General features: G+C 39.5%; 5 protein-coding genes across 12 annotated transcripts; 2 read left to right on the forward strand and 3 right to left on the reverse strand.

Moving 5' to 3' along the window:
- The first annotated feature begins 289 nt into the window (after positions 1–289).
- Positions 290–40,053, forward strand: Scgbeta (sarcoglycan beta). Of its 3 annotated transcripts, none has more exons than XM_071595210.1 (7): positions 290–411; positions 925–1,155; positions 1,383–1,490; positions 5,946–6,204; positions 9,525–9,633; positions 14,005–14,183; positions 28,280–32,170. In XM_071595210.1, the coding sequence occupies exons 1-7, from the start codon at positions 392–394 to the stop codon at positions 28,751–28,753; spliced, it is 1,380 nt and encodes a 459-aa protein (XP_071451311.1). In that variant the 5' UTR covers positions 290–391; the 3' UTR covers positions 28,754–32,170. The 3 variants fall into 3 exon arrangements, with proteins under 3 accessions (XP_071451311.1, XP_071451312.1, XP_071451310.1); XM_071595211.1 differs by lacking the exon at positions 28,280–32,170 and adding an exon at positions 39,769–40,053 and having other exon boundaries at positions 303–563; XM_071595209.1 differs by having other exon boundaries at positions 303–563.
- LOC139696680 (uncharacterized) lies at positions 18,020–21,042 on the reverse strand. 2 transcript variants are annotated; one of them, XM_071595510.1, is made up of 3 exons: positions 20,702–21,042; positions 19,165–19,291; positions 18,020–19,080 (listed from the first exon to the last, which is right to left on the reverse strand). In XM_071595510.1, exons 1-3 carry the CDS (start codon positions 20,858–20,860, stop codon positions 19,001–19,003), a joined length of 366 nt encoding a protein of 121 aa, XP_071451611.1. In that variant the 5' UTR covers positions 20,861–21,042; the 3' UTR covers positions 18,020–19,000. The 2 variants fall into 2 exon arrangements, with proteins under 2 accessions (XP_071451611.1, XP_071451610.1); XM_071595509.1 differs by having other exon boundaries at positions 20,615–21,042.
- Positions 40,054–55,730: 15,677 nt separating the features above from the next.
- LOC139696151 (G patch domain-containing protein 4-like) lies at positions 55,731–57,619 on the forward strand. 4 transcript variants are annotated; one of them, XM_071594760.1, is made up of 5 exons: positions 55,731–55,743; positions 55,984–56,228; positions 56,312–56,589; positions 56,753–56,898; positions 57,045–57,619. In XM_071594760.1, exons 2-5 carry the CDS (start codon positions 56,183–56,185, stop codon positions 57,556–57,558), a joined length of 984 nt encoding a protein of 327 aa, XP_071450861.1. In that variant the 5' UTR covers positions 55,731–55,743; positions 55,984–56,182; the 3' UTR covers positions 57,559–57,619. The 4 variants fall into 4 exon arrangements, with proteins under 4 accessions (XP_071450861.1, XP_071450860.1, XP_071450862.1 ...); XM_071594759.1 differs by lacking the exon at positions 55,731–55,743 and adding an exon at positions 55,771–55,906; XM_071594761.1 differs by lacking the exon at positions 55,731–55,743 and having other exon boundaries at positions 55,771–56,228; positions 56,299–56,589.
- A 1,692-nt stretch (positions 57,620–59,311) lies between these two features.
- Positions 59,312–117,954, reverse strand: Gp210 (nucleoporin 210). The gene is made up of 15 exons (XM_071595790.1): positions 117,752–117,954; positions 116,685–116,974; positions 113,922–114,154; positions 102,904–103,086; positions 99,170–102,168; positions 97,007–97,388; positions 88,992–89,188; positions 83,155–83,356; positions 78,367–78,645; positions 76,107–76,416; positions 70,652–70,965; positions 63,565–63,753; positions 62,780–62,957; positions 62,633–62,686; positions 59,312–61,312 (listed from the first exon to the last, which is right to left on the reverse strand). Exons 1-15 carry the CDS (start codon positions 117,910–117,912, stop codon positions 61,122–61,124), a joined length of 6,162 nt encoding a protein of 2,053 aa, XP_071451891.1. The 5' UTR covers positions 117,913–117,954; the 3' UTR covers positions 59,312–61,121.
- A 7,633-nt stretch (positions 117,955–125,587) lies between these two features.
- LOC139696599 (uncharacterized) lies at positions 125,588–137,344 on the reverse strand. Of its 2 annotated transcripts, XM_071595404.1 has the most exons (5): positions 137,151–137,344; positions 133,052–133,297; positions 131,602–131,728; positions 130,070–130,243; positions 125,588–125,768 (listed from the first exon to the last, which is right to left on the reverse strand). In XM_071595404.1, the coding sequence occupies exons 1-5, from the start codon at positions 137,175–137,177 to the stop codon at positions 125,740–125,742; spliced, it is 603 nt and encodes a 200-aa protein (XP_071451505.1). In that variant the 5' UTR covers positions 137,178–137,344; the 3' UTR covers positions 125,588–125,739. The 2 variants fall into 2 exon arrangements, with proteins under 2 accessions (XP_071451505.1, XP_071451506.1); XM_071595405.1 differs by lacking the exons at positions 125,588–125,768; positions 130,070–130,243 and adding an exon at positions 130,457–131,517.
- Positions 137,345–144,179: the final 6,835 nt, after the last annotated feature.

A 144,179-nucleotide genomic window follows, 5' to 3' on the forward strand; every position in this document is an offset into this window, starting at 1 on the left:
CTATAAAAGACGACCTGTCGCTTGGGCTAACCTCATTGTAGTTATCTTTTTAGGGCCGTATATGATATACTACATAATTCATCCCGGTCTTATAATAGTAAGTGATTACAGGGAGTATCACTGAGTATAACATGTCTGTTGTAGTGAGATTACTGCAATGGTTTAGGGGATTTACTTATTTACTTCGTGCAAATATATTTACGTTGGTATGACTGAAAAATCCAGAGCTCCAACGGCCGGTAAATAGTCGTGGGCTAGCTCTTCGTGGGCCAATTTCAGTTAGCTTCTCGCAACAACATTATTTGAGTTCAATTGAAGAGCAGACACCCTTGTAAGCTTGTGAATTTGTTGCATATATTGTGGTTATTGTGATTGCGGTGTAAAAACAGACATGGAAAGGAATATATCGTTGTAAGTAGACTGTGTTCTTATTGAGTGTAAGTCAAGAGGATGTCAACTCCGATGTCAGATATGTCTGGGGATAGCACTTTAGGAACATTATCACTTCGTGACAAGGCTCTCATCAAACGAAATATCAGTCGTCACCACAACAGCAATTTCAAGTGTGTATATCAGCTTTCAAACACCACACATAATAATTCATTAATCCAAACCTTACACTTTTTTCCTAAAACGAAAAATTTCTGTTGGAAATGTTAACTGTGAGAACGTAAATTCACAATTCGTAGGTGAAGTGTTGCTGTTTTGATTTTTCTTGTGAATAAGTATAACTTATTTAAGTGTTTTGTTGCATTATTGATATTGTCAGAACTTCATAAATATAGAAACGAAACGTAAAGTTCTTTAGTGGTAGCAAAATGGCTTTTCTTAACGGGCGCCCTGAAATGTGTCCATGCTTCTTTAATTATTTTATATTTAAACTCTCTTGTACAAAGCTTAGCTAAACTTTCTGAAAAATTTCAGAGCTGGTTATGTTCCTGTTCACGAGCCATCATTGGGAAGAACTGGAGTGAGGGGTCGCAAAACATTTGTGTTATGGGCCCTGGTACTTCTGCTGTTTGCTCTAGCAGCTGCTAATCTTTGCCTAACTCTTACTGTGTTAGGTGTGCTTCGTGTTGGGCACGGCATGGAAGCAATTGAATTCTTGTCAGAACTTGGAATTCTAAAGTTTCGAGGCATAGCAGATTTGGACAGGTGGGTGTCAACCAACTGCTGGTTTGCCTTTGACCATCTCGCTGGTGTTGGCATTCCATCTGAGTACCAATACGATTTTTTCCCATGAGGGACGAGTGTGCATTTCGTGTAAAAATGTTTCACCTGTAAGCCTGACGGAATGTTTTAATTTGAAGTTTTATTCAGGAAATCGGTAGTGTCTTATTTAATATACTCTTTATTTTTTTAACTGAACTTATCTTTTACAGAGTGACCAAAAGGGATGGACGTATTCAAGGCTTTGCTGGTTCCCCTGTTGAGATTTCAGGTGATGGAGGATCGGTTCTTTTTGATCTGGGAGCATCTGTTGCGCCGAGGTATGTCTGGCCAGATGTGGATCCCCATTGAAGATTTTCAATTGAATAATTTAATTGAAATTCTGCAGTTTGTGGCACTTTACCAAATTTAAATATCGTGAGCTGTTCAGTTGAAAACTCACGAAGTAAAACAAAGAAGGTAATTTAATATTAAGATATGAAATAATCATATCATATTCAACATGAGGAATGATCCCCCCTGTGGTCCAACCCTAGAGGAAATGATGTATTTTGAGACTACCAAGGGTATCCTTTGGGTTCATTAAAGCCCTCATCAGTCATGTATCACTCGGGCTCATTCAGAAAATATGTATGGACTCTCTTTGGCAACACAATTTAATGCTCATTACCGAGCTAAATAATAGCTGTGGAGGGTGAAAAAAATTCTCTTCCCTAATATTTTCCCCATCACCTTTGAATAGCAGGTTCCATGTTCCACACCTGAAATTGGTGGCTCATTTTTATCATTCTCCTTAATGTGTATGCAGTGCCAATTTGTTGCGTTAATGAGGAAATGGTCTCCAGTCACTTTGTTTGCCTACTAAAATCATCATTGGGTATTCACCGAGCATAGTATTTTGTATTTCTATCGGCAAGTTATTTGATTCAATTAGTTAATATGATGGGTGCATATGCAGATGGGTGCCTGCATTGGATTTATGCTATTGGTTATTGAATGAGTGAGTTTGTGGCAATCTTGTTATTACAAGTAAGAATCTGGTAGGAAGAGCAACTGAAAATGTACAGCATGAGTGTCACATTGGATGCTGGATGATTTAGAGTTGCATCATGTGACCCTAGTTTGCATTTAGTGGCCAATTTGTATGCTATCCACCAGCCTAACTGGATGTGTTAAAATTCTTGATATATTGCAGTTATACCACAAACAGTGGTGACCTACTCCTTGACAGTCCTATCATCTTAGAATTCCTAGTCGTCCTGGTGCATAGTGCTGGCGACAGTTATCATCATTGCCTAAAGTCTGTAAGCAGTGACAGGTGCACCAGGAATTGGGGAAAGGTGAAAGCATTCATTATGTTGGCAGTCGGTGGTAAGGTGCTTGAACTAAAATAGTTTTGCATCACCCCAAGAGGTTGCAGTGCCTGCCAGCCATTGTTGCTGAACAACAAACATTTCAATCATCTCCCGACTCTTGGTGCACCGGTGCAGTGACTGCCTGCAAACTTTTGGGAATGTTGGGACACAGATTTTCTTAGTTTTAACCTCCCTTAGGGTTAACTTAAGTAAATTATTTGGATTGTCTGGCATTGCATGCACTTTTGTGCACGTGGAGGGTTCTGGCTACGATATATATGATGAAATTGATGGTTTACGGCATAACTTTATGGAATCGATGCGTATTGGAAATGAAAAATAATAACTTTGTGATTCCATTGAAAAATTTTTTCAAAAGAGATCATCCCCAACAAGTGTATCTTAGTGTCTCTCGATGTGTGCAACCTTTTCCCGAGTGCCCCGCCCAAGGAAGCGCTGGACATTACAGAGCCCTACTTTTTCAGAAGTCTGCACCTGCTCCTATCACCTTTGAACTGTATGAACTCTTGATGACAAGTTTTTCACAAAATTATTTCAGTTTTAATGGTAAATATTTTGAACAACCCGATGGCCTAGCCAGGGGCTCCCCTTTGTCCCCGCTACTGGCAGATATTTACATGGACCATTTTGAAAAAGGTTTGTTCTCTTCTGGTAATGGACTGACCAAAACTGTATTGTGTTGGCATCGATATGTAGACTATGTGTTTTGCTTGTGGGTAGGTTCCAAAAGGTAACTGGAAATGTTTCTATCGGATCTAAATTCATTGAATCACAATTTGGCATTCACTTGCAAAATAGAAAATAAAAATTCCCTCAACTTCCTTGAATCAAATATTTCTAAAATTAACAAACACCTACAGTTCTCCATCTTTCGGGAAAATTCTTATGCTGACCAAGTGATTCACTTTCACTCAAGGCATTGTTTTTCCAAACAGTTATCCACTTTTTACTTCATGATTCACAGGTTAGTGAACATTCTTAGGTCAAAAACCAATTTCGAAAAAGAATTATTTACAATAAAATCAATGGCTAGAAACAATGAATACAGTGAGCAGCTCATTGATGAATTGTATTTTTAAAAACTTAATCAACTGGCAGTCAGAGACATTTATGAAACCCAACCGCCACAAAACTCGGCTGCTAAATGGCGTAGAATCCTACATCTGGATCATATTACTATGAGAATTTGCAAAAAACTGCTGAAAGATGTTTCAATTAGCCTATTATAATAAATCAAACCTCAAGAACCTACTTTCCCGCACTAAAAACAGAATTCCAAAAAGTGAAAAGAGTGGAGTGTATAACTTAACATGTGAATGTGACGCAATGTATATTGGACAATTTAGCCGAAAATTTCAAGAACAGTTGAAGGATCACCAAGCCTGTGTGAGGAATAAAAGGTCAACGTCACATTTTGCCAAACATTTATTCAAATATAATCATGGTAATGACTTTAAATTTGAAATTTTACTTGCGGAAAAGAAAGGACTTAGACTAGATGCTGTAGGGCAGCTTGAAATTTTAAAAAGTGTACGCTCTAAAGAGAATATTGTTAATGACGTTTTTTAAACCTCCCATACTCCCCTCCTAAATTTGCCACTTCTCGTTACCTGTGCAGATGAGGGTAAGAACCCCTCTGCTTCCCCCACACCCTCCCTTGACCTCTGAGTTTTTTAAAAGGTTTTTGTATTTATGTCTATGAATCGTTAGAACTCACCCACTTTCCTCCGCCAATACGAGGTATGCTCCTAATAGGGTGCCTCATGTTTTCTACCCCTGCCCGAATTATCATTTCTCAATTCCCTCCCCCACCCACCCTCTCACCTCCCTGCCCCTACCAGAGTGTAATATATATAGATAATAACAATAACAATGATAATAATAATAATACTGTATTCATGTTGAAAAATGGTACACCCATGTTGAATGCCATCAATACAAATATTATTTAACATGAAAACATAAGTTCTTAAATGTGATGAAGATTGTCACAAAAGAATTCATCCAATTAGTAAAGTGGGGAAGCAAGTAACAAGGTATATATCCCATTCTTGAAACTCTGTATACCATCTGATTTCAACGGAGTAGGCAGATAGTTGTCATGCAGTCGTATTTTCATATTATTAAATGTGTTGTAAGTTGATAACAATCTGCAATACTTAGTATTTAGTTTTGATTTACCTCTTGTGGAGTAGTTATGGATGTTAGATCTCAATTGGTAAGTTTATAGATTAACTTTCACATGAATCAGTGCCTCAAAGATATAAACACTAAATACAGTCGTGATTCCATGCCTAATAGAAAAAGGTTTGCAGGAATCATATGGTGGTATATTAGCAAGAGAGCGAATAGCTCTCTTTTGTAGTAGCTAAATTTGTTTAACATGTAGGGAATAACCCCATTACTCAAAACCATGATTCAAATGACATTGAAAGAAGGCATGGTGAAGTGTTAAACGATACTCATTGGAAATGAGAAAGTTGAGCTTTCTTAACATATAAACAGCTTTACTCAGTTTATTACAGGTCTATTACAAATTGTGTTCAACAGCTTTTAAGAAAAAATTGCTTACAGCATCTGGGGTGAAAGGAAGATTTTCTTTTCCATTGCCATGAGGAACTTCTTCATTGATTACTCTCCATGCTGCCTTTTGTTTATTTTTTGCATCCAATATAAAATCCTTATAAGCTTTACTTTTTGCTCACCTGACTGAATTATAATAATCTCTTTCGTATTTCAAGTAAGCCTCTTTGTCATGCAGGCTTCCACTGGTTTTGAAGGAGTGGTGATAGCCGAGTAAATCATTTCTGAGAGCTAATAATTCCCAGAGATTATGTTTAATTTCAGTGGGCATAGAGTTTAGTATTTTTCTAGGAATGCATTGTTCAAAAAGGTGTAGGGTATAAATTATATGAAAGCAAAAAATTTTCCAGATCCTCACAATCACTAGTTTTTAGTGTTATGTCAATGTTGAGATCTCCACAAATTATGATATTGGCTTTCAGAGTCAAGAATAGGGATAGTATTAGTTCCAGTTGATTGCAGAAATGTTCAAGTACACCATTAGGGGAGCGATACACAGAAGCAATGATCAGATTAAGGTCCTTCAACATGATCGCAGATATTACGAAGTGCAATTCCAGACAGAATTTGTCCAACTCAATTACTTTGAAGGGTATACCTTTCAAGACATAAATACAGGCAGAAAATCGAGTTGGCTGTTTGTTTAGATGGATGTCCATCAGAGTTGTCACCTGAAGATGATGTTGAACGTCAAAACTCGGGTCGTCTCATATTAAAAATTTGTTAGTGGAATCGCAAAGTTACTATTTTTCATTTCCAATGTATGATGAACTCCATAAACCTAAATATTGATGCAATAATGGTGTTTCTCTTTAGAATCTCTCTTGACGAAGAAGGCATTAGTATGACTGGGCTGGAATCTCTTGACGTCCTCATCCACGGCACCCATAGGGTGGGGGGGGGTGCATTGGGGCTGCCCCTGATGCCACCACATGCTGCTCCTGCCGTCTTCTCCACAAGGTTTCCAAATTTTGAATTACCCCGAGGTGTGCGGCGGCTTGACGTTGCATCAGCCACCGCCAAGCGCCTCTCCTCTCCTGTGGGGTCATCACTTCGCTTAAAGTCTTCATCAAGGGTTGGCAATCATAATTCAATTTTATAGAATGCATGTACCCCTCATGCCAGTTCCTTTCTTGCTGGCCAAAAAGTCCTTATTGTAGATTATGACCAAAGTCACTCCCTTTCCTCTTCTTCTTAAAGAGTCTTCCATACTATCCTGTGCATTGCAAATTTTTTACACTGTTGTCACATTCATACATTTTTGCTGCATGCTCTTCTGTTCCTGAAAGACTTAACATTCATTGTCTTTTGAGAGATTTTCCAACCACAATTCATATCCATGACTTTCTTGGTATGTCACTTCACCATTCAAACGAGCTGTTGGTAAAACTGCAAAGGCCATTTAACTCATATGAATGCTTTATTTACGATTTGAAAATTACAAATCACATTAAAGAATATTTTAACCAACTTAACTAGCTATTTCAGGAAGCTTCCCATGATGTCCTTACTCCATCAAATACTAAATTATAAAACCCCTCGGCATTTTACCAATGACTTCACTAGCCTTGATAGAATATATAAACTAAGTACCAGAGGTGATCATAAACTTGTCATCCCTCATCACAGATCAAATCCTTCCTTATTCTTTTGCCGGAGCATCATTCTTTTTTACTGGCGATTGTAAATATAACCAGGAATATTGTTTGACAAGTATTGTTTGCATGTATTGTATGTGTGTGTGTTGTATATATTGTGTTATTGTTGTTCATTAATTAGGCAAATAATGTAGTGTGTTGCTATATGTTAGTTCTAAGATATTATATGCAATAATTTATTTGATATTTATGCACAATTTGTGTAATTTATTTATATGTTTAATATTGTAAATGTGTGACGAGGGGTCAGGTGGTAGATGACTCCATAGTGTCAATCTCGTCCCAAAATAAAGATGACTATCCGTGTTTATTATCCATTATCTATGTTTTCTCTCACATAGATTTGGAGGTATAGTTTGGAGATTCAAGTGGCATCAATTGTCTCAGCATGGCCAAGGCAGCATCATACGAGTATACTACTGCTTCCATTCCACGTTTTCATTTCACATACTCCGCTGTCATCACCCGCTCAGTCTCTGCCCTCTCTGCACAACTTTTGCCGCATACACCCCCTCCGCCAAATTAATTCTCTATTCATACTCATGAGGCATACGTTGAGGTCATGTAGCCATGTGCTGAGAAGTTCACTTTCTTTAACTTATTTTTGCTTCCTTGGAAAAGGATTCATTTTTTATATCCCTCATAGTTAACCAACATACTTTCTGCCTGTATTCGCACATTCTTCATCTCAGTTATTCCACCATGTTTCACAAGCATTCTGGTGCTGCAATATACAAATTCACACACTTGTTCAATTATTTCCACGTTTATTTATTTCCTGATTTACAGTGTAATTGGGTAAATTCCGGGCAGCATTTATCAAAAAAAGAACATCAGTATACAATAAGTAAAATAATGCCTATTAGTTAAATAAATTGAAATTAAATAAGTTTAATTTCATTGTAGAGACTTACCCTCTGGATTTACCATTAGCATTCACTAGTAAACTTTTGTAAATCTTTTGGAGGGAAAAGTATCATCTTATTATCTTTTATGTTCAGGTTAATGTGGTTATCACTGCGTCATCTGGTTATGTGATCTGATACAATTCTGGACGGTAGGACTTGGGAATCTGATGAATTTGAAGGCATAAGGATGCTTGTATTATCTGCATATGGGTTTGGTTCTACTCAAAGTTGACTGGTCATAGCAGGCCAGTTATGTGTATCAGAGAAAGAGCAAGTCCTAAGATGGAACCTGAAGATGTACCGAAAACTGATGTGGTGTATTTGATCCCATCCACACTAAGGGATGCCTATCCAAAGAATTTAGAATTAAGTCTAGTGCTTCAAACATTGCAGAAAAGGTGGACATCACTTTCCTGAACCCATGCTGGGTAAGGAAAAACATTGAACTTCTCAAAATATAGCATTATTTAGGTTTGAATTAACTTATCAAATATTTTTGAAAAATTAATTTGTATGTCAATAGGCCTGCAGTTTCCAATGTCATCAGAATTGCCACTAATTTTGTAAACTGACAAAATGTTAGATATTTGTAAGGGGTAGAGGATAACACCTTGTGCACGTGATTCTTTAATGAGGTGTAATGGGGGTCCTTTAACAACAGTAGAGCACTTTTCCAGGGATTTCATCTGGACCAGCCCGTGTTGTCAAGTTTGCTAATGATACTCATTAGCTCTGGCCCAGTGCAGGGGTTGACAAAAAATGAAGTTAAGAGTATTTAGATTTGATGTAGACTTGTGAGGAGATATTCATCGTGTGGAATTATGTAGTTTATTGCTTATGAATTAATCGACCAAGAAATTATAACGAGGTACTTTAATTGTAATATTGGGCTCACATTACTTAGGGAAGGATAGTATTAGAGGTTGTTCCCTAGCGTATATCTATTTCTCAGGGAACTTTTGTTTCAATACTAGAAGCAAGTATTTTACCATTAATATCAAAGCACTGGATTCCAAGAAACTGCGGGAGATACTGCAATGGTAACTTTTAATGGATTCATCCACTAATATACATTTCAATGCTACAAATTCAGATGACCGGGATTCGAACCTGGATCCCTCGATGTTCGGCTGAGTGCTTAAGGCCAGTTAAGCTATTGAGGTGTCCTCTCAAACTCCAAAATTTTAGGGGCTTTAAAGGAACAAGATGTTGTGAAGTATTACCGTACATACAATGTCACAGGCATTTGCAGTGGTGCATGACGCCTCACAGTCCACGAGATTAAAGCTAACTTTTAAACACTCGGGCTGTTTATACCTTGACAAATTCCAAAGAAACTTAAGGCGATGCCGCAGCAGCAACTTTTAACGTAGTCATCCGCTAACGTGCATCTCAGTGTGGTGCGTCGGGCACGACTAAGAATGCCTGTGACATTGCATGTACGGTATTTCGTTGCAACATCTTGTTCCATTAAACCCCATAAAATTGCAAGTGCAAGAGGCCGCCTCGATGGCTGCACTTGCTAAAGCACTCGGCCGGACATCGAGGGATCCAGGTTGGAATCCCGGTCGAGGCAAATGATTTTTTACACTCTGAAATCGTTGCATTGAAAGCAATGGATATTATCAGAGCCATTACCGGTGGATACGTACCCGTTTTTGTTATGTATGTGTGTATAGCAAAATGCAAAACATTGTAGAATAAGGAAAGGTTGCATTGCAAATTAATCATTTTATTCCTGTTTCATTTAATGCTGACCATTATTAATGTGTGTCTGTTGTCTAGCTATTGAATGTGTACTCAACGGTTGAACTCAACTCTTTATCCAGGTGCGTCTTCGTGGCAGCGAAGGAGCGGTCCTCGATGGAAAAGAACTTGCATGGTCTGCTGACCAGGATATCCTTTTGCTTTCAGTGAATGGAAGCATCTTGCTCAATGGTAAGCTTAACGTTTCCAGCAGTCTCGTTGATATTGGCTCTCCCGCAGGGGAGGAGGCTGGTCTACAAGTGTAGTCATTGTGGCATGTGTGATACTCAAGTGTTTGGCGTATATTTCCTGCCATGAGCAAACTAACTATTCCATCAATATGCAAGAAATTTGATAGCAGAGAAACATTTGACCAGACTGAGATTTAAGATTTGATCCCTTTGTTTTCGGCCAAGCGAATTAGCCATTTAAACGAGCACCTAAATCCATTGGCTATTTGGTTAACTGGCTAAAGCACTTTGCAATAAATTGAGTCATCCAGCCTTGAATCCTGGTCTACGGGAATTGTTTTTCATCGCTGAAATTCTCAAGCTTTTTTGCGCACCCCAGTTGGGGGTCGCTTGCATTGGCCCTTATCTCACAATTCTTTGTTGACCTGGTTATCTTATTTGGATTGTAAAAGACACTCTACGATGTGATATACCTTGATGCTTTGTTACTATTGGTTTGACATGGACAAGAAGGTAAAAATTGGTGATTAGTGGTATGGTATTCCCATGATGTCCCCTTTATAATAACAGTGGAGCCTCGCTTAATGAGCTCCTCTCACAGCAAATTATTTGCATAATGAACAAAACAATTTTCATTAAAAATGACTCGCTTAACAAGGAAATTTGCTCACAACGAGAAGAAGGGAATTCCTGCAATGATTGCATTCCTGGTACTTCAGTTTGCGTTTATTTCTCATCATCTAGTATCTTCATGTCACTTGGTGATCTTAGTGTTCCCACATTTCTGTGAACTAGTATTCAGACATATTATTTGTGATTTTTTTGTGCAAAGTTAAATAATATTTTGTGCATTGTTTTAAAAATGTCTCTGGAGAAAAATGCATTAGAAGAAAGCCATTAGAGAATAAAAATAACAGTAGAAATGAAAATCAAAAACATTTAAAAGAAAGTGGGAGCAAGGTGTGTAATTTGCATTCTCTTCAAGACGAAATTTATGGAGAGAGATGCTTAAAAGACAGTGATAAGAATATCTGCACAGTGGTCATGTATTCTCAATGGTGTTGAAAGGTTGCTTTTCATATGGATGAATGGAAAGCAATTGCGATGAGGCACTATTATTGAATATATCATTTGTGAGAAGGTGGAAGTGATTTTCGTCCACCTCGTTAAGAAGATTCGAGGGATAATCAATGGCCAGAGAAGTACAGGGTCCATACAATAAGTATCGTGACTGGTTCGCTGTAGCCTCAACGGAGCGGTGGATGGGGGTCTGACCAATCAATTTGTTAGAGGTGTCCCCCACCACTCCGGCGCACTTTAGTTCAGTTGCCTCTGGGCATACGTTGAGACATGAAGTGGATATTTTTGGTGTGCGATTGTTTGTGGTGTCGTCGCGCCAGCATGGAGCGCACCGTCGAGTAATGCTACATTGTGAAGTTTTGCGTTTAACTCAGGAAATCCACGTCGGAGACTCTTGAACTCATTAAACAGGCTTATGGGGACGATGCCTTTAGCCACACAAGAGTTTTTGAGTGGCACAAAATGTTTAAGGAAGGCCGGGAGCTCGTCAAAAATGAGCACCGGGTCGGACGCCCGACAATGCTCAAACTGATGCTCAGGTGGCCAAAGAGAAAAAAGTTTTGGATTCTGACAGGCGTTTAACCATCGCCCTTATCAGTGAGGGGACCAGCCTTTCAATCAGAACCATCCACGCCATTGTAACAGAGGATCTTGCGATGAAGAAAGTGTGTGCGAAGCTGGTGCCGAAAGTCTTGAGCGAGGATCAAAAACTGCCGCGGGTGGAAATTTCGCAAGAAATTTTGGACTGCTTCCAGGAAGATGAAGATTTTCTCGACAAAATTATTACTTCAAAGGATAGCTCAAAAGGAGCTCAAAGGATATCGGTTGAACTCCATCGAGGCGGTTCAAGCGGCGACGACAAAGGCTCTCAACAATATTCCAGAAACCGACTTCCAGCGGGCTTTTGACAAGTGGCAGATGCACCGAAGTAAGTGTATTGATGCAGGAGAAATGTATTTTGAAGATTATTAAGTAATTGTAATGATAACTGCAATAAATTTTGATTTTTGGAACCAGTCCCAATACTTCTTGTATGGACCCTATATTTAGGGGGAGCCGGCTCAAGAAGTTTTTAGGGATGAGCTGGAATCAATGGCCTTGTGAGACATGGTGTAGCAGCAAGCTCTGACTCGAAGAGAACTTCATTGGAGACTTGGAGAATCTAATCAATTCAGAGGCCGCCTGCTGCAACAGGCTTTCAATTGTGATGAGATGAGCCTCCTCTGGAAGAAGTTGCCGAAGTGAGCCTATAGTTGGTCATGTAATAGCGGAGGATAATGCATTGCCTGGCTGCAAGCCAATGAAAGGCATTCTCACGCCACTAATGCAATGCAATCTGTGGTTTGAAATCTGAAGCCCTGATTGATTACCATTCAGAAACTCCAAGAGCCTTCAAGAAATGTATAGCCTGCTGTTTAAGCAGGCTAAATGCAATGTGGAGGTCATAGGAAACTGTTGTATTGTACCATGCGTACAAAGCATCACCCAAATAAGGCAGTGGCTATGGGCAGCAGAAATTTATTTAATGATAATAATGTTTATTGGTTCGTTTCAGACATGTTTGTGGCAAGAATGGATCACGTCACATTGTCTGCTCATATTCTTTGCAGGCATCACATTATTACAGAGTAAAACCCAAAACAGGAGTCAGGAGCAGTAACAAGAGTATTTTCATGGAGTTATTTATGAAGAAAATCATTCAATCTAGTGAAAGGGACATGAATTCATCAACTAAATAGCATTGATGATCTCAAAGACATTGAAATAGTTTAGACTTAAGCATAAAAAAATATCTAATTCCCATAATTTTCTCAGTAGTCCTTTCAAGAGTTTCACACCAGCATATTCAGAGTTCTTAGCAAACATGGATGAGTCATGGGCAGTTATTCTAAAGACATGACAACCTTTTGTGCTATACATATATACACCAGCATTGGTTTTCAGAGTGAACATGGCTTTGTTTTGCTGCACAACGTCTATAGTGTGCAATATATAGAAAGAGGGAAGAGTTAGAATGTTGAATCTTTTAAAGTAAGGTCGACAACTATGTGCCCTAGGAACTCTTCCTTGGATTCTTACTGCCTCCTCTTTTTGTATAAAGAGGCACACAGAATGAAATGAATGCCCACACATGGCAATGCCATTCCTTGGTCTACTGTGAATTAAAAATTTTGTTACAGTAGAACCCTTAACAGATGACCCATTGATCCTCAAAAGAGGGAAGGCTGTGATTTTTCTTTGCTGGGGATGAAATTGAATAAATGTTGTTATCTCATTGTAAATAAAGACTAAATTGTCTTCAAACCATGTACTTATAGTGTCCATGTTTCTCTGCACTATGGCATGGTTTAGGTTCTTGGAGGAGGTTAGGTGGGTTATATCATCTGCGTACACTCATCTACGTTGACTCATTGACAAAATAATCAATGATGATAGTGCAGAGTCGAACTTTTACAAAATTTTGAAGTGCAGAAATATCTCTGGGCAGCTTTCTAGTAAAAATGAATTAGGGACATATTGTAAACAATAAACTTTATTTTGATTATTTTTTGATCTTACAAATCAAGTTTGCATTACCATTTGCCTCCCTCCGCTAAAGATAAAACATGATCCACAATCTTAAACATTGTATGTATAATTTTCTGTGAATAAACCTTGCACATAATTTAATTTCTTCAGCATGGAACATATTTTAGTATTTTACAATAATTTATATGACAAAAGTTGTATCAAAAAATCCAATAATCACGTGTTATGCTTTACAACAAAGATTGCGGAACAAATTACACTCCTACAAAATTCCACTCTGCTCTGATATAAAAGGTTTTCCTACCAATATTTTACTTTGCACCTATGTATTAACAAATAATAACTTGAATGGCTGAATCTAGGTAAATTAAAAAAAAACTGTTGGAATCCAAATTATTGTAGTTCATGGGAGGAAAGTAAAAGTATGATGCAAGACAATAAATGTTGTTTTGTGTGCTTTTGTTGTTTCGAAAAGAAACCTATGTTTACTTCAAAAGAAAAATGGGAACCTAGAATTCATATTTAATGAACATTTTGGTTTAATGAATTGGTTAAGGGTTTCATTTGGACATAGAGGAAAACCAAGTTTGCACTAATCAAGTCATGGTTGTCCAAAGAAGTGTCCTTGCGGTTGGTAGTCCAGCGCAAAATATGGCCAGAAACCAAGGTTTATTGTATAAGTGTTTGTGTGAACATGTCTGAGGAAGTCAAATGGGGATGCCTCACTCCTCATGCAAACTATATGGAAAAATTCATTTCTTAGGGTCAAAAGGTGTTGTCCTGGATGTTAGGAGTGTCCCCCTCGTCCCAATGCCACCACCTGATCATGTGGCAACCCTGCGTCGCTTGCATGCCGTTGTCAATGGGGAGAGAGTAAAGATTGCTGAGGGCATTGGCAGTAATGGAGAGCACTCAAACTTGAAGGAGCACAAGCCGAGGAGAGTAAGTATTCAAGTGTTAGGCTCTAGCAGTAAAAGTATTTTTGCTTCGGTAATTTTTTCTAGTTATGTACAACATATACTTAAGTGCATTGTATGTGCCTACATTAGTGCACTGAATTGTCATTTAGTTTAGGATAATTTCTCTGAGGTAGAAGGCAATGTACTATAGTGAACACCAAATCTTACCAGGTCATGGATGACAAAAGTTGACTTAAAGAAGTTTTGCGCCACCGATTGGCATTTTGGCTCAAGTTTAGGAATTTCAGGGATGGAGATGGTGCGGGGGCTAACGTACTGGCTTCCCACCCAGGGGGCACGGGTCCAAATCCCAGCGGTGTTGAATATTTTTCAGAGGTATCTCGATCCATACTTGAGGTGCTTTGTGGAGGGCACTTTGAGTGAGTACGCCGTCCGTCGGATGGGACGTTAAACTGCGGACCCCTTGGCGCCTTTCGTAAAGAGTAGGCTAATGCCGATGCCGGGTTTCTCTCCAGCCTTCATCCTTTCCTGTCCATCCCCTATGGCGCAAATGACCTCGGCAGTCGGTCGCCTCCCCTCAAAACTACTACGACTTAGGAATGTCTATGATGAAATGTAATCAGCAAAAATTTTAAACAATAGTCTATGCACAAATTTTACTCCAGGATATATTAAATAATAAGGGCAATGAAGATCATACCCATAGAATAATGCTAAAAGGAATGACTTAAGAGCAATTCCAGTACAAGCCTACCATGTGGCATTTTAGAGGCAGCCCCCAGAATCCCACTGGTCCATTCCATGGGCGCAGGAAATCCAGCAGGCAGTGCTCAGGGGCCGAAGGAGGATTTTCTCTGAACTGGGTGAAATTGCAATAGGGTGGAGGAAATTGCAAGGGAACTGCTCATTGACTTATTAATGAGGTGTTGGTGCCAAGAGTTAGTTGGCTGTCTTTGCCTAAGATGTCTGGTGAAGGGATTTTTCCTTGAAGGAAGTATGGTAGCAAATGAACATTAGAGCATCATATGAAAGCATGTGGCCAGAATAATTTTTTTCTAACTTATTGTTGTGATTTAGGGAATAATAATAAGAATACTTTATTTATTTAGAAAAATGATACAACCATATGCTCCTAATAGGGTGCCTCATGTTTTCTACCCTTGCCCCAACTATCATGTCTCTACTCCCTCCCCCACCCACCCTCTCACCTCCCTGCTCCTGCCGGAGTGTAATATATGTATAGATAATAACAATAATAATGATAACAATGATAATACTTTATTCATTTTGAAAAATGGTAAAACCATATTAAATGTCATATATAATGTCTAATGGTGATTCCTTGGAAGGCGGCAAAGTAGATATTCATGAATAAATAAATAATTTTTGAGAATAAAACACAAAAGTCGCGATGCTTTTTGAACAGACCTCGTATGTCCAAACAAAAGCTACCCTGGACAGAGGAATACCAATATTAATAATAAACACACACACATACACGCAGTAACCAACCCGAAGGTCGGTTTGGTTGGTGATGGTAGAGTTCACCCAGTACTAAGCCCTATACGGCGTGTGAAAATTCACACATCAGGGTAGGGGAGTCAATTCCTTTCCCTGTGCCGGTTATGGTTTCCCAGGAAGATCTGGTACCCGAAAAATCACATAGCTTGGGTGGAGCTGCAGGTGCCCAGAGTGCCTTACCCAGGAATCGAACCTCTGGTCAGTAGTCCAACACTCTACCCCCTGAACTACCGCGACCCACAATAATAAACAAAGGACAACAAAATTATTTTACAAGAAATGTTAATTTTTATCGACTCTATGAATCTTGTATTTACCATTTATGCATCTCAATTGATAAGATGAAATCTAATAAATACATAGGGTGTAAGGAAACAATTTTGTAATTCCACAACTGTAATTTATTTTCAAGGCCCATGCTTTGCCACTGTGACATCATCAGGGCCTGTTGATGTGGCACAGCCACTTTGGTCATGAAAATATATTGCTGTTGTGGAATCACCAAGTAATACCTGGAAGTTATTTATTGATTCCACCAAGTTATACCTGGAATCATTTCCTTCAAGGCAGAACATATCCACGCAAAAAAATGGTGGTGGTGTGGACATGTCCACATTGTTTATGATTCACTAACTTCGAGCTGTCTCTTGAGGTTTTGTGTGCAAATAAGTTGCAGGCCTAGCTATGTTATCAGCTGTAGCTAGTCATTACGTAGATCTTGACTGGCTACTGCAGATAATCAGAGCAATTAACTTATTATTATGATTAATGAGTTGGTTGCAATCATGTCAATCAGTCATAAAATTTTCTGGGTCTTAGTTTGTACGAATTATTCAAATAGTTAACTGTTTTCACACCTCAGCTTTTAAAAGCTTTTTCTATGCTTATTTATTTACTTATTTAATGGGAATAACCCTTTGACACAAAGAAGGACAAAAAAAAACATATATGGGTTCCACAACTAAAAAACGTATTCAGAAACAGGTACAAATTACAAAAGGTTAGATACTTGTTATCTAGAATTACAACATAATTTAACATTAAAGAAGAATATTGCTTGCAATACATGAGAGATATTTTTAGATGGTGTACAGGTATGAAAAACTAAACGAGTTAGGTTAATTAATGCAGACAAATATCAATATTAAATAATATTCCTAATTAAAAAATTGCAACAGAATTTTAGAAATATGGTATCTGTTACAGGCCAGATGTTAAATGCAATCGAAGTTTTAACTGGTATACAGTATATTTAGTACATCCCAATATTCTTCATATGAGTAAACAGTCAGACCCAAAAATGAGTAGAAAAATCAAAGAAAAAAATTGTTTGTAATAATAATAATGATAATAATAATAAGATGGAAGAAGGAAGTTTCTAGATCAAATTAGGTGCTAATATTCTTCAAAATAGCACCCATGAGCATTTACATACTGATGTCAGTGCCTCTGCCAGTTGCTGAGGATGTTCTGTGGTAATTTTAGGATCATTAATGGATGCCTTGTAAATTATGAAAGACTTAGAGTATTAATTAAGACAATGAGCAATGATAGGAGAGGAATGTGGAACAGACCACAATTTTGTGGCATAAAAAGGGGATCTGGAGCAAAAACAGAAGGCAAGGAAGATGAAGGTTAGAGGGTAGAAGAAATTGAGAGTAAAAATCAAAAAGCTCCAAGGCCAAAGCACAAAAAGATATCATGAACCCATGCTAAAGGACCCATGTAAAACCATTGATGCAGAATGGGAAAAAGATAATGAAAACATAGTATGCGTGATGCTTAGGAGTTTGACTGGCATGATTGTTGAACTTGCTGAAATTGTGTGCAGAAAAGGTAAGTTTGCTAAAATGAAAGGTGATGCCTAATGGAATGAAGAAGTGAAGGAGTTTTCATTTACCTCTACATGCCATTTTAGATACTTGCTTTATTTGCTCAATCGGTACTCACTTTTGTAAGCTACTGTTCTCAATACTGTTGGATTCCTTCCGCCTTTAGGGGTTATCCTGCATGTTGATGGGTCCCTTCTTTGAAAGTGTGTTAGATTTTCCAAGCATTCTACAGGGTAGCACATGTCTTCTTCTTTAGGTAGGATTCTCCCTGTAGACCTGTGCAGCAGGCATGCTGAACAGGTCACAATGGCTTAGATTAATATCCTGTTTATACTTGACTTAAAAATAAATTTTTATTCCAGAAGTGGTTTTCATGTATATAACAAGCCACATGAAAATAGCACACACACATTACATTAAGAGTTGGGTTGATACATATATAAAGGTATTTTTAGTTCAAATAGCATGTGCTGCTATAAAAAACACTGGCTTAGTGTACATTTATACTGCGAGAAGTTAAGAGGTTTCTCTTGGTTATCTTGGTAGGCAATTAACAAGTTTTGCACCTACATTGATTTGGCTCTTGCTTAGAAGGCTAGCGTTATAAGTGACACACCTTAGGTCCTCCAAGGCTCTGGTATGGCATTTATCACCATTTATTTCAATGACAAACAATACCCTGGGCTGACAAAAAAATTGTGAGAAAATGTTCAGTCATGGTAAAATGAGGATTTCTAAAGTTTTGAAGTGAACCCAACAGCTATTTTCCGGTTATATTACTCTGAATTCTAGAATCCATCTTTGCCGCTTAAATAGCCTCATTGATTGGTGATAATGACCCTGAACCATTATTCCATAATAGACATAGTGCAGTGGTGATGACTTAGGCAAGTATTTCCTTTTGGTGGGTGTGAATTTTTAAAAGAGTTGATTTACTACCGTTGAAGAATGCCAGATTATGGTTTCCTCATTTACTCATGGAGTCAATATTTCCTTGAACTCTATCACTCTTAAAAAGATTTGAGGAATTAAGGTGTTTTTTGTCATCTGCACTTTTGAGAAGAGTATCAACACTGAAGTAAGAAAGAAGGTTGTAATGTATAAAAGAAAAAGGGGACCCAGAATACATTAACCCTTTAGGGACACCTTTAGTAACTCCGATGTGGCTTGATAAAAAGTTTTGACAAAAGAGTTATGTTCACGGTTTGAGGTCTACCCATTAGAAATGATTGTATCCACTGTTTGGCAATTCCTGAGATATCATAGGTTCTAAGTATATTTATTAAAATCCAATGTTCCACAGAATCAGAGAAAAACTTTTCTAAAATCATCAAAAATTCATTGTACATGTATCAATGTTTGTCAAGTCCATGGATAACATCATGTATAAGCTTGGTTATTGCAAGCTACTAACTTCCTTGCTAATATGTATTATCAAGGAAGAGGAGCAGCCTGGAAGCAAGATGTCAAGGAAAATGATAACCGATTACATTTCTGAATATTCCACTTCCATCTGCTCTTCACCCCCCCAGCCACAACCCCTAGTCATTCTCCCCCTCATGCAAACTGCAAAGAAAAGACAATAACACTTCCAGCAAATACAAATTTCCAATTCCAAAAGACATTAACAATTCCAAAGATCAGACTCACCATCTTCCGAGTAACCCAGTTGGTAAGTGGTACAGAAGTAGTCATTGTAATTCTCCTCCAGCTTCCCAGCCTCATGTCTCAACTCTCCAATTCCTGTAACATTAGTTAAATGGCCTCTCTGGGGGAGCTGTGTTGTAAGGAACAATTGTGTATAGAAAACTATATTGTCTCATGGGTCACATAGAACATTAGAAATAACTAAAACGAAGCACTTGGTTGGCATTGCACCTAGTATTTGAGCCAAAGCCTCTTCAGGTGCGTAGTTACATACTCTACCCATTAAGCTAAGATGCCAAGAAAACCACAAGACCATAAAAAATGAGTAGGCTGCTGGTTATTGAACCTCGGCCACATTCTATTCCTTATCATATCGATGAGGACGCAGTGTATTTGCCTCCATTGGTGAGCATTAGGTAATAGAACTGTAGTGGAGAAGCGAGTAATTCATATGAACAGGCAAATCACTCTAGTATGGGCAGTAACTACTCACAATTGCTGACCTCAACCATCTTCCCTTGGATTACATGTGTTCTTTTACCTTAATGCTTTTCACTTTAATATGAATACATCTTTACCATTCCTTCCTCTCCTAAATGCAATGTTTCAAAATTGAGAAATAAAGTTCAAAGATTTTGGACATTATATTTAGCATCTAGATACACTTTTGAGAGACTAGTAGTATTATTATTAGCACATGGAAAATTTCCAGAAATAGTTTTTATCATTTTCTATATCTTTGTAGTCCTAAAGCATCTTAATCAAATGTAGTTATTATGATCTAGCCTTCAGTCGGCAGGTGGATCATCATTAAGAGAGAAAAAATGGGGTAGTCGAAAATCTGAAAATGTATGACTGTAAAAGGTGAATTTTTACCACTTTTGAATTAAGATAAACAGAATATTACTGTTACTAATATCTACAAAAGCAAATGTCTGAATCTGGATAATAATACAAGGGAGAAAAAACATTAAGCATTTGTGTTTTCTTGGGGATGGAAAATTAATAAATTCATTTCAATGAAACTCCAAATATATATTCAAACTGAGGTTTACTATGCATGCTAGTTTCGGCTGAGGGACTCTTTGACATCAAGAGTCATCTAAATCCCACTGATAGCCCCTTTGTTAAAACATAGATATTATATTGTAGGTAATAGATAGCTTACTTTTGAATTGATTATCCATATATGTGAGCATTAATAACAAATTGGCTGAAATGGTGATTTGGGGAACCTATTACCTTTGCCGATGATATGGTAGCCTGATTACTGTTTAATGTTTTGTTATAAAAGCAAGCAAAGAGTATTTACTTAGTACTCTACATATTTTTCCTGTAGTATCAGTACATAAAGCCTCCCTGGCTGGCGCAGTGGGAGCCTTTCTTGGATTACAAGCCTAATAAAGTAACAGACAACTTTCTTTTGGATTTTTCAGTGGACAGCACTACTTACATCCATTTTCTCTCCATCACACAACTTCATTCTCGTACATTCATGGCATGAGCACATGAGCATACTGTATGGACTAGTGACATTTACCCTCTCGCACCAGTTTCTTGTATTCCTGGGTGTTGGTAGATTACATGGGGGACACTTTTGGGGTTTGGGAGGGCCTTGTCCTTCACATGTTTTTTCCTGTTCTTTGCTTGAATACTTAATATGATGAGATCCTAACTGGTAATAGCACTGACGATTCATCTTGAGAGCCCTGCCTTTTTAAGTATAATAGGAACTCTATTCATCGCATCAGAATGATGGGGGGAACTATGTAGGAAAGTAGTATCATCCGCATAGAGGGCACAGTCAGTAATCATATTGGGGCACAAGTCATTAATCATGACCAGAAATAAAAGAGGTCCAAGCACAGAGCCCTAAGGCACACCATAGGTAATATTTAATGGTTTTGACTGCTTACGATCAGATAAGTAGGAAGGAATAAATTTTAGTTCAGTATCCTTAAAACCATAATATTTCAACTTATTTATGAGAATTGTGTGATTAACACAGTCAAAAGCCGAAGAGAGATCACATAGTGAGAGAGCCAAACATTGATTACCTTCAAAAGCCTTAATGATTTGCTTTATAACATATTCAACAGCTTGGGTTGTACATTTGTTGGGTCTGAAACCAAACTGAGTCGGTGTAAATAAATAGATTTAAAGATTCAAAATAGTCCAGGATTTGGGTAAATACAACTGATTCAATGATTTAAAATAAATAGACAGCACATAAAAAACAGTAGCATCCATTTTGAAGCAGTCAACACAGCATTCAAATGATTGTTCTTCATTGAGAAATTCGTATGGGTAATCAATGGGAATACGGGGAATACATTCAGACAGTAGAATTAAAACACCACCATTTTTGTGAACTGTCTGGCAAAAGGCACTAGCGATGACATACCCAGGCACATGAAGAGAGTCAAGTTCACTCGCATTTAACCAATGTTCGTTGGCACAGATCACATGGGGTTGGTACTCATTTGCTAGAACCTCGAGGTCCAGTAATTTATTACGTATGCACTGAATGTTTATGTGCAAGAGCTTCAAATAACGGGTTATCCTTCTGGCGCTGGTGGGAGGCGTGGCTTCAAAAAAGAAAAATTTTTTTAAGATCATCATTACCACATAGCTTATACTGTTGATATAAGTTGAGTAAATTCCTTCTCTTATTCTCAAGGTCAATATTAAACCAATTTGCCCGTAGATTGGGCTTATGTTTCAGCTGAATTAATTTCTTTGGGAATGCACATTCAAACATTAACAAGAGATGACTAAAATAAGTTGCAAACTTTCTTTCACAATCAGTATAGGTCTGCAGGGCATCCCAGTCAGGTTATCCTTCCGGCGCTGGTGGGAGGCGTGGCTTCAAAAAAGAAAAATTACCCACAAACACATTTTTAGGCCAAAATGTGGCATTACTGAGGGTTTCGCGAAAATCTTGGCGCATGGATACCCGAAACAATGTGTAATTTCCGCGCGGTACCTTAAGTTGTTCGATCACCAGGTCCATTGAGGTATCAATGTCCGGGATTTCATCTTTTACGTAGTTTTCCAACTGGGTTACTGTTGATCGGAGGTGAAGTTCCACACATGGAGATGAGAGAGACGAGGGATCCCCGAAAGAGAGCATTCTTTCGTAGATGTTCCGATGATCAGTAATTTACGGCGCCTACGTTTGTGGCTCACCATAACAAATCCATCTGCAGAAGGTTCTTCTACATCACTTTTCTCACATTTCTCGTCAGCAATACGAGGTAGCACGGTAGTGATTGAGGGAGTAATGCAAACACTTCGAGATTGGCACCTGTTGCCCTATCAAGTCACTGCTAAATTTAGTCCGATTGGAGGTCGATTTATCTGAAGCAAAGTCTTTCTCTGGGTTGACTTTTACGGTTTTTGCAAATGATACACCCATGCATATGGTGGTAGCCTTTTTCGTTGCGAGAGAATCTTTTAAAATGCTCATTTCCTGTTTCAGCATGTCGATATCGGACGCCATGTTGGATAGTGGAAGCTTATTGGCACGAGAGGAAAAACATTTCCAAAAAATATCTCTGCATTCAAATATGGCTTTCAAAAAGAGATCATTCAGATTAGTGCATTTGGAATGAAAAAAGCATGAACATAAATCGCAATTAATTACTTTATCTGTAGAATTAAGGGAAATATTGCAGGAGCTACACTGGCTTGCAAAGTAAGCGGCCGCCATCTTGAAACTCCCAATTGAATTGAAGTTACTTCCTTAAAAAATTCCCTGATGAAGTGTAAATTTATACAATGTAGCACATTTAGTGTGATCTCACCTGTGGCGCTCTGCAAAACTTAATATGCGTCGGGCTAGTGGGGATGTCACCCCTCTGCTTATGCATTCATACATAGTATTTCTCCTGATAAACTCAGTCTCTCCAGTCATTTGACCGTAGCAAGTGTCTGTGTGTGTGTCGTAAAGGTATAGAAAATGGCTGATTTTAGAACAAATTTCAATCGTATCAAAATTATAGCAGAAGCAATTAATTGTTTGAAAAGTAAAAATGATAATGACACAATGGGATCTGAAGATAGAAGATTGTCTTTCAGTATTGCATTTAAACTAGAGTTCATCAATTATGCTGTCAGTGACATTCAAGCGAGGCAGTTGAAAGGCATTTTGGCCCACGTACACCTTGGAAGACGGTACAAGAATAGAGGGAACAGAAGGTAGATTTAGTAAATGAGTAAAAAAATGTATGTCCATGTGCTCCTAAACGGTCAAAGCTTCAATCGAAACTACCCCTTGAATAGGAAAGGAAGGCTATAAGACACCAACTCATGATGTCATACTGATAGGAAAATGACCCAAAGATTGATTTCTTGTGTTTGCGATTGAAGAAGTCTGGGTGAAAGGTTAAAAGTGGGACGGCTTGAATATCTTCTTCCAAAAGTGTGAAATTAGCAGCAGAAGTGAAGATGATATTGCTTGTGTGGAAAGTGACAACCCCAGTGAAAATAACTGCAGAAATGATTTAGCAGCAGTGATGACAAATTTCTGGGATTCTAAGATGGGTAACTGTTGTAGATGCTAATTTTTTCATGCAACAATTCAATTTTCTTTTAACTAAGTTCTAATGTCGAAGTACAATTATCCTTTTCCGTCCAATCCAAGTATTTACTATAAATTCTAAATCTAAAAATCAGGGTGAATTTTATGGTACGGGATACGTGGGCCAGGATACCTGAGGATGATGCCAATGCGTCAGAACTAGTTGTACCAATAAAGCATTTAGTGGAAAGATACATTGGGTTTTTTTACTTCAGTGATAATGGATTTCCTCAAAGTTAAGCCTGAAAACATTGAATAAAGTTTCAGGCACAACTTGGTGGAAATTATATTGTTTGTTGTGGGTATATTGTTTGTTTGAATTATATTGTTTGTTGTGTGTATTATATTGGTGGTTGTATATTGTGGTGTATACTATATTATCTATGAACAACTGTATGTTCCTAAATGACGACATCTACCATATGTGAATATGATTATAAGATGAATAAATATATTATTATTAATGATCCCAAAATAATGAAAAAACTCTGTAACCTTTCCACAGATTTTTATTCGAACACGACCAGTTTCATTGCTGAGGGATGTCATCAGATCCTGTCCAAAACTATTTGTGTTGAAATAAAAATCTGTGGAAATGTTACAGTTTTTTCAATATTTTGCGAGTACCCCTTGGGTTTGTTTACTAACACAGAGGACCATTTTTGAATTGTTATTTTGATAGGTCTACCTCTGAGTGGGAGAAACGATCCTTTATATGCTAACAGTGCACTCTGGACTGTTGATGAGGCAATTGAAAGGGAAAAGCACTGTGGAGGTAAATACAGACGAGTAACTGGCATGAGAATGCCCAGACTAATTTAATTGTACCTACACCTGCTAAAGGCTCGATTACACTATTGCAGTTCCATTGAAAGCGTGTATCCCTCCTTGTCAGAGCCAGGAAGAGCATCCGTGCCATCATTAGAGCGAGGTCTAGTGTTCACATCAGTTTCATGATTTTGGTGGTGGAGATTGAATTTATTTAGCAAAAGAGAAAGGAGTGAATATGTAAAATTTGTGCTTGCAACTCCTTTTGGTAACACTGTTTTTTAAGATGATCATCATGGGGTTTAACAGCAAGCCGGCAACATGGTTGTATGGTATGGTGTGGAGTGTTAAGTGCAGCATATGTCTGAGGGAGAGATGCCTCAGGATGTGGCCCTAATTATCTGGTGCCTAGCTCTGAGTGAGTACTTCTTCACCCACCCACTTGGCTTGTACTTGCAGAAGCCTGAGTCGTAGGGATTATACTTAATGCCACTCATGTTACTCGGTGGTAGTTGGTTGGTGGCATCATGAAATTACCCGACTGGGAGTCACAAGAGAACGTAATGAATGCAATTGGAACTTGGACTAACTGTGCTTGAAAGAAGTACATTAAGGGACAAAGTAATTGGAACTATACAGCGACTTATTTATTTTGTTGGTATTGGTGCACATTAGGAAAATGCACAAAGATTGAATCTGGTGCTAAGTACTTGGAATTAAACTCTTATGAGAGTTGAATTTGTGTTTTGTATTGCCGTCTTGAGGGAAGGGAGTGTGAATTACCTTGAATGATTCCTGAGGTTTTTCCTTGCATAAAAATACGATTGAAATGAAATAATTTACTTTGTAATTGCACACACTTAATTTAAAAAAACACAACCCAGGTTTCGACGTTGAACGTCATCATCTACAGGTATGCATGCCTTCTGATCGAGGGAGGGGGGGGGTTTGGTCAGAGAGGGAGGGAGGTTGGAGAAGTGAAAAGGTTACAATGTAGCTGGGAAGAAAAGAGAATTACATCTTTTGACTTAGAAGAGTGGTAGGTCTAGGAGTGGGGAGTGGGAGGGATACAAAATTTTGTTGGCATGTTCATCTTTCCAACGGACACATTTCAAAATTTCTAACTACTCCAAAGCATCGAGCCTTTGACCTTCATTTTCAAAATGAATAATTTTTGTCACTAAGTCACCTTTGTGGTCACTTTCGATGAGGTGCTTTGCAAAGAGGGATGTTATGTTCTCATTTTTTACACATGTTTGGTGTTGGTGTCAAGAAACTTATGATTCTTTAATTCTTTCTTTAAATTCCCGTCCCGTTTGCCCAATATACTTTGTGTTACATTCTGAGCACTTTAGCTCATACACTCCACTCCTCTCGTTTTTGGGGACTTTGTCTTTAGTGTGAGAGATCAGGTTCTTAAGACATGAACCACTGTAAAAGGCACATTTAATTATTTCTTCAGGAAAACTTTTAATTACTTTTTGAGAAATAGTCCCAAGATACAGTATTCTCCGCCATTTGGCAGTGTGATCTTTTAAATGTTCGGGGTTGTAAATGTGGCTTAAGGCTATTTTTGTAAGTTTATTCTGGTAAAGTTAATTAATTAGATCCTCTGAATAACCATTGTTTACTGCTAACGTTTTAATTACATTAAGTTCCTTATTTACATTGAATTTTGACATAGGGATAGAGGTTAAATGGTAGATCATTGCATGAAATGCCGGAAGCTTTTGGGTGAAGTAATGCCTTGAAGAGGAATTAATTAATTGGTCCGTGTACATTTCTTTCCTAAAAATGGAATACTGTTACCTGTCTTTGTCTTTAGAAACGGATAGGTTGAGGGAATTCAGGGAACCTTTTTCCTCTTTTTCACACGTGAATTGTACATTAGAATTGATAGAATTTAGATGTGTTAGAAACTGATCTAGTTGCCTATCAGAACCTGTCCATCGTCTACTTATCTAAACCAACAAAATGCATTATTAATGAGAGGGTGAGCTGAGGAGAACAAAACTTTTTCAAAATTGATATAAATATTGGCCAGGAGTGGGGACAAGGGCAAGCCCATGGCTAAGCCATTGGGTTTTTGGAATTATTTACCATTAGAAATGAAATAATTTTGGGAAACACACGTCTTAAGTAATACACAGAGTTCACTGATAACTGGCACTGGGATGGATTTCCGGATGAGGACGTCTTCGGCAAGGTTCACCGCTTCCATGGGTGGCATGTTGGTGAAAAGGTTGCGTACATCAAAGGAAACAAGCATGCACTTTTTCGGGTTGACCTTTTTCATAAGTTTGTTGACAGGGTCCAAGGAATTCACTACACCATATTCCGTGGAAAATTTGGAAACCTCCCTGAAGAGTACATTAAGCTTTTTCGTTAGTATGTGGTTGGGAGCTGACATATTTGATACTACAGGTCTGATCGGAATCCGATTTTTGTGAACTTTAGGTTGCCCGAAAAACCGTGGTGCTGAGGGATTCATTTGCACTAGTTTCAACATTTCACAACTTTTGAATAACGTATCACAAGATTTAATCACTTTCTTAATTTCTTGTTGAAATTTGGGGGTTGTGTCTGAACGAAGTACTTTAACATTATGGTCCCTGATGAAATCTTTGCAATTTGTGATGTAGGTATTTCGTTCTAATACAACCACTGCGCTGCCTTTATCTGCTTTTTGGATGATCAAATTTTTATATGTCACTGAATGTTTAATGGACTTTAGGGCCTCGTACTCGGTAGAATACTTTTTCTTTTTTACTTCTAGTTGTGAGAATTTAAGGAGCTCCTGGGAAGCAACTTGTTTAACCGCCATGTTTTCTTTCTGAAGGGCAACTTCAAGGTCAACCACCAGGTTTTTAATGTCTTTAACAGAAATAGGAATTTTAGGTAGGTACAATTAAATGAAGTGTGTGGAATTGCAAAGTAAATTATTTCATTTCAATATGTCATGCAAATTTCATAAAGTTATGCCTGAGGCAACAAATTTTAAAAATAAGATGTTCCCAAATTTGCATTTGTCATGAAATCTTACAGAAATTAGCTAAATGGAAAATATGCGAGGTCAGTTCTACGGGAAAGCAAACTTTCTTCACTAGTTTCCATTTACCGCACTAGATTTTGTGAAAATTGTCCGTCTTGATATGACCTGACATTGCTCCAGATGATAAGGTTTCTCCGAGAAGTGATGGATGCCCATTCAAGGCATTTATGCCTAACAAGTAAGAAAAACATGTCAAAAAGTATCAAATTTGATATTCATGGTTTTGCTTTGGATTGAAACAGTTCATCATGGCAAATGTGTAACCTAGAAATTGTACTAATTGCAAGTATAACTGAATTGTGTTTTTGTGCGCATTACATAAATCCATAAATATCTGCAAATGTGTTCGAAGGCAACATATATGTGCTGATCTCCAATTATTCATTTTCATAAAAACTTATACGCATGAAAAAATCTTGCTTTAGGTAATTACATGTTTAATTGTTTGTTGAAATTCTACCAGAGGGATATGAATTTAGTCTGGCTCTGTATCCAACCCCAACAGGATGTGGACTTGTCTTGGTCGTTTCATTCCCAAAATGCAATTGTTCCGGGATCCTCCATTTTCTCAGTGATGCTTTTCAATGGCTTTAACCAAGACTTCAGTTTGAACCAGCTCTCCGGTGACTATTTTCCCGGGGGAGAAAAGGTAACATCTCCCTTGCGTAGAAGAGGGACTTGCTTCAATTGGACTCTCAATTGCTCATTTATCCCAGGCAGACAATCAGCATCGGAGGACGCACTTCCAGCCACAGGGTGGGTGGATGGAATCGGGGAAGATGCTGACTCCAGTGAGGCGCGTGAAGGCACGGCGCTTGCATAGGACCGTGAAGCAGATGTTAGGAGACATGAGGAGGGTGCCCTACGGCATGCTGCGGGTCACCAAGGGTCATACCTCTGCCTTGCATCCGGGAAGCGAAGCCCGAGGCCATTTTGTCAAGAAGTATGGCATGTATGGAATTCCCTGGGGAACGGGAAGTGAGGTAAACTCTTCTCACGTGGGAGGTGGCATAGCAGCTTCGAGGCCAAGGAGGGGAGGCAAAGTGGGCCCCCAGCCGCAGTTCAAGGTGTGCGTGTGCATGCCAGGTGGGCGTCTGTTCAGGGTGCCATGGGTGCCAGGGTCGGATGGGTGCCTTAGAGTGGCAGAAAAACTTCACACCCTTCCCCCTTCCCTCAACCCGTGCATCTGAATCATTTCACTCCTCGTGTAAGTCAAGCTAGTCATTTTGCATTGAAGCGCAATACAGAAATATGCTCAGGGCAGTTTTTTCGTGACATTGTGATGGCAGTTATTAGTAGGCACCATTGTAACTTCAGCATTTTTAATTATTTACGGTAATACACCAAAGGTATTGTTAATATTTCATAGTCATCAGTAGTCTATGTATGTGGAGTGATTACACATATCAAAGGTATGCAGCGCTTGTTAGCACTTTGATTTTCATAATCAAGCAGTATATGATCTCATTTCTACTAGTCACAAGACATTTGATTTATACACATGAGCATCAAGAGTAAAGCCGCTCTATGCATGTAGGGTAGAAGGAAAATAGGTGTATGTAATGATTACTGGAAGCACAAACAAGCAATTACTGAAAGCAAAAGTGTGTGCACAAACCTTCCTTTTTTTATTGCAATGGATACTATGTTGTTAAGAAAGGCTAAATTTAAAGTGTTGCTATATTAGAGAAGATGATACCGTTAAATGTTACCAGCAGTCATCGGGTCATTGTTAACGCCGTCATGGAGGCTAGGATGATGACACCCTCATGCTCCCTAGCATTCAAACCTCAGTGATCACCTTGGTAATCAATCTGAGCACTGGTTTGATTGGTGGTGGCCCAAAGTACCTCAGTGCCGTGTGAAATTCACTCATTAGGACAGGGTCCATTCCTGACCCATTGATTGGGGTGGTTCCTTATTCCCTGTGCAGTGGCCCAGGAATATGTGGCTCCCAAAGAAATTGCACAGCTTGAGTGCCGAGGGTGAACAGATGGGCCATCCTGAATCAACATGGCCACCCACCAAGTGAATGCTCTCTTCACCAGGCTACTGTCAGCTGCAGCTGAAAATTAACTGATATTTTAGAATCAGCTGTTATTATTTCAACTTCACCTGGTTTAACGTGGAGGCGTGTGAAGTTTATAAACATGAGGGACATCTACTCAGTCTCACCTGAAACCCACCACTTCTTAAACCTTATCACTTTGAGGACTAGATTCCAAAGATTGCCCAACTTAAAATGAGCTGAGCCTACAACTGACCTCTGAGACCTCCTCAGCAGTCAATTCCTCTTTATTTGAGGCCAAAGTAAGAGGAGCCCCTTTTGCCTCAGTCTCCTGCGGTGCCCTGGTTATCTGATTGTTCATGCCATCTGTGCATGATTCTCCAATGAGCTCAGTTTGTGTTTAATTTGTGGCCAAAGTATCTGCTTTCTATATTTCCTATGAAAGAATGATGTTAGATATTATAAAGACAAATTGTGTTATGATTTGAGTGCTCCTTGGAAAAGTTTAAAATCACATTCTTGTTAAATTTTTAATGTCAGACAAAGTACTGCATTACATTTGCTTCCCAGTTAAGTTTAATGCTGGAAAATCATTTATCCCTTGTCACCAAAGATATATAACTGAGCCCTCTGAGTCACACGCTGGAAACATTCAGCATGGTATTCAAAAGATTAAGTGTTGGAAAGCTGCAGTTCCATTGCAGTTTGATAATAAACAGGGGTATCTTCCATAAATGATGATTTATTCTCATAATTAGTGATGGCCAACACGAAAATCCTGTTTGTATTGTGACGTTTGGCAATTCTTGCCTGAGACATCATCCTGAATTATTAAGTTTTAATGCCAAAGTGTTTCTCCATGATGAATTGAAATATGTCATCTGTGTCAGAAGTTTCATATAAGGTAATATAAGTTTTTGAGTGCCTCTGGTTTATAATTAAAGGACCAAAGTTTGCTTGAAACATAGCAAGTCATGGTTCTGTTTTAAAGGCTTAGAGTTTCAAGGATTTTCAATATAATGGGGTACCCTGTAGTTTTCTTCTACATAGCCATACACCGAAGCATTAACATTTCTGATTTTTCTGTAGTTTTTCCTCAAAGTCTACTTCTCTTTACTATGCCAGTAATGTGCATGTAGAGATGAGATGTCTTTTGCAGTTACTTCTGCAATGTTAAGAACGTCAGATAAGAAAGCATGTTGGAGTATTCATCAATCTCAATATGCTGAATTTCTGTGTTTGAGACAAATCCTAATTTTGATACAGAATATTTGTGGGAAAAGATATGTTTTCTGGCATATGAGACATGTGGGTGCAGGAGATCTCTTTTTGGGGATTTCATAACAATAAATTTCTATGGCTACTGGGTTGCAAATAATTTGTTCCTGGATAAATAGTAAATTTAAGGACAAAGCAATTTTCCTTCCGCCGTTGAGTGATTTAAAAATTACTGCACTAATTTTGTATTCCCAAAATGATTAAGAAACATATGACATTATCAACCATTCTCATCATTTACTACCATTAACAAAGGTCACAAATTAAAAATGACATTTCTCCCTTCTTCCCTATTCTAACATTTAAAAATGCTCATTGTACAGTCATTTTCACCTTAGAGGGGATGCTACCCTCAGTCCCTTTCAATATCCGGGCGCATTTCAGGAGAGATATCTTTAGCCCTAAAACATTTAATCATTGAAACTCACCAAAGGTTAATGCTACACTTTTAGCTGAAACAGTTTTACTTATGGTGATTTGATATTATTTTTATCATATTTTGTGATGTGTTCCTACTAATTTGGGTTTAGGTTTTTTAAAACATTATGATGGTATAATTTAGGATGTTGTTCTAGTTATTTTGGACCTGAATTAATGTATATTTATATGCTGTTTGAGGATTGTTATTTACACATTTGTAATAAGTAAGCAAGAGGGAGTCAGTTAATTGATAGTAGCTTTGATAGGTATACTTTCTAATATAAGGTAAAAATTTGTATTTATAGAAATTGAAGTGGTGTTACATATGTGTTAGAACTTTTGAGTGTAATGAGTATGATTTGCATATCAATTTGTCATAATTACAATGCCCTAACAAGTAAATAAGCAGATTGAAGTTTTATGTGGCTTTTCTATCCTTCCTGTGCCAAAGGTTTTCTTCATATCAGAAACCATTGGCATTTCATGGAGACTTCTCTGGTTTATTCATTGAATCCAAGTGCATTTATGATGGTCTATATCTGTTTTAACTTTTCAAAATGATGTGGTATTAATTTTAGTGAATACATTTTTTAATATAATGTTGGGTATTTCTAGTGATTAATTAAGGTACCATGAAATCCAGCAATACATCATGTGTATTTAAATCTTGGGTCAACTATTGTTGTATAGTCATTCATGGATCTAACAAATTCCAGTATGACTTTGATGTTTCAAAGTACTAGTAATGAATTCCATCAAAATAGATATGCATTGTGAGAAATATTGATGGTAAATTCTGTAATTTGTGTCATTTCCTACACCCTTTGAGTGTTCATGTCTGTTGTGCAAGGAGTGCAAACTAATGAGTGACTTAATGTAAGAAGCTCGAGTAATAAATAAAGTTGGATGAAAAAATACAACACTCAATTTCTTTGTCATATAGCGCGACTGCGATGCCTTACTTTTTCACTCAATATTTATTTTCACTGATAATTATGCATGCATTACTTAAAGCTCCCAATGTTGGCCCCTGTAGAATGAGCATATTTTGCGCAAGATTTTCCCCCACAACATCATCCCGAATGGGCAATTTTTCTTATACCCATGCTTGTGTCTGTGGTAGCGATTGTTTCATTTCCATGACCTGTGAATTCTTCCTGAGATTTTGTCACATGTTGTAAAAATGTTGTTTCTTGCAGAGGTACTGGATGCAGGGGAGGGTTGTTGTGATGTTTGATTGATTTTGATCTGTGGTTTCTCACAAAGTGATTTCACCCATGTAAATGTGAGGGAATTTGAACATTCCATTTGGAGCACACCTCAGGGAAGGCGGAGGAGAAAAATGCACGTCATGCTCCCACTGTACACCTCCCCCCTGACTAGGTGTCCTCTGGCTAGCCGACCCCTTCCTTTCTGGCCATCTTTCCCTCCACCCCTCTCCTTACCTTTATGCTCCCTTTGCCTGCTAAAAGTTCACTCTCATCTCAGAGAGTCAAAAACAAACTCTTTGAAGTTCATCTCAAGAATTAAGGAGCAAACTTTTACCCAATATTTTTCTCTGATAAAATTTTAGCTCAAAAACTGCTCCAAAACTTTGATAATGCTCTCTATATTAAGGATTGGATGATAATATTTTGATAAGAGGCATAGAAATTTGGCTGGGATTTAAGAATACTACATTTCCTGAACTGTGAAAAACTTTTGCTCCATGCGTTGAAATTATTTTGCACCCGATAAGGGTTGAATCTTGAGAGATCTTGGGTTTCCCTGAAGTGCATTTTTTTCAATCATGGATCTTGCAACCTAGCTATAGTGGATGATCTAGGCACCAGCAATTGAATTTCCGGGTTCCCTAGTGATTAATTTGAATAATTGTTAGGATATGCTTGACTCATTGCATAAATAGCAGTTGGGTGTACTCGATTTGTAGAGCCATGGTCATTCCCATCCTCTGGGTGGCTGCAGAAAAATTGTGGGAATGGGATGAGGTTCCCACAATGGTGGCGGCTCTATCGTGGTGCCCCCTCCTTTGCCATGTCACCAGCCAGAAGAGGATCCAGGGGCACCCTTTGGAAAACATATCACCCATGGCCCCACCCACCAAATCCTACCATTGTCCATTCATGCTCCCTAAGATGCCACACATTTGCACCAGAGGACTTTGTGACACCAAAAGTAGTCCCCCTCAATGCGCATCACGCTCGCAGCTCCTCTTACTTATTTTCAACAGCCCTCACATTTTTGAGATGTCTTTGGCACCCACCGTCCCTTAGTACTCAATTGCTTTATGTGTAATCATTCCACAAAAATAATAATGAATTGTTGATGGTAAGTAGCTATCTTTATCAATCATAATTGTGATTTTCAATTTGATAAGCCTTTTTTGGCTGGCAGCTTACAAATATGTCATTGATGTTACGCTGCTTTATCTTTTCATCTGTGGAATATTAGCAATGATTAAATCAGGAAATGTTTGGCCCTCAAGTAGTGATAATGGTCTTTGCAACTTACCCAAATTCTTTGTTCTGCAAAACTTTCCACTTACTTCATATTAGTTCCGAGGTCCTCTCCCTCTATAGCACAAAACAGGATTTAAGGGCTGAAGGCCACTGCCAGTTGAGTCAGAGAGAAAAGCATAGGATGGAAGCTCTTCTAAGAAGTACTGAGCATCATCATTTTTTCAAAAGTAGCTCTGTCTCTGTGGATTATCATCTCACACAAGCACACATTATTTTTATTGGTAATCTACCATTTCCGCAGGTTTTCCTTGCCTCCTCCTCACACCTGGACTGGAACCATAGGTTTCGGGAGGGTGAATGCACTTTGCAACTGGCACTTCATTCACTGTGCTCGCTTGAATGCAAAATTAATTTTAAAAATTACCTTGGTCAAAGTCACCGAGTAGTGTGGGGTGGCTTCAGGTGTTGTGGTTTATTACCTCAAAGTTATTTAAATTGCTATTGTACATGTCCATGTAATTTTGCTGATCATGCAGAACCTACAGGTATGTATAGGAACCTGTATTTACTTGAAGTACTGGAAAAACTTAAAAATGGCCAGAAACCACCGAGTACCTATTTGATGGTAATTATGTTCTGTACCCACGATACAATTTGCTTTCTGCAAATGCACCATCGTCAATGTTTGCCGAGCCCTGTTCTGAAGCCAATCTAAAAACAATGTCTCCTCACTCAGACACAAATCCAGTACTGGCCCAGATGAAATTCCTGGTAAAGTTGTTCATTATTGTTTTGAAGCCATAAAAGCACCCCTTTTATTTTTGATTAATGAATCCTTGATACAAGGGATTTTCTCATCCCAATTAAAAGAATCATAAGTAGTGCCCGTACATAAAAACCATTGCTGAGTTAATGATTAGAGCAACTACAGACCAATAGCCATCCAAAATTTATTAGCTAAAATATTTGAAAAAGCCATGTATATACAAATAGCATCTTATCTCGAAAAAAACTTCCTACTTTCAAATTCTCAGCATGTATTTAGATCTGAAAGGTCTACCACAACTGCCATATGTCAGGCAATCGACAGCATACTTCGTTAGATTCTAAACAGAAAACTCCTGAAATGTCCATACTAAAAAGAAAGGCTCGTACTTTTCCACTGATTTCATTATATGGTACAACGCGTTTCACCGACTTGCGGCATCATCAGGTACAGATTTGCAAAACAGACAGAGCAAGAATATATACCCTCAGGACAGAGTGGGTGCGGGGAGGGTTGGAAGGACCTGAGAGGGGTGGGGGCTCGCAGGTGCGTTGATGGGTTGTTTTGACCATTTCCAGGCTAGTTTCTCGGAGAGGAGTGGGGATGGGTATGGGAACAATTGCTCATTACAAAGTGTCGTGTTGGGGTTTGCCAAGTGCCTTCTAATCTCTAATTGCTCGAGAGCATCCATTTTTAATCCTTTTGGGAGTTTGTGTAATATCTCTGGGACAAAGTCACTGCTGTGGTCGAATTCTAGTAAATGCTTGGCGAAGAGAGAGTTGTTATTCTGATTTTTGTGATACCTTGCATGTTCCTTGACTCGTAACTTGATATTCCTGCCGGTCTGACCGACATAAACGCTGTTGCAATCCTCGCATTTCAGTTTATAAATGCCTGATTTGAGAAGGCTATCCTGGGTGTCTTTTCCATTGGCTAGAAGTTTGGAGAGGGTTATGGGTGGGTAGAAGGCTGCTTTGAGTGAGGTGGGTAGGCAGTTGGAAATCCTATATGAAAGATCTCCCAGAAATGGGATCGAGCACCACTTAAAATCTTTAGATACTGCGGGCTGTGATACGAAAATGCTTTTTATGGCCATTGCTTTTTGTTTTTTCCGTAGTAATGTGTCAACTAGTTAGGGGTTGAAACCATTGTTGGTAGCTATATTAGTGATATTCGCGAGTTCAATGTTGAAGTTTTTGGGGGAAAGGGGGATGTGTAGGAGGCGGTGGATCATGGAGTGGAGGGCTGCGTGTTTGTGAGAAAAGTGGTGTGCGGAATCATTAGAAATTATGTGGTCTGTATATGTGGGTTTCCTATAAATTGCAAATTCGTGTCTATTATCCCTAATTGTGATTGTCAAGTCGAGGAAGTTGATGGTGCCGTTGACGTCTTTTTCCATGGAGAAGGAGATATTCCGATGAAGAGTGTTTAGGAAATTAAGGAAGGAGTCTAACTGTCGGTTGGTTCCGGTCAATAGGCATAGTATATCGTCAACATAATGAAACCAATAGCCCACATTTTTGTTATGCTGATTGTCAGCATTAAAAAGATGTTCTTCTACAGAATTGAGGAAGACTTCGGCTAGGAAGGGGGACAGTGGGGAACCCATAGCTAACCCACCTGTTTGGCTGTAAAGAGTGTGGTTGAAACTAAAATAATTCTGGTTAACTGTCATTTTGATGAGGGGACCAATTTGTCTGAGATATTTTGGGCAATGGTGGAATCCTTGAGTAGTTCTTCCACCCTAAGCAAAGTTTCCGATATTGGTACGCAGGTAAATAAATTGCTAATGTCGAAGGAGACTAGTCTCGCTTTTTCCGGGACATCAATATCTTTCAATTTTCGGGCTAGCTCTATTGAGTTTTTAACTCCATATTTAGATTTAAAACCTGTGAGATCTCGGAGCATTAAGTTTAATTTTCGTGCCAGAAGGTGTGAAGGAGTGGACACAGCTGAGATGACAGGCCGAATAGGTATGGCTTGTTTGTGTAATTTGGGGAGTCCGTACAACCTGGGGGCGGAGGGGTTCATTTGGATTAAACTAAACTTTTCTTATGGTCGTGTGGTGTAAGTGCTTTCAGGAGAAATATTCTTCCTCCAAAAAGGTATCTAAACACAATCTCGACCTTAATTCTAACTCCCATGTCTCGCATCACTTATGGATTTCATTTAGGTCGTTACGCTAGCTTTATGACTGGATATGTCCACTGATCGTCACCAAATAGACGAAGGTAGGAGGGGTTCATTTGGATTGAACTAAATTTTTCCCTAGCATTTATAAACTGACACTTGGACACTGCACGTTTCTCTTCACTTTGGAAACTCACGGTTGGGTCTTTGGATAATGGAGTAATAGGATTGTTGTTGATGAACTCAAGGCACTTTTCCACATACTCTCGGTTATCCAACACTACGACACTAGATCCCTTGTCAGCTTTCTGGATGATGAGGTCTTCCTTGCCAATAGTCTTCTTCAGGCGTCGGAGGGTGGACGTATGTTGCTGAAAGCTGGAAAAGCGGGTTGTTGGCACTGCTTCCTTCAATGAGGACATGATGATTTCAGCAACTTGGTGTTTGGTAGCCAGAGATTGGTTCCGAAGGGCAACCTCGCAATCTACAGCTAGATTTTTAATGTCGGCTTCGGAAACTCAATAAATCCTTCCAACCCTCCCCGCCCCCACTCTGTCCTGAGGGTATATATTCTTGCTCTGTCTGTTCTGCAAATTTGTACCTGATTATGCCGCAAGTCGGTGAAATGCGTTGTACCGTATAATAAAATCTGTGGAAAAGTATGAGTCTTTCTTTTTAGTATGGATATTAAATACTTCCACGAAGTGAAGCCTGAAACAATAGAATATACTCCTCGAATGTTTTTGACTTGTCAAAGTCATATATTCATAATCGCCCTCAGAAAGTAGTGTTATCAGTGATGGGTCAAAATATTCATCTGAAGCATATCAAGTTAACAAAGGTATTCCACAAGGCTCAACCCTTGGGCCACTCCTTTTTCTAATATATATCAATGACGTACCTAACTGCTTACAGAAAAATGAATGAATAATACCAGTGTTGTATGCTGATGATAGATAGATAGGTAGGTCTTTATTTGGGCGAAATTGAGACCTAATGGTCCCTTCTTCCATTTAGCCCATCGTCTTATACATTTTATATTAGGCATTAAACTTATAGTTACATTCATATGTACACATAAATACATATAGACAGACAAATTCATTAAGCACAGATTTGCACATCAAAAAGAAAAGAGTATATATACACACATGTGTACACACACACATATACATATATATACTCATACAAATATATACATACACACATATATATACACACATATAGATAGATTTCCAAGATGGCGTCCGTTGCTGTTGATCTGTTGTGTCACTCCTGTAAAGATCCTATCGATTATACCGATAAATTTACCTGTTGTCACTGTTGTCCACGATTTTTTCACATTAAATGTACGGGACTCAAGTATCTTCCTCAAAAAGCATTATTAGAATGCCGGGACATATAGTGGAAGTGTTCTTACTGCCGAGCGTCTGTCCATAAAATCTCCAAAATGGCGTCGGACATTGAATTTTTAAAGGAAAAATTGACTAAGTTAAAATCTGAAGGCAAACTTACTACCGAAGAGCCTAAACGTGCGGCTACTTTTGCAGACTGTTTAAAATATGCTAATGTTCCCAAGCCTAATGCTCAAGTTCATCCGCCAATGCTTAAAGAGAAAAAGCCTACCGTTGGTGCTCCGGAACGTCCGCAAACTCGTGCCTTCAAACGGAATGCATCTACCGCTGAAATCCTCATCACTCAACTGAGTGAATACACTGGTGAAAATTCTTCCGTTAGCCAACCTTCTTACATTTCTATTGACAGCTTTAATGTTATACAACATAAGCGGCGACGCCGTACACCCATCATGGGTTCCTCTAGTAAAAAGTGCTCTATCTCTGGCATTAATCGATGTTCTCGCGTGCATGTTTGGAATTTTCATCCTGACACCACGACAAAAGCAATTATGTCCTATCTGAAGGACCACCTGCCCGAGCTCCCCGATACATCAGTAGATATCGAGCAGCTTAAGGTATCCAGAGGTAATTATGCCTCTTTTCATATCTCGATTGACGAAGATTTCTGTGAAAAGCTCCTGTCCCCAGAGTTTTGGCCAAAAAATAGTTTCCTCGGCAATTATTTTTTTCCGAGATCCCGCCGGAATTCTCAGGAAGATTAGTGCACCAATTGAAAACTCCCAAAACCTCAGGTAGTTCTACTTCTTTTTCTGTCAACTTCCTCGTGTTAAATGTTCAGTGCCTGAGAAACAAGATTTGTGACCTGGAAATTTACTTGAACTCTGCAAATTATGATATTCTGTGTCTTTCTGAACACTGGTTACGGGAGCAAGAAAGTGATCTACATCAAATAATGGGATATACTCTTGGCTCAATCTACTGTAGAAAATCCTTGAAAAATGGTGGTGTATGCATCTATTTAAAAAACGATCTCACGTGTAAACGGTTGGATATACATCTTTTTTGTATGGATCTACATTTTTAAATTGTTGCCGTGTACCTTAAAGGACTGAGATTAATTGTGGCATCTATTTATCGTTCTCCTAATGGAGACTTTGATGTGTTCTGTGAACAGCTTGAGAAGGTTTCAACTTATCTTCAAAATTTTCATGCAACTATCGTTATAGGAACCGATTTAAATGTTGACATGGGTTGCCATTCAAGGAATCATACTCAGCTAGACATTCTTCTCAGGGGCTTGGATTTATATTGTGCCAATTTGGAACCGACTAGGTTGAATGCCTGTCTTGACAATGTAATAACTAATACTGATAAATCCGACTGTATTCTCAAAGTCCATGCTCTCTGATCATTTTGCAATCTCCTTTTCATGGCACCCTAAGCTGTGTGTTAATAGCTATAACCAAACTTCCAAAACTGTGTATGTTAGACAGATGACTGTACACCATGTCCATGACTTCATAACTTTGCTTAATAATACTGACTGGGATGCCCTGCAGACCTATACTGATTGTGAAAGACAGTTTGCAACTTTTTTTAGTCATCTCTTGTTAATGTTTGAATGTGCATTCCCAAAGAAATTAATTCAGCTGAAACAGAAGCCCAATCTACGGGCAAATTGGTTTAATATTGACCTTGAGAATAAGAGAAGGAATTTACTCAACTTATGTAAACAGTATAAGCTATGTGGTAGTGATGATCTTAAAAAAATTTTTCTTTTTTGAAGCCACGCCTCCCACCAGCGCCGGAAGGATAACCCGTTATTTGAAGCTCTTGCACATAAACATTCAGTGCATACGTAATAAATTACTGGACCTCGAGGTTCTAGCAAATGAGTACCAACCCCATGTGATCTGTGCCAACGAACATTGGTTAAATGCGAGTGAACTTGACTCTCTTCATGTGCCTGGGTATGTCATCGCTAGTGCCTTTTGCCAGACAGTTCACAAAAATGGTGGTGTTTTAAATCTACTGTCTGAATGTATTCCCCGTATTCCCATTGATTACCCATACGAATTTCTCAATGAAGAACAATCATTTGAATGCTGTGTTGACTGCTTCAAAATGGATGCTACTGTTTTTTATGTGCTGTCTATTTATTTTAAATCATTGAATCAGTTGTATTTACCCAAATCCTGGACTATTTTGAATCTTTAAATCTATTTATTTACACCGACTCAGTTTGGTTTCAGACCCAACAAATGTACAACCCAAGCTGTTGAATATGTTATAAAGCAAATCATTAAGGCTTTTGAAGGTAATCAATGTTTGGCTCTCTCACTATGTGATCTCTCTTCGGCTTTTGACTGTGTTAATCACACAATTCTCATAAATAAGTTGAAATATTATGGTTTTAAGGATACTGAACTAAAATTTATTCCTTCCTACTTATCTGATCGTAAGCAGTCAAAACCATTAAATATTACCTATGGTGTGCCTTAGGGCTCTGTGCTTGGACCTCTTTTATTTCTGGTCATGATTAATGACTTGTGCCCCAATATGATTACTGACTGTGCCCTCTATGCGGATGATACTACTTTCCTACATAGTTCCCCCCATCATTCTGATGCGATGAATAGAGTTCCTATTATACTTAAAAAGGCAGGGCTCTCAAGATGAATCGTCAGTGCTATTACCAGTTAGGATCTCATCATATTAAGTATTCAAGCAAAGAACAGGAAAAAACATGTGAAGGACAAGGCCCTCCCAAACCCCAAAAGTGTCCCCCATGTAATCTACCAACACCCAGGAATACAAGAAACTGGTGCGAGAGGGTAAATGTCACTAGTCCATACAGTATGCTCATGTGCTCATGCCATGAATGTACGAGAATGAAGTTGTGTGATGGAGAGAAAATGGATGTAAGTAGTGCTGTCCACTGAAAAATCCAAAAGAAAGTTGTCTGTTACTTTATTAGGCTTGTAATCCAAGAAAGGCTCCCACTGCGCCAGCCAGGGAGGCTTTATGTACTGATACTACAGGAAAAATATGTAGAGTACTAAGTAAATACTCTTTGCTTGCTTTTATAACAAAACATTAAACAGTAATCAGGCTACCATATCATCGGCAAAGGTAATAGGTTCCCCAAATCACCATTTCAGCCAATTTGTTATTAATGCTCACATATATGGATAATCAATTCAAAAGTAAGCTATCTATTACCTACAATATAATATCTATGTTTTAACAAAGGGGCTATCAGTGGGATTTAGATGACTCTTGATGTCAAAGAGTCCCTCAGCCGAAACTAGCATGCATAGTAAACCTCAGTTTGAATATATATTTGGAGTTTCATTGAAATGAATTTATTAATTTTCCATCCCCAAGAAAACACAAATGCTTAATGTTTTTTCTCCCTTGTATTATTATCCAGATTCAGACATTTGCTTTTGTAGATATTAGTAACAGTAATATTCTGTTTATCTTAATTCAAAAGTGGTAAAAATTCACCTTTTACAGTCATACATTTTCAGATTTTCGACTACCCCATTTTTTCTCTCTTAATGATGATCCACCTGCCGACTGAAGGCTAGATCATAATAACTACATTTGATTAAGATGCTTTAGGACTACAAAGATATAGAAAATGATAAAAACTATTTCTGGAAATTTTCCATGTGCTAATAATAATACTACTAGTCTCTCAAAAGTGTATCTAGATGCTAAATATAATGTCCAAAATCTTTGAACTTTATTTCTCAATTTTGAAACATTGCATTTAGGAGAGGAAGGAATGGTAAAGATGTATTCATATTAAAGTGAAAAGCATTAAGGTAAAAGAACACATGTAATCCAAGGGAAGATGGTTGAGGTCAGCAATTGTGAGTAGTTACTGCCCATACTAGAGTGATTTGCCTGTTCATATGAATTACTCGCTTCTCCACTACAGTTCTATTACCTAATGCTCACCAATGGAGGCAAATACACTGCGTCCTCATCGATATGATAAGGAATAGAATGTGGCCGAGGTTCAATAACCAGCAGCCTACTCATTTTTTATGGTCTTGTGGTTTTCTTGGCATCTTAGCTTAATGGGTAGAGTATGTAACTACGCACCAGACACAGAGTCATACACAGCATAGACACAGGTCCTAATTACACAAAATTCCTTATTTATAACAATCATGTTAAAGGTTCCAAGAAATGAATATTGCCTCTCAAGACTTAAGAAGACCTAGTCCATCATCCCAAAAACTCCTTCAATGACATAATTTCAAACATGTCTCTTTCTTTTACCTATAGAAAATATCTTGTTTACAGTTACCATTGCATAAAATAATGGTTTTATGTTGATTATCACTCGGAATAGGCCAAACAAGCTTGAGATCAGATGATTTATGTTCCCAAAGCTGCCTCACATCTCTTGTCATTCAGGTGATCTTCCAGAGAATAAACCATGGTTTTCCATGTTTGTCACTGGAAACTAAAAATTCCAAAGGGAAGTCATTATCGTCTCCCCTTGTAGACCAAGCTAAGCCAGACTGGTACATAGGTATTCCAGGAGGAAAATATTGAGGTGGCACTGCTAAACCAAGAAAAATTTAAGCATGCTATAGAGTCCTGTCATAAAGCATAAACTCAAATGATAAGAAGAATGGTTATTGTTATTGCTTGGTAATCTACCATATAAGGTACATTGGATGGACACCACTACCAAACAAATGTCTTTTCTCTCCTAACAAAACACAACCCACATTTCGGCTCTACAACAGGCCCGTCTTCATCTCCCCATATTTCCTTCATCCCGTCCAACATCCCTATCCCATTCCTGCCCCCTTGAATTACCATTACCTTGAAAAGCTTCCTTACCCAACATCATCTCTCCTTAAGTGCCTACTATTTTGACCAGTTTGGTCCAAAACACTTCTGAGGTACGTAAACTGTCCCTCCTGCTCTAGTTTTTGCCCTCCTATTTTAAAGTTTAGCTTAGCCTTTTTCTTCCTAGAAAATCGCATAACCTTTGTTTTATTAGTATTGATTCTCATCGCACATCTGTCGCTCTGAATTTCCAATTCACTCAGCAATGCTTGCAGCCCCTTGGCTGACTGACAAACTAAAGCTTGGTCATCAGCAAACCTAACTGATTTTACGAATTCCCCACCCACTTTCATTCCTTCCTCCAGTTCTTCCCATGCCTCTTTAATCATTTCCTCTGCATATACGTTGAACAGCAACGGTGATAATGGGCAACCCTGCCTTACACCTCTTCCTAACACTGCCCATCCGGACTCCCCGTTCCCCACCTGCACCTGAGCAGTCTGAGACATGTACAGGTTGCGGATTAGCCTCCTGTCCCTCCAATCGATTCCTATTTTCTTCAAGATACTCTTTAGTTTTTCCCAATTAACTCTATGAAACGCTTTTTTGAAATCTACGAAACAGGCAAATACCTCCTGGTTGTATTCTATATTCCTCTCAATTAATGATCTGTGACGTTGTGCTTGGCGCAGCGTCACTTGCCCAGTTCGAATACGCGCGCCCCTCTCGCGAGCCGTAGAACGGCGGGGCGCTATCTGTTGGCGCCGACAACGTATGTAAGAAAAAAGAAGAGCGGGGCGCGCCGCGCGCGGAGAGTGACGGCCAACACGTGGCAAGCAGAGTTCGTTGTGAGATGTCCGAGAGAGAAGGTCGTGTGCTATCATCGTCGAGTCACCGACAGCCTGCGAACACCGGGGGTGCGCGTGCCAACAACCGACCTCGCCGTGTGGGCCCCCCGCAGGCCCCGACCGGAACATCGGGACCCAGCAGTCGACAGCGAGGCGGCCATCTTCGGCTGCCGCCGAGCGGCCACCCAACATCGTGGCCCAGCAGGCGTCGGCACCGCGCGTCATGTTTGCTTGGGAGCGCCCACACCTTTTCTTGTGATAATAAATAGTTCTTATGAAGTTTACTCGTCGGAGTCCATTTTTATGCGCCTCCTTGCGTCCCTCGTGATTTCAGCTGAAGAGCCGCTGCCCACCCCGGGGCACATCAAAGGTGAGCGAGCCCTCCCCTGGGACGAGGAGTGTGATGGGCCAGGTGACAGCCAGCGGCGTGACTCTGCGGCTAGCCATGCGGCTAGCCTGGCGCCCTCAAAACAAGTAGAGTCACGGCCTCCCTTGTCTCGCGGTATCGGGGAAAATTTATCTATAAATTAAATACCGCGTCACAAATGGCGCCCAACGTGGGGCCACCTTTCTATTGTTGTGCGAGTAAAGTGACAATTATATTTCGAGAGTGCGCATGAGGCGCGAGTGTAAAATGGCGTCGCGTCGGCCTTGACGAGGCAACAATGGTGTGAAGGAGAGCGAGCAGAGTGATATCGGCATGGTGTGCATAGCGTGTGTGTGAGCGGGAACAATGCGTGATTAACATCGCGCGAGCGCCAGTTATTACGTACAGCTCTTTCGCGAGCTGTATACAATTTTTCTATTTGATTAATAAATTAGTCCTTTTTTTTTTCGCTATACAATTTCATGAAATAAAAAAATTTAAAATTCTTTGTGAGGGAAGCAGTAAATAAGAGATTATAATTTCTACTCAATCTTTTGTACTTGAATGTGGTTTGTGCGGTTGCTTTGAGTGGTTGCTTGGCGTTGAGGGTGGGATGAAAGCTGTGAACATTCCCGAGGCGACTTGTTTCCAGTTAAGTTGCGGAGGGACGATCGGTTTCTAAGATTAACTACTATTATTGGCGTGATGGAAGCTCCGTGCGTAGCCACGTATCCCCAGAGTGGCAGAGGATCCTTTGAAAAGAGGAAGTGGAGTTTGTAATTTTTGAATTTTAAGGTTAGGTTATGCTTTTAAATATTTAATCCTAATCTAAAGCCATTTCCCTATTCTACCGTTATTATAACAAATAGGGTAGAATAAATCAGTATTCTATATTAATATATCTATATATAGCTATATATCGTTTCAAGTCACCAATATCTACTTTCGCGTTTTGCTTATTGGAACGCGTTTCTACGATATAAACTGTTGGAGACAGTTTTTTTTGTATCTCGATCGGTCCTTCAAATTTAGGGGCTAGCTTGGCTGAAAGCCTATCAATCCCACTGGACAGATGGTGGGTCCTACGCATTACTAGGTCTCCTACATTAAATTCGATGTTTCTTCTACCCTTATTATACGCTTGCGCCTGTTTTTTCTGAGCTTTCTCTATATTCTCGGCTACTAAATCTCGTAATAAGCCTAACCTATCGGCCCTCTTTTTCTACGCTTGTGGATCCAATCTGCTCTCTATGCCTTCCCCCTTCTCAAGCTCGCGCCGCAAACTCTTCACTGGCAGTGGATGCCTTCCGAAGTTCAAGTAGGCTGGCGAGATCTTAGTCGAGGCCTGCTTCGCGGTGTTGACTGCATGCCTTAGTTCGTGTAAATGCTGATCCCAGTCTCTATGGTCTTTTTCTACAAACATCGCGATGGCCGTCTTCAGCGTTCGATTGGATCTTTCCACTGGGTTTGCCTGAGCATGGTATGGAGGCGTTGTTGTATGCGTTATTCCATACTCTGCCAATGCTTCTCTTACGCATTTGTTATCAAACTCTTTTCCATTATCTGTCAAGAGATACTCCGGCGTTCCCCAGCGAAATAGGACAAGCTCCTCAAGTGCTTTAACCACGTTGGCCCCCGTAGCAGCTCTGACCGCCTTTAGCTCCACCCATCTTGAAAATAAGTCCTGAAAGATTATTAAGTACTTGTTCTTGGCTTTGCTAAGCGGAAACTCCATGAGATCTGCTGCTACGACGCTCCATGGTCTCTCTACCGTTCTTTTACCCAATAGTCCCTGAGGCGCTTGCTGCGACGTTTTGAACTGTTGATATTCCTGACATTGCCTCACAAAGTTGTGAATGTCGTGATAGGCCCCTCTCCAATAGTAATCTCGTACGACTCGATCGAATGTCTTTTCCACTCCGAGGTGGCCCGATGAAGGTTCACAATGGGCATCCCTTATGACCCGCTCTCGACATTCTTTTGGAAGCACGAGTTTCCAGCCCTCTTCACAATCAGCGATTGGATCGAGCAGCTCATCGTACTTGTAACGATACAAGTGGCCCGCTTCGACCTTCCAATTTTTATACCTCTCCGGATATTTGCTGACTTCCTCGACTCTGCGTTGGTAGTCCTCATCCTTTACTTCCGTAATTTCAGCGATCTTCTCTTCGCCAGAAAGTTGCTCGTACATACGAGATAGTGCATCAGGCAAATCATGGATTTTACCTCGACGATGCACCACCTCGAAGTCCCACTGCTGCAACTCCAGCGCCCATCTCGCGAGCCTACCCGTAGGTTCCTTGAGGTTTCGCAGGTATTGGAGTGCGGAGTGGTCTGTGATCACGAGGAACTTGTAGCCCTCTAAATAAGGCCTTAGTTTTTTTATGGCCCATAGAATAGCTAACAACTCTCTCTCTGTCGTCGTATAGTTTTTCTCAGCTGATGTGAGAACTCGGCTGACATAAACGATTGGATGTTCTCCGTCCTCATTCACTTGAGAAAGAACACCTCCAATTGCTTCACTACTCGCATCAGTTTGTACAATGAAGGGTTTAGAGAAGTCCGGCCGTGCCAAGACCGGGGCTTCCGTAATGGCCCTTTTGTATGTCTCAAACGCTTTCTGCTGTTCCTCTGTCCATTCCCACTCTTGACCTTTGTGCAATAACTTGACCAGTGGAAGCTTGATTTCCGAATCGTCCTTTATGAACCGAGCGTACCATCCAATCATACCAAGAAATCGTCTTAGTTGTTTGAGGTTAGATGGTGCTGGATAATTCACGACTGGAGCTATCTTTTCCGGATCTGGTCTAAGTCCCTCTGCGTCTAACAGATATCCAAGATATGCAGCCCTGGTACAACAAAACTCGCTCTTCTCCTTATTGATTACTAGCCCTGCCGTCACACTCGCTAAACTCACTCTAGGCGTGGACTCCACGCCGACTCCCCCTCCCTGAACCGGACACAGCCTATCAGGTTTGTCCTCAATGGTTACAGGGTATGTCACACTCTCACTCGACTCATTCCTGCCCGTCCCTTTGTTGGAACACAACCGATCCAGAGTGAACAGTACTTGAGGCAATTTCTCATAATCGCTCTCCTGTTCTGATTTCCGGCCCGCGTGAAGCGACTGGGCAGAATCTACATTCCACGCATGTCTCGGCGGGCTTTGTGGCACCGACGAGATGCTCTGAGGCCTCTCACTCATTCTCTCACTCTCTGCTTGCTTTGGCGGCTGGAGACAGGCTGGCCTGTTCGATCCTACCAAAGACTTGACCCTTTCGCTTTCTTCTGACCCAACGGATTGGCAGAGCGGAGCTGACTCCGTCGACCAATGCGCCTTCTGCCCCATATGCGGTTGATTTGGTGGGCGGAGACGGGCTGACCCGCTCGGCTCGGCGAAATCAACGGCTGGACAGCAAATATCAGCTTTGCAGTGGAGGTCGGCCGTCCGTCTCGACTGCTCAGCTGGAGAGCTTTTCCTGATAGCTCCATTGCATTGGCCAGATCGATAGAGGTTGGCTGTCCACCTCGATCTGTAGATTTCTTCATCATTGATCTTTGCCAACGCCTCAGATGGGTGGTGGATGTTGGCTGTCCAACTCGGCCTAGGAGCAGATGTTTCATCTGGCCCATCTGAGTTTATCTCCCTTCCTTTCCCTATACAATCCTTTATTCCACTATTTACATCTCCCTTGATCGAATTTGGTTCGCAGAATTTGGCTGTCCAACTCGGCTTTTCCAAAATCGAATCACCATTTCCTAACCTAATCGACTTATTCCTATGATTACCTAGATCTAATTCAGCCGTTTCGTGTTCGACGGATTGGTTTGCGGGGAAGCCGCTTGGGCTAGGCGACTCCCCGCTTGTCCGTTTTCCTGCCGAGTAAACAGGTGTTTGCAATTAGGGCAATTAATTGCCAATAAGCCGACCTTGCCGCAAAGTTGGCACTTTTCTTGTGTCCTTCCAGGTCGACTGGGACAATTGACACTGATATGCCCTCTTGCGCCACAGCTGAAACACTGGACTCTCGGGCACGCATTTGCCTTATGTCCCGACTCTCCGCAGGAATAACAAGCTCCGTCAAAGTCCGGTCCCTGGTTTCTCGCCTGTGAAGGCCTAGACCACGTAGGTCTCGTCATGGCCCGGTTGTCCCATCGGCCATTGTAACCTGCCCCAGAGGAGCTGGGCGTGACCTCTCTCGGAGGGGACAGCTCGCCATTTTTCCCCATGGTGGGCGGTATTCTCCCTCCTCCGTCCGTAATGGACTTTTTCTTGACCTCATTGGGTTGAAGTTCGCTGGTCTTCTTATTCATTTCCTCCACATTGCTCCCCAGGGCCCCTACTTTCGCTAGTTTTCTTGATTCTTGCTCTTCTCCTTTCCTCACATAAGCGCCAGTCGTGATTAGCGACTCGCTAGCTGGCATAGGGTCATGATAACGAGCATTGATTGCCATTCTTCTTTCATACTTCTGACCACAATCCATCAGTTCATCCAACGTCTTAAGGCGTCGATCCTTTACCTCATTTCGATATTCTGGAAGTATATTGCTCAATGCGACCTTGAGCAGTTTCCTCTCTGACAACGGTTTCTTCAAATATTTAGAAAGATGTTGTAAGTTGCCTATAAATTCTACTATTCTCTCCTTCCTCCCTTGGGTTCTATTGGTAATTTCCCTCATCACTTGCTCTTCGTCCCACTCTTCGACGAATCTCTGTTTAAATCGTCGTTCAAAGTCATTCCAGTCTTTGATGTACTCCTCCGTGGCCGCATACCAGTTGTAAGCGGTATCTCGAAGAGTAAACGGCAAAACCTTCAAGATATCGCTTTCCGAGGCATTAGTGCTGGCTCTGATGTTTCCCAACTTCTGGAGGTACTCTCTTGCCTTTGAATTGCCGTCTCCTCGAAATTCAAGCTTCCAACTCTGGAACGCCTTTATGCATCTTTGCGAGATTTCAGCTGAGCGTGACGAGCTCGTACGATGTCTCTTGGATTTAGATGCCAATGTTCTCGGAGCACTGGCCCTTCCTAACTCAGAGCTGATGCTCTGTCTATGTCCATCGTTCCCTGATGTATCGTCCGAGTCATCACCGCTGTCAGTAAATAACGACCCGCTCGTTACCTCCGACTCTGAAGAAGATGACGAAGTGGATGTTATTTCCCTCCGATACTTTTTCCTGGAACCCTTTCTCAAGTTCACTTCCTTATCGTTCTTCTCACTGCCCAATTTTTGTAAAATTCGGCTAATTCCATCCGTTAGGTTGTTGATCATCTCGTTCTGCTGTTGCAATTGACTCCGCAACTCCTTTATTTCCTCAGAGTTGCGGTCGCTCTGTACTGGTATCTCTTTCTGATTTGATTTCGCTTCCGAAGGCAGAATGCGCAGTTTTTCCTTTTCTCTGGTCAAATCTGACGCTTCTTTCCTTTCCCCCAGCGGCGGAAAATCATATGAGTCCATCAGCGGCAGTTTGGGCTGAGGGCCTCCCGCTGCGTTTGCTGTAATGGTCCGCATGGGGTTCAGTTCCTCATTAATTTCTCCGTCGCTTGCGGCAACTTTCTCCGTCTCGATGTGCTTCTTTTTATGCCCCTTACTGCATGCTCCTTTCATTTTCCGCCCTGCATCTAGGTCTTCGTCCCAGTTTAAGGCGTATAAAGCTCCTGAGAGGGTTACATCGTCAGGCTGCACATCCTCGTCCAATTCTTTGACCATGGTGTCCCTAACCGTGGTTGTGCCAAAAGAAGCTTAGCCCGCAATAATCGCTCTTTGCGCACTAAGAGTGGCCCTACCAAGGAGTGTCCTTTACTTGACAACTCATTTTCCACCTCTTCTTCACTCATTTGCTTAATTATTTCAAATTCTGCCTTTACCGCTGAATGCCGTAGCAGTGCCCTCATATCTCTCTGATATCTCGCCAAAAATCCAGTGTCACCCTCCATTGTAAATTAGGAAGAAGAAAATTCTTAACCTATTGAATAATTAAAGGATTTGCCCCACCTAACCTAAAATACGCTTACTGAAAATATTTAATCCTAATCTAAAGCCATTTCCCTATTCTACCGTTATTATAACAAATAGGGTAGAATAAATCAGTATTCTATATTAAAAGCATAACCTAACCTTAAAATTCAAAAATTACAAACTCCACTTCCTCTTTTCAAAGGATCCTCTGCCACTCTGGGGATACGTGGCTACGCACGGAGCTTCCATCACGCCAATAATAGTAGTTAATCTTAGAAACCGATCGTCCCTCCGCAACTTAACTGGAAACAAGTCGCCTCGGGAATGTTCACAGCTTTCATCCCACCCTCAACGCCAAGCAACCACTCAAAGCAACCGCACAAACCACATTCAAGTACAAAAGATTGAGTAGAAATTATAATCTCTTATTTACTGCTTCCCTCACAAAGAATTTTAAATTTTTTTATTTCATGAAATTGTATAGCGAAAAAAAAAACCAATACCTGCGAAACCTCAAGGAACCTACGGGTAGGCTCGCGAGATGGGCGCTGGAGTTGCAGCAGTGGGACTTCGAGGTGGTGCATCGTCGAGGTAAAATCCATGATTTGCCTGATGCACTATCTCGTATGTACGAGCAACTTTCTGGCGAAGAGAAGATCGCTGAAATTACGGAAGTAAAGGATGAGGACTACCAACGCAGAGTCGAGGAAGTCAGCAAATATCCGGAGAGGTATAAAAATTGGAAGGTCGAAGCGGGCCACTTGTATCGTTACAAGTACGATGAGCTGCTCGATCCAATCGCTGATTGTGAAGAGGGCTGGAAACTCGTGCTTCCAAAAGAATGTCGAGAGCGGGTCATAAGGGATGCCCATTGTGAACCTTCATCGGGCCACCTCGGAGTGGAAAAGACATTCGATCGAGTCGTACGAGATTACTATTGGAGAGGGGCCTATCACGACATTCACAACTTTGTGAGGCAATGTCAGGAATATCAACAGTTCAAAACGTCGCAGCAAGCGCCTCAGGGACTATTGGGTAAAAGAACGGTAGAGAGACCATGGAGCGTCGTAGCAGCAGATCTCATGGAGTTTCCGCTTAGCAAAGCCAAGAACAAGTACTTAATAATCTTTCAGGACTTATTTTCAAGATGGGTGGAGCTAAAGGCGGTCAGAGCTGCTACGGGGGCCAACGTGGTTAAAGCACTTGAGGAGCTTGTCCTATTTCGCTGGGGAACGCCGGAGTATCTCTTGACAGATAATGGAAAAGAGTTTGATAACAAATGCGTAAGAGAAGCATTGGCAGAGTATGGAATAACGCATACAACAACGCCTCCATACCATGCTCAGGCAAACCCAGTGGAAAGATCCAATCGAACGCTGAAGACGGCCATCGCGATGTTTGTAGAAAAAGACCATAGAGACTGGGATCAGCATTTACACGAACTAAGGCATGCAGTCAACACCGCGAAGCAGGCCTCGACTAAGATCTCGCCAGCCTACTTGAACTTCGGAAGGCATCCACTGCCAGTGAAGAGTTTGCGGCGCGAGCTTGAGAAGGGGGAAGGCATAGAGAGCAGATTGGATCCACAAGCGTAGAAAAAGAGGGCCGATAGGTTAGGCTTATTACGAGATTTAGTAGCCGAGAATATAGAGAAAGCTCAGAAAAAACAGGCGCAAGCGTATAATAAGGGTAGAAGAAACATCGAATTTAATGTAGGAGACCTAGTAATGCGTAGGACCCACCATCTGTCCAGTGGGATTGATAGGCTTTCAGCCAAGCTAGCCCCTAAATTTGAAGGACCGATCGAGATACAAAAAAAACTGTCTCCAACAGTTTATATCGTAGAAACGCGTTCCAATAAGCAAAACGCGAAAGTAGATATTGGTGACTTGAAACGATATATAGCACCAAGATCCACTCGTCAAAGTGGTGAGTTCTCCGAGCGCCAAGCCCACGGAGCACACTCTCAAAAAAATTCCTTATGAATTTTGGTATTATGCAATAGGTCAGCATTGTGTGTTTGCCTCATGTTATCTTGTCTGTGTGTCAAAGTGAGCGATTTATTTTTCAATGATGTGAAAATCTCTGTCGGACATTATTGTTGTTATGGCACATAGCCCTTGAATTGTGGTGAATGAAAGTTTGCAAACGAGGTGTGATGTGTTTGAGCTGAGGACGTACTGCCTTTTATAGAGTGAATTATCTGAGCGAGTGATGCTTTTGTTGAAATTTTGTGAGAAATTCCCTTGGAATGTATGAAAGATTCATGCCAAAAGTTTGTTCATACCAAATGTATTACTTGATATTCATAGAGAATGTGGTTAAAATTAGAAAAAGTTGTGCTATCCATTTTCTATCCAATAGCTGAAGACAGAATCTCAAAACTGAGTGAACTACTGGTAGAAATCTGTGAAATTGTTGTTATTATATTGTGTTCATAGGTTTCAGTTGCAGGCTCGTTTGTAAGCGGTCCACTCGGACGAGTGTCCGGCTTAGGGAGGGGGTATGTGACGTTGTGCTTGGCGCAGCGTCACTTGCCCAGTTCGAATACGCGCGCCCCTCTCGCGAGCCGTAGAACGGCGGGGCGCTATCTGTTGGCGCCGACAACGTATGTAAGAAAAAAGAAGAGCGGGGCGCGCCGCGCGCGGAGAGTGACGGCCAACACGTGGCAAGCAGAGTTCGTTGTGAGATGTCCGAGAGAGAAGGTCGTGTGCTATCATCGTCGAGTCACCGACAGCCTGCGAACACCGGGGGTGCGCGTGCCAACAACCGACCTCGCCGTGTGGGCCCCCCGCAGGCCCCGACCGGAACATCGGGACCCAGCAGTCGACAGCGAGGCGGCCATCTTCGGCTGCCGCCGAGCGGCCACCCAACATCGTGGCCCAGCAGGCGTCGGCACCGCGCGTCATGTTTGCTTGGGAGCGCCCACACCTTTTCTTGTGATAATAAATAGTTCTTATGAAGTTTACTCGTCGGAGTCCATTTTTATGCGCCTCCTTGCGTCCCTCGTGATTTCAGCTGAAGAGCCGCTGCCCACCCCGGGGCACATCAAAGGTGAGCGAGCCCTCCCCTGGGACGAGGAGTGTGATGGGCCAGGTGACAGCCAGCGGCGTGACTCTGCGGCTAGCCATGCGGCTAGCCTGGCGCCCTCAAAACAAGTAGAGTCACGGCCTCCCTTGTCTCGCGGTATTGGGGAAAATTTATCTATAAATTAAATACCGCGTCACAGATCTCATTACTGCAATGGCATCATGCGTACCTCTCCCCTTCCTAAACCCAACCTGAGTATTACCTAAGTAATCATTTGCCCTGCTGTCTATCCTAAGAACCACTATAGATGCATGTAAAATCAAACTTATTGTTCTGTAGTCCTTGCACGATTTAGCTTTTAATTTTTTCGAAAAGGAGTTAATGCTGATCTCACAAAAACTCTTCCGCCCAGATTCCTTTCTCACAGATGGTACGAATTACTGCTTAAAGACTCTTCCTCCCACATTTTCCTAAACCTTATAGTAGTTTCATGGGAGTGTTGTCTACCCCTGGGCCTTATTTGATTTTATTTCCCTTAATGCCCTTTATCTCATTATCGAGTATGCCTGAACCTAAGCAATCTTATACATATTCTTTCCATATCTCTTGGATCTTTTTTGTTTCAACTATAATTTTACCCAACTTATCTCTAACGGTTAACACTGATTTTCCTTTTTATTTTTTATAAAGATTGTTACAACCTTTTTGTATAGCTTCCCAATTTCACCCTTCCTTGCAAACTTTCCGTATCCACGCTTCTTTTGCTTAATTTGTTATCCATCTCAATGTATTATTTAACCCTTGGCACTTTCTCCTATCTAACTCTGTGTTTACATTCTTCCATTTCCTTCCCTCATCTATAATCCGTGGTTTCCTTGCCCTGCTCCCATTAACATTTCCTATGGTTTCTATTCTGGCTTTCGATATCCCTTTTCCTCGGTTGTGATTTCCTCTAAATCAAGTTAATCCATCTATATTCCATTTCCTAACCCACCGCCCCTGCCTTATAATTTTGAATCGAATGCTACCTTTCATAACTACTAAATTGTGATATGCGTGCGCATTCGCTCCCTGAAAACTGTTTGTATTGATCACGCTGTTCCTAAATCTAAGCCTAACCATAATTTAATCTAACTGATAGCTTTCAGAGTTACCCGGCATTTTCCAATGTATACGTATGCCTTTTGTGGTGTCTGAAGCACGTGTTGGTGATTCCTTGGTCATTCCGCGTACCTAAACTGTAGTCCCCCACCTGTTCACCATCTCCTCCTTTGCCCACCGCCTCATTCCAATCCCTCATCACTAGCAAATATTTCCCTGCACAAAATTATGTCCTCCTACTGATCGTTTATCCTATTGACTTCTTCCTCCTTATGGTTGCTTGGTGGCATGTATACCTTAACAATGACCAATTATGTCAGTTCTGCATTTATGTCTAATAGTAATATTCTATCAGTTGCTTGCTCTATGTTGACTATGCTTCTTCCTCTTTTTTTATTCAATATTATGGCAACCCCTCGTGGGCTATCGTCCCCGCCGCTGTATATTATTCTATAATTATCACTCCAGTAATTTCCTCTAAAATTCCATCTCACCTCGCATAGACCTAAAATATCGATATTTCCTCTTCCCATCTCTCGCTTTATATTCTCTAATTTTCCTGTCCTCAACATTTCCAGTTCATATTTAAACTTATTAGGTAATCTTCTGTGCTGATGCTGTTGATTTTCCTTTGCAAGGTTTTCGTGAGATGACGATGGCCGATGCCTTGCCTCTCCCGCTGTCGGTCAAGAAGCATGGCCGGTTGGGCTGAGTTACATAGTTGTCAGGACTGATATTCCCTACACTGTCCATCATAAGAATCTTGGGAATAACAATTGAGGTGGTTTCCCGTTGCCTTCCACAGTATGTTTTTAGCGTGATACTATCACTCTATTGAGTACGTCTATCTGTCAGTGAGGTTGTGTTCATGGGCCACAAGTTCAGTTAGTTTCATTTGACACTGTCTAACTACCAAGACGAAACGCACAGCTTTCATTTTCATCCCTGGAATCAAGTCCAATGGCAGCACTCAGGTTGGCTGAATTTCAACAAGACGTTCTCTTTAACTCTATTTTTTTATTTCTCTTTTAAAATACACTGTTAGTAACCTACTTCAAATGACTGAATCTTATGATAGCACTGCGTAGGTCCGAAATTGGTTAATTCCTTGTATTGAATATTCTGAATTACAAAAAAATGTCGTGGAATTATAAATTGTTCAATGGACAAAATCCCATAAAATAATCGGCGTTAAAATGATAGCACAGCAATCTGAAAACCCAACCACGCGATGCAGGTAACATTTGATTGAAGTGAGCTTATTTCGATGTAACCTTATAAAAATGAGGATTCTCTTACCTTCATAACTAGCAGGAATCCTATCCAATGAACTAAGAAAATAATGCCCTTCCATCCTGTTTTCCCTAGAACGACTGGAAGCTGACAATGTGTGCTGATTGAAAGAACAAGTGAAAACCGGGATTTAGACAGCCATGTGCAAAATATTAGAGTAAAGATCAATATAAAATATATGCAGGAAGATTGTGGGAGGCACACCGCCCATACACAATAAAAGCGATATGTAATTAGAGTTGTCGCTTGGCTATCATTAGTAACAACTTTTGGAGAGACCGCTTGATGGGCAGCGACCTCAGTGAAGGGAATGAGAACTGAAACAAATGCCTACGCTAACGCAACGGTAATTGATATTTCGTTATATATTGAATTAAATATATCTTTAAATATTGAAACCTTCATGGAATGTGTTTAATATATTTTATGCCGGTATATAGTAATTTTTTCACATCAAAAGCACTCGATATGATGTGATTAACATTGATCGAACCATTTGAACGAAACACGTGGGTATTTTGCGATTGAAAATAATAGTGGTTGTGGTATCGATCGTGTGTATTTCGTTGTTGTTCCATCACATTAGGAATTCAGGCGAACGTGATTACGCTCAATAAGGGTGGATCATTGGACTGATGGATTTTTGGGTGCCCTTAAGTCATCTTCGAAGAAAAATATTAGCCCCCGGCAAGGATTAATATTCAGGAGCATAGGCACTGGCTGTTATTTTACAATACACTAAAATATCAGTGGAAGTTTTGGCTGCCGTGGCAAGCGATCAAGGAATGTCTTACGCTAGGAACGTTCTTGAGAAGTATGGATGGAGAGAAGGTATGTTGTAAACAGTCATTGAAAAGGATGATGATGTAAAGTGATTAATATTATGAAATGTTTTTAAAAGGTATTATTCGTAGGCAAAGGTCTGGGAAAGAATGAAAGCGGTATGGTTGAAGCTTTAAAGCCAAAGCTCAAATTTGATACGACCGGAATTGGTCATGACCACGCTCAGCAGTTCACTTTCAATTGGTGGGAAATTGCGTTTAATGATGCTGCAAAACGTGTATCTGTTAACCCTTCCAAAGATAATTCTATCGGGCAGTTGAATACAAATGCCCTTTGTATCTCTACTAAACCCCCATCGGTAACGAAACTGCTGAAGGAAAATCCCTTGAGATACGGGAACTTTATTAAGGTAAAACATGTGCTACTTTTAAATCAATTCCTATCATGTCTGTGGTCGCGTATGCATAAGCAGATCGAGTGTGCATCCGACATGTTTCTTGGCTTTGAATGGTATTAATGCTTGAAGTATCATTTACAGCAGTTTTAAGCACAATAATAACAATTCCTTTCAGACAGAAACTCTGAAAAATGGAGGAGAAGTAGTACCTGTACGACGAAAATCAACTACCGCGGCAGAAGAAGACAGCTCTCGAATTACTTTGTCAAATTTATCTGATGAAGAGTTATTCAAGATATGTGGTGGCCGCACTGCTCACAAGTTTGTATTAATTTAAGCGAACAGTGGTTGTTATGCATTAGGAAAGTAAATATTCACTGCGTTATAGGTATTTTTCCCTCGGGGCAATATGATTGAAAAAAATATAATGCCTCAGTTTTGTATTAATTGGGTCTTTTGCATTACAGGGCTGCTCGGCATGGCCACAAACTGGTGGGAAAACTTGCCAGAGTAATTGAACAAGAAAAGGAGCAGTTGTCAGCTTCAAGTGGCAAGGAAAAAGAGGATCATTTGGAAGTGAAAACAAATGTTAATGTTGTAGCTAATGGTGAGGAACACATCAGAATTAAGAAAAAGAGAAAGAAAAAATTGGTAGAAGTTGAGAATGAAAAAAGCATCTATGAACGACTCGCCATTGATAATGAGGTGATGGAACCTAGTGCTTCGGAAAGTGGTGTTTCTAGAGATAGAAGCAACAAAGGTGACAAAGAGAGAAGGAAGAAGAAGAAAATGGTGCTTGATGTAGAAGTAACCAGTCCAGTAAAAGTGTGTTCTGAAGGGTCAAAGAGTAAGAAAAAGAAGAGGTGTAAAAGTGAGTGTAACTATTTGACTAATGATGATTCTGAGCAAATTAGCAAGGGAAAAAGGGATGCTTTTTGTGAAGAACACATGAAAAGACAAAGTAAAAAGAAGAGAAGGTAATTAGTGGATAGCCAAGAGTTTTTGTGGTTTCCTGACGAATTTCAATAAAATTGAGTTGTCTAATGGCATTAAATGGTTTTGGCTTGTAAAAAATTACACCCCTTGTTCATTCTATAATCAATATAGCAATCTGCATTGTCATAATTAACGAACCATTAAGTTTCTGTTAATTTTAATATAGCTGAGAAAATAGGAACAAATGAGGGAAAGGGTGGGGTCTTCTAATTTTGCATTTACTGGCCCCCTTAAATTTATCTCCTTTTCCCCCCTCTTCTGTCTTGGGTTCCTCTAGTTTTTGCCCGTACCATCTCCACTTCTTTAGCTTAGGATATACTTCGAAAGTTAGTCAGTTTTCTGATTCACTTAGTCCTCTTTTCCTTCAGTTACCTATGGAGGGCTGCATGTTAGCCGAAAGATGCATATCCAACACACACCCTCGTCTTTCCCCCTCTGTTGATATCTTGATGTTGCTCAATTTGAGTGATATTCTCCCAGTAGTGAAGCCCTTATTGAATGTCCGAGTGCGTCAGCTCTAAGTTCATTCCTGGTGCAGATTTTCTTTCCGTAAAGTCGCGGGTAGCGTATATCTGTTCATAAACCCTGGCATCCCTTTAACCCTGTAAGGATTACATTTTGGGTTGAGTGTGTGTTTGGGTCTGTAGTTGGCCATTGGCGAGGAAGTTACATTACCGCAAACTACTGCAGAAGGCTGCTCTGGTTGAGAGGTTGTGGTTGCTCACGGGAGTTTCTTTTCTCACAAAAAATTTTTTTGTCACTGTGGGATGAGTGTTGCTAACTCATGGCTAGAGGAGTTTTCATTTAAGAGGCCGTAGAACTCAAGTTCTTAGATTTTTAATGTACATCTGTCAAATCATTTCCACATTCCAATCTTCTTAGGAAGATGGTGGACTGGTGGTTAGCAAAAGATGGCAACAGTCCACTCAGTGCAGCTTCCCAACTAGTGGGTTGAGTGCTGCAATCAAGATCTCTCTGCGTGGCATTTGAGCAGTGATATCACTAGAACATTCAAATCTGGCCAGGAAGCCAGCTCTGTAGCCATCACACACAAGCTTACAACAGACTACTTCTTTCTCCTCAATCAGCGAGTGCAACTGATGAGGAACTCTATTTCAAAAAATTACTTTCAGTTGGAAAAGAATATAAATCCTTTAAATTCGAATATGGGCTCACAGGTAATGATGCACACATTTAGGGAACTAAGTTTTGTAATTGGAAATAGGTTCCATTTGATGGAAAACTTAAATACAGACAGGAAAGTGAGTGACTGGATTAGCTGTATTCATTATAATTAAATAAACCATCAGTATTCAATGGAAGGCTTTCCCTTATTGTGGAGTACTAGTTTGATTGTGGCTGCTGACGAGGGGGGGGGGGGGCAAGCCCCTGTGTGCTGCCCACTGGAAGGTCTGGTTGAAATGAAAAAATCACACAGCTTTAGTGCATCCAAGAGTGTTTAGATACCATCCAGAATTGGACTCAGGCTCTCTGGTCAGTAGCCCAGCACTCAAAGCCATTGAAAATGGTGGATAGTTTCATAGATTTCCACAGCAATTTTTAGTGAGCTTCCACCAATGGAGAAACAAAGGCATTTATAGTTAAGAGCCACATCATACATTTGCAATTGGCGAGTTTTAGAAAAGACACTGTACTAATGCTTTGAAATATGCAAAACATGTACTTTAATTAGGAAAGAAATAGATATTGCACATTTTGTTTAAATCTGTTGGATCACTTTTCTACTGACAAAGAAACTATTCAGCAATTTAACACTTGGGAAGAGCTACATACCCTAAATAATACAAATATCACAAGAATTTTATCGATCAAGTTTAATGATGACACCTATATATCTAATCTCAAATCGATTTCCTTATGCACCATTCCAAAACTTAACACAGCCTTACGAAATGGCTTACAACAAAGTGCAAAAAAGCTTACAAATATTGCATGTACAAAGGTAGTTGATGTAGTACATCATTCATTACATCATGATCATTTAGGATTTACAAAGTTAGCGTTAGCAAACACTGCCGGTAAATCATACTTGAAAACATTTAGCGGAAATACACTATCTGTCTATGTTTACAAAAGTTAAGGGTTGGTTTTACAAACATTTAAATTTTTTCTTATATACTTAGGAAGAGTATTTCTATAACAATAACTACAATACTGTTTGGAATATAAACTAAATAAGTAGGTCATTACGAGAATCTAGCAACGTGAGGGAAAAACTGATGGAATCAAAATGCACCTTTCTGTTCCAAATGATGGTGATACGCCTAATTGTCGAAAATATCTTCTTTAGGTTGAGAAAATGTCAGTGATGAACTCCTATACCAAAGACAGACTTTGCTAGGTCAAAAAATGTCAATGGCTCAGGATGGAAATACCTACAACATTATGCTGCATGTTTCTTACCACTATTTCAGGAGGGTGTCAATTAATTATTAGTGATTAAATAAAACACCTACATGACCAAGTCATCAATTTGTCTTCTGGAACATTATAATTTCCAACATGTCACTAATATTTACCCAAAGTGAAATTAGCTGCGATGCATTTCCCCTGTTGATGCAATCCCAAAGGCAATAAGACTAGGTATAAAAATAAGGAAACAATCACATTTACTACTAATGGTAGTCAAAGGTTCATCAGTTGACTCATATGATTAAGAACACATTCTGAAAATCCTAAAATGACTTATGTTACTTTCAGTTTTAAACTTATCTCCCAAACAGATGCATTAAAATAAGAAGTTGAGACCTAAAATAAAATTGATTGTCAGCCAAGATTGAGGCATTTGCCTCATGCAGGCGGAGGTCATTCCCGAGGGATTTCTCAAGTTGGAAAAGCATCACATTTTTCAACATATTTGACCATTTGCTAGGAGAAGTTCACAAAAGACAGTGGTAATTGATAGGTTTTCAGCATTATAAATCAATAATATTTCATTTGCAAATAATTTGAGAAGTGCTCCGTGATTTCCAAATAGTATAAAAATTACTAATTAACACTGAAATATGTAGGTGTGCAGAAAGTTATAAAAGTATGCACCACTTCTAGAAGGCGCAGAAAGCTTCATTTTGAATTAAGGACAGTTCTTGCCATAAAATATTGCTGGCATGGTACATGTACTTTAAAATTATAAACCAAAAGATTAATTTTTTTTAAATTCTGAAAAGAGTAAGACCCAATTAAAAGAAATCAGGCAATCCTTACGATGATAAACTTCTATAAAAACCACTTCAGAGAAACTCAGAACCTCAACAGAATACTAGGAAGCTAAAATAACACCCTGTATACACCTACCCCTTGCATACTTAAAAAACAATGGCAATTGTGGTTTCCTTGGAACTCACTCGCCAAAGACACGAGGACTGGGCAGATTCACCACTCAAAATCACACACAAAACTCAGTTCCACAGCAAACACACAAACCAACACTCATCACAGGGAAACTTACTCAATGGCTCAACCAGTTTTCTTTATTTACACTTTAAACAGTCACAGGGGTACCCTGAACACAGAGCTGCAAAACCAGCTCAGAGGAACTTCCTGTTCCGCCTCAGAGAGGGCGCTTGATAGTAACTACCACTAACGGCACCATAAACAGGTTCAGACATTTCACTATAGGGGGATCCATGTCGATGGCTGTAACTGCTTTCCCCACTACTCGTTGGCGAAAGCCTCAGCAGCGGGGAACCATGAGAGGGGGGCTGCCGTGGAGAGAAAGCTGCAACAAATGGAAGGCTATTACATGGACATACATGTACCTGGTCTAAGAATACTATATGTGCAAGGTATTATTATTAGAAATCTGAAATTTTAAAAACCTTTTAATAATAAAATGTGCGTAGTTTTTTGGCTCATAAGTTTAGTAGTTTTTATAAAATACCACTTCATAAGCATGAAACTTCATTAGAGCCACTCTGGACAACACAAACCCTTCTTCCCATTATCGTTTTTTAAACTAGCAAATAGTAGTGTGAACCAGTCCCTCTCTATTGATATGCTATGAGACTTCTAGCAATGAGCCCAATCCACAATTCAATCAAATTTTAATCCCTATTTTCATTAATCTCAAATCTGAATCCTACTTCTATCCTTTAAATTTTTAATCCTGATGCATATATAGTTGTTTTGAAAAAAATTTCAACTGAATCTTAAATTGTACATTTTTTATTGAACATATTAAGAATCTGTCAATTATATATTATTATATTTTTGATTATGAATATTCTAAAAATTAAAGACTGTTTTAACCTTCCCTCACCCACTTCTTAACTCTCTCCCATCCCTCCTCTTGCACTTCCAATCCCTGCTCTGCTTTCTACATGGACAACGTGCCATTCCACTTCACATTGGCATCAACCACCACAAGTCACCTTCCCCATCTCCCACTCCCCAAACATGCTCTCTCCGCAATTGCTTCACTCCCACCCACGAGGTCCCCAATCCAACATTAAACCCTTGAAGCTCACCCATCACTTAATGCTGTCCCTTCGGCCTTCTCCTTATGTATTTTTCTCCTCTCTCCACTCCTAATCAAATCCCTCCTTCCACCGCAGGAGGTGGCCGCGCCAATGGCAATTATAATCAACCCACATGTACCTTTCTGCCTTTTGTATATTCTATTTCTCTTTTACTAGAGTCGTCTGTTTAGTATATTAATTGTTAGTACTTGGAGTATGGTAAAGGAAAAGCAGGTAAGGAAACACCACATATTGTCACTGGCAACATAAAAGAAAATGGAAAATATTAACACTTCATTATAATATACGATATTGTTTTCATAGAGTACTGTGAAGATGTCTTTGGTAAAATTGCACTGCTCTACATTCCATTTTTTGGACCATAAGAAATATGATAAAGGTTTCCTTCTGGATATTATTTCTAATTTTACATATTCATTTTCAGAAAAAACATCCAAATACAATTTACAAAAAATTGTCAAGGGATTAAACCCCTGCATGTTACCTAGCAGTTATATAATTGTAAGGTCAATTTATGAGAACTACTTCATGAGAAGTTGGTAATAAAATTTTGTACTCACTCATTGTTACTGGCTGCTGCCGTGACACCATAGGTTCAATGTAAGTATTATAGACTGAAAAATAAAGAGAAGTATTTAGCATAACTTTTAAAATTTTGTTTTGAAAATATTAAGGTACTGTATTAAAGCAAAAACAGCTTCACTCACCATAAAGTGTCACAAGTATAATAACTATTGTTGATATAGCTAAAATGAAAGAGTTCCGGTGAGCAAAAATGAAATCCATCAATGAAAATCCAGCCGAGTTGATGTGCGTTGCAATGCAAGGTGCCTGGGTCAATGCATCATTGCCATCCCCTTCGGACAGTCTAACTTTCACAGGAACCTGTAACAAATGAATGGATGTTAAATACAATTGCAGAAATTCTCTCCATAGAGATTGAAATGTGCTTTGAAATGTGTCCGTTGGAAAGATGAACTCGCCAAGGAAATTTTGTATCCCTCCCACTCCTAGACACACCACTCTTCTGAGTAAAAAGATGTCATTCTCTTTCCTTCCCAGCTACATTGTAACTTTTAACCCCTCCAACGTCCCTCTCTGACCAACTCCCCTCCCTCGATCAGAAGGCATATATAGCCATTGTGCTTCCATGAGGACCACCTGATGATGACGTTCAACGTCGAAACCTGGGTCGTGTTTTTTTAAATAAAGTGTGCGGAATTACAAAGTAAATTATTTCATTTCATTTCGAGTAAATCTTGTTTCCTAAGAAAAACATTACAGCATTCAGCCATGAGGAGTTTGCTCTGGTTAAGTACTATGTTGACGTACACAATCAATTACATTTCAGCCAGTGATTCAATTGAATAATGATTATTTCTGAATAAGTACTCATTAAATATGTAGTACTGTGCATAAGGCATGAAGAGCCTTAGATGACAAGCCCAAAATACCCCAGCTCAAATGTGTCCGTGATATTGTTCGAACTGACCTCAATTCTTTGCTGAGTGAATTCAGAGAGCACAGTGATGAACAATGGGCGCGTGAGCTCATCAGACGACCAATATGCCTTCTTGAGGTGAACGCTGTACGGTGACGATGGCGATGAAACGGTCAACCCAGCTGAAGGGATGGAAGGAGTACTCTCAACCAGAAGCACTGACTCGTCACATACTTGGATCTGAAAATCAAAATTAATGCATTTGAAACCAAATTTAAGTATTGCATGTCACCACACATCGGCTGCAAAAATATTGCCTCAATTCGATTCATTAAAATGTTCAATGCCTTCATTTTTCATGCAGGGAGTGGATTAATCAGGATTGTAATTATCTCGGGTGACTACTTGCTGTCAATCCCAGATGTCTTCTACACCTACCCCATTTCATCATGCAATGTAATCTGTGGTGCAGACAAGCGGTCCACAATTGCTAGTCGTCAGACCCTTAAAGAGCACAAGTTCCATTGAATTTATATACAGGAGAACAACCTATGTACACTTTTATAGTAACTCCAGAAAAAAGTGTAAATTGAAGGAAAAGCAGAATTTTCACTTTTACATGCTTAATTACTAGAGTAAAGGTTAAAGTAAGAAACAAATATAAACTGCTGGAGGGAAGAATTACTTTTTATACCTTAAACTAGAGCTGTCCTCATTTATTTAAGTACAATGAATTAAAATAACAAAAACACATTGATGTAATTGATGGTTGAGGCCGAGACTTTGTGGAAATCCATTGCGAACAGGAGTTTCACTAAACAACTTAGCAGTTTCCACATAAAATAACTGATTTATTTTCAACTAGTTTCACCCAGGCAGCGCCCCTGTCTGTCCCCCCCCCACCCACCCACCCAACCCACACCAACTTGGACGAGTATATATATATATATATGTGTGAAAACGGAATATTTCCTTTGTACGTTCCTGAAGATGCTACAGTGTAACGAAACTAGTTGAAAATAAATCAGTTATTTTATGTGGAAACTGCAAAGTTATTTAGTGAAACTCCAGTTAAAAACACATTGAATATCTTGGATGCATGGAATACATAAAAGTAAATTATTTTCTCCTTCCTCATCAGAACATAAACTATTAAGTTATGACTTTATCATATTACACAACATTAAGAAAAAATAATAAAAGTAAAAGAAACAAGTTTATAAAAATGCACTTTGTTGGTTGGTCCCTGTGGGCCCCACAGTTAAATAATATCATGCATCAAGTTCTGAATACTTAAAGAAGATATATGCAAACAGAAGAAAGAATAACGATGGCCGAGTCACTTCACTCTCATTTGTTATTAGGAACCATTGACACTCTCTAATGATTGACACCATTATTCCACAAAAAATGGTGACATTTTCAACTGATTGAATTTTCTTCTGTACATCGATCGTATGCACTCTATTTTCAATTTTCTGCACTTTGTGAAGCAATTGCTCGTAGCAATTACTACCTGATTAGCCATTTGTTAAGAGTGTCAATAGCAAACACTGTCCTGGTATGAAGGCAGAGGAACCTCTTCATCATCACCTTCATCCAGGGGCTTATCTAGAATGTCATGAATGCTCTGTGCCTCCGTTGCCACAACATAAGAATCTAGTTGGACAAACTCTGAGAATGTACAATTAGCCTGAAGAAGATTCCAGTCAATGTCTGTAGTATCACCACCATAAACACTAGCTACTGCAACTGGAATTTCTTCATCGCAATCAGCACAAAATCCTGCCTTCCTACAGCAGTATTACAGATTCCTTAACTTGCTTCCCATGATATGTAGCGTAAGGGATCCAGCACACTCAATTTGGTTGCTATTGCATTTCTACCACAATCGTGCAGAGGTATCAATTTCCATACCATAATTCTATGATAATGCACCTTTAATAGCTAAAATCCTCAAACCTTTCATGCTTTGGAAGTTGCTGCATATTTACTGGGCAATGTTTTTACATGTTTGAAACACTTAGCATTCTTTGATTTACCAACCACCAGTGGCTGAAGCTTCTCACTTCCATCTGCATTCGTGATTAATATGACAGTAAAACACCATGTCTCCTCGGTAGCAAAGACATCTTTTGGGTTATAGCCTTCAATAACTTCTTTCAATTCTGACACCTTCCACAGAGTTTCCGGATGCTAAAACTTCCTAATTTCACCACACACAACCTTGTAGACAAGTTTTTCCTATTTTGAAACTAATACAACCAACAATTGGACAATGTATAGTCTTCCATTCCCAATCTTGCGGCGATACTCTTTTTCTTATGATGATATCACTCATGAGGACATTTGAAAATCTAGCACTTAAAATACTCTCTTTCAGGAATCCTAATTTTTCATGCTTGGGAGTTCTTCACATATTTACTCTTTTTAGACTAATGTCCACACTGCTTTATTAGTTTCGGAATCAGATCATGAATTTTCACTCCAGTACTCAGCGTAAAATCTGGCATTCTTAAGCTGTGTCCAAACTCCTCAGTTTGGTACCTAAATTGCTCAAATTTAGGGACGACTCCACCTTGAAGGGCATCCAAACTCGTGAGGCAGCAAGAGGAAACCACTTTCCACACATATTTTGGCCCTTGGATTAAGGATACAATAAGTGTATCCAAAATGAGCCATACGGCAACCAGCGGAAGTATAATCACCATGGCAGGAATAATATGTATGCAGGTTTCAAATTGATTTTTTCTTTGAGAGAGTACACTTAGTATTTATCAGAGAACGGTGAAAAAATGCAGCTTTATTAAAGCAAGGTAGGAAAAGGCAGAGCTTTTCTCAGCAAGAAATTTGGCATCTTCTGCATGACTGTAGTTATAATTCTTGTAATAACTTTATTTTATCAAGCTATTGAATTACTTAATATATGAGATGTACAGGTAAGGACACATTTCTTTGTTTGACGCTTCAATTCATGAATAATAAAATCGTCTTTTAAGTTATTCTGTCTACTCCTATTTGGTGGTATCCATGCCTATTTTGTGTGCTTTTCACCTACTTGGTATCTTAACTTTACAGAAACCATGGATAACGGACAAAATGATTCGAGTTATAGACGAGAGAAGGAAATGGAAGAATATAAACACAAACACAGACTGAAGGAAGTACAACGAGTTAAATAATAAATTGAGACAGGTAACAAATAAAGCAAAAGTAGAATGGTGGAAGATACAAGGCAAGGATATGGAAAGTTTGCAGAGGAAGGGTGAACTTGGTGCATTAAACAAGAAAGTTAAAACACTATCAGTCGTAAGAAGGGAAGATCTGTGCTAAGAGTTAAGAGATAATGCGGGTAAGATAATAGTTGACACAGGAAAGATCCAAGAGAGATGGAAGGAATATATAGAAGAACTGTAAGGTGAAAAACTTAGGTAAACAAGCTTAGACATAGAAAGCGAACGTGACGTAGAGGAAGATAGCTTAGGACCACACATACTCGCAATGAGATAGAAAGGCCATCAAGGGAAATTAAATCAAATAAGGCCATGGGGGTAGAAAAAATTCTCACAAAACTACTTATGGACTATCTATATAGACTGATTAGTAGTATCTTTGAGGAAGGAATCTGACTTTGTGAAATTCAGTGTTGGTTCCTATTTCGAAAAAGGTGAAGGCTACAGCATGTGAGGACTACAGAGCAGTAAGTTTGATTTCCCATGCAGCTAATGTGGTTCACAGGATTATCAACAAAAGAATAGAGATAAGGGCAAATGATTACTTAGTGGATGATCAGTTTGGGTTTAGGAAGGCGTGATGCCATTGCACTTTGCATTGGAAAGGCAGTGGAAAAGGTATAGGATGAGAATAAATGTAAAAAAACAAAGGTTATGTGGTTTTGGAGAAATAAAAAGACTTTGTTTTATGTTAAATTAGTAGTTCATCAAGTAGAGCAAATGGAAGTTTGTTTATCTTGGTAGTTTTTGGACCAAAATGGTCAAAGTGATAGGAACACAAGGAGAAGTATTGCATTACACAAAGAAGCTTTCCAAGGGGAAGGAAGATTGTCAGTAGAAATCCAAAGGAGGCAGTAAAGATGGATACAGAATATTTTTATTGGCAGCGGGATGTTGAAGGCTGTAATTGAGGGAAGCATGTTAGGCAAACGAGGAAGGAGCAGGAACAGGATAGCGGCTGACAAACAGAACTTAGGGAGGAAGGAAGTAGAGTGGAACCTCATACAAGGAGCATAATTCGTTCTGGGATCTTCCTTCTTTCATATAAATTAATATAAAATATTATAATGTATTCCATGACAAAACAATTAATTATGTACAAGGTAACTTCAAAGAAAATTATATATACATTGTTTAGGATCGTGGACCATCTTTTCTTCTATCGTGGTATGAATCAACATATTATGTGAACAAATTGAATAGCTTCAGGCGTGATGTGGTGGAAGTCGAACATAATGAATAACTGATCGAAGCACTTTTCCACTTGATAAAATATTTTTTTATTTTATGACCGGGTTTCAATGTATTACATCATCACCTGAGGATGTAATACATCGAAACCCGGTCGCAAAATAAAAAAAATTTTATCAAGTGGAAAAGTGCTTTGATCAGTTATTCATTATATTTTGTGAACTTGATCTGTAAAAAAAATATATATAGAAACAATTAGTTAATTGTTTATAATGGATTCCTTATTCTTTTTTACTAGAGAGTTACCAGAAGACATTTGTTTTTGCCGATGTTTCAAAATTTTGTGAAAATGCAACTCAACACTATCATCATATATATTTTTAGCAAGCACAGACACTGCATAATTAGAAATATGCGTGGTACCCAAGGTATGATGCAACTGTTTGCCATGACCTCCACATCACATTTAGCCTGCTCTCCTGGACTTAACACCCCATTGGAGGCTCATGGCACTTCTGAATGATAAGGAAGCAGGGCTTTAATTTTTAAATATCCGCCTGCATTGGCACAAAATAGCAGCGTGAGATGGCCTTTCATTGCCTTGTGGCTGGTCCATTCATTCTCCTCTGTTCTTATGCCTATATGCAGAGGTTTCTTCTGGCATCTTCTTCCATAAGAGACCCATCGAGTCACAATTAAAAATCTGTGGCCGCAGGTAACTCTTAGAATCTACGAGCCAGTTGAAGTCATGGATTAAGTTCTCCCTGCATTTGAGTTGGAGCATGCTTCTTCACCATGCATCACGATGGCTTGGATGAAGGTTCTTCTCTAAAAACCTCGGAACCACACACGGCTCGCTAAATACTTCTTTGTCCATTGAAGATCCTAACATCATCTTAACAAGGTTACCAAAAATCACTTCCATCGTCCCTCAAGTGATATTCTCATTAAGAGTGTCACATTGCAATTGCTTTTCGTTGATCCATAAGAGAAGCAGGCTTTCAACATCTTTGAGGATTCGTAACCGTTGTTGATAGAAATAGATATTTTTGTCACTCACTTTGAAGCATTTATCTCTTTATATTTGTCCAAGTACTTGAGGATGGTGCAAATCGCTGACGCTGTCCGATTGTATGTGCATTCCAGCACAGCCACGCTCACACCTTGTTCTTGCTTTTCAATGATTATACTTTACATTTCTACCAATATCTTTCTTCTCTTATGGTTGTCTTATATTTTTAAAGCTATACACAAAGTATTATTAAACTTTGCACAACACAATCACAAACGATGTCTGAAAACAAATTGGGAAATACGTGTACGCTAGCAAGGCCAATATGCTAGTTGAACAAGTGCTACACACTAAGTGAAGTAGCAGGCGCACATTCAATCCAGGAATCAATCCCTCTTCTCGTCACTCATTACGCAAAACGTTGCTTGTTGTGAAAGTCATTTTCAGAAATTATTTTTGCTCATTTTGTGAATTACTCACCGTGCTAGATGCTCAATAAGCGAGGTTCCACTGCATGAACATGAATTGAAGATGGACTTTTACACTTCATTTACACCTATATCTACGTAATACCCTGCAGACTGCCACAAGGGTGTGTGGTGGGGGGTGTCGGATCACCAACAAAACCACATGCAAAATCAACAGAACCATGGAAGCCTATACCCACAGTGGCATTTACATTCATGCAAAAACACTTTCAATTTACATGCAGGCAAATACATATACCATCAACTAACAAACAATTGCACCTTAGGATACAGTAAAAACTTCATCCAATAAAAGGCCAGCTGGAATTAGAAAAGTAAGAAGGCAAAATTCTACTACCATATGGACATGCAGCATACAACTGTCTCCTCCCTCAAGGACACAGGTAGGGAATGTGACCCAATGCTGTAGGTAGCAGGAGGGTCTCCCCACAGAGAGAGAGAGAGAGAGATGAGTTTTGGCCTCTATTTCCCGAATTTTATGTACATGATCCAAGTGACCAATGTATGTTGGTGGGCGAATTATTTGCGAGACCTCATTGCTGAAACATGCAGATCATAATTTATTTATAAGGTTCAATCTAACATTGAATTGTCTTTCTTCTAATCATTCTCACCCTAACTCCAGAAGCATTTCAGTGATGCTTTTTGTTTTATCGTATTTTTTATTGAAATGGGCCGGCCGGCATTGAACCTCCTCAATTTCCCAAATGAGGCCTTTTTCACTCGGATCCCATAAACTGCACGTATATTCTAAATGAGGCCAAATAATCAAGAGGGACTTATTGTAGCGCTGGATGTCAAGTTCTGTTTTGTTACGAGAGAGGCAAGGGAACAACCATCATACCATTGCGTGACTTGGGTCCGTTCAAAATCTACCTTAGCTGATTAATAATAGTATAATAACAAAAAAATCTCATGAAAGACAAATGTATGTACTGTAGTATGAAACTTCTCGTAAAACATATTTGTAACTTAATATCAGGTTATAATTTCACTTGAGGTACTTGAGCTACTTTTTAGTGTTTGAACTGTCAATAGTTTGATAACCAGCCATTCAACAGAACAACTGAAACGTTGGAAAAAGCAGAACCAACCCATTATCACGCTCCATGTCTTTAAATGCAATGACCTAGGATTCTCCATAGTTCATATTCAAGATTAACACCACGGCAAATAATTAAACTAAGTTGAGGTAGAATTCAGGGCGCACTCACTTCAACCTGCTCCAAGACAGCAGGGGAGCCTGTCAGCAAGAGGTTGGCTGTGGGACGTCCGCTGCTCAGCTGAATTGAAAGAGGCTGCACAATGATGGCAGGGTAGAAGGGCAAGAGGAGAGGCTGGGAAGACGTGAGGGACATGGGAGGGGCAAGGAGAGAGCTCCCCCCCCCTCCCTGGTCCGGCTGCGGCAGGGCGCTGGGTGACTGGTGGGAGTTTATCACCACAGCTCGGAGGATGAAGTTCACTTGAAGCGTGGACACCTGGACCATTGAACTTCCAAGGGACGGGATGATTTCACACACGTAGACACCTGAAGAGGAGGAGAGTTAACGTCAACCAGGAGAAAATTATACCTTGCAGGAAGCATGCTGACTAACCAGAGTGACAAATCAATGTTTCTATTCTCATTTCTGAATCCATCCCAATTTTCCTGATTGGAACTATCTTTTCTTCAGCATGGCTTTCCAATCAAAAGATAATCACATGGAACAGAACATAAAAGGATGGATAGGCAGTTTATCATGCACTTATGCGTTATCTAGGAGTTATAGAAAAAGACTTATCATTTTAGTACGGCAAAGGTTATGTTCATGTATGCACTGGATCAAATGTGGTAAGGGAGGTCAAAACTAGATAGACGCCAACTCATGACAGTGGTTATGGAAATAGCAGGAGTGTAATAAGTGATGATCATGAAAATTGAAAATTAAAATCCATATTTTAAAATTTCATTAGTCCGGGACATGCTAAGACTTCACTTGCTCCTAAATATTACAAAAACACTTTTACACTACGACATGCGTACACTCAATCAGATAAGAAGAGACGTTTCAGGCATGATATGGTGGAATATCGTGATTAATTAAAAATAGCAATTTTCCACAAAAATAAAGTTTAATGCGACCGGTTTCAATGTTACTACATCATCATCAGGTGATAGTTAAACCTCAGAGTGCAGTATATATATGATTGAAGGCAAGTAAGGGGAGGGTGGAGGAAAAGAGGGGAAGAGGGGGGGAAGGTGGAAGGCAGCATGGGTGACTATGTGAGTGGGGGGGGAAGAGGGTTGGGGAAGACAAGGTGCAAAGACCCTAGGAGTCCGGAGAGCACGTCGTGGCCGAATGGACGGGGGTGTCTCGTTGAGGGTGTCCCACGGTGCGCCGCAAAGCTCTTCGGGCCGCGGAGGAAGAGGACGGGATCGGGGGTTTTTCCCTATGGTCGTGGTCTGGGAACAAGGTATCAATACACAAATAAGCACTGAGTTAAAGGGTAAAGATTGGGATCACTGTATAGTTTTAAGGGGGCGCCCTAGCGAGGTTTAAGGGAAAGGGAGTAGGAGGGAATGGGGGGGGGGGTGTGGTTTGTCCCGCAGAAATCCAGCAAAAGCGGCTGCATTTGGCTGCGGGACAACCCCCCCCCCCTCTTTGGCATGTGCTAGTGATAACATATACACTGGAGGTTTAACTGTCACCTGATGATGATGTAATAACATTGAAACCGGTCGCATGAAATTTTATTTTTGTGAAAAATTGCTATTTTTAACTACTCAATCAGATGTTCAAAGGACTGATTAGACATAGGATATCATGTAAGGCCAAAGACTGGAAGGAAAAGGAATTTTAAATTATGTTAGGTGCAATATAAAGTGTGTTGAATTGAGGAATGACTTTAAATTCTATGTTCCCCATAAGATTAAGAATCATTTCAGTTTCCATGGTCCAAAATGAAGCTGCATGTCATTGGCCCTGATCTCAGAGACATGTACAACAGCAACAACACAAATAGCAAGAAACATTATCATTAGAGTGAAATACCCAGCTGTGTGGATTTCCCAGACTTTTCCCATAATTACTGGTTTTCCCCATCACTGTTCACCTTGACTAGTTTTAGGAGGCAAAGCTCCACAGCAAAAAAGCAGAATTTCTGCGCCGTTTCATAACCATGGATGAAACATGGGTCCATTACTTCACACCTGAGACATAAGGACAAACAAAACAATGGATTCAAAATGGAGAACCGGCTCCAAAGAAGGCGAAGACCATTTACTCTGCATGCAAGGTCATGACGCTGTTTTTTTTTTTGGATGTGCATGGGATAATTCTCATTGGCTATCTTGAAAAAAAGAAAAACTATCAACAGCAAGTATTATGCAAGTTTGTTGCAACGTTTGGGCGAAGAAATCCAGCAAAAGCGGCTGCATTTGGCTGAGAAGAAAGTGTTGTCTCATCATGACAATACACCAGCTCACAAATCCCTCGTTGCAATTGCAAAAATTCATGAATTAAAGTTTGAATTGCAACCGCATGCACCCCATTCACCAGATTTAGCCCCCTCGGAATATTTTCTCTTTGCAAACTTGAAAAATGGCTCGGAGGTCAAAGATTTTCCAACCGTGAAGAAGTGATGTCGGCAGTTAATTGGGGGTTTGGAGGAGCAAGGCAGTTCTTATTGTAAAAAGGGTATCGAACTTATTGAACATCGGTGGGGATAGTGTATAGAGCTGAAAGGAGATTATGTTGAAACATAAATACTTTTCTTCAAAATTTTTGTGTTTTCTTTGATGGGTGTGGCGCTTTAGGGATTGCCCCCGTATGTTCTTTAATCATATTCATTTAGGCACTCAGCTCATCCAACATCATCATATTCTGCGTGAACGAACAATTAATTTATATTAGCTTATTTTCCTATATGCTCCCCAAAACAATGTATCAGATTCAACTGAAACAAAATAATCTACATAACATTTGCCCAGACCAAATTAATTAATTAATATCTCTAATAGCATACTTTACGTAACCTATGACAAAGCTTATCAAAACAATGCTCGATGAACTTCAATGCTTGAGATTTTATACTGAAAAATCCCTTCCTGTATTACATTGAAAAATCCATGTACCAGTGTTACCCTTGATTTTATATGACATGGGGTAGTTAGTTGGCGACGTAAATTATAATCAATACATCAGTAATCACATATGCTTTGATAGGTATCAACGGTGATTGCCCCATGATGTCACAATTAACCTCCCTTTCATTTTCAACAAGATACAATTTAAATATGTTTTTGGATTTCTTCGCTAATGAATATTTGATGATTACAAAAAAGTTAAAGCAATAGATTTTGCACCAAGCAATGGTGAACCAAAGAATAATTACTTAAGACATCACACATGGAAACACGGAAGTAGCTCACAAATTCTTCATTGCCTCATTTAATACGGATAAAGGGATTTTATCTATTTACAATATCATAAACATAAAAGGGTAATAATTAGAGTAGCTCTGGATGATCAACAAAGAATGCCAAAAAACAAATTAAGAGATTTGGAAACTCACGATTGTGTACGTACGAATAATAACCAAATAAATCATCTACAAGAACATAGTGTTTCACAAACTCATCAACACTTATTTCAAAGCGGTTACTTACATCCCGCATTCATAAGTATGCCCTTCGTGGATTTATTCTAAACATGAATGTTTTGTTTCATGCAGTACTTCTCTGATTTTGCTCAAACAACAAAAGCAAAGTATATACAATAAAGATTCAAAGAGCTCCATATTGAAATCAACTAAATACATGCCGCATATAACAAAGGTATTGCTAAAACAAATTAATAATTATATTGAATTGATAAAATAGATAAATTCAGCATAGCTTTAATGAAATACTTTTTTGAAGAACCAACATTGTTAATTTCACTTCATCTGTTTATACTCAACCGCTCTGGCTATTTTTAATGCAAAATAATAGTGTTTAATGCACTCCTGAGCCCAAATTTAATGATTTTAATGCGCCATGTGAAGATCACCAATTTAAACAAATTGCAGCCATATGTTGAATGAATCCTCTGGCAGAGTGACAAAGGTAGGGTACATGGGTGGGGTGTCACTCCACCCCGCTATCATGGTATCAATCAGTCCAAAACTTGTTCGCAATAACTTTGGACAGAGAGAGACACTTCTGGTTGGGTATTACCGCCCAGCAGAGTCGCCCTGCCTTTTGTAATCGCTATGGGTGGTCAGACTCTTTTCGAATGGTATCATTCCGCCAACAGGTAAACTCCACCAGTGGGTGTGTGGTTCGCAATGGTCCCCTATGGCTGTGTGAGATGTGGAGGCCCTGAGAAATGTTGTATAGTACCATGCGTATGAGGCATCACCCTAATAAGGTAGAAAATGTGCACCAGAAAATTATTTTATGATAATTCTGAGTTGCATTTTTACATTATTTTGAAGCATTAAAATAAACAAATATCTCTAGAAAACTCTCTAGTAAAATTGAATTAGGCACATATCATAATTAATAAACTATTTCAATTTTTTTGCTTTTACAAATTGAGTTCACATTCCCCATTGCTTCAATCTGCAATGGAAGAAGATCATGATCCACAATCCTAAGCAATATACATACAATTCTCTTTTATTTATTTATTAGAATTTGAATAAATCCTTTACATAATTTAATTTCTTTGACATGGAACAATTATCATGATTTACGTTAATTTATATGCAAAAACTGTTTTCCCTTCACGAAAAAGATCGCATAATGAATTACGCTCATTGTATGAGCTTCCACTGTATTATCTACTGGTGGTACTTCGTATAATTCTACATCCTATAATTTCTCAGTCACCTCAAGATGACGTTCAACATCAAAACCTAGATCGTGTTTTTAAGTATACGGGATTACAAAGCCAATAATTTCATTTTAATACGAACGAAGGACATTTTTTAGGGCAATGCTATAGAAAATTACTCAAGTTTCCACTAAATTTGGGCAGAAAAATTTTGTCGAACAGTCCCGTCATCTCATCTACTTTATAAAAATTATGCATAGAGACAGTTTAAATCTTCTATTCATATCAGAATCGAGACTTGGAAAGACCTTCCTCGGTCCACTATCCAATTTAGTCTCTCTCTTATTCTATTTAGTCCCCCTATGTTCCTCTCAACTTTGGCCTTAATTAGTGTCCACTTACGGAGTTAATTGCTGTCAACAAAATTGATTAAAGAGGTCCAATTTAAATCTGAATTCATTCACAAGCCATAACAGTGCACTGACTACCATTTGAACAAAATGCTAGTGAAACAACTAAGCTAGGACTAATTCAAGGGCAAATTAACTATAAATGGGCAGGCTGAGATGATTGGAAAAAATGTGGGGTTGTCCATGAAATATGCATGTAATTTTAAAATGCCCACACTTAGGCAGATGTTGAATCATTGATAATATTGAGTGTCCACTGAAGGTCCCAATATTACTGATTTACACATAAATCATAGAGCAATTAAATCGTGCATTGGCCATTACTGATTATATGGAGATTCTAACTATGTCATGATTTCACTGCAATTAAATATGAGTAAGAATTCACAAATTAAAGTAAAGCAATTGACAGACATAAGAGATTATGGATAAGCATATGGTGAGACTGTGGCAGAAATTACCTTTGACTGGATCAAACCCGGAGTGAACAGTGAAGATGTCTCCGACCTGCAGTCCAATTGGCACATGTGATTGCTCGGAAAATTGCAGGATACATCGAAATGGATATGGGCGCAATGTGTTGACATCAATCCCACAAAGAGCCTCCATATCTCCTTCCCTATCCCACCCTTCCGATGGGCTAGGAATCACATTAGACCTCTTGGCAAGAGCTGAATCCTCGGGACCGAGCAGGACTAGGGGCACTTGGAAGGGAACCTCTGGATGAGAGTTTGTCAGGTTACCAGGGCCACCAGAAGAAAGGAAGACAATCTAAGAGAGAGAAAGATTTCAGATTACATATTTTACTCAATTTCATTACATCACATAACCCGACAGGAAACACTGACATCAAAATTTATAATTTTCACCTCTTCTAGTTTTTCTAAAATAGCAACATACGTAGCATAACTGCTTGAACATATGCCTGACATTAGTCCATTCATACTGTTTTTGCCACAATATATCCAGAAAGAAGTCGCCTTAAGTGTAGATGCAAGGGAGGAAAATTCTGAATTTAATAGACTGTACTTAACTTATAGATAGCACCACACATTTAGCTGCTGGTACCAACTTCTTGGTATGATTGACATACACTGTTTTTGCCATTATTCGGTGGAAGTTGTCCATTGCATACATAATAGAAACACAGCAAGTCCACAATTAATATTTATTGCCAACTGTGGTTTCGCCACTGTGAGGCATCATCAAGAGTACACAAAAAATTGCAGTTAATATTACCCATAAAACTACCCCGTACTATACAGTCATGAGAACTTAACGATTTTTCCTCCCAATTTGGCCACTTAAATTTCAGGGCATGTCGGTTTTTACACAAGATGTAAGGGCACCTTTTCACAGGGCATTTAAGAAAACTTTCTCATTATACAAGGGCTGTCAAGAAAGTGACTTAAGCACAGCCTAGCATGGCGATTGATAGAGCTAGCACCACCATCTAGGTGTCCAAATGTCCCTACACTCAGTGCGCATCCTGCTGTGGTAGCACGTGGACTGTGGTTTATCTATTTTTCTCACTGCAAACTGTTAAAATGTGTGCTGCAATAGAAACTCCTCCGAGTTGTGAGGCTTGATCTGTGATTACGTTTCTCCCGGCAGAAAACTACAAGCCAATTGAAATTCATGGGCAACTTTGTGAAGTGTGTACGGAGACAGAATGAAGAGTGAAGGCGGAGTGAGGCAAAGGTACATCCGCAATATTCACAACAAGGACCGCAGTGTTCAGCCAGGCCTTGTGGCCGATGAACTGATGGATGACCAGTTCTTGGACATTTGTCCGTTCACTCAAACTAACACCACCACTTATGCACAACACTTTCACTCATCACTTAGACAGTGCAGAGCAAAAATTTCCCCATGAATGTCAGTAGCTTTGAAGTTTATTGCCAGTAAAAACTTTATCACCAATCAGATTTTATATTTGTTGGGATTTCCAAATGTTTTGTTCATTGTGACTCACTACTGTAAACAAACAACAATCGGTGGGGCCTTCCAAACACTGCAGCTCGAGGCAAACTGCTGTCGTATGTGTGTCAATAGAGCAAGCACACAGCTCCCCCAACTACCTTGCTCACTACACGCAAATGTACGTCATTTTCTGGACAGCCCTCGCATGTATGCTGATTCATTTGTTTCAGCTGAGTCATTATCACACATAGATCACCTTTGAACATCAAAATTAAACTGTTTTCCAACTTTAAAAAGCAGCACACTGACTCAATAACGTTCTTACAACTCAACGTCATGAGAAACACCATCACTTCTGTCGTCATTCTGCCATGTAAAAAATCAGAGAAATGGTGAAAATGATTCTTGAGGCATTGTGAATGCATACCAAAGGGAGTGCATTCCAAGATCAAAGAGAAAAATAATGAGAGGGCAATAAACTTTAATATCAGCATATTGGTCAAAAGAGTCAGCACCAAGGGAAAAAGAGAAGGGTAGAGATCTCAATCGACCTCTCTTGATTACCCCTCAAAACATTTCTCTGCCCCAAGGGGTGACCACCAAGTGGAGGCTCACATATCGGCATTCAAGTGTCTTCTCATGGGTCATGGCTCCAAGACTTTACTTCTTGGGGAGTGGAGATCTCTAAATTGTCAAATCTAAAACACCTCAGGCTCCAACTCCCCCCCCCCCCAGAATGGACAAAAAGGTCAGGTCATGCCATGCCACAGTGATGCCATGAAGGGCGGAAACACTCACGGAATCAATGGCGCGCACATCCACTTCGGTGCTGGTCATACCACCCGAGACAGTCAGTTGCAGCCTCACAAGGGCCAGCCCAGGGCCAACTGCCTTCCCCACGCCAGACTTCTCATCCAGCTTCAGAATGTCGCCTTCGCTGACACTCCTGCCCCCAACGCCACTCAATGGGAGGACCCTCCACGGTCCACCGGCACGGCGTGAGTTCCCCATGGCAGCCGGCTGGGAAACAGACGCAGCAGCATGGAAGCAGATGACGTCACCAACAGTCAACAAAGGCTGCAAAAGAGAAAACATTATATATGCACACAAGAGATGACAACAAAAAAGTGACTGAACATAGAGAATTCAAACGCATTCATGGATATTAAGGAAATACAAACAAATGAGTTTTTTCAGATCTTCGACATAAGATTTCTCAAGGTTGAATCAGTTATGTCATAATTCAATTGCCCACAGCTTGAAAGGCTGGCTGAAGCTGGCAAAAGTGATGGAAAGAATGAATGAGAATTAAGCCTAAGAGCTATGATACATGAACGAGCACATGAAAGTGATTAGATGTAGAAAAGGAGGAATGCTCAAGCTTTAAAATTTAAAATTATTGAACATAAACGTTTTTCAATAACTTTCTATTTCTAAAAAAAATAGAGACCTTACTTTTGGGATTACCCTCATCTACTTATATAAATACAAAGGCAAGTCAATAAAGAAGTCGCAAACATCAGTAAGAGAGGAGCTGTTACAAACACTTAACACTCGGAACATCCACTGTACAGTCGCTACTTGGCTGTCGCTGATTGCCATCTGTTCGGGCCCCAGGAAAAATCATTTAGGTGGCCTTAAGGCCACAGAGATTACTGGTACAGTAACAGGACAGCAAACAGAAGATTCCTTTGCTGCCGGCTCATATCAAGGACTCGTAAAGAGATGGGATGAGCGTCTGATTGTAAAGGGTAAAGAGGCACAAGAGTGAAATAAATTTCAGGATGTTACATTCATTATTATTGCCTCTATTCAGTTTTGAAAATTATTTATTGACTTGCCCTCGTATTTCGTTTGTTACTCATATTCATTTGATCATGGCTGGCCTTGGAGGAATCAGGGGCCAACCTCTAGATGTGGAGGTCAGTTGCTGCAATATAAGTGTGAGTTTTTATTTTTTAAGGTAATCTACCGGTTAAGGTAGGTTTTTGGATGGACACAACTATCAAACAAACATTTTATTATTCCTAACAAAAAATCCATCATCCTACTCTATATCAGTTCCCTCTTCATCTCTGAGTACTTTCTTCCTCCCTTCATCCCGTCCAACATCCCTATCCTGTTCCTTCCCTTTCCTCGTTTGCCTAACATTCTCCCCTCTATTACAGTCTTCAACGTCCCGCTGCCGGTTAATACCCCCTTCAGCCACTTTTCCTGCCTCCATAGAATTGCTCCCAACAAACCCCTCTCTTCGCCCACCATACCAAGGACTTCCTCATTTGTTTTCTTCTCTGCCCATTTCACCTTCTCCATTCTTCTCCACACCCACATTTCAAAAGCCTCCAGTCTAAGTCTATCCTCCTGCTTCAATGACCACGTTTCCACGCCGTACATAGCCACACTCCAAATTAAAGTTTTTACGAGTCTTTCCTTAACATTCTTACTCAACATCCCCGTCATTAACTCCCTCCTCCACGTGAAAGCCTCTTTGCCTAGCACAATTCTTCGCCTTACGTCCCTACTACTTTGACCGTGTTGGTCCAAAACACTACCGAGATACGTAAACTGTTCTACCTGCTCTAGTTTTTGCCCTCCTACTTTAATGTTAAGCTTAGCCTTTTTCTTTCTAGAAAATCGCCTAACCTTTGTTTTATTAACATTGATCCTCATCCCATACCTGTCACACTGAATTTCCAATTCGCTAAGCAATGCTTGCAGCCCCTTGGCTGACTGACAAACTAAAGCTTGGTCATCAGCAAACCTAACTGATTTTACGAATTCCCCGCCCACTTTCATTCCTACCTCGAGTTCTTCCCATGCCTCTTTAATCATTTCCTCTGGATACAGGTTGAACAGCACCGGTGATAATAGGCAACCCTGCCTTACACCTCTTCCTAACACTGCCCAACCGGACTCCCCGTTCCGCACTCGCACCTGAGCAGTCTGAGACATGTACAGGTTGCGGATTAGCCTCCTTTCCCTCCAATCTATTCTTATTTTCTGCAATATACTCATTAGTTTTTCCCAATTCACTCTTTCAAACGCTTTTTCGAAATTTATGAAACAGGCAAATACCTCCTGGTTGTGTTCTATATTCCTCTCGATTAATAATCTCATTACTGCAATGACATCACGCGTACCTCTCCCCTTCCTAAACCCAAACTGATCATCCTCTAAGTAATCATTTGTCCTACTCTCTATCCTTTTGTTTATGATCCTGAGAACAACTTTAGCTGCGTGGGATATCAAACTAATTGTTCTATAGTCCTCACATGATGTGGCCTTTACCTTTTTCGGAATAGGAACTAAAACTGATCTCACAAAGTCATCCGGCCAGATTCCCTCCTGAAAAATACTACAGATCAGCCCATATAGCCTCTTCCTCCCACATTTTCCTAAGCATTTTAAAAGTTCCACGGGAATGTTATCTACCCCCACGGCCTTATTTAGTTTCATCTCCCTTAATGCCCTTTCTATCTCATTGTCTAGTATGCCTGGGCCTAAGCTGTCTTCCTCTACATCATTTTCTTTTTCAATGTCTAACTTTGTTGGTCTGAGTTCTTTACTATACAGTTCTTCTATATACTCCTTCCATCTCTCTTGGATCTTTCCTGCGTCAACTATTACCTTACCCGCCTTATCTCTAACTGTTAGCATAGCTCTTCCTTTCTTACTTCCCGATAACGATTTAACTTTGCTGTACAGCCCACCGATTTCACCCTTCCTCTGCAGACTCTCCATATCCTCGCACTGCGTCTTCCACCATGCTTCTTTTGCTTTATTTGTTGCCCGCCTCAATTTATTGTTCAATTCTTTGTACTTCATTTTGCCTAATTCTGTATTTATATTCTTCCATTTTCGCCGCTCATCCATCTTTGTAATCATCTCATCCGTGATCCATGGTTTCCTAGTCCTTTTAGCGTTAACGGTTCCAATAGTGTCTTTTGCCGCTTTAGACAACCCTTTCTTGATCATTTCCCATTTTCCTTCGATAGTACTAAGCCCTTTACCATCCTCCATGATTTTCTCTACCACCTGTTGGTATTCCTTCCTTTTCAAACCATTTAATGCTTCCACATTCCATTTTCTAACTCACCGCCCCTGCCTTATCTTTAGAAACGTACGCTACATTTCATAACAACTAAATTTTGGTCTTAGTCCACGTTCGCTCCCGGGAAGCTGTGGGAATTTATCACACTGTTCCTAAACCTGTGTCTAACCAGGATATAATCTAGCTGATATCTTCCTGAGTCACCTGGCATTTTCCATGTATACCTGCGTCTTTTGTGGTGTCTAAACCAAGTGTTGGTGATGACTAACCCCTGTCTCCTGCAGAACTCAACTGCTTTCTCCCCGCGGTCATTCCTCGTGCCTAAACCGTAGTCCCCCACCTCATCACCATCTCTTCCTTTGCCTACCGTCGCATTCCAATCCCCCATCACTATCAAATGTTTCCCTGCAGGAACACACGCGATTATGTCCTCTAACTGATCGTATATCCTATCTCTTCTTCCCTATGGTTGCTCGGTGGCATGTATACCTGAATAATAACAAAGTTCGTCGGTTCTGCTTTTATCTCTACTAGTAGTATTCTATCCGTTACCTGCTCTATGTTAACTACGCTTCTTCCTACCTCTTCATTTCCAGATAGGTCGAAGGTTAGGAGCCAGACGAAAGGTAGTCCACGCAGCGTCTGACCCCAGTGGGGCGGTCAGTAAGTGATGGTGTCAGGTTAAGAACACTATTGAGGAAGGCAACGGGAAACCACCTCAATTATCATTCCCAAGAAAAATATGATGGACAATAGAGATATTTTGAGTCCTGGCAACCACGGGGCTCGGCCCAATCGGCCGTGTGTCGTGCCCGGCAGCGGGGGAGGCAAGGCTTCCGCGGTCGTCATCCCACGAAACCCTTGCAAGGGAAAACCATAAGTGTGAGTACTTGACCAATAAACAGTTATGGACAGCGAACCTTGGAGTCCACCCTTGGTTCTTCTTCTTTGGTTAACAACCTGCTGGTTGGTTTATGGATGATGCATTTTCCCATTGCTTTCTATTTTCAACTAGCCTCTTCATCTTCAATAATGAAACCCAGGTCATAAATAAAATATTTTCCATGTGGAAAAGCTAAGTTGCTTATTTTCAATTTCTTCATGAAAGTTCGGCTTTTGTTTTTCTTGCCTTCGACCCATTACATTTCTCACCTTTTGTGACATTTCTGCCCTGGTCATTCTGTTAATTTGTGTACACCTTTTGCTCGATGAAGTACTACTTAAGTGATATTATTCCCTGGCTGACATTCTAATATCCAATGTTGAATTCCAATGTGATGGATGGTACTGTATTTAGAAGCACATAATGGCAAGTCTCCACAGAGGAGAGAGACAGTCTTAATCAGTAACTGAGCCCAGCTTTTAACATTGCTATATTTGGAACGAAGGAAGCATTAACTGACAAGGTTGAAGCTGAAATTTTCATGAAGCTATATCATCATGCCCTATAGAAAATCTCATCATAGGAGTGGCCCATGCATAAGCACAGGCATTGAATAGTGATCCGAGCAATTGCAAGGGCAGGAGTGAATAACCTTAGCAGGAAGAATGACCTCTCCCACGTGGAGTTTGACGTAGTCCATGACAGGGGGGACCACCATCATTTGGTTCTCCCCTTCCTTCTCCACAGTGCTGCCTCCCTCACCCCACACCTTCAGCATCGTCTCCCCAGACTCGATGACATCCACGTTAAGGGTGTCATTGCCCTCTCCATGAGAGATGCGCATCAGGTCTGCCCTATAAGGAGAGTCAGCATTCAAATCACCAAAGCTCAATGCCAAGATAAATAAACAAAAATTCATAAAATTCATTGGGCACCAACAAATGACACATTCATACATACTCATTTCAAACTCCACATGAATTCCAATAAAGATAAAGAAGCACTTGGGACAGTGATGAGAAGGTAATATTTGGACTAGAATTCTCAAAACTTCAATGCCCTTATTATTTCCTATATTCAGCGAGCACTGCCAAATTATTGAGTATGAATATTTTGAATACATCTACGTATATTTCTTAGCTTTGTATAACAGGGCACAAATTGGCATCTCACACTACATTGAAGCCTCCTCCAATTCAACACACTTCCATCCTTCCTTCAGTCTGTCCAACAGGCACCTCTACCTATCCTTTCCCTCCCTCTACCTTGCCTCCCCCTCTATCACACACGTTAACATTCCACCCAGAATTAAAATACTCCGCATCCACCTATCATGCCTCCCAAGGGATTGCATCAAAAAATTTATGTGGCCATTTTTTATTATTTTTTAACTTATCAGCATTCTGCATTAATGACTTAATGAACTGGAAGAAAACGCATTTTTTCATCCATTCATTAGGATTAAATGAAGCCCATCAATTTTGTGAACTGATGTGCCTCTAAAAAAAGGTTGACTTGCTAAAAAAAACATTAAAATACAGTAGAACCCCTTATTTAAACTTTCCTAGAGACCCCAGAAAAAAGTTTAAATGACAGCGAAAGGGAAATTTTTACTTTTACATGCTTAATTACTGGAATAAAGGTAAAAGTAAGAAACATACATTATATGAAAATATGCAGGATTATTATTTGCCTTTTAAACAGTATTTGAGAGATAGTTGAGGCTTATACCCAGTGAAATTCCATTTAAGGGCACGAGGAAGAATCAAAATACCCTGCATTTCCACAGGATAGAATTTATTGTTGCCAAATGGTTTTGCTACACTGTAGCACAATCAGATGCACAAGTGTAATGAAACAAGTCGGCAGTAATAAATACTCACTCGTGGACACGCAAAGTATTTTGATTCTTCCTTGTGCACTTTTTGACACTAGATCTCTCCATTAATTGATATATGATGACTAAAATGACAAAAATACACTTAACATCTTGGATACATAAAATATGTAAAAGTAAATATATTTCTCCTTCCTTATCAGAACATAGAATAATTACATGTGAATTCATTATATTTTACATCTAAGAATATTCAGTTGACCTGAGGACGTTACGCTGTAATGAAGCCTAGCAAAAAACATACTACGTGGGAATGCAAAATGTCTTCTTTCGTCATGAAGGATTTCCACCATGTTACGCCAGAAAATGTGTCATTCATTAACACACTTGATACTGCTTCTAAATTTAATCATTTCCTCAATAAGTTTGTAATGATTCATAACCATGCCTTCCCTACAAAAACCATTACTTCCAAACCGGGTCATAGAAATGTCATATTTCCACCAGAGCTGTTGACAGGGGCTAAGGTAAGAAATCTAGATTTTCTGGGCGCATTTTTAGACTACTGTCTCCATAAAAAATATGAAACACTTCTTACACAATATTAAGCAATATTTATGCATTTAAGATAAATTACTTCAACCAGCTCATTTCAACCTCAAGTAATCTAAGCAAAGCAACACTGAATGTAATTAAACAACGGACAAGTAATTTGAGCCAAAAAATCTCCCTTTTCTAAACTTCTATCATATACATTCCAGTATCAAAACCAGTTGATATTGAAAATCAACTCAACAATCAATTTTACCAAATTGGGAAAAGTGCTAGTCTGTTGATTCACAGTGTAACAGCCTGTCTTAAGTCAACATTTCTCAAAACAAGCGACTCTAAACAAAGCTGAAAAGAATCCTCCTAACTTTTGAAAACAAATAGTCTGTGAGGTACCATGGGGTTACCAATGCCTATCGTTACGCCCAACGGGCAGCTGGGATTCTCTCTCATCCGCTCCTTGATGTTTTTAATCTTCCTCTATACAAAGGTCATTTTCACATCGCACTCAAAACCTCCTTGATAGTTCCAATTCATAGATAAGGGATCATACAGAGAAGCAGACCATTATAAGCCAATTACCATCATTTCTCTATTCTCTAAAATCTTTGAAAAGCTGTTTTATAGTTAAGTTGTCATTTATTTAAGCACTTCAAGCTCTTCATATTTACTAACACGGTTTATAAAGGGAAACTCAACCACAACTGCAAACTTTCAACTTTTGAACAAGATCATTCGGGGACTTTCTTATCAAAAAAAGACAACTGGCATCTTTTTTTAATTGTCTTAAGCATTTGATACTATAAATCACAACATCCTCTGCCCCAAATTATTGAATACATGGGTTAATGGCATAGCTTTATTGTGGATCAGATCTGACCATCCAAATCATAAGGATGTTGGTTCAGATAAAGTTCAAGCATAACTCTTGGGCCAGCATTTTAGGTCCCACCTAGTTGAAACATACTGTTGAGGACCCAAGGCTAAATACTAGGTCCACTTTTATTTATTCATTACTAATCTTCACACTTATGCACCCAACAGTGAAATAATATTATATGCTGATGATACTTCCACATTAAGCATGGGAGAGAATTTCATTACGTTAACACCTCTGCTCAGCATTCTCTAATGAACATGTAAAGCTGGCATAGGTAAAACAACTTGTTATTGAATGAGAATAAAACATATTTGTTTACAATGTCATAATGAAATCAATCCACCTAATTTAAGTCCTCTTCTTAGAACAGATTCACAAGAATGTATTCCCCGGTCCAGGTCCATAGCATTTTTGGCATTATATCAGAGTGAAAATCTACACTGGCATTCTCATGTTGATCTACCTCACTTGAATTATTCTCATTTTTAACTGCCTCATTTAAGACCCTGACACTGATATACAATGCAAATTGGTTCCTATCTGGCCAATGGAGTTGTCTTGTCTCCATCATGCAGCCTCATTTATAATAAACTGCCAACGAATAGAAAAAATAAGTTCACTGTGACAGCTTTAAAAATTGAACTTAAGGAGCTATTACTCCTCAAGTGTTATTACAGTATAAATGAATACTTGTGACAAATTGTAAATTGGAATGATGCTTTTCTTTTGTGTGCTATTGCATTCCGTGTAATAATATTGTGGGTATTATTTAATTCTTTACATTACAATACCAACCATGTTCTATGACATTTATTTGACCAATGGAACAATTAAGTTACTAGCATTATTATTATTAACATCATTATTTAACAAAAGAGCCTGATAAAACTGCTGGAATTTCTTATGCTTATAGATATCATGTACTTATTTCCAATTTTCTGCAGTTTGTCAAGCATTTTCTTGTATCAATTACCACCCGATGAATAATTTCTTAAATAGTGAACAACACAAACTACATCTCAGTATGAAGGTATAGAATTTCTTCAACCTTCGTGTCTTTTACATTAGCAATTTTGTCCAGGTATCCATCCAAAATGTCATCAACTGTTGACACAACGTGAGAATCTAAGAAACTTGAAGAAAATCTCCTGCAGCCATAATGAATCAGCACCACTCGTCCAAAAGGAAAACTATAAATTGCTGTGATGGTTTGTGAGAGAAGGAGTTCCAGGACAGTGACCAACCACAACCTCCCAACCATAATACCCTTGTACCTGTAGAGGTTTGCGGGCGGGAATGTTACTTCCTCGCCAGTGACCAACTACCGGCCTAAACCCAAAATGGAATCCTTCAAAGGGTTGAAAAACTCCACTAAAGATGCCTGGGTTCTGACCACATACACAATATCCGTGACTGTTCATGGGAAATAATTCCGGACAAACACAGAACAGACACTCACTCTCACATTCAAAGAGGGTCTAAATACTGGGAGAATATTACTAAAGTTGAGCAAAGTCAAGAGACAGCAACAAACAGTGAAAGACGAGGGCGTGCGTCGGATACCAGTATTGCGGCCACAAGGCAGATGCAATACACGTATTTGACCCAAGCAGCCCTCCTCGGGGAACTGAAAGAAATAAGCACCCACAACAGAAGGTTGCAGGTGTACAAGAATCTAGTTGGACAAACTCCAAAAATTTACAATTAGCCCGTCATTTTCTGTAATATCACCACCATAAACACGAGTTACTTCAACTGGAATTTCTTCATCGCAATCAGCACAAAATCCTGCCTTCCTACAGCAGTATTACAGATTCCTCAACTTGCTTCCCATGATATGTAGCGTAAGGAATCCAGCACACTCAATTTGATTGCTATTGCATTTCTACCACAATCGTGCAGAGGTATCAATTTCCATACCATAATTCTATGATAATGCACCTTTAATGAGTGGATTATATCTAAATCCAGTGGCTGGAGCTTAATAGTACAGTTTGCAGGAAAGTATTGTAACTGGATATTTCTCAAGTGCACACTCCACGGATGAGTTGAACAAGCACTGATCGAGAAACGGCAACAATTTTGTGAAGAAAATGAAACTATTTTTGATGTGATAAAGCAAGTGTCACAACTTTTTACTATTCGGTAGCCCATCACTGCTATATCTGTTGGGAAATGGGAAATATTTTTCTTTAATTTAGATTCACAACTTTTGCGAATGCAATTCTCCGTATCAGTATTAAGGGACTTAATAGAGGCTTCTTTTAGCAATTTTTAGATTTGAGAGATTTGATTAAGGGAATGGTTATGGCCAAGTTTAGGGTCTCGGCTATCCAGTTTTCATTCATTTCCTTTAAGCATTTCACACCATCACTATAGTTCAGCAGAGCATCAATTACCCATTGGGTAGATTCATTATTGGCTCCACCAAGAGGCATATGAGTCCTAGTCTGCATAAAATGGTGACGGAGATCTCTTAAAGCTGCTGAAAGGTGCTTTTCAATAATACCTTTCACACATGGATGCAATGAGTTGTTCCAGTATAAAAAGTTAACACTCAAAAAGGGAGTTTTACAGAAATGACACATGATGTTTGTGAACATCGGGCCTGTAATATGTATACATATTATCGGGCCTGGATATTACATATCATTTTCAACACTCCCTCCGCTGGTGCCTTCCCCTCACCATGGACAACTACCACAGTAAAATGTGAATGAATGCCTCATTTATATCTAATTATAACATTTCTAAGACAAGTTAAAACATATCATTCTTATTCTTTGTCATGATTGAGCACAGTAAAAGAATTATTATTATAGAAATATTGGCCTTTAAGTGATGCTTTATAATACCTTGTTAAAAACTATTTTCAATGTAGCCTTTAATCCAGTACGCAAATTCATTTTCAATACAAATGGGCCAATTTGAAACATAACAGCTCGTACTAAGTAGTATCATGAATGCATGTGGTTAGTGGTTTCATACTTGAATAATGTCAAAATAACACTGCGATTCCACAAATAAAATGAACTTAAATGCAACCTTGTTTTAAGCAGTGCAGCATCATCAGGCCTGGTATCATACTTGGCATCTTGTACACATCAAACTGGTACTGACCCATCATGTGTCCATAAAATATGCTATATTATACTCATCGGCATACAAGCCAATGATATATGCAATCATTACTGAGGTTTTTTTTAACACAATGGCCACTTACCGATTAGTTCGAAAATGTAAATTACGTTTTGCAGCAGAAAACATTGCGCCAGTGTCGTCATGGTATGAGACACGAAGGTGTAAGGGCAGACCCCTTGGCAACAAACCATCTTCGGCTCCAACTTCCTCTCTCTCCCCACTTAGCATTCCAAACCCACTCTCTTTCAGAGTCAACATCATGTAATGAATGGGCTTCACCTGAAGGTCAAGAAGACACTTCATTATTATCGGTTCTTTGGACTTGAATTTTAGACAAAACATTTATCGAAATTTCTGCTCATTTTAAACCCTACATTATGTGTGTTACAAGAGCTGTCTTTTTGTTTCACATGGATGATATGCACTCGTGTTGTGATAATGCACGCTTAAACCTGTGAACGGTATGCACACACAATGGCTGGAAAAAATGAAAAATAAATAAACTATTAAGTTGACATGGATTCAAGTATTATTATAAAATAGCTAATAATAAAGAAATTTGAAGTTAAATATAGAAAAACCAGCATGCAAGCTAACAGCTAAGCCCTCAAGGAAGAAGTTTTCTTGAAAAAAGTATATGGTGCAAGATGTGATTTGAATCTGACAAGATTCAATTCCAAGATGACTTAAAAACACCCGTGTAATGGCGGTCTCAGCTTCATTCTTTGATGACCATGTTGATTACATTTATAAGAAAATAGAAAAAGAATTGAAGTACCTATTCCCAAGACTAGATAGGCGTCACAAAGACCAGAACTTCTTACATATAATTCAATTACCGTATAGGATACACCAGTACTGGGTGCCTTTTCATTGCCCACCACAAAACCCAGGAGTTAATCTCCAAAGCTATATCAAGAATTAGTTGAAGCCACTTCTTGAGAAATTGAATTTTAGCATTACATGAATTGTCCTCTTGTGTCATCAAGTAAGTTAACACATCCACATTTCTACAGCGGTCTCGCAGTTCACGGCATTCCATCAAATTTCCACCCATTCACAAATCTGCAAAAGTCTCTTCCTCCTCATCATCTGAAGGTGTCACGTCAACATACTAGACTGCATCCAACTGTTCTGATTCTCCTTCATTAATCCTTTTGAATGGGTTATTAATGCTTACATTTAAAGGTGGAAGCCAGCATATGGTGTGCTTACTCAAAGTGCTCTCCACAAAGCACCTCAAGCAGGGCTCATGACACCAGTGAAAGAGATTTGCTGCCTCCAGGATTTGAACATGGGCCCTCTAGGTGAGCAGCCAGTACGTTAGCCACTGCACCATCCCAATCCCCCTATTTTAATTATAGCAGAAGTGAATTAGCTCAGGGTACAGTGAAATGTGGAGCAGCAAACTGTTCAACCTTTGGATAAGGTTACTTATGGAAAGAAAGTGTTAAATGTGGAGTTTAAGGCCCAACACAACTGTATGAGTACTCTAGACACGAAGGAATGGACACCTATGCTTTGTTATTCTCCTCAACTCATGGTTCTGGTGTAAAGAAGGCTTGATATTTACACAGCTTTAAGAATGTTATAAAAAAGTTGGACAATGACAGACACTCACTGGCATATGCATGATCCTATTGCATAAGATATCATATTGCATATCTTAGTAGCCAACGATATGAATGCGACGTAGATGACATAGAAAGCGTTTGGTGCAACATTAAGGACTACAATGGCAGAAGCCTATACGTGCGTTCATTTTATAGACCCCCAGATTCTAACACAGATGTCCTACACAAGCTCGACGAACAAATATCCACTATCAGCAGCAGACAAAGCAACAGTATTACTATAATCGCTGGTGACACAAATCTACCATCAATTGACTGGGACAACTACTGCGTAGGAAAATCTGCCAAAAACAGAGATTCATGCCAAGAACTCCTTCATATACTGACAAAACACTCCTTAGAACAAATTGTTAAATCACCAACACGGGGCCAAAGCATACTAGACATCTTTGCGACTTCTATGCCCGAAATCATTACTAACATTGAAATAATAGACGGAATCAGTGACCATAAGGCTATTCTTGTAGAGTTAAAAACTAAGTTCATCAAAATAAACAAAGAAAAGCGTAAAATATACCTGTACAACAAGGCAAATTTTAACGGACTAAGAGAATATTTAAACATAAAAATACCAGAATACATCACAAAAACACTGACAACAAATACAGAGAACACTTGGAACTATTTCTTAAATATTTTACGCGAAGGAATAAAGACGTACATCCCGTCCAAACTCAAATGCGACAGTAAGGAACCTAGATGGTACAACGGGGAAGTCAGATCGGCATTAAGAAGGCAAAGAAAGCTACAGTCAAATTTTAAAAAGAGTTTAAAAAGTAACGATATAATTTATATGAATACAACCAAACAGCAACTAAAAGAATGTCGTAGTAAGACGAAAAGTATTATGCGCACAGCACTACACTCTTTTAAATCTAAAATGCTAAGCAAATATCTTGAGGAAAATCCAAAGTCATTCTGGTCCTATGTTAGGGAAATACAGGGTAAACGTCCCACTGTTCACTCTTTGAGGACGGAAAATGGGGAAATCATTACAGATAGCGTGAAAAAGGCAAATATGTTAAACCATTTTTTCCAGAGCGTCTACAACAAAAACACAAATGCACCAAACGATCCTCCACACCCACCCGGGGAACACATGAGCGATCTTACACTGACCAAGCAGGGAATAGTACATCTGCTCCGTAGTATCAAAGCACACAAGGCACCTGGTCCGGAAGAAATACCTGCTAGAATATTAAAGGAATTAGCTGACGACATTGCCCCATTTTTACATATTGTTTTTCTAAAATCGATAGAAGAAGGCTCAGTGCCTCGCGACTGGAAGCTAGCCCATATAACTCCCATCTATAAAGGCGGCGATAGGGATAAACCAACCAATTACCGACCCATTTCTTTAACATCGATCTCTTGTAAAATATTGGAACACATTATTGTCACTAACATTATGAGATTTCTTGATAGTAGGGAAATACTAATCCACAACCAGCACGGATTTAGGAAAAGCAGATCTTGCGAAACACAACTTGGTCTCTTCATTCACGATATACTTAGATCGGGAGAAAACAACACACAAGTCGATGCAGTATTCCTGGATTTCAAAAAAGCCTTCGACAAAGTCCCACACAATAAATTGTTACATAAACTTAAATACTATGGGATCAATGAGAAAATAATTAATTGGATTAGAGACTTCTTGTCAAACCGCAAACAAATAGTAGTCATAGATGGGTTGTGCTCAACGGAAAGAGATGTAACTTCGGGCGTCCCCCAGGGAAGTGTAATAGGGCCTCTTCTGTTCTTAATATACATAAATGACTTAAGCACACACGTTAGTAGCAATCTAAGGTTATTTGCTGACGACACGGTGATATACAGGGAAATAAGGAGCCAACTAGATCGCGAGCTACTCTCTAGAGACTTAGACAATATCTCGGAATGGTGCAATAAATGGGGATTAACACTGAATATAGATAAATGCGCAGTTTTGAAATTTTGGAATAAAGGAAGCGAGGAACAGGATATAAACTACAAAATAGAGGGTTCAGTATTGACTACGGCAAATCAAGTTAAATATTTGGGGGTTGTTCTAACACCACGCCTTTCATGGGGAGCACATATCAGGACAATATGCGGATCAGCTTTAAAGAAACTTGGCTTCATAAAACGGGTGGTGGGGAAATGTAATGAAAAAGTTAAAGAGAGGTGTTATTTTGCTCTAGTTAGACCTCATTTGGAATATGCCGCAAGTATTTGGGATCCGTGGGAGAAAATTTGGCAAAAAGAATTAGATAAAGTCCAGAGAAAATCCGCTAGATTCGTTAAAAATTGTTATGATAAAAACACAAGTGTGACAGGTCTCTTAGGGGATTTAGGCTGGGAACCACTTGAAGTGCGGAGAGAACAAGCGAGGCTTAGACTTTTAGAAAGTTTCAGAACAAACGAGTTTAACTATGACACTGAAGGAATTATAATGGCCCCACACTACTTAGGTAGATCAGACCACAAAGATAAACTAAGGGAGATAGATTCCAAGACAAATAGGTACAAATACTCATTCTTTCCCCGAACAATCAGAAATCATAATAGCAAGAAACCAAAGTCACTTTAGAAATATTAAAAACGTTGAATTTACAAGTCGGAACCAAATTAAACACTATAGAGATGTTAGGTATACTTTCAGGTGCATGTGTATAGTATGTTAGTTGGTAGTTTGAGTGTTTGCATGTGTGTGGGGTGTAAGTGTTCATGCATGAATGTATGCCATGTTTTTTTTTAATGTGATTTTGTGGTTATTGCATGCGGTTTTTTTTTTCTTTTTCTTTTCTAAATTTAAATTTTCTTTTCTAAAAATGGTGTCCTAGCACCCCCCGCCACACGCCCTTGCGGCGGCTTGCGGGGTATTAAGTAGATGTAGAAGATCCTCCCATGGACAACAACCTTGATTTGGTGCAAGGGCTTGTGCATTCTGATGAACCCTAGACCTGTGCTGGTGGGAGTAATGATAATTGCTTCTGGAGGGTCACCAATGCCATACAGGTTGAAGGTTAGGAGCCAGACGAAAGGCAGTTCACGCAGCGTCTGTTCCTCAGTGAGGCGGCTGCAAAGGCATCTGACCCCATTGGGGTGGCCATTGAGTGATGGTGTCAAGTTAAATACACTATTGAGGAAGGCAATGGGAAACCACCTCAACTATCATTCCCAAGACCTTTATGACGGACAATATATAGAATATGAGTCCTGGCAACTACGGCACTCGGCCCAATCAACTGTGTGTCGTGCCCGGGAGCTGGAGAGGCAAGGCATTCGCGGTCATCATCTCATGAAAACTTTACACAGCAAAACCGAAACGGATAGCAGCAGCACAGAAGATGCAGAAGAAGAAGACCAAATTAGTTAGAATAGGAACTTCGAATGCTAGTAAAATGCTGAGGACAGGAAAATTAGAGAATATAAAGTGAGAGATGGAAAGAGGAAATATAAACATTTTAGGTCTGTACAAGGTGAGACGGAAGGATAGTGGGGATTACTGGAGTGATAAAATTATAGAGTAATACACAGCAGAGGGGATGAAAGCCACAGAGGGGTTGCCATAATATTGAATGAAAAGGCACAGTCATCATAGAGCAAGCAACGGATAGAATAATACTAGTAGAGATAAAAGCAGAACCGACAAACTTGGCATGTTGTGGCATGCCACCAAGCAATCATAAGGAGGAAGAAGTCGATAGGATAAATGATCAGTAGTAAGACATAATCATGCGTGTTCCTTCAGGGAAACATTTGACAGTGATGGGGGATTGGAATGCCTGGGTGGGCAAAGGAAGTGATGGTGATGAGGTGGGGAACTATGGTTTAGGCACGAAGAATGACTGCGGGGAGAAAGCAGTTGATTTCTGCAGGAGACAGGGGTTAGTCATCACCAATACTTTGGTTCAAAACCACATAAGGCATAGCTAAACATTCAAAATGTGAGGTGACCCAGAAAGGTATCAGTTATATTATCAGTTATGGTTAGACATAGATTTGGTACAAGCGTCATCAACTCACACAGATTTAGGAACAGTAAGATAAATTCTCACAGTTTACCAGGAGTGGATGCAGACTCTGATCACAACTTAGTTGTTGTGAAGTGTAGCGTCCGTTTCAAAAAGATAATGCAGGGGCAGCGGGTAAGCAAATGGAATGTAGAAGCATTAAATGGATTGACAAGGAAGGATTATCAGCAGGCTGTAATAAAATCATGGATGAGAGTAAAGAGCTAAGTACTATCAAAGAAAATGGGAATGCATCAAGAAAGGGCTATTGAAAGCCGCCAAAGAAACTATAGGAACCGTGAATCGGAAAAGGACAAGGAAATTATGGATCACGGGTGAGATGATTACAAAGATAGATGATAGACTAGAATCGAACAACGTAAACACAGAGTTAGGCAAAAGGAAGTACAAAAGGTTAACCAATAAATTGAGACGGGCAACAAATTAAGCAAAAGTATCATGATGGAAGATGCAGTGCGAGGATATGGAATGTTTGCAGAGGAAGGGGAAATTGATGTGCTATACAGCAAGGTTAAAACACTACTGAGAAGTAAGAAAGGAAGATCTATGTTTAGAGTTAGAGATAAGTCGGGTAGGATAATAGTTGAAACAGAAAAGATCCAAGAGAGATGGAAGGCATAAATAGAGGAACTGAATGGTAAAAAACTTAGGTAAACAAGCTTAGACATAGAAAGCGAACGTGACGTATATGAAGACAGCTTAGGTCCAGGCATACTCGACGATGAGATAGAGAGGGCATCAAGGGAAATTAAATCAAATAAGGCCGTGGGGGTGGACATCTTTCCTGCGGAACTACTGAAATGTTTAGGAAAATGTGGGAGGAAGACTCTTTATAGACTGATTCATGGCATCTATAAGGAAGGAATCTGGCTGGAAGACTTTGTGAGATCAGTGTTAGTTCCTATTCCGAAAAAAATAATGGCTACATCATCTGATGACTACAGAACAATAAGCTTGATATCCATCGCAGTTTAAGTGGTTCTCAGGATCATCAAAATAAAGGGTAGAGAATAGAGCAAATGATTACTTAGGGGATGATCAGTTTGGGTTTAGGAAGGGGAGAGGCACGTGCAATACCATTGGAGTAAAGAGGTCACTAATTGAGAGGAATATACAATACAATCAGGATATGTTAGCCTGTTTTGTACATTTTGAAAAGACATTTGATAGAGTGAAATGGGAAAAACTAATGATTATATTGCAGAAAATAGGAATAGAATGGAGGGACAGGAGGCTAATCCACAACCTGTACATGTCTAAGACTGCTCAGATGCGAGTGGGGGACGGGGACTGCAGATGGGCAGTGTTAGGAAGAGGTGTAAGACAGGGTTGCCCACTATCACTGTTGCTGTTCAACCTGTATGTAGAGGAAATGATTATAGGCATGGGAAGACCTGGAGGTAGGAATGAAAGCCGGTAGGGAAGTCATAAAATCAGTTAGATTCACTGATAACCAAGCCCTAGTTTGTCAGTCAGCCAAGAGGTGCAAGCATTGCTGAGTGAATTGGAAATTCAGTGCGATAGATTAGGGATGAGAATCAATGTGAATAAAACAAAGTTTATGCGATTTTCCTGAAAGAGAAAGGCTAAGCTAAACAGTAAAATAGGTGGCCAAAAGCTAGAGCAGGAGGGACAGTTTGCGTACCTCAGAAGTGTTTTGGACCGACATGGTCAAAGTAGTAGGGATGTAAGGAGGAGAATTGCGCTAGGCAAAGAGGCTTTCACCAGGAAGATGGAGTTGATGACAGGGACGTTGAGTAAAGACGTTAAGGAAAGGTTCTTCGAAACTTTGAAATGGACCGTAGTTACAGGGTACTGTGTGTACAGTGTGAAAACGTGGTCACTGCAGCAGGAGGATAGAAAAAGATTGGAGGCTTTTGAAATGTGGGAGTGGATGAGAATGGATAAGGTAAAATGGACCGAAAGAAAAACAAATGAGGAAGTAATGGATATGATGGGTGAGAAGAGGGGATTTTGCAGAGAAATCATAAGGAGGCAAGAAAAATGGATGAAAAGTATTTTGATCGGTAGTAGGATGTTGATGACAGTAATAGAGGGGAGAATGTTAGGCAAATGAGGAAAGGGAAGGAATAGGATGTGGATGTTGGATGGGAGGAAGGAAGTACACAGAGACAAAGAGGGACTTGTCGAAGAGTAGGATGTGGGGTTGCACTTTGTTAGGATATGTTTATTTGTTCGTTGTGTCCATCCAAAACCTACCTTGACCGGGAGATTACCTTAAAAACAAAATTGCATAAGATCCAAGCCTCAAGCATCTGCATCTTTGACCTAACATTTATTTTCTTTCAAAGAGAGCAGGACAAGAGTCATTAGCATCACAGACAAAGTGCATACAGGAGACATTCTTTGTGCTTATCCTTCCTTTCTCAGTCCGAATGAAATTAAATGAATATTTTGGAAATCCTCAACCACTTTTCACTTACCTCAACAGCTATCACAACAGATTGCTGTGAGCCAGAATGTTCTCTGTACGTAGCCACAATTACACTTCTCCCAAATTCACTGCTCGATGTAACAATGCCCCCAGGTCCCAACTGGACAACTGCAGGCTCCTTGGCTGAAGCTAGCTTGTAAGAGACAAGAGCACCATCAATGGATTCCTTGTTAATTCGCAGATGAAGTGTTGCCCCTGGAGCCATGAGGAGAGGCCTTCCAAAACGGTGGTCAACACCAAAGGGGGGTGGAGGAGGCAGCAGCAATGATATCTCTTCAAAAACCTCCACCTCCATTGAATCCTCCAAAATCCCACCCGCTGTCCACAGGCTGGGAAGAGCTGGTAAACTCACGCGCAGGTGGATTGTGGCCCTTCAACAAAAGGGGCAAAGGCAATGCAATTACTCCAGATATTACCGTAAGTTTTAAGCATAAGTCTTAAAGTGAAATATTGTAAGATTTTAAGACAAATAGGAACAATATCTCAAAAATTATTTTCAATTCAGGTATCACAAATTTCCATTAAACATTTCTGCGATTACATATCAATCCCTTTCTTGGATAAGGTTCAAAGGCATGGGTGACTTCCTGATAACAGCTTCTGATTTAAATACTGCCGATTTATACACTGCTTATGTTAAGAAAGTAACACATACTTGAGTCTCCAAATGTTTGGTCAAATTTTAAGATTCAAGAATGGCCTAATTGTTGAAAAGCACCTTGACCTTCTTTGAACTGACGGAGGGAAAATTAAGGAAGAAAGAGATGCGCATTAAAACAGTATTGAGGTCACGTAGCATGAATCTGACTCTAATGAAGCATTTCTATTACATTCAAACATTTTTCTATAATGTAGATTTATAGGTTGCACACAATATACAAATGTAGAAGACAAAGCTCAATATAAGGATCAAATATTTACACATATAAAAAAAATTAAATGAAAAAAGAATTTTTGGGTTCACAAAACATATTCCATAGGATATTGTAATAATTTAATGGACTGTCTTGCTTCATCAACTATTTCAGCCAAACTTCCATCTTTTAATTGCACCTCGAATAATTTTTCAACTTTTCATATTTTGCACCTATTGATTTAAATGATTTGATGGCAGCAATATTTCAAATTCAATCCCGTTTTGTATGCAGTGATTATTAGCTCTTTTGCGCAGAAGTCATCTTAGTCCTAGGAGAATATTTCTTCCAAGACACTCAAGCCTCAGACTTGTCTGTCCATTTGCTATGCTGCACGGCTGTCCTTTTGGTCAAGACTGAACGGAAGCTCACTTTCAATAAATGCACCCCTCCAATCGCCACATGACCAGCTACCTAACGCTCATTTTCATCAGATTAAACTTGTGTACAAGCCCAGGAAAGCCCTTCAAAATCATTTCGCACTTCCTGCCCCCTCCTCCCTACCCATTCCTCAACCACCTGGAGAACTCTGAATATTTCTATCATATCCTTCTTAGCTTAGTCAGTGGCTGCATCACACCTATTATTAGCAGTAGGCATGAACTGTAAAGACTTCTGTTTCCCATGTAACTGAAAAAGAGTCATTGAAATATCACTGCAAACATTTTTTTCAATGATCAAATTTATGACAAAACATTTGTAAGAAATTATAAATCTGATCATCATGCATGGGTGTCATCTCTTCATATCCGTTTCCTGGGCACGCTGAGGGTAATCCACACTGCACTAATGAGGAACTGTGTAATGCCTATACAGTCGAAGATTACAAGGTATTAAACAACGCAAGTCCCATCAAAATCAGAATCATGGAATCAACAAGCGTAAACAAACAAACTAGCAAACTAATCACTACCCCTTTGTCATATTACCACATAAATTTTCATCATTTCCATATTATTTTAAACTGGCTCCAAAATTACTTTAAAATAACATCAAGTCAAAAACTTCCTCTGTATACCAGTTATTATATCAACACCTTACAGACAACTTTCCAGTATCATCTCCGCCTGTAGGCGAAGCAGCTCACTCCACAGCCACCATGAGCGAAGCAAAGTAGGAGCACTCGGCCCTCATTACATTATAGCAAGCAAGCACATAGAGACCGGACCCCACGTCCTAGCAAGCAATTCAATGATCCAGTCCTTATAATGGTCAATAATAAATGCCATCCAACATACCTCCCTGGACGGAGTCCATGCAAGCGAATGGATACCCTGTCTGCTTCTCTACCCTCAATGCCCATGGCTGAGAAGACACCATGAACCGCAAGGATGTCATGCGGCACAATATTCCATGAGAACTCCGGTCCGGGTCGGACAGAGCCAAGGATGAGGGGTGATACCTGGATGGGCCGCCCCCCTCCCCTCGCCCCCTGGCCCACGCCCTCTGCCCATGCCGGCATGGTGCATCCGCCGCACAGCCGTGAGATGGGAGCCTTCACCCTAACGCCCACCAGGGACACCACTCGCACCTCCACCGACTCCTGCGAGGCAGACTGAGGAGTGAGGCTGGCTCGGGCCCATACCATGGCAGACCCCACTGCCAGGGCCTCCACCAGCCCCGTCGTCCCCACGCCAGCAACCGATGAGCCCCCAAACTCGGTCCCCATGTGGAAGTCTATCCCCGGATCTGGGCGTGGCCCTCCAGAGTAATTTATTTGGAAGACTGCACCCGGAACTAGGACGAGGGACCGTGGGTGCAGGCGCAGAGGAGGGAACACCTGTATGGGCATCGGAGAGCTCACCACAGAGCCCACTTGCGTCCCGGGATTATCGACCGAAAAGGTCAACGTGGTGTCTCCAAGGGCCAGTCCAGACACAATGAAGCAGAGAGAACCTTCCTTGCCTCGTTCGATTTTCTCGATCACAGCCGGAGTCACCCCTATCAAGTCCGATGCTGGGGTGGATTTGAATCCCAGGATATTCCTGGGATCGGGCAACGGGCTCGGGATTACCCTACCCAAGGTGTCAATGAGCCGCACGCTTGCATTTATGGATCGACCCAGCTCCACCTTATCTGGAACCTCGGCCTCAATCGATGCGATGCCAAAAATTTGCACCTCTGCAGTGGCAGGTGCCATCCCGGGGAGGCAAAGGTCCATGATTGACAAGTGGAGGGTCCCGGGAGATTTAGGCGACACTTTGACTAAACCCCCTCCTTTTGGGGATTCCGTCACAAGATGTGTGTCGGCATATTCAAAAGCACTCTTCACCAACTCAAAATGGCCCGACCCATCGAACACCTTGAGTGTGGCACTGCTGCTGGGATGATTGAAAAGCATTGAATGATTTGGAGTAATTACAGCCTCAGACACCAAAACGATTACTATCGTGGCTTGTGTTTCAGTATCTAAAGAAACTTGCGGAGGCATCAGACCAATATTCCGAAAATGACTTCGCCTGTATTCAGCAATTTTGCAAGAAATGTCTAATGTCCCAGTTTTTCCATTTGGATGGAGCACCCTCAAGGTATCCGAGCCGGGCAATCCATTATCTTTCAGCTGCCCTAGAACATAGGATGAAAGGTGCCATTCCAACACCAAGCTGGAAACATTATCAAATTTTCTCCCTTTGGGATCCATGATGACAGCCTCAAGATTAGTATCCTGCAAAAAGTGAGAAACGGCACGCCCCGCCATTGGGTCAATTGGACAAGGGCGGGCCAGCGAAGAATGCATGGATTCCCTCTGAAGGGCAATTCCCAAGGTGATGGTGCTGGGTGGAGAGCAGACGACCGTGACCGCAGCGGACGACTTTGAGCCAAGGGATGGTGAATTGAAGACGGTCAATCTCAACTCCCCCTCGCCTAACTTTCTGCACAGCACACTGTACGTGTGAATCCCGCCAGCTATTTCACTTTCCTCTCCTAGTTCAGCGGCATCCACAAGATATCCTTCCTCGTCATCGTCGTACTCTGCTGGGAGTATGAACTCTATCTCCCGAACATGCTCCGATGCCGGTCGCCCAGGAAGAGGCCTCGGCCCTCCCTCGAAACGGATGACGGCTGAAGTCCCCACCGCAAGGACCACAACACCAGAGGGAGGCAGAACAACCTTGAGTGGTTCATATGCCACCATGATGCAAGTGTCATCCATTTTACCACTGGAAACTGTGACTTTTGTCGTACCAGGCATTTTGCTCTTCATTGGAATGGCATTGCAAGCATTGCCAGACAGTTCATAGACTTGGTTGCCCTGCACCTGTTCAAACTTCTCCTCATCCCAAACTCTGACAGAAAATGGCAGGGCCTTACAGTCCGTGAAAGGCACTCCCTCCCTCACCCTTCCGTTGGAGACGGCTACGGAATATATTGCCACGTTGAGGGGCACCGTGGCTCCAACCTCAGCCTCGATCACTTTCTCCGTGATTTCCAGACGTTCCATCGGAAGAACCCACACCTTGGCCACATCCCTGTTGTTGCCGTTCCTCGCCATCGCGACGCTCACCTCTGCGGTGGATGACAACCTGCACTCGCCCGGCCCAACGCTCAACAGACCAGACTGAGCAACGGACACCACACCGCCACCCCCACTGCTCGTCCATACATAATTTCCATCACCGCCGCTCGCTCTCATCTGCATCTCGACAACCGCGTTGACACAGGGCAGGACGACCTCCGAGGGTATGAGCTTCACGGGGTGGAATACCCTCATCTCGGCTCGTGCCGGTGCCACGGATGACACCCACTCCTTGGGCCCATCAATGCTGGCAGTCACTGGAGCCATTCCCAGAGCAGAGGCCTCACCCCAGTGCCAAGTGCCGTTCTTGGTGGAGCCAGAGAGTTGAAAGATTGCAGCGGGCACCTTGGTTGCAGCATGGAGGGGCCCATCGTGGGGCACCATCAGACGGCGGCCTCCCACGTCCAACACCTCAACGGAGAGCTCATACTCATTGCCCAGAGTCAGTGCCCAGTTGCGGTGTGGGAGGACGGAGAGGGAGAGGGATGCCGGGAGGCCAACCTTGAGGTGAGCCGTGGGAATGCCTCTGGCAGAGCCCCCTTCTTGAACCACGGCATCCACATAGCGATCTCTTAGGGTTACACGGGTGCGCCCAACTCTCTTGGCAGTCACGACACTGGTAGCATAATTAATGACAGCAATCCCTTCATCTTCCTGATCCAACTCCAGTTCATACTGTTCAGAGGGCATTGGTATTTCTTCCAGTCGACCTTGCTTCATCTGTGTAGGATGGGAAAACATAGCAAATGAAACATGAGACCACGAGAATCCATTCTGAAATAAAATTATGGCCACATCATCCACATGTATGAAACCAATTTCAATCCGCCATTGTCTGGGATATACCCATACAATACTTTGATCTATTGAAGAAAATTACAATTCAATTCACAAGAACTATTTTCAATTTTAAATCATCAAATAGCTATACAAAATAAATTAAATAAATTCCTGCAAGTTCAATTAAGTGTATAAAACTCTCAGGAATGTAAAGAGAGTAAATGGCAAGTAGATCCAACAGTTTGAAAAAGTTGCGCATTGAAAGTAAAAATATTTATTGAAGAATATCCATAAGAGATATTGCCTGGACTAGATAGGTATTTTTCTTTAAATACATTTTACTAAGGAGTAGCTTTAATATGAGGCAAAAATACCCAGGAAGGCCTTTATGTCTTTCTTGTATGCCTACTTGCTTCTTCTTCACTTCCATTCTTTCTTCCAATTTAATTTTTTCCTTTGGCCTTCCACAAAAAGTAAAAATAGGTTATCATTGTGCTCAATCATAAACATATATAGTCTACAACTTTCTTTTAAAACCCAGCTGCACAACAAAGTATTGCTCCTGTGGATATTACATGCATCACAAAGAAAATATTTGATACATTTAATTACCATCATTATAATTATTAAATATTTCATTTATTTTAGTGAAATTAATGAAAGCACTCCTCTCACCTGCAGAACTCTGTACTGGATTGTACAGCTCGGCATGACGTAAATGTCAGGAGGATCAATCAGGAGGTTGGCCACAACTACTAATGTAACTTCTACCGGTGGGACTGATGGCGCCGAGGCGACTGACGCTGGCAAACCTCCTCTTATTGCTGATCCCTGCTGCCTTGGTAACCGTACAGATACCTAATGGAGGCAAAATTTACTTAAAAAATATATTTTAAGCATCTCCTTCCCATGTTTGCAAAAGATTGCACTTGTTATGAACACAAAAATGACCAAGACAATATACGAGATGATTAAAAATGCAGTAGTAAATATGCTAGTGCTTAGCAAGGAGATGGTTCGACAGAATTTGAATCCCTGATTCCTTGAATGGGGATGATGTTGAGCAATATTACTGGCAAATGATGATTTTGAATAGTTAGGCACTTTTATTACTAGAATGTCCATCTATGGATTTATTTTATTGTTTCAGGCTTCACTTCGTGGAAGTATTTAGTATCCATAGTTCTTTTTAGTATGGATCTAAGGATTTTTCACAGTAAAATAAACTATTAACACTCGGTGCCTGGACTATTTTTTAAAATGGATACCGGTCTAACTTAAAAATAATAATAAATTTTATTTTCCAAGGAACTTAAAGAGTATCACTGAAAGCATAGGATTCATCGTACATTCCAAAAGCAATAAAAACATTCCTAAAATGAACGTGCATACTTAGGGAGGTTGAAGACTAGGCATATTTGGATAAGGCATCACATATTTTGCTACCCATCCTGCAAGATATATTTTTTTGTGGTAACGTACAAATATGTGACGATCAACTCTCTCAATTGATAAGCTTGCATATTTTTGCTGAAGCTGAGGAAGTAATTCAGCAGGCACCGAGAATTCAGAGTGATGGAACATATTTCATCACTCACACACACAGCACATTCCACATATACCACCGCACACTGTCCTGAAACACACTGCTCACGCCAACGAGACACTTCAGTTGGACTGAGCTTGAATACTGATGGCCAAGGCAAGAAGAAGAAGGCACGTCAGAAGGACGGGGAGACTTCTTTCTCCAGCCATCCAGTCATTTCTGCCCTCCTTCCTCTGCTGCTGGTACTCATATGCAACGCTTTCTAAAGAATGACTCCCAGAGTCAAATTGTGACAGCATTAATTTTTTCAGGTTGGTGAGGTGGTTTGGCATCCATCACTGACATTCATGTGGTAAGCATAACACTCGTCCAATAATATTAACTGAATACCAGGATATTATCCACTGCACTTGGAAAAAACAACTTGGTTTAGTTGCATCAACCACTCAACACATAAAAATAAACAGATGATTACCTCATTTTACAGGCCCTCATTATAATTGCAAGATTGGTGTGGCCTGTTTCTAAAAATATTTATCATAGTTCCATGAGTTTTTCTAATTGAGTGAGTTTAGATCTAGTTTACTAACAGGGTGAATATTCAAAAACGTGAACATCCAGAGATTAATTTCACTTTATCCCGATAAAACACAACTATTCCAAATCATCCTCATTCATGCACCCAAGGCAAATGAGGGGGGGCAGAAGGGGCAGAGGAGACAGCAAAGGGAGGCAAAATAAGCAAACTGTCTGTCATCTGTAACCTTCTGCCACGTGTCCAATGAAGAGCGGCCATGAAGTTTTCAATTGCATCATTATTTGGCAAAAATTAAATTCTGTTATATTGTCATGAGCAATCTATATGTGGTACAAGTTTCATCATTCAGACTCCAGTATAGCATCAGCAGTGCTGTTGCTGAAAGTTATCAAAACTATTATTATTTCGTAGACATCTCGATTACCTTAATAATAAGAATTCAAGATGCCTATTATTACCTTATTTCTCCAGTGTGTCCCTCGATGTCAATCAAAAACCCAAATGACCAAGAATGCCTGTTACCTTGTACAACTTTTGACCTACATGTCCCACAAATCCAAGAGGTGCATTTAAATGGTCACTTGCATTCCGAGGGAGACCAAATGGTGGCAGAGAGACACAAAGGCCCTGCACCTCCTTTTGGATGGCATGCCCTCTCTGAATAATAATAATAATAATAATAATAATAATATACTTTATTCATCTTATAATCATATTCACATATGGTAGATGTCGTCATTTAGGAACATACAGTTGTTCCTGGATAATATGGTATACAGCACAATATACAATCACATAAAATACTTATTTGAAAATATTTGCATACATACACTTAGTATTCTACTCACGCTAGACCTTATAATTTTAGGCTAGTAAAGTCGAGCTCATAATACTCCTCTATTGAGTATAAAGGATTGGAGGTAAGCCAATCACGCAGCACCCTGCGGAACACTACATTGCGGGCTGACTTTACAGATTTTGGAAGCATATTAAACAATTTGATAGGTAGACCTTCAACTTTGTAAGTCCTATCTAGCCTACAGTATGGAAAATCCATATTAGACTTTGCTCTGGTGTTATGGCTGTGAACGTCAGCCCTAGTGGAGTACATACTTGTATTTTCTTTTACATGAACTAATGAATAGAATATATATAAATTGTAGACAGTCATAATTTTTAAATTTAAAAAGAGAGGTCTACAGTGTTCAAGTGGACATGAATTGGATAAGGTACGGACTGCCTTTTTCTGCATCACAAAGATTAGCTTAATATCAGATGCATGCCCCCAAAGTCTAATGCCATAAGTAATATTTGAGTGAAAGAATGCATAGTAGGCATTAATTAAGTATTCCTTACTAACATATAATTTCAATTTCCTGAGCAGAAATAAGGCTCGGGCAAGTTTCTTCCTAATGTATAGAATATGAGTACTCCATGTTAACTTGGAGTCTATATAAAATCCCAGCAGTTTCACGGGGACAGTGTCTGGTGTAGCACATTTTAGAGTACATATAAGATGCTGAGTTTTATTGGGATTCATATGGAGATTGTTGGCAGCAAACCAGTCCACTGCCTTTTTAAGTATAGTAGGAACTCTATTCATCGCATCAGAATGATGGGGGGAACTATGTAGGAAAGTAGTATCATCCGCATAGAGGACACAGTCAGTAATCATATTGGGGCACAAGTCATTAATCATGACCAGAAATAAAAGAGGTCCAAGCACAGAGCCCTGAGGCACACCATATTTAATATTTAATGGTTAATAGGACGAGTACACATGCTGACCTCTTCCCCACATGACATGTGACAAGGCAAAACCAAAGGGAAGAAAAATCGGTCCCTGTGAGAATGGGTTCGGCCCAAGCAGCATTATCAAAACAACGATGCCCACCCTGAATTGGGAATACTGGAGCCCTTTCCCACTTACTTCAATGAATCATCCCCTGGTTGTGCTCCTGTTGGCAGTCAATCCATAGAAAAATTCCTCTCTATTCAGTTCTTAACTTCTGCTTCACATTATCCTATTTTCTTCTATGTGAAAATAGTTGGTTTTAAACTAAATATTTCTTTTTCAAATTTTAAAACTGAGAAATTAATATATCTCGCTTATTTATGGAAGTGCTTTCGTGCCTTTGATTCTGGAGTAATCATTTGTAACACCGCAAATGCTACATCGCCATAAGAGGCAATTTATGCTAATTGTTGAAACACTCATTCAGGAAAGTTTCTTCTTCAAACCTAGAAAAATGATTTTTTATACGTTCCATGAATATTGAATCCCCGAGATAAGAAAACAATTGGAGCCTTCTTAAAGCAGCTTTTCCGTACTTCTGAGTGACTTTGGTGGCTACAGTTGGACTATGACCACCAAGAGGTGCATTTATGCAATTATGGCATTATATCAGCAAATGATGTAATCTGACATCCAACAAATCAGAAGGCATCTGCTGCAGTTAGGCTATTTTATTTGGCTCATTTCCATTTAAATATACATTTTTCACATTATGCAATGATATTTCATTTTGAATTTTTTAAATGCTCTACACGATGATAGTTAGACTTAATTGAACGAGAGAATAACAGCTCTTTTCCACAAAATAAAATGTATTACTGACAAGGTTTTGACATACTATATCTTTAGGTTCAGCATGAGTAAGTAAGAATCGTCAATTGCAAGTTAAGTTTTTTAACCAGGGGAAGAAGAGAAAGGGTTCTCCGGGCAGGATCCACCAATTTTAGTGTATGGTAGGGCCAATATGCCACCAGACATCATTGTATGCTTTCATGGCAGGAACAAAGTCTAAGAGGAGCATTGTTGGTGTCGGTTATGACCAAGGGGATTTAGGTCACGCTTGAAAGGGGACCAAATGTTCCCTGAACTAGGCACTGTCAAAAGGTGGGGCCCACAAAGGGAGGGGATGGAATTTGGCGCTGGGTTGCATGGTGTCACGCACCAAGGGAAGTTGATGGAAAGGAGGGACGGAGGGAGGAGGGGGTGGAGGTGCATGCCATTAGTGAAGTGGGCAATTTCAACCGTCCCAGCACGTCTAGCTATCTTTTTGATGACACATCACATTGTAACTTACGTCACAGAAATGGCTGGTCTCTAAGCATGCGTTTGGTCCCGTCACTGCCCCATGTTGTTCCCTAGGATCATGCACTTCTCACATTCTCTGATTCCTGTGAACAATTCCTCCCCACCTGACAAATGCAGGCAGCTTTACACTCAAAACAATATTTCCTAAATACCAGTTATGGAGAGATTATTTCACATCAGTCAGACTTCATATGAAACATTAATGTTGTTTGGGACCCTATGGAATAATCCCATTTCCTGAAAACATCCAGGATAACCAGCGAAGCTGTCAGTTTCGAGCAAAATCACTTTGAATGAACAGAAAAGATCACATCATTATTCAACGGCATGGACTGAGAGATTCTGTAGGCCCAAGATTACATGCTTTCCATAATAATAATACATTTATTTGTCCGGAGATTTGTTGCATATTCATACATACCCAAACATAGGACACGTCAAATATAAATTTCACAATTTTAGAAGAGATACAAAATAAATAAATAAATATATATATATATATATGTATATATGTGTGTATGTATATATATGTATGTGTGCATGTATATATATGTATATGTGTATGTATATATAAGTATGTTTTTTTTTGTCAAGAGTTCAGGGGAAATGCTTTATGCACTGATAGACAAGAAACCCTCATGTTTCCTGTCCCTTGTGTCAGACTCCCACCGACTAAAACCCCTCGTCTCTTCCTCTGTGGTCTTTATTTTCTCCTGCGGTACTGCTGGTGGCTTATTACTTCGCAGGAGAGACCATTAGCCGTAGCTTTTCCTCTAGTACTATGCTTCCATTTCTATTGTTGCGCTCCTGGCGCGCTCTGCTCGTCGTAGCTCCTTCATGATGGCGGTAATGAAGTCGCAAATCACGCTCCAGGTTGCTTCCGACGAAATCATATGTTCCACCAAGGTCTCTGGCGTAAGTTGAGTGTTTAACTTTAATACAAGGGCGTCTCGCGATGCACTGAACCGTGGGCACTCAAAAATCACGTGTTCAGCATTCTCCTCGACTCCTTGGCACGTTGGGCAGTACGGCGAATCCTCATGCTTGTATTTATTCAGATACGCTCGATAACACCCATGACCCGATAGCACCTGCGTGAGGTAGTAATTGAGCTCCCCGTGGGACCGGTTTACCCATTTCGCCACGTTAGGGATAAGCCGGTGTGTCCATCTTCCCTTCATTGATGTGTCCCACAATCTCTGCCATTCATTAACACTCTCTTCTCTTATTTTTTTTCTGGTCTCACCCGGATTCTCCTGTCGATACCAGTTCTTCCTTTCCTTTGCCAGGAGCTCCACTAGTAGCATACTCGAAATCACGTTTATGGCGTCCTCAGAAACTGTCCGAAAAGCGCTTGCCACCCGCAAAGCACTAATCCGGTATGGAGCTGCTACCTTCCTTCGATACCCCTTCCTCAGCAGTGCATCAGCCCATATGGGTATCCCATAGGTTAGCACTGAGGTTATAACCGATGCCAGCAGTTGTCTTCTTTTCTGCTTGGGGCCACCAACATTGGGCATAAGCCGTTGCAGTGTGGAAGCCACTAAAGAAGCTTTGCCACTGACTTGCCCCACCTGCTCCTTGAAATTTAGCCTGGTGTCTAGGGTCACCCCAAGATACCGAATGAACGGCCGCGATTTGATCTCGGTATTGCCGGCGTAAAGAGTCACTTTCTCGCTCCGCCTTCTGCTGGAAACGAGAAGTGCTTCAGTTTTATGTTCTGCCAATTGCAATCCAACAGAAAACATCCATTTCTTGATCGCAAAGAAAACCTCCCCGAATATAGCGGTGACTTGCTCCACAAGTTTAGCAGTAATTACCACCGCCAAGTCATCAGCGAATGCCACGAGGCGCACCTCGCGCGGTAGTCTCAGCAGCAGTACCGAATTGTAGAGGATGTTCCACAGGAGTGGCCCCAGTACTGAGCCCTGGGGAACCCCTCCAGTCACTCTATGCGTCTTCGGTCCGTCTTCCGTGTTGTACACTAGAAACCTGTTATGCAGGTAACTCGCCACCATCCTCCGAAGACACCATGGGACATTAAACTCCTTTAGAGCCTCCATGACACACTTCCATTTCACTGAATTGAAGGCATTTTTGATATCTAGAGTGGCAATCAAGCAGTACTGCTTGGAGCCTCTTGTATACCTTTTTCCTGATATAGCGTCTTTTGCAGTATTGACCACCTTGCTTATGGCATCCAACGTAGAGCGAGATTTTCAAAAACCATACTGGGTTTCCGCCAGCAAGGGATCCACGACCTCCTCGATCCTGTTATAAATGATCCTTTCAAAGACTTTTCCAACCGTGTCCAACATACAGAGCGGACGATACGATGATGGTTCGTACGGAGGCTTTTTTCCTTTAGGCAGTAGAACTAGTCTCTGCCATTTCCACTTATCCGGGAATGTTCCTTCCTCGAGACATGTATTATACATATCAAGGAACATCGCAGGTGCAGCCTTGATAGCTATCTCCAGGGCCACGTTTGAGATTCCGTCAATGCCAGGAGCTTTGTTGTTTTTCACCCTTGTTGTTGCAGTGAGCATCTCCTCTTCCGTGATGGCTGGAATTTCCCCGTCTGCCTTCTCCTCGATACCATAACTCTCCTCTTTCTGTTCAGGGAAGAGAGTTGATACAATTCTCCTGAGTAGCACTGGACAGGTAGGCGATGGCATGGGCTGGCTCTTTAGTCGACTCATGACAACCTTATACGGCCTGCCCCACGGGTCGCTGTCAACCTCACTGATAAGCTCTTTCCAGCTTTCGGTTTTGGCTTCCTTGATGGCCTTTTTGAGTTCTCTTCTAGCGTCCTTGAACTTTTCCTCCATTGTGGCAAACGTGGGCTTCCCTCGGGCCCGTTGAGCTAGTCTACGGGCCCGGTGACACTTACTTCGAAGACTTGCAATCCCTTCGCTCCACCAGTGTACCGGAGGTCGACTGTCATTATAGTTCTTCCGCGGCATAGTTACATCACATGCTTCAGTTACCCTTCGCATGACCTCCTCCACCTTTTCCGTCGCGTCTCCATAATTCACAGGACTAGTGTTCAATGCCTCGGAATAATATGTATATGATATATGTATGTGTGTATGTATATATATGTATGTGTTTATGTATATATATATATGTATGTGTGTATGTATATATATATAATATATATATCATATATATTATATATATATATATATAATATATTATATATTATATATATATATATATATATATATATATATATATATATAGTACAATACACAGTAACACATAATATAGAAACACAAAAAAAGAGAACACTCACACGTATTTTCTTGATATTTCGACGGAAACAATCCGTCTTCCTCTGAAGATATAGAAGTAATGACTGCTGGAATTGTTGAGGTGAGGGGTGCGAGAGAAAGGGAAGGGGGCCAGGGGAAGGGGAGAACGGGAGGCGAAGGAGGGGTGGAAGGAATGGTTGGGGAGAGGAAAGGGAGAGGGATGGGGTGGAAGTAACAATTTTAGGCCACTCCCATCAGTGAACGACATTGAGGCCCGGATGCTGATAGGCCATACAGATGTAAATGAATGCCAATTCAAGGGTTTTTAATTCTATAGGGTTAGGGAACACAACACTTCCTCCAACCTTCTCCCCAATTGCCCCTCTGTCACCTTCAAACGTCCCGCCAACCTAGCAGATATCCTCAAATCCACCAGGCCACTCTCAAAATCCCCTCACACCCCCAGAGCCATACCCACTCCATGTCATCGAGCAAGATGCAAAACCTGCCCTATTTTCACCACTCCACCCCACTCCATCCCACCATTCAACTCTCTCCCGCCCTTCCCCTATTCCTCTTGCACTTCCAAGAATGTTGTTTATCTTCTTACCTGTAAACTCTGCCCGTCCTTCTACATAGGCCAATGTTCCACACCACTTAACATCAGGATTAATAACCACCGCGCCTCGTGCAATCCCTCCTCCCCGTCCGCGGGTCTCCCCATCCCTAAACATGCTTCCCATCATAATACCCCCTTCAACCAGTGTTACAATGTTTCCGTCCTAGCGTCCCTTCCCACATCCGATAACCCTATAGAATTAAAAACCCTTGAATTGGCATTCATTTACATCTGTATGGCCTATCAGCATCCAGGCCTCAATGTCGTTCACTGATGGGAGTGGCCTAAAATTGTTACTTCCACCCCATCCCTCTCCCTTTCCTCTCCCCAACCATTCCTTCCACCCCTCCTTCGCCTCCCGTTCTCCCCTTCCCCTGGCCCCCTTCCCTTTCTCTCGCACCCCTCACCTCAACAATTCCAGCAGTCATTACTTCTATATCTTCAGAGGAAGACGGATTGTTTCCGTCGAAATATCAAGAAAATACGTGTGAGTGTTCTCTTTTTTTGTGTTTCTATATTATGTGTTACTGTGTATTGTACTATTCGGCACTTCCGTGTTACGTCTATGAAAGCATATATATATATATATATATATATACACATACAGACACACACACGCGAGTGTACGCATGTTTTCGGATTCTTTTGTTAAGGAGGGATTCGGGATAACCTCTTTTGAGGAGGGAACAGTGTAGACTTGAAAGGAAATAATCAAGGGAATCAGGGTAATTGCAAATTCTGTGTCCTCTTATGGATAGGGAGTAAGGAATGGAGCGTTTTGTGTGATATGGGAGGCAACTATTGTAGTGTAAGTATTGCTGTTTGTTAGTGGGTTTAATATGTACAGAGGTGTGAAATGTTTGGTTTCATAATGTTACATTTACATCAAGGAAGGTGATTTGGGAGGAGGAAACTGTAGAACTGAAGGAGACAGAGGACGAAGCATTGAGGTCGAAAATGAAAGCTTTCAGGGAATCGGTACCATGTGGCCAGAGGAGGAAGATATCATCGATGTATCTGAGCCACAATAGAGGTTTCAGTGGTTGTTTTGACAGGAATTTCTTCTCTGCGAGACCAAGATAGAGGTTTGCAAAGGAAGGGCTGAACCTGCTACCCATGGCACAGCCCTTGATTTGTAAGAAGAATTTATCGTTAAAGGAAAAGGAGTTGCGGGTGAGGATGAACTCGGAAAGACTAAGGAGAGGTAACGACCACCGAAAATTCGAAAAATAGTGAGTCTCTTTTTTGTGTGTTTCTGTGTTTTTGTCTGTGTCCACTAGTGCCAAGTGTTATATATATATATATATATATATATATATATATATATATATATATATATATATATATATATATATATATATATATGCATACCAATACACTAGTATAATTACATATTAATTGGTTAAGCCGGAATTGACGCATAGCGACAATTCAAGGTATTCATTTACAGAATAGAACATATTATTTTTTAAAAGGTTAAACAGCTTTCTCTTGAAAACAGGTACTTTTGTTTCATATTTGATTTCATGGGGAAGTTTATTGAATAACCTTAAGCCCATTGCTTTGGGCCCATGGGCAGTATTGTGGGTCCTGACAAATGGTTGGTCATTGCAGGTCCTTGTATAGTGACTATGGTAATTGTGGTTGGACTTGTACTGGGAAATATTACCCTTTGCATGTAAGATGACATTAAATATATATATATGCAAGGTACTGGTAATAAACCAAGTCTTTTGAAGAGAGGTTTACATGGTGCATCGCAAGGAGCATTGCCCATAATACGTATAATCCTCTTCTGGATTTTGAAGATTATGCCCACATGGGGAGAGGAACCCCAGAAGAGGATACTGAAAGTAACACGAGAATAAAATTCACCATAGTAAATGGATAGCCAACAACCTCTAAATTTACAGAATATCTAATATTTCTAATAAGGAAGCATAGGGAGCTTAACTTGCTACGTAACTTGAAAATGTGTTCCTCCCAAGACATGTTTTTATGCAGGATTACTCCCAGGAATTGGGTACTGGAATTTTGGGGAATACTCACACCTTCTACATCTACTGAGATTGCAGATGAAACTTTCTTTTGATTCGTAAAATAAATCAGGCATACACCACATAGATAATTTTCGTCCCACATAACACTGGTGAGACTACAAAGTTTAGAGAATCTGGTTGCCAAACTGACATCAATATTAAGGAACATTTTTCCCTCGCACCATTCATGACCACAGTAGATGAAAACATAATATTTATACCACTAATTGAACTTCCTCAATGCCATTCATCACTAATCACTCATAAGACTGGTGACTCTACACCCCTTGCCAAACACCCACCCGGTAGCTTGCAGGGTAAGACATAGATGCAAAATTAACTCTATTGAACTCACTCCCTAGGGCACCACAGCGCCAAAAGCTTTGAACTTTCCTCTAATCAAATGAGAAACACTTTCCACAATAGTCTTCAATATTTTGAATCAAATGCAAGCAATCACGGACCAAACTGCTTAAGTTTTCTGGCAAAGGAATTCGTCATCCAGCAAAGGAAGTGAGGAAGAGCTTTTAACCCTCATCGCAGCCCTGCTCTTTTTAGCATAATTCAATCTGAATGATAAAACCTGAAGCATACCTTTGCTGAGCCAGTCTTCATTCCTTCCAGAAGAACCGTGTTGGCGCGAAGTCCACGGGACTCCAGGAGCTCCACCCCATGAGGTGCTTCATAGGGCGAGTCGCGGTAGGTGATGAAGCGCAGCACCGACCCTCCAGCGGCTTCTTCCGTGCCACCCCCACTCGCCCTCTCCCTCTTCTGTCCCCCAATGCTCCACTCAAAGGCCACACCTTCCAGGGTGGAGAACTCGTTGCCTGCAAACAACACATTCATTCAGGACAGAGACATTACCAGTCGCAATCATGGGTATGTGCATCACAAAATTCCAAATTTCCTTCCAACAGATTAGTCCACCTTCGATACTTTCTCATCCAAAACAAGGTGCATATAATACCCACAGTCAGCTCCTCTGACACCATTGAGGCAGGTTCAAAAATATAACACATTAATGCTTAATCAAAATCCCTTCTTCCATACTTTGCTCTTCCACAAATGTTTTTATTAAGTACGACCTAGGTTTTGACTTAGATAGTCATCATCAGGTGAACTACAGAAGACACATTGCTTTATATACTAGACAGAGTGGAGGAGGGGGGAGCGGGAGGAATACATCAAGTCATTAACCAATATTCCCTTATAATGAGTGTTCTGGAAATATGGGTTTGGCGACTGGGGCTGGCTTCGGAGGGCAGGAAGTTTTGGATGACCCTGATTTCATTGCGTATACTCCATTTATTGTATAGTAACGATTTTGTAGTCCACGACAGTTACCCCATCTTGCATGGAAAATTCACACCACAAAGGCCACATTTCAGCTATAAGATCACGACCTTTATTTCAAATGAATTATTTACAATTACATGTCAATCAAACCTTTGAAAACTTAAAATAAGTTTAAATATGACTTCTGCACTGGCAAGATGTCAGTACTTTTATTTTCAATCTTTATTATTACCCTCATTGCCTATCATTCACCTTTGAATTTAAAATGCAATTTAAAGTAATAAAATTTACCATTCAGGTCACCTCTCTTGATTGTCAAAGGCCTTGAAAATGATAGAAATTACAACACCGGGTGTGAATGGACAAGTGTACAAGACTGTTTCCAAATCAACCTAGGCAGGAGTGGGCCGAGACCATCTTCATTTTTTTAAATTTAGGGAGTAATCTCTACTTGAGAAAATGATTATTCCAAAAGGATTATTGGGCTGGCCTATTTATAGCATCTTGAAAATTGTCAAATAATATTATGACACAATAACTATGGAGAAAGCAACTTTTTAAATTACAATTTTTCAAAACTATTACGTCAAGAGAAAATTCTGTTTAGTCTTAAAGCTTTTGATTAACACTTTCTTTTAATAGCTAGATTGACATTCAAATGGTACTTCAAAAACCAAAAAATCCTGGAGACGACAAATATTTTTCAGAGGTATCTTGATCCTTGCTTGAGGTGCTTTGTGGAGAGCACTTCGAGTGAGTACGACATCCATCGGATGGGACGTTTAACTGCAGACCCCTCGGTGCCTTTTGACAAGAGCAGACTAATGCCGACGCTGGGTTCCTCTCCACCCTTCCTTTCCCATCCTTCTCTAATGGGGCAAATAACCTTAGCTGTTGGTCACCTCCCCTAAATACTACTACTTTAAAACTGAAGAAAAATTTAATATTTGGACTGAATATTCTTATTTCACAGATCTGTATTCTTTTAAATCTTTTAATGGGGACATATCAGTTGAACATCATAGTCAATTTCTACCCCTGTTTAGTTCGTTTCACTGAAAAAAATCTATTTCTGAAAATACTAAATAAAGGTCTGCATTGGAAAATCCACGGTCCGTCACATTGCAGAGACCTGGGCAGTCACTTTCTTCTTGAGAGGTTCAGAGTTATCATAGGCAAATTGCCCAAATTTTGATGCGTGTCATGTACTTTGGCGATTAGAAAGAAGTCAGTAAGTCAGCTTACAAAGTGACTCCCACAGACTCAAAGCATTGTATGTGATGTTGCTTTGGGTCATATTTTATGCACCTAATGCATCATGACCTACTCAGTCATGATCTTCACTAGGCTTAAGGGTAGTTTCATTTTGTTGGATGAATTATAGTTATGTTTACATTTATATTATTTATTAGTTTTTAAATAAATACGTCCAATTAAAACTTGATTGCTACGAGGTTCAATAAAAATTTAAAATATTGGATGCTTGCAAAATAAAAGGAAGGTCGCGGGTATAAATCCAGTTCGCAGGCACCATCAGTCTCTTGGGCATTCTGAAGAGAAAACCCCTTTTGTGATAATTTTTTTCTCAAATAGCAGTAACTACCATTTGTTAATATTTGTTTTAACTTAAATATGGTCATCTGACAAATTTGGGTGGTAGCTAACCAACTTAAGTTAGAACTGATCTACTCAAATAATTAAAAATCCCCAGCTTTGACAAGAGATTGCATTAGTTAATCTACAGCACATGTTTATCAATTGCTTAATATATCACTTCAATTAACAATTAACTCCTGAGATTAAAAGAATACCATTGCAGGAGAATGTGGCCTGTTAAAAAATTGGAACTAGGCAACCCAGCAGGAACAACTAGCTCACAGACTGCTACCATGTCAAATGGTTTCTTCCACTTCTAGACTCTAAACCAACTTTCTAACTGCCATATTCACTGACTTAACACATAATACTGGATTGGTTATTCAACTGGTTTGTTGATAAACTTTCATTTACTGTCTAATATCCAATGATTGTAAATTATCTAGGCAAGTTTATTTGGCATACCTTGATCATCATATGCACGGACTTCAAATGCTTCTGGTGCTTCTTCAACAAAGAGCTCTCGTGTTGTTGTAACAATGCTGAGGGAGTGTATGACATCAACAATAACATCACACCTCAGCACTAGCCCTGAATGTACTTCTTCAGCTAATACAATGGCAGTAGCTCGACCGGTTAATGCTGTGCCACCATCCTGGGCAGAGGCACTGCGGACAACTGCTACAGAAGAGCAACCTAGCCGTTGATCGACATCTAAAGGAGACAAAGACACTACATCAGGCCTTGAGGTAGTCCTGAAAGAGGAAGGAACAAAAAATATTAAATGTTAAGGTCAGAAAAATAAAAATATATTGAATGTTCAATTCAGCTTTCCTTCACTACATAGTTGGAAAATGAAGCAAGGAAAAAATCTTGCCAGGGTTTTGTCAAATTCAATGAAATTATGGGGTTCTCGGCAAAATATCAATATGTTAAACTAGCATTTCTCCACAAAAACAATTACAGCCAATGCTAGGCATAACTTGAAAATGCCACCGTCTCAGTCATCTTAAGTCACTTCGAATAAATATTTTATGTCTTCACTTCATGACTAATTTTAATTTAGCGGAAGACCCATCAGGTATTTCCAGTGTATTTCGGCTATCAGTATTGTGTCAGCATACGAACCACAGCTATACTAAATATAAATAGTGAGATGGTCCCATCAAAACTTCCCACTAGCGGTTATCTTCATATCTTTAGACATATGACTTCAGTTTAAGACATTTATTTGCCCGAAATACACCAAGCATACATTGCATTGCGATTTACAGGTATCAATGTTTTTCGGTGACCTTCTGATTTCAAATTAATAGAAACTAAATCGGCCAGCCAGTAACACGATTACTTAACTTAATTCTGCTTTACATGACCGTGAGTTTCTTTCAATCTTACAAAGAATAACAAAGGTTTTGTTAACTTAAAAAAAATATATGATTTTCAAACAGATGATTCAGCCACTGAAGTGTTAATCCTGACAATAGTCATTTTCTTAAATTCAAATTTGAAAGAGCGTTTTAGACAGAACTCACCATTTATAGCAACCGCCTTCCGTTACTTCTAAAGTAAAGTTCGTAGATAGCTGAGTAAATAATGGAAGCAAAACTCGAGGAACATTAAGTTTCGATCCTTCCGTAATCGTCCAACTTATGGCAATAAGCACATATAGACACTTTAAGAAAATCCGCGCCATGATTATTGGACAGCCTATGACCACATGGACTGCCGGTGAGGAAGAAATATTGGCCCAGTGTAGGTCAAGATATTCATCAATTCTAATTTCGACATAAATTAATAATATTAACTATCATCACTGAATATCTACTAATATTATAGCAGAATTATATACTTCATTCTCTACTGTTGCTTCGGTTCGCCAGAAGCCGGAAACAGAAGCATAACGGAATGAACCTAATAAACCAATCAACTGCTTGCGGATCCGATGAAGCGGGTTGACGCTTTCCAAAATATATGAAGAGGAAACTTCAGTTCTGGTGAATGGTCAACATTTGAACATATCCGTCCACACTATGCATTATGCTTTCAGATTTAACTATCAATGTATTTGTTAGTTTGTATAATCGATGAGATTAAATGTTTCAAATGATTACGGCGTTAATTTTCGGTCACAGTTCTTCGTCATTTTAGTTTCCATGATATCATGTTGCCTGAAGTTTTCCACATGTAAATGCCATTGGAATTTCAATCGTATTTGGAATGGTATTAAATTGATTACGAAGAAACAGTAAGTATACGAGTTTGAATATAGTTACCCTGTCAGTCACTGGTGACTGACAGCAGATGTCCCTCCCCTCTCTACAGCTGAATAAAATCGATAGTTGTTTGGTTCGCAGTATCGCTAACGATCAAATAAGGCCATTACTGTATCGCGCGATATTAAGCTGGGGGTTTGGATCGTCTCAAAAAATTTAACCACTTTCCAATCAAAGTAACTGTCAACTCCCTTCAGCTTCTAACCCTAAAATCTTTTTGTAGTTGTAATAGGTTCAATAGCATTTGTTGTAGGTATACCTCTTAGGAAAAGGATGTTCACATCAACGATTTCAAGTTAAAGCCAATTTTAATTGGAAACACTCCAATTTTATTAAATGTATTCATTATTTTCACATTTTAACTTCACTGCATGACAGATAGATGCAGCTTGAACTCTTAGGGGGCAGCTTGAACGCTTGAACTCTCCTCCCATTTAAGTGGGATGGGGAGTGTAACAAATAATATAGTGGTTTATATTATGAGGACTTTGAAGCCATGGATCCTAGGATGACGTGAGAGAAGAAAATGGAAGAGCAAGACTTCGATGTTTCCCCTTATTATAATTCTCCGCAGTAATGTTACTTATCATTTATGCCAATAAAACAGTAAAAACTACACTTTTAAAGTGTCAAAATGAAGGAAATACCAAGCTGGAAGTTACTGTTTTTGTATCATGTTTCCATTGCTCATCTATACACATTTTCATTTTTTCTTGGCAGTGTTGACCATATACTGTAAACTCGAAAGATGAACCTTGATCTTTAGTCTTTTAAGAACATCCTTTGTGATTGAATAACACGAATCAGCAAGAAGGTTAGTTGGAAAGTATCACTGTGAGGGATAAAATTTAAAACGAAAATTTGTGTCATTCTATTAAGATGAGTTGACATTGAATGTAACAGACTGGATTTTAGCTTACTCTTACTACCAAGTAGCGCTATTCATTGGCACTTAATAGTGAATAAATTAATAGAGGCCATCAACTATTCTTAGAGGCAGAATCTTGTTTAATAATAATATTTTATTAGCTGTAAAGTCATGTAATATGATGGCCTCATCAAGGAGCTTGAAATACAACCATAAAGGTACATTAAGAATAAAAAGATAAGGCCAGTAGCAAATGAATAAATATATATTTACGGAATACAATGCCCTACACACTAGCCATGACTGTATAGCCATTATAAATTTGGCAAAACTAACACCTTGCTGACCATGAAAGTCGATTAAATATTTTGATGCCCATATTAGTTGTGAATATTTGGGAGTGTGTCAATTTACATTGATTAAGAGAAAGACAAGTTATTTTCCTTGTGTTGTACTCATGAGATTAATACAATGTGGGGAATAAATGGGGATAATCTCTCAAAAAAGAGTATTTTGTAAACATTAATGCTGTATACACTCCCTGTTGTCTACAACCGTGACGTGGTAGAAGGGCTTGTGAATTCCAATGAACCTTAAAGCTGTGCTTGAGGGAGCAATGATAATTGCCCCTGGTGGGGTCACCAATGCCAGATAGGTCAAAGGTTAGGAGCCAGATGAAAGTTACTCCACACAGGGTCTGTTCCTCAGTGAAGCAGCTGCAATGGCGTCTGACTCCAGTGGGGCAGCCATTGAGTGATGGTGTCACATTAAAAACACTATTGAGGAAGGTAACGGGAAACCTCCTCAATTATTATCCCATCCACCAATGATGGATGGGATAATTTGAATGACTCTCAGCAACTATGGGACATTGGTCATGTGTCATGCCCCACAGGGGAGAGACAAGACATCCACGGTCATCATCTCACAAAATTCTTGCAAGGAAAACCAACAGCAGCAGCGCAGGAAAGGGCTGAAGTAGTTAGAATAGGAACTTGGAATTTTAGGACAATGTTGAGGACAGGAAGATTAGAGAATAGTAGGTGAGAGATGTAAAGTGGAAATATATGTAAATGCTATATGTCTATGCAAGGTAAGATGGAAGGAAAGTGGGAATTACTGGAGTGAGAGTTAAAGAGTATTATACAGCGAAAGGGACAAGAGCCAGCGAGGAGTGGCAATAATAATAAATGAAAAGGTAGGAAGAAGTGTGGTAAACTTAGAGCAAGCGATCGATGGAATATTATTAGTATAAGCAAAAGCTGCACCAATGAACTTGGTCATTTTTCAGGTTTACATGCCCCTAATGTTGATGTCAATATAATTTCCCTAAGAGGCATTCTATCAATAAATCCAATAAAAACTACTGCTACTAAAAACTGATGTAAGGGTCCTCCTGCATTCTACTGAAGGCTTAAAAATTTCTGTGGGAAAGATGTCTGGTCCCACAACCTTATTTGATTTCATTTCCATTTACATGTGCTGTCGGTTCTGTCTAACCATCAAGTATGCCTGCAACTAAGCTATTCTCATCTACATCATGTTTTCTTTCTATGTCTAAGTTTGTAAGACTAATATCTTTATCACATAGTTCCTCTACATATGTATTCTTCCCACATCTCTTGAATCTGCCATGGTTCAAGAAAAAAATAAGACCCTTTGACTATGTACATGGATTCCCCATTCTTACTTCCTGAAAGTGCTTTCACCTTCCTGAAAAGTCCACCAATGTCACCCTTCCTCAGCAATCTCTCCATATCCTTGCACTGCATCTTCCACCATACTTCTTTCAGCCTATTAGTTTCCCATCTCAAGTGTATTATTCAATTATTTGTTTTTTCTTCTACCTTATTGTTCTTCCATTTCCTTCTCTCATCTATCGTTCTAAAAGTCTCATCAGTAATCCTTGGTTTTTCTCTTCCTTTCCAGTTTACTTTTCCTATGGTTTTGTTTGACGTTTGTCCCTTTTCTTATATGCTTCCATTTTTCTTCTTCTGTACCCATCCCCTGTCATCACTCATTTTCTCTACAGACTGTTGGTACTATTCCTTACCACTCCAGTTAATAGTCATCATTCCAGTACAACTGATCTCTCTGTTTTATCACCTTGAACCTTATGTTACTCTACATTAGTACTAAATAAGATCTGACTCTACATCCACTCTTATGAAACTGCAAATACTCACACTGTTCCTATATCTATGCCTATTCATACTATAGTCTTGCTGGTATCTCCCCGAATGCCTGGACATCTTCCATGTATACCAATGCCTATTATGGTGTTTGAATCAAGTGTCCATTATCATTAGCTCCTGTCTGCTGCAGAGCTCTTGCTTTCTCCCCACGGTCACTTGTTCTTCCTAAGCTGTAGTCCTGAACCTCAGTACCATCTCTTCCTTCATCTAGTGTCACATTCCATCACTATCATGCATTTCCCTCCTGGAACACATCCTCTTATATCAGCTGAGTCTAGTATACCCCATCGACTTCCTTATGAAAGCTTTATGGCTTTTACACTTGAACAATGACCAAATTCATTGGTTCAGCTTATGCTCCTATTCTATCATTCACTGTGGTGGTGCTGGAAATTATTTTAGCACAGGCAGTGCTAGGAAATACTAATACAGCACATATAAAGCGTTTGAATGAGCAGCAGATTTATTCTGAGTGCTGTGGACAACAGACCAAGGTCAACGCGGTAAGATATATGCCATGGGCGCAACGTGCACAAGAGGGATGAATGCTCGGCTGGGGTTGAGGCGTGACTGGTTCCGCGTGGGTCAAAATGCCTCCTCGTGGGTCGTGCCTTGGGTTTCTCTCACCCTCTCCCACTTTATATTTTATAATTTTCCTGGCCTTAACATCAACCTAACATCCCAAGTCCCCATTCTAACTGGTTCAGTCCTCTTTTGTGCTGCTGATGTTGATTTCACTTTGCAAGGATTTCTTGAGATGATGACCACAGGAGCATCCTCCTTTGTTGCCAAACAACACATGACCCAGTGGTATGAGTCCCCCATTTGCCATGACTCATACTTGGAATTCATTATTATTTTATGGGATATCCACGTGGCTTTCTAGTACCTTCTTAAAAAGTTTTAAATAATAATAATAAGTTTATTTGTCCAGAGACTGCATCATACAAAAAATTGTACACATAGTATAGGACACGTCAAGGCTTTAAATATGACTAGGCACGTCAAGACACGTTAAGGCATTAAAATGACATATTATATTAAATATAACAAGGCACGTCAAGACACATCAAGGCATTAGATATCAGATATGATAGTTAAATATAATTATAGGTAATTCACGTACTTTATTTGACATACAATTTATGCAAACATTGTGATACATATTGTATTAATACAATAATATATACAATAATACACAATGTAATACATATACCTATTCTAAGTTTCATGTTCCATGAAATTCCTAATAGAATAGAACAAATTCCTTTGAAGAAAAGCTCTCAATTTCCTTTTAAATAGATAAATGTTTGTGCTGGATTTCAGGTCCTCATTTAGCTTATTAAACATAAGGAGACCCATAGATTTAGGGCCTAGTGCGGTGGTTCTAGTTCTTACGTGAGTTCGGTGCAGATCATTTTTAGACCTGGTCCCATAGTGGTGAATACCATAATTTGTGTCATACATTGAAAGGTTTACAAATGTGTACACTAGTAATACATAAATATAAATATATGGCAAAGGTAAAATGTTTAATTTATGGAATAATGGACGACAAGGAGCATTATGCTCTGCTTTGACAATTAGGCGTACGGCTCGCTTTTGAATTTTAAATATTGTCTGTGCAAGCGGAGTAGAACCCCAGAAAAGGATACTATATACTATACAGGAGTAGATATTTGCATAATACAGGGTTCGTCCGGAAAATAAGTGTACTGAGCTCAGGAAAAAAAATTTATTACACTTTTACATATCTTAAGCTAATATTCCTCAAAATAGGACCCTTGTGAGTCGATACACTTGTTCCAGCGGCGTTCCCATTCCTGGAACGCTCCCGCCAAGGCATCATCGGGAACCTCTCGAAGACTCGTCGTCGACCTCTTCTCTGCCCTCCACGAACATCTTGTGCCACCGAAAGATCATGTTTCTGGACATGACTACCCATAAGCCTGGTTAATCATACTGACAGTTTCGGTAGACGATTTCCCAAGCTTTACCGCAAAGTTGATGGAATAACGCTGCTCCAAAAACTTCGGCATCACGTTCCATGACGTGGGTCGAGCGTGGATGTTCGCGTTAACAGAGCTCCTCACTACACCACAGCTCAGAGCCGACTGCCTTTTTCAGCGTCGCTTGCCAACATACCCCCCTCCAATCGCAGCCCGTCAGAGCGGTGCTGGGCGCGCCTGGAGCGGCGCGCCCAGCCCAGGAGTCAGTACACTTATTTTCCGGACGAACCCTGTATATTAACATAAGGACATCCATTGTTACGGTAAACCTGATGCTTCTAATAAGGAAGCAAATGGTATTCAGTTTTTTGCCCAGGTGACATATATGCTCCCATCAGGACAACCGCCCGTCTAGAACTATTCCTAGGAATTTTGCATGGGGCGTTTGGGGAATTAGTTTTCCACTTGATTCAATTGCAAAAGTGGCCATGTTTTTGTTTTTATTAGCAAAGTAAAGTAGTTGGGACTTTTCCACATTTAAATTCAGCCGATTCCTGCTACACCATGAGTTCAGATGTTGAACGGTTTGTTTAGCATTGTTTGTTAAACTTTGGACTGTAGAGGCAGTGAGTATGATACTGGTATCATCCGCAGACAAGAGTGGATCATCCCTTTCGTTGGTTCTTATATTCTCAGGTAAGTCATTAATGTAGAGGAGAAACAGGATAGGACCCAGAACTGAACCCTGTGGGACACCTTGGCATACAACTTTATCAGGAGAGATGAATTTTTTTCCATCATTGAGCAAAACCACGAGCTGCTGACGGCCCTGAAGATATGAGACTAACCAGTCATGTGCATTGCCCCTAATGTCATATTTATGCATTTTTTGTAATAGTAAATTGTGATTTACTGAGCCAAATGCGTCAGAAAAATCAAAGAACATTCCTACAGATTCTAACTTGCAATCAAGAGCTGTTAATCTATTGCCTGATAAGTAGCAGATTTTGTGGACCTATTCTGCTGAAAACCATACTGAAATTTTGACAGAATCTTCTCAGATTCAACATATGGGATGAGGCGATTGAGAAACACTTTCTCAAATATTTTGCTAAACTGATTTAGGAGAGATATTGGGCGATAAGAATTCATTTCGTGGGGGCTACTTTTCTTTTTATAGAGCAGGATAACTTTTGCAACTTTCAAAGGAGGTGGGAATATTCCTTGCAGCAGGGATTCATTTATAATATGTAATAGAGGTGTCCTGATCAGATGAAATGAGCGTTTAAGAACTGGGCTGGGAATCTCATCCAAATGTGACACCATCACTTGAATGGCTGCCCCACTGGGGTAAAGCAACTTTGCAACTGCCTCACTGAGGAAAAGCAGACTGCCTTCAGTCTTTTGCTCTTACCCGTTGGCCTCTCTGATGCATGGTTACTCCTACAAGGAGCAATCATCATTACTCCTACCACGATAGTTTTAGGGGTCATCAGAATGCGCAAGCCTTGGCCCCATCTCAGGGTTGTAGTCAATGGGGAGGGCCAAACTATGGGGCAAATTTTTATATCATGTAATAAAGGACATAATATCTCTTCACTTTATTACAAAGTAAACATAAATTTTGATACTTACACATGAAATTTTTGGGCCTATATTTTTACATGTGAATATGCACCAAATTTATGGACAAACAAATGCATTGTTATTATTGTATTTTGTGAATTGACTTGCCTTAACCCCACCTCACTTCTATCAACAGCATAACTATAGCACTTAGGCTGAGAAAATTATTTTCCTTTATTGAGATAAAGTATTGTCTCTTAGCTCTCTTCCTTTCATTAGATTTTTCCTTTCAATGAAGGTCCTTAGGTTTAATTACGTGAAGTTTGTTCCTCATTATAATCTCACCAATGTTGCTAATTTCATCCATATATTCAGAACGCCATGCTCTGTTGAATGCTTCTTTTTCTAGATTCAAGAAAGAAATTCATGATGCATTCAAATGCATTTTTTATTGCATGGTTGAAATAAATTCACACCCAAAGAGTTACCAATAGCGCTCATGGCTCAAAACATATTTATTTGGGTAAAGGGATTAGGTCATTGCATCTGGTTACCTATTGAAATACTAGTTAAATTGGATTAATTGTCTTAGCTAATTGAATTATTGTGCTGTTTACAGTTAAACTTTGGTTTTTAATAATGGTCAACCACTGTAACTGATTGCTTTCATTATTTCGGTGCCATCATGGAAAACTTACCTGCAAAGGACAAAACCAAACATTATGAGAAATATATAAAAAACTAAATTTTACAAATGAGTAGATATGTAGTGGGTGAGGAGGGAGCAATGATTTTCACTCTCGTGGGATGCACTGTTTACAATTACTTCTCACAAAATGGAAAAACAGTGAAGTATTAGTTGAAAACACTTTCTGTAGTAGAAAAATTAATTATTCTTAAACGATGAAACAAATGTTATGTGGTCTTTGGATAGAGAAATGCTAAGTTAAATATAATGATGGTAGTTAGTAAACTAGAGAAGGTGGAACGATGCACCTATCTTGGAAATGAAAAGGGTGCAAAGGTTCTCTTGGAATAACAAATTTGAAGGCTACGTGCTACCAGGTTTCATGATGTGTGATGCTTTCTGGTGACCACAGTTTATAAATGCAATATTTTAGCCTAAAAAGGACCTCCAATGAGAAAGAAAATCTAAACTGGCAGGTTATGCCACCATTCCATACAAAGCAGGAACCATAGAGAAAATTGATGGGATACTATAATAATTTCTCTGAGGTAGAAGGCAATGTACTATAGTGAACACCAAATCTTACCAGGTCATGGATGACAAAAGTTGACTTAAAGAAGTTTTACGCCACCGATTGGCATTTTGGCTCAAGTTTAGGAATTTCAGGGATGGAGATGGTGCGGGGGCTAACGTACTGACTTCCCACCCAGGGGGCACGGGTCCAAATCCCAGCGGTGTTGAATATTTTTCAGAGGTATCTCGATCCATACTTGAGGTGCTTTGTGGAGGGCACTTTGAGTGAGTACGCCGTCCGTCGGACAGGGCGTTAAACTGCGGACCCCTTGGCGCCTTTCGTAAAGAGTAGGCTAATGCCGATGCCGGGTTTCTCTCCAGCCTTCATCCTTTCCTGTCCATCCCCTATGGCGCAAATGACCTCGGCAGTCGGTCGCCTCCCCTCAAAACTACTACGACTTAGGAATGTCTATGATGAAATGTAATCAGCAAAAATTTTAAACAATAGTCTATGCACAAATTTTACTCCAGGATATATTAAATAATAAGGGCAATGAAGATCATACCCATAGAATAATGCTAAAAGGAATGACTTAAGAGCAATTCCAGTACAAGCCTACCATGTGGCATTTTAGAGGCAGCCCCCAGAATCCCACTGGTCCATTCCATGGGCGCAGGAAATCCAGCAGGCAGTGCTCAGGGGCCGAAGGAGGATTTTCTCTGAACTGGGTGAAATTGCAATAGGGTGGAGGAAATTGCAAGGGAACTGCTCATTGACTTATTAATGAGGTGTTGGTGCCAAGAGTTAGTTGGCTGTCTTTGCCTAAGATGTCTGGTGAAGGGATTTTTCCTTGAAGGAAGTATGGTAGCAAATGAACATTAGAGCATCATATGAAAGCATGTGGCCAGAATAATTTTTTTCTAACTTATTGTTGTGATTTAGGGAATAATAATAAGAATACTTTATTTATTTAGAAAAATGATACAACCATATGCTCCTAATAGGGTGCCTCATGTTTTCTACCCTTGCCCCAACTATCATGTCTCTACTCCCTCCCCCACCCACCCTCTCACCTCCCTGCTCCTGCCGGAGTGTAATATATGTATAGATAATAACAATATTATTATTATTATTATTATTATTACCTTTTATTTGCCCAGAGATCACAATACAAAAATACCAGGTGGGTGAAGTATGTACATGATATAAGGCACGTCAATGAGGAGCAAAGACACAGGCTCAGTTAAGATACATAAAAGAATAGATGCTCATAGTTACATAAGTGTTTGGTACAAACCCATGAACATCGGCTGTAACATGCACATACAATATCAAATTCAGAAAAATCATTGATCACAAACATGAATCAGACCATTACCATTGCTAGAAACTAAAAGTATGAACTTACTGGTCGGGAATATTGTTGAGATATTCATCAACCGAGTAAAACATATTGCGTTGTAGATATCTTTTTAGTTTATGCCTGAATACGGCAGTTCCCTGTGTATCCTTGATACTTTTGGGTAGTTTGTTAAATAATCTGATGCCCATTTCATTGGGTCCTAATTTCAATGCTTTCAATAATAATGATAACAATGATAATACTTTATTCATTTTGAAAAATGGTAAAACCATATTAAATGTCATATATAATGTCTAATGGTGATTCCTTGGAAGGCGGCAAAGTAGATATTCATGAATAAATAAATAATTTTTGAGAATAAAACACAAAAGTCGCGATGCTTTTTGAACAGACCTCGTATGTCCAAACAAAAGCTACCCTGGACAGAGGAATACCAATATTAATAATAAACACACACACATACACGCAGTAACCAACCCGAAGGTCGGTTTGGTTGGTGATGGTAGAGTTCACCCAGTACTAAGCCCTATACGGCGTGTGAAAATTCACACATCAGGGTAGGGGAGTCAATTCCTTTCCCTGTGCCGGTTATGGTTTCCCAGGAAGATCTGGTACCCGAAAAATCACATAGCTTGGGTGGAGCTGCAGGTGCCCAGAGTGCCTTACCCAGGAATCGAACCTCTGGTCAGTAGTCCAACACTCTACCCCCTGAACTACCGCGACCCACAATAATAAACAAAGGACAACAAAATTATTTTACAAGAAATGTTAATTTTTATCGACTCTATGAATCTTGTATTTACCATTTATGCATCTCAATTGATAAGATGAAATCTAATAAATACATAGGGTGTAAGGAAACAATTTTGTAATTCCACAACTGTAATTTATTTTCAAGGCCCATGCTTTGCCACTGTGACATCATCAGGGCCTGTTGATGTGGCACAGCCACTTTGGTCATGAAAATATATTGCTGTTGTGGAATCACCAAGTAATACCTGGAAGTTATTTATTGATTCCACCAAGTTATACCTGGAATCATTTCCTTCAAGGCAGAACATATCCACGCAAAAAAATGGTGGTGGTGTGGACATGTCCACATTGTTTATGATTCACTAACTTCGAGCTGTCTCTTGAGGTTTTGTGTGCAAATAAGTTGCAGGCCTAGCTATGTTATCAGCTGTAGCTAGTCATTACGTAGATCTTGACTGGCTACTGCAGATAATCAGAGCAATTAACTTATTATTATGATTAATGAGTTGGTTGCAATCATGTCAATCAGTCATAAAATTTTCTGGGTCTTAGTTTGTACGAATTATTCAAATAGTTAACTGTTTTCACACCTCAGCTTTTAAAAGCTTTTTCTATGCTTATTTATTTACTTATTTAATGGGAATAACCCTTTGACACAAAGAAGGACAAAAAAACATATATGGGTTCCACAACTAAAAAACGTATTCAGAAACAGGTACAAATTACAAAAGGTTAGATACTTGTTATCTAGAATTACAACATAATTTAACATTAAAGAAGAATATTGCTTGCAATACATGAGAGATATTTTTAGATGGTGTACAGGTATGAAAAACTAAACGAGTTAGGTTAATTAATGCAGACAAATATCAATATTAAATAATATTCCTAATTAAAAAATTGCAACAGAATTTTAGAAATATGGTATCTGTTACAGGCCAGATGTTAAATGCAATCGAAGTTTTAACTGGTATACAGTATATTTAGTACATCCCAATATTCTTCATATGAGTAAACAGTCAGACCCAAAAATAAGTAGAAAAATCAAAGAAAAAAATTGTTTGTAATAATAATAATGATAATAATAATAAGATGGAAGAAGGAAGTTTCTAGATCAAATTAGGTGCTAATATTCTTCAAAATAGCACCCATGAGCATTTACATACTGATGTCAGTGCCTCTGCCAGTTGCTGAGGATGTTCTGTGGTAATTTTAGGATCATTAATGGATGCCTTGTAAATTATGAAAGACTTGGAGTATTAATTAAGACAATGAGCAATGATAGGAGAGGAATGTGGAACAGACCACAATTTTGTGGCATAAAAAGGGGATCTGGAGCAAAAACAGAAGGCAAGGAAGATGAAGGTTAGAGGGTAGAAGAAATTGAGAGTAAAAATCAAAAAGCTCCAAGGCCAAAGCACAAAAAGATATCATGAACCCATGCTAAAGGACCCATGTAAAACCATTGATGCAGAATGGGAAAAAGATAATGAAAACATAGTATGCGTGATGCTTAGGAGTTTGACTGGCATGATTGTTGAACTTGCTGAAATTGTGTGCAGAAAAGGTAAGTTTGCTAAAATGAAAGGTGATGCCTAATGGAATGAAGAAGTGAAGGAGTTTTCATTTACCTCTACATGCCATTTTAGATACTTGCTTTATTTGCTCAATCGGTACTCACTTTTGTAAGCTACTGTTCTCAATACTGTTGGATTCCTTCCGCCTTTAGGGGTTATCCTGCATGTTGATGGGTCCCTTCTTTGAAAGTGTGTTAGATTTTCCAAGCATTCTACAGGGTAGCACATGTCTTCTTCTTTAGGTAGGATTCTCCCTGTAGACCTGTGCAGCAGGCATGCTGAACAGGTCACAATGGCTTAGATTAATATCCTGTTTATACTTGACTTAAAAATAAATTTTTATTCCAGAAGTGGTTTTCATGTACATAACAAGCCACATGAAAATAGCACACACACATTACATTAAGAGTTGGGTTGATACATATATAAAGGTATTTTTAGTTCAAATAGCATGTGCTGCTATAAAAAACACTGGCTTAGTGTACATTTATACTGCGAGAAGTTAAGAGGTTTCTCTTGGTTATCTTGGTAGGCAATTAACAAGTTTTGCACCTACATTGATTTGGCTCTTGCTTAGAAGGCTAGCGTTATAAGTGACACACCTTAGGTCCTCCAAGGCTCTGGTATGGCATTTATCACCATTTATTTCAATGACAAACAATACCCTGGGCTGACAAAAAAATTGTGAGAAAATGTTCAGTCATGGTAAAATGAGGATTTCTAAAGTTTTGAAGTGAACCCAACAGCTATTTTCCGGTTATATTACTCTGAATTCTAGAATCCATCTTTGCCGCTTAAATAGCCTCATTGATTGGTGATAATGACCCTGAACCATTATTCCATAATAGACATAGTGCAGTGGTGATGACTTAGGCAAGTATTTCCTTTTGGTGGGTGTGAATTTTTAAAAGAGTTGATTTACTACCGTTGAAGAATGCCAGATTATGGTTTCCTCATTTACTCATGGAGTCAATATTTCCTTGAACTCTATCACTCTTAAAAAGATTTGAGGAATTAAGGTGTTTTTTGTCATCTGCACTTTTGAGAAGAGTATCAACACTGAAGTAAGAAAGAAGGTTGTAATGTATAAAAGAAAAAGGGGACCCAGAATACATTAACCCTTTAGGGACACCTTTAGTAACTCCGATGTGGCTTGATAAAAAGTTTTGACAAAAGAGTTATGTTCACGGTTTGAGGTCTACCCATTAGAAATGATTGTATCCACTGTTTGGCAATTCCTGAGATATCATAGGTTCTAAGTATATTTATTAAAATCCAATGTTCCACAGAATCAGAGAAAAACTTTTCTAAAATCATCAAAAATTCATTGTACATGTATCAATGTTTGTCAAGTCCATGGATAACATCATGTATAAGCTTGGTTATTGCAAGCTACTAACTTCCTTGCTAATATGTATTATCAAGGAAGAGGAGCAGCCTGGAAGCAAGATGTCAAGGAAAATGATAACCGATTACATTTCTGAATATTCCACTTCCATCTGCTCTTCACCCCCCCAGCCACAACCCCTAGTCATTCTCCCCCTCATGCAAACTGCAAAGAAAAGACAATAACACTTCCAGCAAATACAAATTTCCAATTCCAAAAGACATTAACAATTCCAAAGATCAGACTCACCATCTTCCGAGTAACCCAGTTGGTAAGTGGTACAGAAGTAGTCATTGTAATTCTCCTCCAGCTTCCCAGCCTCATGTCTCAACTCTCCAATTCCTGTAACATTAGTTAAATGGCCTCTCTGGGGGAGCTGTGTTGTAAGGAACAATTGTGTATAGAAAACTATATTGTCTCATGGGTCACATAGAACATTAGAAATAACTAAAACGAAGCACTTGGTTGGCATTGCACCTAGTATTTGAGCCAAAGTCTCTTCAGGTGCGTAGTTACATACTCTACCCATTAAGCTAAGATGCCAAGAAAACCACAAGACCATAAAAAATGAGTAGGCTGCTGGTTATTGAACCTCGGCCACATTCTATTCCTTATCATATCGATGAGGACGCAGTGTATTTGCCTCCATTGGTGAGCATTAGGTAATAGAACTGTAGTGGAGAAGCGAGTAATTCATATGAACAGGCAAATCACTCTAGTATGGCCAGTAACTACTCACAATTGCTGACCTCAACCATCTTCCCTTGGATTACATGTGTTCTTTTACCTTAATGCTTTTCACTTTAATATGAATACATCTTTACCATTCCTTCCTCTCCTAAATGCAATGTTTCAAAATTGAGAAATAAAGTTCAAAGATTTTGGACATTATATTTAGCATCTAGATACACTTTTGAGAGACTAGTAGTATTATTATTAGCACATGGAAAATTTCCAGAAATAGTTTTTATCATTTTCTATATCTTTGTAGTCCTAAAGCATCTTAATCAAATGTAGTTATTATGATCTAGCCTTCAGTCGGCAGGTGGATCATCATTAAGAGAGAAAAAATGGGGTAGTCGAAAATCTGAAAATGTATGACTGTAAAAGGTGAATTTTTACCACTTTTGAATTAAGATAAACAGAATATTACTGTTACTAATATCTACAAAAGCAAATGTCTGAATCTGGGTAATAATACAAGGGAGAAAAAACATTAAGCATTTGAGTTTTCTTGGGGATGGAAAATTAATAAATTCATTTCAATGAAACTCCAAATATATATTCAAACTGAGGTTTACTATGCATGCTAGTTTCGGCTGAGGGACTCTTTGACATCAAGAGTCATCTAAATCCCACTGATAGCCCCTTTGTTAAAACATAGATATTATATTGTAGGTAATAGATAGCTTACTTTTGAATTGATTATCCATATATGTGAGCATTAATAACAAATTGGCTGAAATGGTGATTTGGGGAACCTATTACCTTTGCAGATGGTATGGTAGCCTGATTACTGTTTAATGTTTTGTTATAAAAGCAAGCAAAGAGTATTTACTTAGTACTCTACATATTTTTCCTGTAGTATCAGTACATAAAGCCTCCCTGGCTGGCGCAGTGGGAGCCTTTCTTGGATTACAAGCCTAATAAAGTAACAGACAACTTTCTTTTGGATTTTTCAGTGGACAGCACTACTTACATCCATTTTCTCTCCATCACACAACTTCATTCTCGTACATTCATGGCATGAGCACATGAGCATACTGTATGGACTAGTGACATTTACCCTCTCGCACCAGTTTCTTGTATTCCTGGGTGTTGGTAGATTACATGGGGGACACTTTTGGGGTTTGGGAGGGCCTTGTCCTTCACATGTTTTTTCCTGTTCTTTGCTTGAATACTTAATATGATGAGATCCTAACTGGTAATAGCACTGACGATTCATCTTGAGAGTAAAGAGAAAGTCATAACATTTTCAACAAACACATATTAAGCCTAAAAATGTATTTATTAAATTTCTGTATCACAAAATTACTTAACCATTTGACGAGCATAAAAATATACTAATGAAACTTAAAATAAAATATAAAGACACAGTTTCAAAATCATAGGTGTGATAATAGTAATTTTTATGTGTATAAGGTGTTGTGACAGAAGTAACTGCAAATGATAATAGGCACATTGACAGTTAGGAACTGCAGTTAATAATAATAATAATAATACTGTATTCATGTTGAAAAATGGTACACCCATGTTGAATGCCATCAATACAAATATTATTTAACATGAAAACATAAGTTCTTAAATGTGATGAAGATTGTCACAAAAGAATTCATCCAATTAGTAAAGTGGGGAAGCAAGTAACAAGGTATATATCCCATTCTTGAAACTCTGTATACCATCTGATTTCAACGGAGTAAGCAGATAGTTGTCATGCAGTCGTATTTTCATATTATTAAATGTGTTGTAAGTTGATAACAATCTGCAATACTTAGTATTTAGTTTTGATTTACCTCTTGTGGAGTAGTTATTGATGTTAGATCTCAATTGGTAAGTTTATAGATTAACTTTCACATGAATCAGTGCCTCAAAGATATAAACACTAAATACAGTCGTGATTCCATGCCTAATAAAAAAAGGTTTGCAGGAATCATATGGTGGTATATTAGCAAGAGAGCGAATAGCTCTCTTTTGTAGTAGCTAAATTTGTTTAACATGTAGGGAATAACCCCATTACTCAAAACCATGATTCAAATGACATTGAAAGAAGGCATGGTGAAGTGTTAAACGATACTCATTGGAAATGAGAAAGTTGAGCTTTCTTAACATATAAACAGCTTTACTCAGTTTATTACAGGTCTATTACAAATTGTGTTCAACAGCTTTTAAGAAAAAATTGCTTACAGCATCTGGGGTGAAAGGAAGATTTTCTTTTCCATTGCCATGAGGAACTTCTTCATTGATTACTCTCCATGCTGCCTTTTGTTTATTTTTTGCATCCAATATAAAATCCTTATTACTTTTTGCTCACCTAACTGAATTATAATAATCTCTTTCGTATTTCAAGTAAGCCTCTTTGTCATGCAGGCTTCCACTGGTTTTGAAGGAGTGGTGATAGCCGAGTAAATCATTTCTGAGAGCTAATAATTCCCAGAGATTATGTTTAATTTCAGTGGGCATAGAGTTTAGTATTTTTCTAGGAATGCGTTGTTCAAAAAGGTGTAGGGTATAAATTATATGAAAGCAAAAAATTTTCAAGATCCTCACAATCACTAGTTTTTAGTGTTATGTCAATGTTGAGATCTCCACAAATTATGATATTGGCTTTCAGAGTCAAGAATAGGGATAGTATTAGTTCCAGTTGATTGCAGAAATGTTCAAGTACACCATTAGGGGAGCGATACACTGAAGCAATGATCAGATTAAGGTCCTTCAACATGATCGCAGATATTACGAAGAGCAATTCCAGACAGAATTTGTCCAACTCAATTACTTTGAAGGGTATACCTTTCAAGACATAAATACAGGTACCACCGTTTTTGCCAAAGATCAACATGAGAATGATGCCGAGCTAAAATCACTAATGTTATACACATCAACTTCATTTTTTGTAATCCAATGCTCATTGAGACGTAGCACATTGATTGTGGCCACCATGCTTGACAGATGCCTCTATCTCCGTTATCTTCTTTTGTAGGCATCTCACATTTTGGGAAAATAAATTAATGCCACTACCGAGTCAGAAGGACTTGGGTTTTGATATTCCCTTTTGGAGGCGGGTAACACGTTTCTCTAATGAACACTTTTCCGTAGTGTTGTCGTTGCGGCCCCTTGTTGCTGCTGAGGTGGATACCGGCGAATCATAAGTTTTCCACTCGGAGTTCCAATTTATTACTGCAGCTGAACCTTCTGGAATATTCTCTTAATCATCTGCATTCAAACTTTGGTACTGGAGACGACAGAGTCCCAAGTTTTGTAATTAAATTCTCCTATCCTTTCATTCCAGAACCCCTAATTTATTTTATTATTAAAAATCCCTCCCGAGGTATTTTCACAAAACCTCTCAAGACTTCGAAAGTTATTCCTATTTATGAAAATAAAGAAAGCAAGAACTACCAATAACTACCAACCAATTGCTAAAAAGCCAGTGTTCACTAAAATATTGGAGAGAAAATATTTCTAAATACTTACATACTACTCCAGTAAAAACAATTTATTATTAAGTCATCAACATGGGTTTATGAAAAACAGGTCCACCATTTCAGCCACATTTGAGGCCATCAACTTCATTCTGACCTCTCTTGACAATGAGAAGGAGGAAACTGATATTTGCTTAGATTTAAACAAAGCCTTTGACTCAATAGATCGTAGCATTCTTAGTAAAAAAAATTGCATGGCTATGGAATAAGAGGGGTATCGAGGCAGTGGATCCAGTCATATTTAAAAGATTGTGAGGATACACTGACTATAACAGTGAATGGTTTTGAATACATCAGCAAAGATAAATCCAAATCCATAGGGATGCCTCAGGCCTCTATTCTTGGTCCAGTACTTTTCTCAATTCACATTAATAATCTGTCTTCAGTTTTAACAAGAATGAGTTGGATGAAACCAATTTTATAAGCTGCTGCTTTCAATATATTAGTTTTTCCGATGAGCTACTAATGCTTTACTATGGCCTTATCTACTCCAATATTACGTATGGTATCATTTTCTGGGGCTCATCTCCTTTCTCACAAATCATGTTTAAACTGCAAAAGAAGGCTATTCACATCATTGCATCTAAATCCCCAAATTCATCAGCCTATCCCATCTTTCAAGATCTTGGACTCCTACCTTTCCCATCCATATAGATCATATTCACAGCAACACACGTGAAACCAAATCTGTGAGAATCAGATGCGAATTTTCACTGCCACATTCACTATACCAGAACTCAATCCTCTTCCATTTTTTTGTTATATTTATCACAGTAAATTGGTGTTACTGCTGTATGTGAATAATATTTTTTAAAAATAGACCTGCATATCAAATACAATCAAACCAAATCTACAAGCCTAGGACTTAAGTCAATAGGACTTAACAAATAATAAATTACCACAGGAATACAAATAAATAAGAAATATAGCACAGTCGGAAAGGCAAATAAAAAAAATGTATTACTGAGAATAATTATTACAGTGCATCTGAATTTATTAATGACAAAATATGAGGAATGTGTAAAATTAAACCTATGAAAAGACCAATGTATATCTGCATAAAATAAAAATGCATATATGTATATTTTTAAATCTTCTCTCTCTATGAATGCTCTAAATTTCTATTTTTTCATGATGTGTCCTATATTGTTATTGTACGGCAATCCTTGGGCAAATGAAATTATTATTATTAGTGCAATGAAGATTTAGGATGGTAAAACACCTTTGATAAAAATTCATCCACCACAGTTAGCCAAGAGATGAAATGTAATCGATGGAAAAATACAATTTTTCCTTTAAGAGAGCCTACTGAAATTATTCCTTCTCTTTGATATTGCTCTCAATGATGCACCTGTAGCTCCTACACATTGAACGTGTAATCCCTATTTCACATGTTTCTTTGATAATATCAAAATATCCATATTTTACACATCATCACAGAAAGGAAAATAAGCAAGCAAGGAAGAGTTACTGAAATATATTTTATGATAATACCATAAGCATGAAATTATATATTTAATGCTTAAATATTTAACATTTTTGATATTGCTCGCAAAAACATCTACCACTTTCGTTTTCATTGTAAAAGTATGAACCTACCTGAATTGGGATATTGCACAGTGCCATTTTTATGTCTGATTATCTTCTGGTCATTTATTCCCTATCTGCCTTCCCACACAAAAGCTATAAGATCTGAGAACTCTATGGTTCTTACAGAATGCCCGTAGGAACAAATGGAATGACAACCTACAGGACCTGCACTACTTGACGATTTTGAATTTACCCAATATACTCCAGAAGTTTGTCACTAGGAAAAGATATTACTATGGTAACATAACAACGTGCAAAAATAATTTCTCAAAACAATTGAACCATGTTTTATTCTTTGTTCATTTATACAAGTATTTCTAATTCACTGATAGGAATACCACAGACTATTGTATTGCAGAAGTATTAATCCTTGTATACCATGGTAAATACGAGGTCTGTCCAGATAGTATCCCAAAATTTGGATTTCCACGGGTTACGTACGTTTGATTTTCGATTTTTTTTGTGGCGTTATGTTGGTACTTCTGTCTCTCACTTATGCCGAAAAGTTCAGCCATTTTGAATGTCAGTTAATTGTTGACGGCTGTTTTGCTTGGACGTGTTTTGGCTTGTCTTCGATTTTGCCTGTTCCAAAAAATTGGACCAAAGATTCTGTATAAAATTTTGTATGAACAACGAAATTAAGTGCGCGGACGCATTCCGAATGTTGACTGTGGCATATAGAGGGGGTAGCTAGGAACGAAGCAACGTTTATCATCGGTACAAAATGTTCTCAGAGGGCCGAGAAGATGTGAATGACGAAGAGCATGCCAGACGCCTTAGCACGTCATAACATGACATCAGTTTTGATACGGCATGTCACCATGACTATTGAAACAGGTCGCCGTAAAGTCATATATTTGTTGGAATAGCAGGGTGTTACCTTTTCTATGCATCATGAAGGAGTGCTGCCAAGCTATGCCATCTACCATTGCATACTTTGGTATTAGACATGAAACTTATTAGAAATAAAAATGCATCAATGTATTTGTTTTTCTTCAACTTTATGTTTCTATTGCAATGAACTTTTGGCAATGCCATATTTCCAATATTGATGGCTAAAAAAAATGAAGGACTAGAGATGGTGCGGAGGCTAAAGCCCTGGCATCCCACCTTCGGCACCCGTGATTCAAATCCCAGTGATGACTGGAATGTTTCAATGGTATCCCGATCCCTGCATGTGGTGCTTTGTCTTTAAGTACTTCAAGTGGAGTCCGTTGGATGGGGTGCTGTGAACCCCTAAGCCCCTGTTGTTAATGGAGTGGTATATGATGACCCCTGGTTTCACCACACCACACCTTTATTACCTCAATATCATACCCCTACCAAATTACCCCTGGCACTCATTACCTTGGCTGTTGGAATTTCTCCTCTAATAACTAAAACAATTAAAAATATTATTTGCTATACCAGTTAAATATTTGTTTTATTTGCTGTGCCAGGCTGAACACGAGTTTGGAAAAATGTCTGATCACCAGCAACCCTAAGATACTAGTGGAACGAGTGCTTAACACCAACAGAAGTAGCTTGTGGCGTGCAATCATCGTGGGAATTACCCTCTTGTCGTCATTCGTTATGCAAAAATTCACTCATGAAGCGAGTCATTTCCGGGACTAATATTTTTGCTCATTTGGTGAATTACTTGCTATGCAAGATGCTCAATAATTGAGTTTCCACTGTAGCTTCCAAAGTCTTTCCAAAAACAGAGATTATGGAAATAGGGTGCTGGTTTGTTAAATCATATTTATCACCTTCCTTACGGACAGGCGTTTTTTGAATATGTTAGTTGCTGGGAAATCTCCTTTCTTAAAAATGAGTTCCAAGGTATTTGTCCCTTGGCCTTCCATTCCATTGTGTCCTCAATGAGTCCACTTTGTCTCTAGACGTGTGCCCTCTCAACTCTGGCTCTTCTCTTTCTTATCATGTTCCAAATCATATATTTCTGATATTTCAATTCTAATTTCATCTGTATGATCCTCAGTTTGAAAGGGTCCTATGTATTATTCTTGTGTGATTTTTTAATTATCCGGATTTCTCACCTATAGAGTGTTACACTCTGGGTGAATCCTTTTGCGTATCTCCCTTGAGAATAGTAGCTGGATCTCTGTTGTGAAGATACATGCTGGTGTCCTGGATTCTCTGCTATTTTTGCAATGCCCTTAGCCAAACCAAGAATACTAATGTCTTCCCCATTTGCTTTAATTCCTTTCATGCTCCTTCCTTCAGGTTTTATTCTTTTCTAATCATACATTATTTATTTTTCTTCCACCTTTCATTTGCATTCTGGTGACTTGGTTTCTTGTATGATTGGAGGATTTTCCCCCTGTTATTGTAGTCCATGCCAAATGTTTGTAATGGCTTGTTCTGCTCAATTTTTTCAGTCTCCTTTTCAGTTAGAGAGAGTGCGGCCTCCCTCATTCATCCGTTCTTCTCAAGTCCTTATCGGTTTTCTGGTGGGCTGTCCTCGATGTTCCCCTCTGCTCTTCAATGCATTATTTGTGTTAGCATTTTCAATGCATGTAATGTCAGACTTTATGAATAGAATGGTTCAAGGCATCACTGTGTGGAAGTGATTCATATCGGAAAAGAAAATACTTTGTTCTTACATGCACATTTTATTATGCACGACCTAGATTTTGACTTACAAAGACCTGATGATGACTTCGTGAGTCGACACCTAGGTTGTGCATAGTAAAATGTATGTGGAAGAACAAAGTATTTTCTTTTCCATCAGACTTAATGCTCAGTGTTCTTCAAAGACCTTGAGTCTCCATTTTCTTCAGTCCTGCAGCCATGCTCTTAATATCACACTCTTCCCAGAGCCCTCCACCAATCTGCAGCATTCACAGCTGTCATTGATTATCCCACATGGGCTTAGCTTGTTCACTTCACTTGGATGCACCTAAAAAATTTAACTTTTAATTAGTTGATTTCTCCCTGAAAGTAGAATTTTGATGCATTCTTGTATCTGTGATACCTGATGTATGTTTTTTCGACAATCTGTGCCTTGCGCTACATGCTGAAAAGTATTGTTCACATCCTAAACAAAACATAGATATATCTTATTGTGAGCAGTTCATCTATTTAAGGTAAGCTTTTATATGGTCCCGAACCGTAGTAATCAACCCAAAGATTGGTTTGTCGCTTGAGGATACAGCTCCCCTAGTACTAAGGCCTGGTTTGACCTTGCCCAGGAAGACCTGGTACCCTAAAAATCAAACAGCTTTGGTGAAGCTGAGCCTTCCGGTCAGTATTCTATCTACTGGACTACCACATTCCCATTGGCCCCGAACAGCTGTCCTCTACCCCTGGCCCATCAAATGCCCTTTTTACGCTCCAAAATATGCCCTTAAGTCAGCCTGAATCTTTTAATGGGCCTTAGATGTAAGGTTATGACTTTGACCTGTAAGGTCAACCCTGATTCGCCAGAAAAACTTACTATTTAGTATTTTGTCTGGCATCAGGCATAGAAAATGGTTGCCTTTATTGCAAATGTTGATAATATCACTGTTTGAAGTCTGTGTAGAAGCAATCGAGTTTTAATAATTCATTGAATAATAATAATAATACATTTATTTGTCCGGAGATTTGTTGCATATTCATACATACACAAATATAGGACACGTCAGATATAAATTTCACAATTTTAGAAGAGATACAATATATATATATATATATATATATATATATATATATATATATATATATATATATATATATATATATATACACATACCAATACACTAGTATAATTACATATTAATTGGTTAAGCCAGAATTGACGCATAGCGACAATTCAAGGTATTCATTTACAGAATAGAACATATTATTTTTTAAAAGGCTAAACAGCTTTCTCTTGAAAACAGGTACTTTTGTTTCATATTTGATTTCATGGGGAAGTTTATTGAATAACCTTAAGCCCATTGCTTTGGGCCCATGGGCAGTATTGTGTGTCCTGACAAATGGTTGGTCATTGCAGGTCCTTGTATAGTGACTATGGTAATTGTGGTTGGACTTGTACTGGGAAATATTACCCTTTGCATGTAAGATGACATTAAATATATATATATATGCAAGGTACTGGTAATAAACCAAGTCTTTTGAAGAGAGGTTTACATGGTGCATCGCAAGGAGCATTGCCCATAATACGTATAATCCTCTTCTGGATTTTGAAGATTATGCCCACATGGGGAGAGGAACCCCAGAAGAGGATACTGAAAGTAACACGAGAATAAAATTCACCATAGTAAATGGATAGCCAACAACCTCTAAATTTACAGAATATCTAATATTTCTAATAAGGAAGCATAGGGAGCTTAACTTGCTACGTAACTTGAAAATGTGTTCCTCCCAAGACATGTTTCTATGCAGGATTACTCCCAGGAATTGGGTACTGGAATTTTGGGGAATGCTCACACCTTCTACATCTACTGAGATTGCAGATGAAACTTTCTTTTTATTAGTAAAATAAATCAGGCTGGCCTTGTTTATATAGGGTTTTAGAAAGTTATGAATACACCATTCATTATAGACCGGTAAGCATAACCTCAGTTGTTTGCAAAATAATGGAAAAAAGAATCGCTGACTACATTCGGGAATGGTGGGCAAGAGATAGATGGCTATTCAAACACCAACATGGGTTTAGAACGGGATACTCGTGTGAAACACAGCTTTTAGGATTAAGTCAATACATCGGCGATGCAATAGATGAAGGAAAGGAAGTGGATGCAGTCATTGTTGATTTTTCGGCAGCTTTTGACCGAGTGCCTCACGATAAATTATTGCTAAAGTTGGATTCGTTACCATTGGACTTGAGGGTAAAACAATGGATAAAAAATTTTCTCAGAGGCTGAACTCAAAAAGTAAAATTAGGGGATACATTTTCAAATGAGGCGAGCGTACTAGCAGGAGTTCCACAAGGTAGTGTTCTAGGGCCATTACTCTTCCTAATTTACGTAAACGATCTACCAAACAATTTACATTCCCAAATAAGACTCTTTGCTGATGACTGCATTATATACAGACGGATAGAACATGTAAATGACCACGTAATATTACAAAATGACATCGATCGCCTTGGTGACTGGGTTACAAATAATAATATGGGCATTAATATAAGTAAAAGTAAGCATATAAAATTTTCAAATAAAAAGAATGCAGAAAAGGAAATTTACACCCTCTTTGGAGAAAGAATCCCATGTACTAGTCAATGCAAATATTTAGGCATTTATTTAACTAGGGATCTTGGGTGGGGGGCCCAAGTAGATAATTTGACACGGAAGGCATTTAAAGTATTGCATTGGGTGATGAGAAATTTAAAAGGAAGTAGCGTAGCCACAAAAGAAAAAGCATATAAGGCACTGGTTATCCCTATCCTAGAATACTCCTCCATAGTATGGGATCCATATGAGGTGGGACATATTAAAAAGATAGAAAAAGTTCAAAGAAAGGCAGCAAGATACTCGGAAGGTACAAAAGAACAGATAGTGTCACGGATATGTTAGATGTACTGAAATGGAAGAGTTTGAAAAATAGAAGAAAAAGGAGTAGGTTAGGCGCGATGTATAGAATTGTTAAAAAGGACGAAGCGTGGGAAGATTGATGGCAAGGGATAGAAAAGCCTAACTTTAAGGGAAAAAACGACCATAGCCACAAAATAAAAATAAGGACGCAAATAACAAATAAGAAAAAATACTCTTTTTTAAATAGAACCATAATTGATTGGAATCAGCTGCCTGGAGGTTTGTTTGAGCCCTTTCCATCCAATTTTAGAAGTTTTAAGTTGAAATGTAAAGCAGCCACTGGGTAATAAACTTCATTGTAGTCATGAAAATATTGTTTGTATGTGATGTGGACGGCATATTGTATGTGATGTGGAAGTGTCATTATGTAAAAATATTTTATCTCTTCTGTTTTTATGTGTTCGTATGTAATTTTCGTTGTAGAGTTATCTTTGACCTAACCTGACCGTTGCCACCAGGAAATTTGCCTAATTGCAACGTAATTGTGTAAATAATACATAAATTCATTGAAAATCTGAGCTACTTCAGCTACTCTTTCTGTCAAACTGTCTACTGAGGAGGCTGACACAATGATATTTGTATCATCAGCATACACTATTAGGTCTATCCCCTTAATGAACTTGAGCTTGTCTGGGAGATCATTGATATAGATTAAAAATAAAATAGGACCAAGTACAGAACCCTGGGGAACACCCAGTGTTACTTCTCTACCAGGAGAAACAAATTTGGAGCTATTTCTTGAGAGCTCAACATACTGATGCCGTTCACTTAGATAAGATTCAATCCATTTGTAGGGCGTGCCTCTTATACCATAGCATTTCAGTTTATATAGGAGTAACTGATGATTGATGAAGTCAAAAGCTTTACTGAAATCGAAAAATAATCATAAAGTTTCAGTTCTATTATCCAATCCTGAAAGTATTTGATTCACCATGTGATGCTGTTGTAGTGGACCTTGTTTTCCTAAATCCATGTTGAGATGTGGATAATAGGTTATATGTTTCAAGATATGATACAATACGTTGATAAAAAACTATTTCAAATATTTTCCCCAACTGGTTCAACAGGGATATTGGTCTATAAGAATTCATTGCCATTTTGCAACCTTTCCCTTTGTAAATTGGCACAATTTTTGCTGATTTAAGAGGGCTTGGGAAAATTCCAGTTTTTAGGGATTCATCAATTAAGAACAGCAGCTGATCCTTAATAGCAATAAACGACCTTTTTATGACTATCCCTGGGATGTCATCTAATCCGGGACTAAATTTGTTAGGGAATTTATTGATTATGTTGGTCAGTTCCATGGCTGAACATGGGAATATATATAATGAATTGCATGAGTTAGGAATATGAGAATAATTAGCTGAATTGACTGAAACTGTGGGATTTTGATGGGATAGGTAGAAATCATTCAGAATGGAGGCCATTTTACAGTAATCTGGTATAGCATTACCAGCGGAGTCCTGCAGTTGAAGATCTTGTACATTATGTGGATCCTTGGATTCGTTAATAATTTTCC

The sequence above is a fragment of the Hetaerina americana genome, unplaced genomic scaffold (genome assembly GCF_022747635.1).
Source record: "Hetaerina americana unplaced genomic scaffold, ioHetAmer1.1.p SCAF_7, whole genome shotgun sequence".
Classification (NCBI taxonomy): Eukaryota; Metazoa; Arthropoda; class Insecta; order Odonata; family Calopterygidae; genus Hetaerina; species Hetaerina americana.

Coding starts and splice junctions, on each gene's coding strand:
- LOC139696151 (XM_071594760.1), top strand. CDS start 56,183: ATGTCTTACGCTAGGAACGTTCTTGAGAAGTATGGATGGAGAGAAG. Junction 56,590..56,752: donor GATACGGGAACTTTATTAAG/GTAAAACATGTG, acceptor AATTCCTTTCAG/ACAGAAACTCTGAAAAATGG. Junction 56,899..57,044: donor GGTGGCCGCACTGCTCACAA/GTTTGTATTAAT, acceptor TTTGCATTACAG/GGCTGCTCGGCATGGCCACA.
- LOC139696599 (XM_071595404.1), bottom strand. CDS start 137,177: ATGGCACTGTGCAATATCCCAATTCAG. Junction 130,244..131,601: donor ACTGGGTTACTCGGAAGATG/GTGAGTCTGATC, acceptor TGACCTGTTCAG/CATGCCTGCTGCACAGGTCT. Junction 125,769..130,069: donor GAGAACAGTAGCTTACAAAA/GTGAGTACCGAT, acceptor TGTCCTTTGCAG/GTAAGTTTTCCATGATGGCA.
- LOC139696680 (XM_071595509.1), bottom strand. CDS start 20,860: ATGAATCGTCAGTGCTATTACCAGTTAGGATCTCATCATATTAAGTAT. Junction 19,292..20,614: donor GTGATGGAGAGAAAATGGAT/GTAAGTAGTGCT, acceptor CTTACAACACAG/CTCCCCCAGAGAGGCCATTT. Junction 19,081..19,164: donor ACTGGGTTACTCGGAAGATG/GTGAGTCTGATC, acceptor TTTTCTTTGCAG/TTTGCATGAGGGGGAGAATG.
- Gp210 (XM_071595790.1), bottom strand. CDS start 117,912: ATGGCGCGGATTTTCTTAAAGTGTCTATATGTGCTTATTGCCATAAGT. Junction 116,975..117,751: donor GAAGGCGGTTGCTATAAATG/GTGAGTTCTGTC, acceptor TTCCTCTTTCAG/GACTACCTCAAGGCCTGATG. Junction 83,357..88,991: donor TTACATTTTCGAACTAATCG/GTAAGTGGCCAT, acceptor CTCTCCTTATAG/GGCAGACCTGATGCGCATCT.
- Scgbeta (XM_071595209.1), top strand. CDS start 451: ATGTCAACTCCGATGTCAGATATGTCTGGGGATAGCACTTTAGGAACA. Junction 6,205..9,524: donor GCTTAAAGTCTTCATCAAGG/GTTGGCAATCAT, acceptor CTCTTTATCCAG/GTGCGTCTTCGTGGCAGCGA. Junction 9,634..14,004: donor TGGAAGCATCTTGCTCAATG/GTAAGCTTAACG, acceptor TTCATTTCTTAG/GGTCAAAAGGTGTTGTCCTG.